At 39.5% G+C, this 144,179-nt stretch overlaps 2 protein-coding genes and 1 pseudogene across 4 annotated transcripts; 2 read left to right on the forward strand and 1 right to left on the reverse strand.

Annotated features, from left to right (window-relative positions):
- Nucleotides 1-2,154: 2,154 nt before the first annotated feature.
- LOC126251638 (craniofacial development protein 1) lies at nt 2,155-67,796 on the reverse strand. Of its 2 annotated transcripts, none has more exons than XM_049952185.1 (7): nt 67,605-67,796; nt 67,372-67,437; nt 30,736-30,880; nt 22,451-22,566; nt 5,377-5,542; nt 4,130-4,390; nt 2,155-3,455 (listed from the first exon to the last, which is right to left on the reverse strand). In XM_049952185.1, exons 2-7 carry the CDS (start codon nt 67,430-67,432, stop codon nt 3,362-3,364), a joined length of 843 nt encoding a protein of 280 aa, XP_049808142.1. In that variant the 5' UTR covers nt 67,433-67,437; nt 67,605-67,796; the 3' UTR covers nt 2,155-3,361. The 2 variants fall into 2 exon arrangements, with proteins under 2 accessions (XP_049808142.1, XP_049808143.1); XM_049952186.1 differs by lacking the exon at nt 67,605-67,796 and adding an exon at nt 67,532-67,598.
- An 8-nt stretch (nt 67,797-67,804) lies between these two features.
- LOC126251639 (transmembrane protein 170A) lies at nt 67,805-94,484 on the forward strand. 2 transcript variants are annotated; one of them, XM_049952188.1, is made up of 4 exons: nt 67,805-68,425; nt 68,505-68,610; nt 83,279-83,436; nt 92,242-92,347. In XM_049952188.1, the coding sequence occupies exons 1-4, from the start codon at nt 68,341-68,343 to the stop codon at nt 92,262-92,264; spliced, it is 372 nt and encodes a 123-aa protein (XP_049808145.1). In that variant the 5' UTR covers nt 67,805-68,340; the 3' UTR covers nt 92,265-92,347. The 2 variants fall into 2 exon arrangements, with proteins under 2 accessions (XP_049808145.1, XP_049808144.1); XM_049952187.1 differs by lacking the exon at nt 83,279-83,436 and having other exon boundaries at nt 67,858-68,425; nt 92,242-94,484.
- A 20,615-nt stretch (nt 94,485-115,099) lies between these two features.
- On the forward strand, nt 115,100-115,217 carry LOC126254303 (5S ribosomal RNA; annotated as a pseudogene).
- The last annotated feature ends 28,962 nt before the right edge of the window (nt 115,218-144,179 follow it).

The raw sequence follows: 144,179 nt of genomic DNA on the forward strand, positions 1-144,179 counted from the left end.
GTTTCGAAGCAGGAACGTACAACACAAACAATTTATCTCAACTGTTGTCATTTGGCAATCACCTGGCCAAGAGACCAACATAAAACTTTTTCTTTCATAACTTTCGACAAACTACATTGAGGTGACAAAAGTCATGGGATATCCTCTAATATCATATTGGACCTCCTTTTGCCCAGCTCAGTGCAGCAACTTGAGGTGGCATGGACTCAACAAGTCGTTGGAAGTCCCCTGCAGAAATACTGAGCCATGCTGCCTCTAAATCCATCTGTAATTATGAAAGTGTTGCTGGTGTAGGACGTTGTGTGTGCACTGACCTCTCAAATTATGCCCCATAATTGTTTGATGGGATTCATGTCGGGTCATGTGGATGGCCAAATCATTCACTCAAATTGTACAGAATGTTGTTCAAACCAATTGCAAATAACTTTTGCATGGTGACATGACATCGTTGTTTGGCAACATGAAGTCAACAAGTTGTTGCAAATGGTCTCCAAGTAGCCAAACAGAACCATTTCCAGTCAATGATTGGTTCAGTTGGACCAGAGGACTCAATCCATTACATGTAACTAAAGCCCTCATCATTATGGAGCCATCACCACATTGCACATAATGACATAGTTTTCCCATTGTCTAGGGTCCAACATGTGGTCACGAGCCCAGAAGAGGCACCGCAGACGATGTCATGCTCTAAGCAAAGGCACTCGCGACTGATGTCTGCTGCCGTAGCCCATTAATGCCGAATGTCATGGCATTGTCCCAAAGTATACGTTCCTCGCACAACCCACTTCGATTTCTGTGGTTAGTTCATGCAGCGTTGCTTGTTTTTTACGAATGACAACACTATGAAAATGGCACTGCTCTCCATCATTACGTGAAGGCCATCTGCCACTGCACTGCTGATGAAGAGATGTAATGCCTGAAATTTGTTATTCCCAGCACACCCTTGACACTGTGGACCTCAGAATACTGAATTCCCTAAAAATTTCCAAAACTGAATGTTCCATGCATCCAGCTCCTACAACCATTGTGTGTTCAAAGTCTGTTAACTCCCATCGTGTGGCTATAATCATGTCGGAAGCTTTTTCATTTGGTCCTCCTGAGTACAAATGACAGTTTTGCCAATCCACTGCCCTTTCGTACCTTTTGTATGCGATACTACACATCTGTATATGTGCCTATCACAATCCCATGACTTTTGTCAATTCAGTGTACTTCAGACATTGTCCAATATAATGTAACAACAAATACAATAACTCCTGCACCAGTAAAAAGACAAATTAAACCAAAGGGTGCAACTATCACACATGACAAGGAGTCCATAACTCACGCACAGGACACTTCATCCTGAGTAGCCAACAGCTGATTCACCTGTCACAGTAAGGGCTATGTCCCTGACCTTTACAGTGGGCATTGCCACTAGCAAATTGTCTGACAAACTCAATGGCCGCCACCAAACTTCTCAAACTGGAACATCCAATTGCTGAGCATAGATTTCAATGACTGCTTTCGCATTCTTCCCATCAATACCAGTGTTTCTAAACTGAGCAGGTGGGCACCCCCCTCCTTATAAAATATCCTGCAGTCCATTCCCCCCCCCCCCCTCCCAAACCTTCACTAGTTCTGTATCCACCTGCCTCTATCTCCTTCCCTGGTACAACACCAGCCTCACTCACACACACACACACACACACACACACACACACACACACACACACACACACACACACACACACACACCTGCTCTTCCCCCAGTGCACCTGCATAGTCCTTTTCCCTTCTCTGCTTCCCTTTCCTCCTGTACAGCCTCCCAATGCTGCACCTAACAGCCCACCATCCTGTTCTTGCCACATTCCTGAACACTTCAACATGCAGCTATAGAGCATTTTTCTTACCCCGCCTCTCATCTGGTATCCCTCCTCCTCCCTGCCTCATTCTTCTGCTGTACCCCACCACCCATTCACACCAGCCTAAATCACTATTCACCACAGTGAGGCCTTACCACTAGGTATGAGGGTGGCCATTGGCTGTGTGTGACTTGTGCACTTATGAGTGTGTGTGTGTGTGTGTTTTTGACACTAAAAATAAACATGTACAATTGCTTTGTGATCAAAAATGTATTTATTAAGACATTTTATCATTACATACAAACTGCTTAAAATCGTAACAGGTAGGATTCAGATATGTCAATGACTACATCAATTTTTTTTTGTTCTTGATACGCATATCAGATTACAAACTTTCAGAAGTCTATCAATGTGAGAAATGAGATTAATTGCTTTGAGTTACAGTATGCACTGCTAAGCACTTTTAATGGATGATAATTTTTTTTGATAAAAGGTCCACTCACTGCAACAAATGATGCAGTCAAATTAGGTTGCTACTTTAGATTTACATATAAGCCTCCAAATATTCAACTTTTTCCCTGCAACTGAATTTTTGGAGATTCATACACCAATGAAAGTATCATGTCATCACATTAAATTACCTGAAAAATTCCAAGACAATAATACACATTCACTAGACATTCAACCATTCGTTTTGCAAAGAAAAGGTTTCAGTCGAAGTTTGTTATAAAATTTTCAAACAGCTTCTTCTGCAAATACATATAATTACCCACAGAACTGTCCTTGCTTTGTTGCGATTAACAGCCAAGAAAAATACATGACAGCGTCAACAGGACAGATCTATACAGCATCAGTCATTTTGCGATACAGTGAAGCATGAAACGAAACAGACTACTTGGTTTCTTAGCACTTACAGTTCACCTTCTCTCTCATTTTCAGCTAAAGCAAGAGGAAGGCATATATTATGAAAAAATAGTACACACTAGACAAAGAAATTATTAGTCAGTCAGTTCTGCATGTCTACTTACTGTTTTATTTATACGATACATTGTGATCTGTTTGGACAGTTACTTAGACAATGCTTACAAAATGTAAATACTTAACAAGGAATGTATACCTTCTAGTAAATAAATCACAAATATGTACATGTATGTCATAACAGCTACAGCTGTGTTAATACTGGAACAATAATTAAGCGTGAAGATCAAGTGTCCTATGGTGATGGGATTATATGAAAGCTGTGGCATATGGTAACGATTTTGTACAATATAATCAAGATACATAAAAATATGCCACTAGATTCACATTTTATGACATTCACCAGAAATTGAATTCCCATTAGCCTTTGCAAGTTATGTCCATTTGAAAGGAACATCTAAGGACTCAGGATGAGAAGCCGACATATTACTGACGATTAAAGAGATAAAATTCCAGCCTTTGACAGAACTTTGTGGACAGAATTTGGTCCATTCCACTGCACACACATGCAGATTTTGCACCTAAATACAGTAGAATGCTCATCTATTACTTCTCCGTGATGTTCTCAGTTGTTTCTCCAACTCAAATTGCCTAACATCAGTCCTCTGCAGGAAATCCAGTTTGTCAAGGTACCTGGAAACGTAACATTTTAATTGTCAATCACAAATCAATATACTGAATGTGAAAATAAATATAATTCCTGTAACTTTCATCACTGTGCAATGATGTACCCATATAAGTTCAAACCTTTGACATGATACAGAAACCATCAGAAGTCAACAATGTAATGCAGAACAAAGCCAAGCAAAACAGAAAATGCATTAATATGTTAAGTGTTGAAGCCTCTGGGACTGTGTGCAAGTCAATATAGAAAGGTTGATCAGTGAAGTGGCAGTGAATAGCTTCCTGTTATGTTTTGAAACAGAGTCCATGTTAGTACACTTTAAAATCAGTTGATGACAATCAGGACTACAAGATTTCTAAATAAAGTGAAACACTGAAGCTGTGAACTTTATTAGCCTGCATATGTATTCAAATTCCTACATCGTACCATCATGAAGAACACCGATTACCATAGGAAAGTCAACCAGAGTTTTTTTATCCTTTTCAATCAAATGCTGAACTTCAGACTGAACCACACAATTACATTTTAATGGGGATTTTTGTCTTACAATTGTTGCTTTCTACATCACTAAAGACTAAGATAATGAAATACTAAACTAAAAACTGAAATCTTATAAATAATAGAAGTCAATGCAAATCAAATTAGAATTTGTTAGTTAGGTCTTAGCCTATGTTGTACTCACCCATCACGACCACGATTGTGCGTTTGAAGTTCTTCTTCAATACCTTCAGCTTTCTTAAAACGATCCCAATCAAGCTTGGACTTCTCAAGAGTTCCCAATTTCTGTTTCTTATTACCTATCATGCCTAGCACAGAGGACAATCCACCTCTTGCCTTTCCTTGGCCTCTTCCAGCTGCAGGTGCTGGAGAGAGAGATGCTGAATGAGGCTTTGTAGCTGCTGTTTTTGCTTCAAAAGAATCAGCTGGAACCTCCTTTGTAACCCTGCAAACAGTTTTTCGGGGCAATAAATTGCCAGTTCCAACAAGTCAACTTCAACAGACAACATAACAGCACCAATTATCATATATTAAGAGTATAATTTATCATTTTATGCAAATATTGTAAAATCTTCAGTTCTCTTATGGAATTTTCGAAAAACCCAATAACTTCCAAAACGGGAAAAGAAGTGAAGTGTTGACCATTGCAAGAACAGTGAACCATGAACTGATGAAGTATTTCGAAACAAGTCACAAAATAAAATACCACTAGGAGTAATCAGAACAAATAATTTTGTATAACTATAAAATACATATTTAAGTTTTGAAGCTAACAACATGTAGCATCTTTTTCTGTTTTAATTTTATTATTGATCACATTACACGCCCCCTCCTCACCCCTTCTATCCATGTCACATAATCCTACATTGTCACTCGGTAATTATGAGACGAGATAAACGCAAACAGTATCTTTTGACAGCTCAGATGCTTGGGGGGACGGCCATTAGTCATGCTTGGACAGCTCAGTCGGCAAAGCACTTGCTTGTGAAAGGCAAAGATCTGATGTCTGAGTTCCAGTCCAACACACAGGTTTAATCTGCCACAAAGTTTCACATTGAACTATATTTAAAAGGCAATACATAGCATCACTTTACTTTATCCACTGTGTGTTTTTTCCCCTCCAAGCATCAAATAATGTCAAAAATAATTGTACTTTTTCTCCTTAGAGTTTACTTTTTCACCATTAGAGGTTTTTTTAAGGAAAATGGTTTCCATCTATTTGTCTTCTTGTTTGTATGTTGGCTATGTTTTTTCTTTATCTGGCATCGTAAAACCGAAATAATTTTCAGTTTTCAGATATTTGGCGTCTTTGGTGTAAGAACACTTGTGCAGTGTGTGATGAAAATAGAGCAAAAAGTAACATTATAAGTTGTAGCATAAATATCATAACATTTTATTTTTAAAATCTGAAATCTGCTTACTTTAACTTACTTTACTTCTTCTCCAGCAAACTCGTACACTTTTGTTATGGTCACTTTATTCTCTCTCTCTTTATTTTCCTCTTGCTTCATAATAGTTGCTTCTCTATCAGACTTGCCATTTGGAAGAGAAGCATCACTCTTGTTTTTGGAAACTGACCCTGTATCTTTAAGGAAATCTGTAAAGGAAAAACAAGAACTTAACACTTACTTGTTTATAATATCAAACACAATGTAAATCTGCATGTTCTTATTTTGAAAAATAATGTATATACCAGGAGCTCCTGGTCACAAATTACAACTTAACATTATTAAATGCAAATCATAATAAATGTGATGCAAATATAAATGAATGACCTGTGCCACTTGGAAGAAACTTTGAGTACTTAAAAATATGAAGCATACAATTTTTGAGTTTTATATAATTGTAAAACATTAAGTTTGCAGCACCCAAAAATAACAGTAATAAAATATGTTTTTACTGATAGGAATGTAAGCTTCATTTTATTTCCAATACCAAACAAGAATTTTTGTACTGAGGAAATCAGCAATGGTTGAAACTCAACATGTAGCAGCACTGACTGGACGAGGATTTCAATTTGTTTCTGGGGCGTATACTAGTCGCAGGCATGGCAGTTATCACAGAGACAACCAGTTTTCAGTTACACTGTTATATATTTTCCACACCACCTTAACCCGATTGTTAAAACCACTCAAAATAACCAGTTTCTGAAATAACCGATATTCATTCTTTTATTCCTATTATTGCCTGTAATAAATGTAGAAATCCAACAAAGATTGAAAAATTAGACACACAGAGTCAAAATATTAAATAGACAAATAAAAGCAAACTGAGTCCATCCACATTCACTGCTTTTCTCAAAAAGTGAAAAATGGCTGACTACTACAAAAAAACTCACCAGTATTCTGCTACTCATTCTAATTTTTTGAAACTCTACTCAAAAATCATGTTGTAGTCAGGTATCATAGCACTATTTTGGCATTACAAATAGTCAGTGCTAGAGGGTGAAAACAGACTGAAGAACTATTTTTTGTGTTAATTTGTCTGTTTCCAAGGTCTACAAGCAGATAAAGCCATATAATGTAGACGCAGGCAGCAGATCAGCTACTTTCTATTTTTAATGTATACTATGAATGAATTATCGTTAAGTTCTTAATTTATTTGGGTTATCATAATTTCCTTCCTTTTTATTATTTCACAGAAATGGCAGATAAATCCTTGATATTTTCAAGCAAACCAAGCACTGTACTTCACTGTTGTTTCACTCTGAAAAAATATTTCCCAGAGTAGGGTTGGTACCATTCTGCAGTACAAAGGATGTATGGTGATGACAGCAAGAAAATTCCGCACAGACTAGTTGGGGTAAATCTCACACACAACACATACGTGTGTACCTTAAGCCATGACACATGGCCACAGGGACATTACTGTCTCATCAACACTGTACCAGTTTTTATGCCATGTGTTTGTTGCTCATTTCTGTCAGCACTTTTATTAAAATAGTACTGATTGCTATCCCCATTTTCTACAATAATGCAACTTTTCAAACCAAAGCAAATTTTGTGAATAAAAATTACTCCTTTTTAAAAGGTTTATCCAAAAAACAAAAAAATTAGGACTGCTGGGGCCAATTGATGTTTCAGTTTTTCTTATTCGGTTATTAATACAAATAAAAAGACACCTGTTCTAACTGAGACAAAACAAATACTAAAAAATATTGGCTATTCAGAACTCAAATACTGGCATTGGTTTTAACCTATTGGTTTTTCCCATCCATAACTGATAAGCAGAATGAAATCCACAGCCAACTGCTAGTAATCTGTTGCTGTGTCATGGAAACTGGTTTATGTGTAGTAGCGTACTGAGGAAGTAAGAATGAGGGGTAAATAGTAGGTGAGAGGGTTAAGGTGGGGCGGCTCTAAATACAGCACTTGTTCGACATATCATTCTCAGCAAGCCCACACATCTCCCTATTTCTGTTCACACAACACAAATAGTGTCTGCCACATTGGAAGCACCCCCCCCCCCCCCTACACACACACACACACACACACACACACACACACACACACACACACACACAGTCATAGTCAACAAACCTTCCCAAAGGACAACATTCTCTAATAACCAACTTCCTTCCTCACTTGCTTACAGTTGCTTTCATACTTCGCTTGTTTCAGTAGATACCCCACTAAATAACTAGGCCTGAAAAATCTCAAATTCTGCATCATCAGAAATGACAACAAGTAACGTTCAAATCTAGTGCCTCTCAATGTGAGTTCACTTTTGGAAACATTGTACTTGATTGTTTCACGAATTAATTGGCCACTCAGTTGGAAAACTGATTAACCGATACGACATAATACCTACTATTGGGTTATTCCATGTCAAATCAACACATGGTCACACATGGTCTAAGCCTCACCATCTCAGGTTTTCTTGAAATTTGTCACATGTGTACTGTTGGCATAGACTTAGAAACATGTCAACTCTTTTCTGAGTTAAGAGAGCTGAAAAGTTCTCATAAATGGGCCCAAAAAACAGGGAACAGCAGTTTTTAGAATTGCTGTAGAAATTTTCCTAATTAAGCTACGTCCTGGGATGATTACCACAGTACAGCATTTCTCATGCTCTTTTCTATGGAATATAACAATATATAGGTTAACATAAAATTATTTTCAAAACAAAATTTAAATTTTTTCTTCTTCAAAAAGCATGTTTTAAAATTTCCAAATTTACTCTACATCCACATCTACATCCATACTCCGGAAGCTACCTGACGGTGTGTGACGCAGAGTACCCTGAGTACCTCTATCAGTTCTCCCTTCTATTCCAGTCTCATATTGTTCGTGGAAAGAAGGATTGTCGGTATGCTTCTGTGTGGGCTCTAATCTCTCTGATTTTATCCTCATGGTCTCTTCGCGAGATATACGTAGGAGGGAGCAATATACTGCTTGACTCTTCGGTGAAGGTACGTTCTCGAAACTTTAACAAAAGCCCGCACCGAGCTACTGAACGTCTCTCCTGCAGAGTCTTCCACTGGAGTTTATCTATCATCTCCATAACGCTTTCGCGATTACTAAATGATACTGTAACGAAGCGCGCTGCTCTCCGTTGGATCTTCTCTATCTCTTCTATCAACCCTATCTGGTACGGATCCCACACTGCTGAGCAGTATTCAAGCAGTGGGCGAACAAGCGTACTGTAACCTACTTCCTTTGTTTTCGGATTGCATTTCCTTAGGATTCTTCCAATGAATCTTAGTTTGGCATCTGCTTTACCGACGATCAACTTTATATGATCATTCCATTTTAAATCACTCCTAATGCGTACTCCCAGATAATTTATGGAATTAACTGCTTCCAGTTGCTGACCTGCTATTTTGTAGCTAAATGATAAGAGATCTATCTATCTATCTATGTATTCGCAGCACATTACACTTGTCTACAATGAGATTCAATTGCCATTCCCTGCACCATGCGTCAATTCGCTGCAGATCCTCCTGCATTTCAGTACAATTTTCCATTGTCACAACCTCTCGATACACCACAGCATCATCTGCAAAACGCCTCAGCAAACTTCCGATGTCATCCACAAGGTCATTTATGTATATTGTGAATAGCAACGGTCCTGTGACACTCCCCTGCGGCACACCTGAAATCACTCTTACTTCCGAAGACTTCTCTCCATTGAGAACGACATGCTACATTCTGTTATCTAGGAACTCTTCAATCCAATCACACAATTGGTCTGATAGTCCATATGCCCTTACTTTGTTCATTAAACGACTGTGGTGAACTGTATCGAGCGCCTTGCGGAAGTCAAGAAACATGGCATCTACCTGTGAACCTGTGTCTATGGCCCTCCGAGTCTCGTGGGCGAATAGCGCGAGCTGGGTTTCACACGATAGTCTTTTTCAAAACCCATGCTGATTCCTAGAGTAGATTTCTAGTCTCCAGAAAAGTCATTATACTCTAACATAATACGTGTTCCAGAATTCTACAACTGATCGACGTTAGAGATATAGGTCTATAGTTCTGCACATCTGTGTGACATCCCTTCTTGAAAACAGGGATGACCTGTGCCCTTTTCCAATCCTTGGAACGCTACGCTCTTCTAGAGACCTACGGTACACCGCTGCAAGAAGGGGGGGGGGGGCAAGTTCCTTCGCGTACTCTGTGTAAAATCGAACTGGTATCCCATCAGGTCCAGCGGCCTTTCCTCTTTTGAGCGATTTTAATTGTTTCTCTATCCCTCTGTCGTCTATTTCAATATCTACCATTTTGTCATCTGTGCAACAATCTAGAGAAGGAACTACAGTGCAGTCTTCCTCTGTGAAACAGCTTTGGAAAAAGACATTTAGTATTTCGGCCTTTAGTCTGCCATCCTCTGTTTCAGTACCATTATGGTCACAGTGTGTCTGGACATTTTGTTTTGATCCACCTACCACTCTGACATAAGACCAAAATTTCTTAGGATTTTCTGCCAAGTCAGTACATAGAACTTTACTTTCGAATTCATTGAACGCCTCTCGCATAGCCCTCCTCACACAACATTTCGCATCGCATAATTTTTGTTTGTCTGCAAGGCTTTGGCTATGTTTATGTTTGCTGTGAAGTTCCCTTTACTTCCACAGCAGTTTTCTAACTCTGTTGTTGTACCAAGGTGGCTCTTTTCCATCTCTTATGATCATGCTTGGCACATACTCATGTAACGCATATTGTACGATGGTTTTGAACTTTGTCCACTGATCCTCAACACTATCTGTACTTGAGACAAAACTTTTGTGTTGAGCCTTCAGGTACTCTGTAATCTGCTTTTTGTCACTTTTGCTAAACAGAAAAATCTTCCTACCTTTTTTAATATTTCTATTTACGGCTGAAATCATCGATGCAGTAACCGCTTTATGATTGCTGCTTCCCTGTTCTGCGTTAACTGTTTCAAATAGTTCGGATCTGTTTGTCACCAGAAGGTCTAATAAGTTATCGCCACGAGTCGGTTCTCTGTGTAACAGCTCAAGGTAGTTTTCAGATAAAGCACTTAAAAAAATTTCACTGAATTCTTTGTCCCTGCCACCCGTTATGAACGTTTGAGTCTCCCAGTCTATATCCGGCAAATTAAAATCTCCACCCAGAACTATAACATGGTGGGGAAATCTACTCGAAATATTTTCCAAATTATCCTTCAGGTGCTCAGCCACAACAGCTGCTGAGCCAGGGGGCCTATAGAGACATCCAATTACCATGTCTGAGCCTGCTTTAACCGTGACCTTCACCCAAATCATTTCACATTTCGGATCTCCGACAATTTCCTTCGATGCTATTGCACTTCTTATCGCTATAAACATGCCTCCCCCTTCACTGTCCAGCCTGTCTCCACGGTATACATTCCAATCTGAGTTTAGGATTTCATTACTGTTTACGTCTGGTTTCAGCCAACTTTCTGTCCCTAGTACTATATGGGCGTCGTGACTGTTTATTAATGAGAGCAGTTCTGGGAACTTTCTATAGACGCTCCTGCAGTTTACTATTAGCACATTAATATTGTTATTCCCTGTTGCATTTTGCCTACTCCTACCTTGCTGCGTCTCAGGAGGCGTCTTGTCGGGCCTAGGGAGGGAATTCTCCAACCTAAAAAACCCCCATGTGCACTCCACACGTACTCCGCTACCCTTGTAGCTGCTTCCGGCGTGTAGTGCACTCCTAGTAGTGTACTTCTAGTATTGTTGTAAATTACAGGCCAAATTGTAAATTTGGGATGATGATTTCTTCATTAGTAATATAATCCGACTGTGTACTCAATTGTCGCAACAATATTTACTGTCAGAGTGAGGACAGCCCTTCCTGAGTGTATGTATTCCGAGTTGATTGTGTGTAATAATTACTTACTTGAGAACTGATATTAAAGAGTACTTATTGTTTAGGCCAAATATTTAACACTTCAGTAAAACACTATGTTATTGGAAGCTAGAAAGTAATTTACAATGAGTCATGAAAATGTAAAAATTACTGGCTAGTTTTTAACATATGATCTTCTATTTCAACATTAAGTGTGTGTGGGTGTTTTTCCACCCTCAAGATGGAAACTGACACATTGGGAATACAGTGTTGCAATCTGTTACAGAAAACAAATCACTTTGTTAGAGACAGCAGAAAGCTCAGAAATGTCACATCATGGATGCCTGAATTGCACCCACAAATAGTCAGTGGTCCAAAAATTTTTGATATATGTAAGAAGGAAATTACTATGTTGAATATGCACAGTTTATAAATGACAAAAATGCTGAACCTGAACATTCTCACTCCCAAGCATAATCACACAGTGACACAGAATTTATGGCTCCTTCAGAGGTTGTTCAGTCACTTAATATATCTCTTGAACGGTTGGGTGAATTTCCCATTGTTAACAGAAAAATGGAATACAAAAAGTATTGCACATCGAAAGTAAGAAAAATTTCCAAAACTATGAAATGTAATTTTTTTCTGGTTCTGCTGAAAATTTGTCACCAGAAAGCGACAGTGATGATGATAAATGTGAAGCTGTAAAAAATCTGAAAAGTAAGTTTTCGAATTGTATGAATAGAACAAAAAGGCTAATGCTTCTAACATATTTAGCAGATAATTGGAGCATTTGAAAGGTTACACGTGAATTAAATGTACCAAACTACATTGCAAGGCAGTCGAACAGAATTCTTAAAGAAAAATGCTCTTCCGAAGGTCCAAATTGTATGTTCTTTTTATGAAGATGATGTAGTTAATAGGGCAATGCCAGGTATTAAATCTACTGAATCAGATGGAAGTACAAAGATTTCAAAGAGACTCTATTGTGTAAGCTTAAAGAAGCGTACAAAAATTCTAAAGAAAAGTTTTCCAGCTTAAAAATAGGTTTCTCTAAATTTGCTGAATTGAGACCTAAAAATTGTATGTTAGCTGCTCCAATTGGCACACACACTGTTAGTGCGTGCACAAGTCATCAAAATGGTGAATCATGATCATTAGTATCAATAGGAAACTGTGACTGCTGTGCATGGATGCAAGCCAAGTTGGCGACACTTCGCTCTCCACTCCAGGCTGTGATGGCTTCAGTTACACAGATTGAAGCTGCAGGTGATGGGCATCACTACTGCGAGGATCTAAGAGACGTCCAGCATGTCCATGTCTGCTGAGCGGTCCACAGCCCAATTACTGCTCACACTGAGGTTGACTCCTCACCTGTGGCTGAGTGGGAGGTCACCTCAGGGCATGGCAGGTAGAGAAAGACTTCTCAGGTGCCTGCATGTAAGGCCTCCCCTATAAGTCTGCTAATCAGGTTCCAGTTTCTAGCTGTGGGTGCCACAGCCACATGCAGTTGCTTGTCCTGTTCCAGAGAGAACCTCTCAGCCTGCAAGACCCGGGCAATCACAGAAGGTGGGATTATTGGTAGTTGGGAGCTCCAATGTTATGCATGTTATGGGGGCCCTTAGGGACAGGGCTGCCAAGGAGGGGAAGAAAGCCAATATGCAATTCCATGTACATACTGGGAGGAGTCATTCCAGATGTGGAACGGGTTCTTCCAGATGCCACGAGGAGCATAAGGTGCAGCCAACTGCAAGTGGTGGTTCACTGTCGGGACCAGTGATGACGATGACGTTTGGTTTGTGGGGCGCTCAACTGCGCGGTCATCAGTGCCTGTACAAAGTCTGAATTTTTCCACAGTCCAATATAGCCACTGTCACAGATTATGATGATGAAATGATGAGGACAATGCAAACACCAAGTTCCCGGGCAGAGAAAATCCCCAACCCAGTCAGGAATCAAACATGGGACCCTGGGATCCAGAGATAGGAACATTAGTCACTATACCACGAGCTGCGGACTCAGTACCAGTGATGTTTGTTGCTTTGTATTGGATGAGATTCTCCATGGTTTCAAACAGCTAACAGAAGTGGTAAAGATTGCCAGTCTTTTTTGAAAGATGAAAGCAGAGCTCACCATTTGCAGCATAGTTGAGAGGACTGATTGTGGACATCTGATACAGAGCTGAGTGCAGGGTCTGAATCTGAGGCTCTAACGGTTCTGCGACTGTGTAGGCTGCAGATAGCTTGACTTGCACCATTGGGTCATTGGGTTTCAGGTTCCACTGAATAGGTCAGGAGACCACTACACACAGGAGGTGGCTACACAAGTAGCAGGGATTGAGTGGTGCGCACTGGGTGTCTTTTTTAGGTTAGAGGGTCTCTGAGACTTGCTCTCTTTGAGCCTGAGACACAAAAAGGACTTCAGTCTCAAAGAGTGTAGGTTGAACACAGGAAGAACATAGGTACGGGAACCACTGGTGAAACAGTTGTAAATTGTCATAGCTGCATTGGGAAACTACCAGAGCGCCAAGCACTAACGGAAAGCACTGATGCTCAAATCGTTACAGGCACTGAAAGCTGACTAAAGGCGGAGATAAGTTCAGCCGAAATTTTCACAAAGAACCTAATGGTGTTCCGAAAGGATAGGCTAAACACAGTTGGTGGTTTTGTGTTTATTGCTGTTACAAGTAGTTTATCTCGTACTGAAACTGAAGTACATAGTTCCTGTGAGTTAGTATTGGCAGAGGTCATTATGGCAACTGAAACAGAATAATAATTGGATCCTTTTACAGAGCTCCCATCTAAAATCATACATTTGCGGAAAGGTTCAAAGTAAACCTGAGTTTAATTTCAAACGCGTACCGGAGTCATACAAATAAAGTTGGTGGTCACTACTTTACCCTGAATACATTGGCAAAAATACATGTTCAAATCTGAAGGTACATATAAAACATCATTCAAAATCATGCTAAATGCATTCTCTGAAAATCATTTTGAGCACTTAGTTCATGAGCCCATGGTAATAGTAAACAGTTAAGACAACACACTTGATCTCTTAGCAACAAACAATTCTGAGCTAATAACGAGCATCAAAATGGATACAGGGATTAGTAAACACAGGGCTGTCTTAGTGAGACTGGATATTTTAACCCCAAATCCTCCAAAAATAAACAAAAAATATACCTATTCAAAAAAGCAGATAAAAATTCACTTTACACCTTCCTGAGAGAAAATCTCCACTTCTTCCATATTAACAATGTAAGGGAAGACCAGATGTGGCTTGAATTCAGAGAAATAGTATCGATAGCAACAGAGCTATATACCAATTAAATTAACAAATGATGGGGCTGACCTCCATGGTACACAGAACAGGTCACAACACTGTTGCACAAAGAATGAAAAAAGCATGCCGTATTCAAAGAAACGCAAAATCCCCAAGATTGGTGATCTTTTACAGAAGCCCGAAATGTAGCACAGACTTCAATGCGAGATGCTTATAACAGTTTCCATAAAAAAACATTATCTCGAAACCTGGCAGAAAATCCAAATTGATTCTGATCGTATGTAAAGTACGCTAGCGGAAAGACAATAAATGCCTTCTCCGCATGACAGTAGTGGAAATACTATCAACGACAGTGCTGCCAAAGCAGAATTACTGAACACGGTTTTCTGAAATTCCTTCACCGCAGAAGACTAAGCAAATATTCCAGAATTCAAATCAAGAACAGCTGGCAACATGGATAACTTAGAAGTAGTGAAGTAACTTAAATCACTTGATAAAAGCAAGTCTTCCAATCCAGACTGTACACCGACTAGGTTCCTTTCAGAGTATGCTGATACAATAGCTCCATACTTAACAGTCCTATATAACTGCTCGCTCGATGAAAGATCCGTACCCAAAAACTGGGAAGTTGCACGAATCAAACCAATATTCAATAAAAGTAGTAGGAGTAATCTACTAAATTACAGGTCCTTATCATTAACATCGATATGCAGCAGGATTCTGGAGCACATTTTGTGTTCAACCATTATGAATTACCAAGACAAAAACAGTCTATTGACACACAGTCACATGGATTTAGAAAACGTTGTTCTTATGAAACAACTAGCTCTTTACATACACACGAAGTGTTGGATGCTACTGACAAGGGATTTCAAACTGATTCTGTATTTTTAGATTTCCAGAAGGCTTTTGACAGTGTACCATTCAAGCAGGTTGTAGTGAAATTGCATGCTTATTCCAACTGTCTCCGTTATGTGACTGGATTCATGATTTCCTGTTAGAGAGGTCACAGTTCATAGTCACTGAGTAAAACAGAAATTATTTCTGGCATTCCACAAGGAAGCGTTATAGGCCCCCTGCTGTTTCTTAAAAGTAAAGTCATCACAAGATCAAAACAAATTGCAGAATGATTTAGAAAAGATATCTGTATGTGTCCTCTGAGTCTTTTGCAGCGGCATGACTGGATAAAATCATATTGGTTTGAAAGCCACGTCAATTCCAATGAAATTCTCGAGCTTTCGATAGCTAGCTCCATTATTGTCGTGCCGGGACTGGCACTAACCAAAGAGGGCTGTAACAACGCGTGCGCAGAAGGCGAGTTGAGCAGCTCCAGCCTGCTGCAGGACCGAGTGATGTCAGGTGGCCCAAGGTGCCAGCACCATGTCTGAAACTGCTGATTACACCTCCCTACAAGTGTTAAGTGTCTGCCATTGCTTCCTTGACATCCAAAGCCCCCCCCCCCCCACTCCCTACTTGGTGTGTAGCCCTGGTCTCTGTTGAAATTGTTGCGGTTCGTTCTAATCTCAGCCACCTCTTTTATAACCGAGTCCCAGTATGTTGGCGCATAAGCCACGACTCTTGTGTTCTCAAACCGTATTTTGTGTCCGTTTTCGAGACAATGCTCAGCTATGGCTGAATTGTTGAGCTCCCTTTGCTTAATGTGCTTCTTGTGTTTGGTACAATGCTCCGCAACTGTGCAAACTGTCTGGCCTATATAGATGCTGCTGCACTTGCAAGAGGCGCCATACACACCAGGCGAACAAAGAGCTATGTTGTCTTTAACAAGGCGCAATATTCTCATGTTTTGGGATCTTGGGGGCTGGCCAGAACACTGGTCTCAATACATGTGTCTGCATTAGATGTCCTTAACTTGCTGTTCGTTGCCCCACAGTATGGCACGAAGCTGCTGGCTTGGTATCATCTGCCGATTCACAAGGTGTCCTTCCTCGGTGACACCTGAAAGCATCTGCTATTTCTCTTTTGCTGTAGACTTTCTCACTGAACATGTGCCTCAAGCGCAGCAATACAACCAGTAGGTGGTCATCGTCTGAAATAACTTCGGCCCTGCATACTAATGTGTTCAGGATTGCTTTCTTTTGTACAGGGTGGTGAAAACTACCTGCATTCAAATACCGATCAGTGTGCCTTGGTTTCCTGTACACTGAATGACCAAGCTGGCCTCCTGCCCACTCAACTAAAACGTCTAAGAACAGTAGCTTGCCTTCCTTCTTCATCTCAATGGTAAATTTAAGGTTGGGATGTACACCATTCATGTGAGCCACCTGTGTATTTTCGCCATAAGGCCATATCAGGAAGGTGTCGTCGACGTACCTACAGAAGAAAGACAGATGCAACACCGCCGAGTTCAGATACTAATCCTCAAAGTGCTCCATGAAGAATTTTGTGACTGCGGGAGACACTGGCGAGCCCACTGCTGTGCCATCCACTATTTCGTAACATTCATTGCAGTACAAGAAGTATGTTGTATTTAGAACTTCACGGAACAACTTGACTATTCCAGATGGAAACTGTTAGGCCAAAAAATTCAGCATGTCTTGTAGTACTGGCACTCTCGTAAAAAGTGACACCATGTCCAGACAAACCATTACATCATTTCGACCATTTTCATTTTCTTGAGTGTTTCAACAAAGGTTTGAGAGTTTACGACATGGTGTTCACAATGACCCAGTTTTGGCACTAATAATACTGCAAGATGTTTTGCCACTCTTTAGATGGGCGAGCTGATTGCAGTAACAATTGGCTTAAGAACACCATGTTCCTTATGCATCTTTGGCAATCCATAACACCTGGGAGGTCTGGCAGTGCGAGGCATTAATTTCTTCACCACTTCATTTGTAAACCAGATACCTATTATAACATCCCTGTCCTCTTGACTATGGTCTTTGTTGGATCACAACTAAGCTTCTGGCATGCATCATCACATATAAATTTAGCACCTTCATATGGTAGTCTTCAGTGTTCAGAAACCATGGTGGCATTTCCTTTGTCAGCTGGCAAGACAACCAAGTCCTCTTTGTCACGTAACAAGTGCTAGTCACATCGTTCCTCCTGGCTAATATTTGATTTTGGTGGCTTAGCTGGAGGGCTGGCAGTTTAGTCTGACATCCTCAGATGTGTCATGCAATGGTTGCTGAATGCACTGCTTTACGCCACTAATAATCTCCAAAACTGGCAAACGTCACAGGACTGGTGAAAAAATTAAGGCCTTTACTCAGCATTGCCACAGAGCCGTTGTCCAATTCTTTGGAGAGATTAACAGCTGTTCTGTAGGCCTTATAATTCTCCACTTCAGTTCTTCCACGAGTTAAGTGGTCAAACTTGTTACACTGCTTATACATTGTCTTGCACAAACTAGCACACTGTTGTGCTGCTGTGGCTATGTCTGCCCACTCTCAATCGAATGGCGACAAAGTTGATGACAATAAAACAAGTTTCTGGCATTAAGATCCAGCTCATATCTCTTCTGCCATATCCGCTGTCTCTCTATGGCATGACTTTTCCTCTTCAACATTGTGTCCACTGCAGCAGTTCGGATGTTGTGCTTCACCACAGCAAATCAAGGAATTACCTCCTTGTTCCAGCAGCATTGCAAAAATGCTAAAGAACTCAGCAGATGTGATTTCTTTTTGCACAGTTTTCCAGCAGTTTCACACTGCACATTATGTCCTTATCATAGAGGAAAGTTATTTCCTCTGGATCTTTCACAGCGGCGTGACAGAATAAAATCTTCTCGGTTTTCAAGCCGCATCAATTCCAATAAAATTCCCGAATAGTTTTACTCCTGATGAAGATGGCAGAGCTAGCCATCGAAGGCTCGAGAATTGTATTGGAGAACTTCTATCGTTTTTGATGACTAAGAGTGTGTGAAGAGAGTGAGAGAGAGTGAGTGAGTGAGTGAGTGAGTGAGTGAGTGAGTGTGTGTGTGTGTGTGTGTGTGTAAACTTCCCACTTCTCTTATACGAGTCGACTTGCTTGGCGTATACAGCCAATCTTCTTCTCTGGATAGCTGGCTTCTGGAATCTCTACAAACTACTTCTTTGAAGAATGATGCTAGTTACAGGAACCTTAAAGACTCTCACCACTTGTGAAATAATTCAGTACTCAAAGAATACTTTTCAATAACTATTGGTATATTTGAGCTTAATAAGAACAAAATTCACGCTTCACACATAAACATTTAACTTCTCGTAATTAACTCTTATCGTCTCACATTAGAAACAGATTTAAGTCCATTTAGAAAAGAGTTGGCTTAACAATCATGTCTCTACCGCAAACATATCATAAAATATGTCTTGCCTCCAGCAATTCCAAGATAAGAGTTTTTTCACAATTCAGAATCTCAATTGTTCTTTTGTCACTAACAATAGTCACAATTACAAAAAGCACAGAATAATCCAGAAGTTCCTTGGTTCTTCCGTGTGCTTTCACTATGACTTCCATGGATTGCCCAACAGCACTTGTCAGTGCCGTTCAACTGCCATGTCGACCTTTTGCTTGTGACTGGTTTCACATCTGCACACACAGAAGGTGACGCGTAGTAGATAGGGTTCCTTTCTCCCACTCACATCTAAAATATTGTGTGTTCGAGACGGTGGAAGGCCGAGTGGTCCTAGAATTTACACATAAATTCTTGAAACACTACAAATTTTATTGGAATTGAAGTGGCTTGAAAACCGAGAAGATTTTATCCATATCTGTATGGTGCGAAAACTGGCAGTTTACCCTAAATAATGAAAAGTGTGAGGTCATTCACATGAGTGTTAAAAGCAATCTGTTAAACAGTCAAACCTAGAGTCCGTAAATTCAACAAAATACCTAGAAATTATAATCACAAACAACTTAAATTGGAAAGAAAACACAGAAAATTTAGTGGGGAAGGCAAACCAAAGTCTATGTTTAATTGCCAGAATACTTTGCAAATGTAACAGGTCTACTACAGAGACTGCCTACACTACGCTTGTCCATTCTCTTTTGGAGTACTGCTGTGAGGTTTGGGATCCTTACCAGATAGGATTAACAGAGTACACCAGGAAAGTTCAGAGATGAGCAGCACATTTTGTATTATTGCGAAATAGGGAAGAGAGTGTCACTGACATGATACAGGATTTGCTGTGGACACAATTAAAACAAAGGCATTTTCTGTTGTGGCGGAGTCTTCTCACAAAATTTCAATCACCAACTTTCTCCTCTGAATACTTTAATATTTTGTTGTTGCTGACCTACATAGCGAGAAATGATCAACATAATAAAATAAGGGAAATCAGAGATCGCACGGAAAGATATAGGCATTTGTTTTTTCTGCATGCTGTTCAAGATTGGAATAATAGAGAGTTATTGTGAAGGTGGTTCAATGAACACACTGCCAGGCACTGAAGTGTGATTTGCAGAGTGTCGATGTAGATGCAGAACTGAAACTAATGACAGAAAATACTAAACTGAAACTATTACAAAAGATAAAATTCAAAATTACAAGTAATGCCCCACAAAAGTGTTTTGTAACCCATCGTCTATTGATTGCAACATGTGGAAATGTGCTTACTGTCCTGGTGAAACTGAGATACATAAAATTTTGGTCAAAATTCAACTGAAAAGTAAAATTTCATCAGTGGGTTTCAGTTGACTGTTGTAATCTAAGAGACTTTGGAGAAAGATTCAGAAGAGTTTATTGGTTTATTCTGCAGAAAGTTGCCTCTTTGGTTCAGCATGGCTTCATTGCCAAGCAGCAGGGATATTTTCTTAACTGCGCAAAAGACATTCTGAAGGAGTTGGAATTTGTCATGTATGATTTTTCTGAAAAATTACAGCATAGTTCTACAAGATGAAGCTCAGAGTTATCACTGGACAAACCAACTCTTTGTTATATCTTTCAAAGAAGAAGACACAGTTGAACATCTTAGTTATGTAATCGTTTCTGATTCACCATACCATAACAGAGTTGCTGTAGACACTTTTTAAAAAAACTAACTTTTCTGATGGGCCTGCTGCCCAATACAAAATAATAATAATAAAAAAAAATCTTAACCCTTTGTTTCCATGAGGAAGATTTTGAAGTGAAACCAGAGTGGCACTTTTTTTGCCACAGCACATGCCAAAGGGGCTCATGAAGGGTTGGAGGATCTGTAAAGAGATTGGCAGCTCGCGTCAGTTTGCAAAGACCCTATGGAAACCAAATACAAACCCCACTGCAACTTTTCAAATGGGCTGTAGAAAACATTATCAATGTAGACTTTGCATATTCAGCTTAAGAAGACTATGTTGACTCAGAATGTTTTTTCGAAAATCACTTTGAACAAGCACTGACTACCAAAGGAACACATTCATTCCAAGAACTAGAACAATAATATTGGTGAAAAGCTTTGCTTTCAGTTCAGAAGTCTGCAAAAAAGAATGAGTGAAAATCTCTTGATACACTAAAATTAGCAGATTTGTCAGGCGACACCACTGTTGTCTATCAACCGAACTGGTGGCTCAGGTGTGCCTTAACAGCGAAATGAAGAACTTGGTGAAGCAAAAATAACTTTTCTTTAACAGCTGGGCCACCTACATCATTCTCATATCCATGTCATGCCAATATTCTGTGAGTCTCAGTAATGGAAGTTCCTTCTGGAAGAACTTATACTTGAAAGTGATGTGTACTAAACAAATGAAACCTTTTCAAACTTAAAATGATAAATAGACCCTGTTACTTAATAGTTAGTTTTATTCTGGAGTACCTACTTGAATCTTTATCACAACAGTGTTCATGTTTATTTTTATGAAAATGTCAATATTAGTAATGTTGTACTAATTAACACGAGCACACAAGTTGAATTATTGGAAATAGAGCTTCAGTCTTCATTTTATTTACTAATGAAGAAATTATCATCCATCCAAAATTTGTATTTTGCCCTGTGATTTCCAACAATACTAGCTACTCAGGAATAAATTTGGAAATTTTAAATTACGTACTTTTGGGGGAAAAAATAAATTTAACTCTTGTTTTGAAAAAAATTTGCTAAACTAATTTACATATTTTTGTATACCATAGGAAAGGGCATGAAAAATGCTGTAGCTCAATTAGAAAAGCTTCTACAGCAATTCTGAAAACTGTCATTCCCTGTTTTTGGGTCCTTTTAGGATAACTTGACAGCTATGTACTTGATAAACGAGGTGACATACTCAGTAAAATTTCCTATTTTTCTAATTCTACACCAACAGTACACCTGTGCCAACTTTCAATAAAATCCAAGATAGTGAGGTAGAAAATGGTCTTTTCTGTGTTGATTCGACATGGAATGACCCTATTGTGAGACTAAACTAACTACATATTTCAGCCAGGCTCTCGTATCTTAGTATTACAAAAGGGGAAAAGAAAAGAGGAAACTTATCTACAACCTTGTCAGCTATAGTCTGAAATTGTGGAATGCAGTCTCCTCTTCCGTCAATTTCAGTTTTCTATGCGATACAACAAGTGACCTTGTTTTATTTTTGTTGTAAATGAATCATCATATTTTCACTTCATGAATGAAATCAGAAAAGTTGACATAAGTGCCTCTACAAGTACTACTGCTGAACCCAATAACACTTCTGCAACAGTGATACATCACCAGCAGACATTCTGGAAGACTGAACCCTACAAAGTGACTAGTCTGGTAAACACACTTTCCTCTCATTGCAAGCTCTATTTATTTGGTCCATATAGTAGGAGACTTTGCATTATATACAACATCTTCTCCCTATGGCGTCCACACATTTTGAACAGGAAGTTAAGAATGTGATTAACAAAAACAATTCAGTTTAAAAATTATGGATGTTAACTGCATGCAATATGAAATACACTAATCGTAAGTGGTGAAACACTTTTGTACTGAGTGTGCCTCTCAAGGAAACTGTTTAAATACATTATTAACTTCACGCAAATAATTTCTGAGATTAAAGTAACTTACCGGACCACAAGGAGTCTGCCTTTTTCTTTTCTTCTTCTTCAGTCAACACATTTCGTTCTTCCAGTGTTTCTTTGACTTCTTCTTTCTCATCATTTTCAGGAGCCAATTTCTTTCTCCTATAAATGAAGATAATGTAAACTGAGGTAAATGGCAGCCAAATATAAATGAAACTAATTAACATATTGAGAAAATTATAGTTGTACAATAAAAGTGATCTGAAGAGAGAATAGAGTAGCACACTGAAGTAAATCTTTTAAGCATCCTTTCTAATCCTGCACTATATTGTGGCAATCAAGTTCTGTCTTAAGGGGAAAGAAGTTTTAAATATCACACCGAAAAAAGAAAATAAATAAAATAAAGTTATGTAATTATTACTATTATTATTATTTTGCAGGTACATATCTGCAGTCCCAATACACTTTGAACTACTCAGGCCACATATTGTATCATACGACACCCCACCTAATGTGCTGCCCCAGATCACGTAAGAAACAGATTGCCCGATCGCTTGGTCTAGCAGGCAACCATTGTCAGGGAATGGCCGCCAGGCGGCAACCGCGTCACACCCTTACTTGTGGAATCAACCACTAGATGGCACTCCGTTCTGTGAAATATGTGGCAACATCGGCCGAACGCGTGCAGCTTCCCACTATTTGGCGTCTGTGAAGTAGAGCTGTTTATGACATACCGGTGGTAGTGGATCCAGTCATCATGTCGAGGGCCTGCGAGTTTATCAACTGTGGAAGGAGTAGACGAACAAATCCTGAATTAAAAATGTCCAGATTTCCCATCAAAGATAAAGAAAGGTTATGTGAGTGGATTTTAAATTCAGGTAAATCAATAAATTAGTTGGGAGTAAGAATTATTAAAGAGCCCTAAGCATTTGGTCCTATCTAAATTTTGTACATCTTATATTCTGATATAACGTGGCAACCCTTCCTGTACAGAATCATATCATATAATTTTTAAATGAAATCTTTGCTGCGATTTGGACTTTTTAAAACTGTTTATTCACTTCACTATCGTAATTTTGGCCGTAGAGGCATTTTGTGTGCAATGTGAATACTGAAACCAATATAAGATATGGATAACAAAAAGCAAAGCATAGTGTGGTAACATTTGGTAAACAATTTAAGAAGCGATTCTTGAGTTTCTCCCGGCGTATTTGATAGTCAAAATATCCACGGGTGTACTGCCGGTCTACAGTGTCCAACGGGCACAATATTTCGGCGATCATACATGTCGCCATCATCAGGTGAACTGACGGACTGAGCTCCTGTGAACGTGCCAGCTTAAGAAGCATTACCTTACAAGACCTTTCCCTTGGTACTTGAAAATGGCTCTAGAGCTGAAATCATAACAGTGAAATAAATGAATAATAGCCGTCGTCTAACTGCTAGGTCATCGGTCCCTCTAAATCCTGGTATATACTAGAGCGAACTAAGTGAATGAGTGTAAAACCTCGTTTACACTGCTGCAAATGAGTATTCATAGATAATTCGCCAATGTTCACTGACATTCGTTTATATGTGTGAACAAGCGTTTATAGAGGAATGAAGGGAGGAGAATAGAAGAGAACGAGCATTGCATGCAAACTATAGACGCTGCCTATTTTAATTTTTTTTATCTGTGCGCTAATAATCCTCACACAGCTTTCACTCGAAAACAACACTACTTTTAGTTACAGGTCTGCACGAGTGCGGATATCCCCAGTAATAACTGTGTTGCAGATAAAAGCGTACGTCTGTTGCGAATATTTGCGGGTTATCTCTAAACTGTACAAAGTAAATTTTTAACATAATTATGGTTTGCCGTCTGTGGCTCTTCAAAGTTGACACCGCCAAAATATGCTCGAAAAACACGCTTTCACTTGTATATTACCGCATTTGCAGCCACCTTTCAACAACAATCCAAACTTCATCGTTTTGTGCCACTCTTATATCATTTACGATAAGTTACATGCAAAGTAAAAGAATTTAAATTTGAAATGACTGTCACTGTAATATGTCAAGCCTTAATTCACATCATAACCGAGTGCAAACATCAGCAGACAAAAATTCAGGCCAGGCATAAGTCTCTTTTCAGAGCAGTGGTGGGTTAAACTGATTTACAAAACGTTAATATCACAGAATGTGGATAAGCAACTTGGCAGATGTGGATAATGATCTTGTGGATGGATGCAGTGCACATACGGACGGCGGCATTTTTCCTGTCCGCGCAGACGTCCAGTTAGAGCTACGATTTAAATCTTTGGTATTGAGATAAGATTATTTTGCCCAATGGTTTTGACAAAGCAAACAAAGTGGTGTAGGAAAATAAATATGTTGGAGGCTTAATTTGTTACGTAGATGTGAAACGCTTGGAAGTAGTGCCAGTGCACTTATCACTGAATTGCAGCTCCAGCCTTCCTTAAATTTATTCCAGAATTTTGCATATATGATGGTCGACGCCTTTCACTGGCTCCTCATTACACCCGACGAGAAAATTTACCAGCAGCAACATAAAGCAGTTCGCAAGAAGACGAGTACTCTCCGTGCTGGTAACACCAAAGGGGAGACGAGGCAAACTTCTTTTGATACTTTGCTCAAAAACCGACGGCCAGCTGTACACTAACGAACACTACCGAATGCGTACTGAAAAAGACAGAATGTTACTGTCTCGCAGTGGTGAATGGAATTGAACACTACAGACTCAGCATTTCATCATGCAAACACTTGCAAACATTGATGTTATGCTTTCGCTACTTAATTGTTTCTCACTGTGAAAAGTTAAGCACTAAAGGGGGAACAACATTATAGGCAATGTTTGTTTTAATTATGAAGCAAGTAATGTCACACAGAAGAGATTAGAAATCACATGTTTCTTAACTTTTGCAGGAACTTCAGAGGCACTGTGGACACCGAGTAAAGTTTACGAACCAAACAAGACTAAATGTCGTTTGCTCAAATTCGTCTACACATATGAGAATGCAGTTTTTCCTGTTTTCGTTCGCTCATTGTTGACCAGGCTTAAAACGCCATAGAACCACATACCCAGATTTAATCATAATATTTAAAGTTCAAAAAAGGTTGCACACAAAGAACTCTCTTGTTGTTGTTGTGGTCTTCAGTCCTGAGACTGGTTTGATGCAGCTCTCCATGCTACTCTATCCTGTGCAAGCTTCTTCATCTCCCAGTACCTACTGCAACCTACATCCTTCTGAATCTGCTTAGTGTATTCATCTCTTGGTCTCCCGCTACGATTTTTACCCTCCACGCTGCCCTCCAATGCCAAATTTGTGATCCCTTGATGCCTCAAAACATGTCCTACCAACCGATCCCTTCTTCTAGTCAAGTTGTGCCACAAACTTCTCTTCTCCCCAATCCTATTCAATACCTCCTCATTAGTTACGTGATCTACCCACCTTATCTTCAGCATTCTTCTGTAGCACCACATTTCGAAAGCTTCTATTCTCTTCTTGTCCAAACTGGTTATCGTCCATGTTTCACTTCCATACATGGCTACACTCCATACAAATACTTTCAGAAACGACTTCCTGACACTTAAATCTATACTCGATGTTAACAAATTTCTCTTCTTCAGAAACGATTTCCTCGCCATTGCCAGTCTACATTTTATATCCTCTCTACTTCGACCATCATCAGTTAATTTACTCCCTAAATAACAAAACTCCTTTACTACCTTAAGTGTCTCATTTCCTAATCTAATCCCCTCAGCATCACCCGATTTAATTTGACTACATTCCATTATCCTAGTTTTGCTTTTGTTGATGTTCATCTTATATCCTCCTTTCAAGACACTGTCCATTCCGTCCAACTGCTCTTCCAAGTCCTTTGCTGTCTCTGACAGAATTACAATGTCATCGGCGAACCTCAAAGTTTTTACTTCTTCTCCATGAATTTTAATACCTACTCCGAATTTTTCTTTTGTTTCCTTTACTGCTTGCTCAATATACAGATTGAATAACATCGGGGAGAGGCTACAACCCTGTCTCACTCCTTTCCCAACCACTGCTTCCCTTTCATGCCCCTCGACTCTTATAACTGTCATCTGGTTTCTGTACAAATTGTAAATAGCCTTTCGCTCCCTGTATTTTACCCCTGCCACCTTCAGAATTTGAAAGAGAGTATTCCAGTTAACGTTGTCAAAAGCTTTCTCTAAGTCTACAAATGCTAGAAACGTAGGTTTGCCTTTTCTTAATCTTAGCAAATACTTAATGAAAGATTCCTTTCTATCATGCTAATGTAGACTGAGCTACTAAATGTGTTAATGGTAGATACATATATCGTATTTTTCTGATAGATAGTTATTGTTACAGGCAATGTCAAACATGGAGTCGCCAATCAATGTCAAACTGCTGGATATGGACCCCGAAAAACTGCACAATAGACTGCTGTGTGATGTCCATTTTGATGAAAAGTCATTCATGAACAGTACGAAACAACGGCTTATACACACAGCAGTTCCTGTAAAATTTACATCTGACACTGGTTCTTCAGCAGTATATGAGGGAACTAGTGATAAGAATAGTTTGTCATCACCTGAACTGAAAGTGAACATTCCAAGGAGAACATACAGTGCAGCTAGTCACCTTCTGGTAGAAACAAATGCAACACCACAAAAATGTGAACCATTTCCAGTCCTGAAAGAAATCATAGAAATGCCTGCGAGACAAGTTAAAAGAAAACTCTGTATGCTACATCATAATGATGAGGATACTCCTAGAAAGCAAAAACTGAAACAGAAAATACATAATATGAACAGATCACTGAAAAATGAAACTTCCTACTTGTCAAAAGTTGAGTAGATTATTGCATTGTAGGAGCTCAAATAATATTGCCCATGTGTTAAAGCAGTTTCTGCTTCCCATCTGATTTTCCAGGGCACAGGCTGCAATGCAGTGCAAGAGCAAAAAACATCCGTGGTCTTCTATCAAGAAAAATTTCTCTCTGGTGTTGTTTTACAAATCTCCTGCAGCATATAAATTTTTGCGAAAATTGGGTATCGTATTACCTGGACTGTCCACAATTAGACGATGGATTGGTGTCACAAAATTTCTACCAGGGTTTAACAAAAACCTTTTTAGTCAACTTAGCAAGAAATTTGAGACACAAACTTATTTAGAAAAGGCATGTGTAGTATCTTTTGATGAGATGTTGATAATGCGTCATCTGGAATATGCAAAAGATCTAGATTTAGTAGAAGGTCTAGAAGATTTGGGTGATAGGGGAAGGAAACCACTTCCTGCAAATTATGCACTTGTTTTTATGATTAGAGGCATCTACAGTAACTGGAAATTGCCTGTTTCATATTTTTTGTCTCATTCAGGAGTAAAACATGCGGATTTATTGGGACTCTTACAGGAACTAATTATTTTATTGCAAAATGCAAACCTAGAGCCAAAATTAGTCATTTGTGATCAGGGAGCTAGTAATCGAAGTGTCGTGAAGAATTTACACCTGAAAAACTTTATTTTATTGTAAATGGACAGAAATTGTTTTATATTTATGATGTCCCACATTTATTCAAAAGCATACGAAACAATCTGCTTAGTGGTGACTTCATTTTCAACAACGCTGTGGTTTCATTCGAAGATGTCAGAAAAACATATGACATTGATAAAAAAAAAAAAAGCGGAATGTTGGTAAAACTCACTGACAGTCATTTGCAACCTGATTCATTCCAGAAAATGAATGTAAAAATGGCAGTCCAGGTCCTCTGCCACTCCGTTGCTGCAGCTATCAGAACTTGTGTAGCGACTAAAGAACTGCAGAGTGATACAGCAGAGAGCACAGCTACTTTTATAGAATGTATGAACAATTTGTTTGACGTTCTGAACAGCAGGACAGCATTTTCCTTTAATCCATATACAAGTGCATTATCGGAACACTGCCCAGTAGTAATGGAAACGCTACAGAATGCAAAGAATGTCTTAAGTACCATGAATAAAATTGAAAAAAAAAGACAGGTAAAATAACGACACCACCATGCATTACGGGTTTAATCCAGACTGTGAATGCTATTGCTCAGTTTTTTCTTGAGGAACAAACTGTTGGCATTAAATTTTTACTGACCAGCAGATTGAATCAAGATGCTCTTGAGAATTTATTTTCTGTGTACCGTCAGAAAGGAGGCTACAACTGTAATCCAACAGTTAGAACACTAAGGTGCTTGTTCCGAACAAGCACTATTAAATGAATCTCAGCTGTTGGAGAGCTCTGGAAACGTCGGAATTCCGAACACCCCTGGTTCCTCTACAGATGAAGTAGGGAGTACCATCTAGGCCGACGAGTATTTGTCTTCCTCACAGCCAGACCTTTCCTCTGAACAGTGTTCAGTAGCATATTTTGCTGGCTACTTAGCACACATATGCATCGAAAGGTATGGTTGTTTGAGATGTAAGGAGACACATGTAGCAGTGAGTTTCAAGAGAAGAGGGAATTATTTATTCTCCATAAAAAATACGCAACTGGGAATTTGTGTCATTCTTCAGTGGGACTCAGCACTCCAACTGTTGAGTTTAGCAATGTTATTGAAATGTGTTTACAGGCATATGAGTCCTGTTTTTTACAGTTTATTTATAAGAGAAACAAAGTTTAGGATTGTTAATTACATCAAATTAAAACTTGAAAACTTTCACTGGTTGGACGATGAGGAATGTGGAGAACACAGACTTTTCATTTTGAATCATCTTGTGTAATGCAAATTTTATTACAGTTACAGAACAATGTTCAAAGACGAGTGTAGTAGAACTGTCTCAAAACTGAAAATTATAAAAAATATGTAGTTTATTCATATTGTATTTAAGTACCAGATAAATATTCTCCGTTAGGCTGCACAAATAAGTTTCATTGCCTTTCCTTGATCACTGTACCACATTTAACTAGAAAGAAGTAATGTGTTAAATCTGAGCAAAACAGTACTGCTTGTGACAATAGTAGATGTGCTGACCGCAAAGTTAAGATGTTTACCATTACAGAACTTTTTTGTTTACTTACGATATTTAAAGTTTCACAATATTAATTTTTTTCAAAGATATCGTTGTTAAGTGCGTACATGAAATTACATTTGTTTACAACTAACAGTAATCAAATGCAAAATGTGGTTATACTTAAGAACACTTACAGAAATACTTAGAAAGGAAGCAAAATCTGTTTCTTAAACTTATTTACAGTCTCAATGTGAAAAATATATTGCCGTTATAACTCACGTAATCCGTATACATACTCTATGCAAAATAAATAATTATGTCGGTAATGTCAGGACGCGAAACCCACTGCTCAGTGCAAAATGTGTCAGTAAATTAACGGATTATATTTCAAAGACGTTGAGAAGATTTTGAAAACTTTCTAGTGTTAACCTGCATGTGGAGATCTTTTTTACCACCATAATCCGTATCAGAAGAGCTGTATAACAAAGAGGAAATAGACGGCATGGAAGGCGAGTGTAAAACCTATGCGACTGCAATACAGTCTGCCTTTAAACAGTAACTCACGAGAAATATTTGTGTGTTGCTTTTCATTTCGCATATGATTGTGAGAAGTATCCCTACAGTAGAAATAAACTTGGTTTGTAGAATTACAGGAGCTAATCTACATTCTCCGATTGAAAACTCGGGAAAAACCATAGCCGATCATGGTCTACAGTCAGCTGTATGACGAATGCATTTCGCACGCACCGCTCTAGCTGAACACAAATCAGCGTCATTCACGTCACCGAAGATACGTGTTGACAATTCTGCGATACGGACAGATCAGTTAGCATTGTAGCGTCACCTGCGACATCTGTTGACCGACGGGAAAACTATTTTTACGGTTGCCTATTCTGCCGTAAGGACAGTCAATCTGTTTCTTACGTGATCTGGGGTGCCGCTCATTTTGTTTTGGCTCCTCTAGCAGCATGCTATGATATTGTGGTACAGGAATTTAAACGTGTACTAAGACTGCAGACAGGCACCTAAAGAAAAAATGAATTAATTTAATTAACTTTAATTTTTTGAGGTGATTTATACCTTAGTACTACCTCTTGTAGTTGCATATTCGTTACCACATCACTTGATCAAAGTATCAAAAGAGATAAAAGCCACAACTGAATAAGTACTTGTGTTAAAAATGTTATTGCAGCGTAACTGCCATTAAAGTTTACTTTTAATGTGGAATAAGTGTGTACGAGTAACATACCATGAGGGCAATCACACATTAAAATTATTCATAAAAATCTTAAAATAAGAGACTGAAATCTGTGACATATTACTACACTTTGAAACAAACAATAATGCAGCTTACTTCAATCTTTTAGCAGTTTTGGTTTTCAACTTTTTGGAATTTCTCTTTCGTTTTCCCTTCTCTTCTGGTTCCTCTTCACTTGCGGCCTCATTGGCTTCTTCATTTTCATCCGATTCTTCTTCTGAAGGTGGGTTGCTTTCAGCTCCTACAAATGAAAATGATTTTCGTGCAACTTGTATTCTTCTTTGGTCAAGAACTTACATTACTGACTTAAAGTCAAAATGAAAAATGATACAAGGAACGGACAGTTCTAATTACATCAACCACAAGAAGAATTCAGTTTAAATAACACAAACTCACAATACTTCATTGCATAACAAATCTGAGCTGGCAAAGTACTGAACATTCTTCCTGTAATTGTATATTGTTTTTAATATTCCACTTAAATAAAAGACAGACAAAATAAACAGCTCTTCAACACTTATTTTAATTTTCTCCAGTTCTCATAAGGGAAACTACCTCATTTTCTTCAAAACAATTAATTTAAAATTACAACTTTACATACTTAATCTATGACTGATAAAAGTTACACACATTTCAGTAGCTGTCCAAAACAAAAAATGAAATATAATAAGGTCTACTGTGTGTATCACCATGTAACAAGGTGAACATTACAATGTCCATATAGCAACTCAGAAGATCAGTGTAGGAACCCTTATTTTCACTGCACCGGGTAGGCAAAATCAAGTGAAATCTAATAAGAAGTGAAGTTTTATATGGTGTTTATAAATTTTCATTAAAGGCAATCATTAATGGCTGCAACATAACAAAGAGACACAGTTGGGACATTGCATGACAAGTGGTCTAGACATTCCAACATGATGAGCATGTATTTTGATGAAGCTTCGTGCGAACATTCGCACATCTTCCCAATGAACATTCATAAAGTTTTATGATCACTAATTCAATACTTAGATAGGGATAGTCATTTGTTTGACCTCATGACGCTGCTTTCAACAGTGTATCCCTAAGTTTTTGGAACCTTTGAGATATACAACTTTTTGCATCCTCCTAAGTGAAGTAATAAAAATATTTAATGAACATTTTTCACATGGATAATTTGAGGCACAGTCAGAAAAGCCACTTAAAAAAAAGTGAAGTTTAGATTTTTATACCTTCGGAAATGAGTGTGTGCTAAACCTGAAAATTTGCATGTGATAAATTACCAACACAGTGTCTTCAAACATAACATTTTATTCTCTTACTGCTTTCCCACAGTTTATAAATTGAGGACAAACTTTATGTTTGCTTTATAAGACAGCCCAAAATAGTAGTCTTTAGTACACATTTACAAAAAACTATTGTTTGCAAACTTTTTAAAATAATTTTCATTAAAAAGGCCATGTTCTAAACCACTTCCAAAACTAAATTCGGTTCTGCAATGCGAACATGTAAGAATAAAAACTAGGGGCAAACTGAAAGTGCAGTGAAAATACAGTCATATTCTGCTGTAACTCAAATCTGACATTTTTAATTATATTTTACAGTTGTTTCTGGGGAAAGTAACATCAAAAATCCTGATGAATAGGGAGTGAGCTTGAGTCAGAACAACTCGAAAAAAAAAATACAAAAAACAAGTGTCTTGTCGTGACTGATCATGACATATTTCAGTAAGTTTTCTGCTGTTGACTTGTCAACCCCCAACACAAAAGGCACCCCCAAATACTGTAGGAACCTCATTGGATAATGGAAGCTTCATCACGATGATGCCATAAGTTGCTAATGCTGTTATGAGTTCCTGGTACAAAAACACATCTCTACAGTACCCGAACAACCTTATAGTCTCAACCTGGCTCTGTGAGACTTTTTTTTCCCTTAAACTGATAGCTAAAAAGGAACTTCAGAGATGTCACTTCAACAATGAGGCCAAAGCAGCGAAAACTTTACCGGTGACCCTGAAGAGTATGTCAATGAATGACTTCCTGCACATTTTCCAAGAATGGCAAAGGAGGGAGGACTAGTGGATTGCAATTTGGGGGGGGGGGGGGGGGGATGACACAGACAAAGGTATGCACGAATGATTTTTTATAATAAAATGACATCTGGGCATTGGTGCCAGTCTTTATTAAACATCCCCCATGCAAAATTAATGCTGTAGGTCAGTACAGTTTTGACAGTTTATTTAGATACTTTGACACGTATAAACAACAAGTAAGTACTGCATATTTTAACACAAAATTGTCTCCCATCCAACACAGTTTCACCTAACACCACTTTATGTAAAAATGACAAGGCATTTTTAGGCTACATCTTCACATGACAAAATAATTCTTTGTAAGGTGCTTACGCCACAGGTGGCACCATCGAATAATTTCCATGTCAAGACAGCCCATACAGGTATGAAGTGCCCATTATTCAGAAAACGCACAACAAAGTTTTACTTGTGGAAAAAAAATGGAAATTAAACACACAGTTTGATGACCCCAGAGCTATTGCCCTGTTTTCACTATGCCAGTTGAAACTAAATTTTTGCCACAGACCAGATATTACACACATCTTTAATGCACATATGTATGGTAACTTTGAACCTCTGAATCTCAGCAAGGGATAATATCAAAAAAAGGCTCGAGAGGTCATCATCTTAACAACTTATAGTAAAATTTTCAGTGTTGTGCCATGTATAGAAATTACAGAATTGGCCACCCCACAATCTGTACTTTTGGTACTCAAAAATCATGGATCTTGATAACGGATTAAGATTTTTAACAGTGATAAAAAGGTGATTCTAGATAAATGGCTAAAAATAATGTATAGCAAAAATTTGAGCCATAAAGCTATGGCTAGTCATTTAGATATTTGCGACCCATGGCAAAAAAGGCTAAAAACCAATTTTTGCACTTATTTTGCATAAAGTACAGTATCTCTGAACTATTGGATTTTAGTAAAAGATAATGATATTGAGAAAAGTTTCAAATTTTGCCAAGATCATCATCTTAAGAAAGTGTGGTAAACATGTCAACAATATGCCATGAGTAAGAATTACAAAAGTGGCTATTCCCACAACTGGTACTTGTGGATCCCAAAAATTATGGTTCTTCATGGTTTTCTCAGCAACTGTCCTTGAACAAACGGTACTTTTATATGCCACCTAAGACCAACCCTAGGCCGCACCTAATGCAAAAGAACAAACATATTTGCTCAATTTGCCTGCTCTATGGGAAAAAGCGTAATGTTTAAATTTTGATCCCATCTAGGACGGCTACAGTATACCCTTTCTTCAGATAGTTATACAGATGTTCGTTAGGCCAAGAACTATCCAAAACACTTGATCCCTGATCTCCATGATCAAAAGAACCCAAAAAATGCCCCCCCCCCCCCCCACCACAGAAAAATTGCATTTTTGTGTGCTCCATTTTGGAGCACACTGATACACGACAACTGTCGTGTATGGACTGATTTTTTGCACTTTTACAAAAATTATCAACTTTGCCCTCAATCTGCAAACTATTGGAAAGTAGGAGGAGGATAAAATTTTATTTTCGAAGACTGAGTTAGAAACTCATCACATGCAAAGTTTCAGGTTTATTATGCACTTACTTCCAGAGATTCAAAAAAGCTAAACTGTACAGTTTTATTTCAAGCCCAGGGTAAGACAGCAGAGAAAGTTGTACAAGTTGGCCTAGTTTTGTTTCTTTCAAAAAAATATTGTCAAAGATATTAGTTCTCAAAGTTGCTGAAAACTGAGGGCTACACTGTTGAAAGCTATGCTATGGAGTCAAACAAATGACTACATATCTTCAAGTATTGAACTGTTGAAACAATTTACCACTTGGCACAAAAGAGCGGAGTGACATTTCACACAATATTTATTCAAGAAGTTTCCATAGCACATTATTGAGTTATTCATTAACCTGAGAATCTCTGACAAGTTTTGCGATATCAAATTGGATTCAACCAATGTGATGGAGGCTACAGCTTCCTAAATTCTACAATGTCAAAATGAAAATTTCTTGGCACGACAATAAACCTCTGCTGTCTGCATCAAAATTAAACTGATATTTAGATGTAGACTCCTATGTTAATGTATTTTGTCAAATATTTTTCAGTGAATAGATATCATTCCCGAAGTCTTACTACAGAAGATTTGCAAACTAGCCATGCGTGGCAATAACTATATTACCACAATGCTTTACAGTTACATATTTCTTTTGACATGCAGTTCCAATTATGGTGAAAGGGCGGTGGTCTAACAACTTGGACTTTACACCCCCTCAGTATCCACACTGCCCAAACAATGTTTTTGTCAGAAGAAAGATGATTTCTTTTTCCTATCCATGATCTTTTCAGCATATGGAACTGACTGTTTTATTCAGTGCAGGGCCACCGGCTTCCAATCACTGCTGTTTCATTTCTGGTGCTGAATCTTGGCTCAGTATCTCATCCAATGTAACAGATTGGAATGCACCGTCAGTAATCTGAACAGGAAGCAGGACAGTGAACAATGGATTACAGGTAAATATTTCCTGTATTGCTTCCACTGCTGCTGATGAGGACATGGATCGCCTATCTGCTTTTTTATGTAACACATCAAGTTTAACACTGTTTCAGCCAACACCTGAGCACCCATTTTGTATGCACATCTGGTACAAATACTGAACCACAACATGTCTTATTTACCACAAACAGGGTAATAACTTTGCCTTCTTTTGCACAATTGCCACTTCTGCCTTTTCGGAGTACAGGAAAATACTCAACGGCGCCAACTGCAGACAAAAGAAAACTATTTTCATTTGCGAGTTTCCTTCCAGTAAAATTACATCTAATCTTATTAATTATTTTTAGGCACCCTGAATTTTTATTGTTGCTTCAATGGTTATCAAGTTGCAAAGACAGAGCGCAAGTGCGCACACACAGAAAATTACAACATAAAATATCAGTTTCTGAAGATCTCTAATTAATGTCCATCAATGGTTTCTTTTGTTTTTGGGAGGAGAACGAAACCACATGTAATAAAATATGACAATGCAGGTGTGTGACTGCTCAAGAACAGCATCAGTCTGGATTGCCCTGTGACAGACCACATTGTGCAGATGAAATAAGATACCTCGAGATCTCACATAAAATCATCTTTGAGCACTTTTCTGGGATTATTTTTGACTGTTTAGTAAGTCACACACTTGTCAGACGTTTATCATCTGGCACCCAAATGCTGTCTTCGTTCTCGGGTTATACGCTGTTTCCCGAAACAGTAAATGTAAGACCTTAGAGATGGCAGCTAGTATAATCTCAACAACATAAGAGTTGGGTGAAATGTTGATAGCCTATCACAAGGATGGTTTTACTATAAATGAAAATTTGTTTTTATTGTGTAGGTACCTGTTGCATAATTACTTCAGTTGTGTGTCAACTTGGAGTGCAGAATAATTTATTCAGAAGAAGAAAGAATGCATGTGGATTCTCGTGTCTACACACTGCCTCACTGTACAAGCAGTCTACTATGCAGCCATTGCTTGGGAGATTGTGCTGGTTTTATTGTGATGAAACGGTGACAGAAAAATAAAATACAAAGGTGACTACAGGTGTAAATTATCTAAACAACAGAGGTGGCAACAATGATTTATTTGCAAATTTCAGAAGATCACAGCACAATTTTAGATTTTCTGCTTGGGAAACTGCTGCGGTACAATTTCATTAACTAGTAACTGCTTTGAACTATTTCATATGCATTTCAAAACAATGCATTTCAGTACTTATTATTCCTGAAACTGAGAAATCCTTACGGGACATTCCTAGTTTTTGTGTTAAATTTAATTAACTTTCAATACACTACTGATATTTTATTTTATAAATTTGTTAACCACAAAAGATTTTATATACATTCACACCCTTGGACTCTACAAATTCAGGACTGTTACAGCCCCTAAGATCCACTAGAATGGAAAAGCATTTTCCAATTTTGTATTTTTTGCCTCATCAATGTCCATCATTTCAATTTTTAGTGGTTTGTTGTGGAACTGCTCATACTCCATCTTTTCTTTTCTAAGACATTGGGGACCTCAATTATTGTGCTACTACTTGCTGTAGCATGATTGTTTTTCCACAGTTTTCACACACACTTTTCATGAATCTGTAGACTTGTTGTTCTCCATGTTCCTACTTTGAGATTTATCTTATTATTTACAATAATATGATCACAGACTTTTTATGTAATACTTGACACTCATGGCATCACAACTCACATTTTTGTTCACGCAATCTTCGTAAATTGCGCTCCTTATGACACCTCTGTCTGTTGTCTATAAATTTCAGTGTGCTTTCTCTGGAGTCAACAGACATTATTGCACATCAATTGACTCAAAGCATAACCTGAACACACTACATAACAAAACACGCATAGGCCCCCACTTGCCTATAGTGTGCTAAACAGTGCAGCATATTCACACCTAATCCAGGAAGTAATGCGCAACTATGCATGACCTCCAATTTGAAGAAATTATGCATATGTGCTTGCACTATTGGAAACTAAGTGCTTGTGCAGAGCTGAACAATAAAAAGACATCAAGTGGACCCACCATTAGATCAACTAATTTATCCACAAATGATTCTCTCTCCATATTTTTCTTCTGGTACTGGATGGCACATGTTCTGTCTGAAGGGGTGAGTAGGACACAGCTGTACCGACTCTCTTCTCTTATTAATGAAAAGTTGTCTTAATGGTATTATGTCTCCAGTGGTGTAAAAATTTTGGTACACTATATTTTGACAATTGTGGAATTCTAATATTGAGTATTCTGTTTCACCAGTGCAATAATTTTTCCGCAAGTGTCACATCAGAGCAGATTCTACAAATTTTCTGGGTTATTTGTTGGAAACACTGAAATTCTCAATGGAGATAATAAGATTATGCTGCTTATCGTTGGAAAGCATTTCAAGCTACAGCTGTGTTATAAGGGTGCTAACATTGTTGGCTAACCACATTATGGTGCTAAATGTGCTTCTAATGTAGACTGTGCATATGGTGCCAACATGTGACACGCACACTACCAGAAACCAATAAGGCCAAATTTTTTGTTTGATAGCTGTTGGCAATGCAAGCATCAAATCTATGAAAAACACTGCATAAACTTGAAAATCGGACTTTTTGAAATTGATAACACATTTTCGCTGAAACATTTGTGTACAACTTCAACAGAAAGAATATGCAATTTACACTCAAAATTTTTAACTCATTTACAGCCATTACTCTTAATGAATTTCATCTCAAAAAACAAAATAAACATTGAAAATTTATAGCTTAATTTACTGAGATATCCACATGCGATGAGATGATGTCAATGCTAAACCTTTGCTGAAAGGACAGACTGAACAGTTATCAGTAGCCAGTTACACCAGATTCTTCACATATTTTTTAGTTTTGTGCTCTTTTCACAGTGGCTGAGCTGGCAGTGTTATGAAATACCATATGTGGATTAAGCAAAGAGAGAGAATATATCCTTGGCCCCAAAACTGATGTCATAATTGATTTAGCTAACTATTGTATTCATAAGAAGAGGAAATGCTAATTTATTTCTGGTGAAGGGGAAATTAGAATCTTGATAATATTAAGATTCTAGATGAATACACGTGGTCTCGACTCCCCTACATTAATAGTTACTACTTCTTCCTTTCAAGATAATGCCAATCTAACTGTTCTGGCATTAGGTTCATCTTTTCACTGGTCGTCCTACATTCCTCTTTCCTTCCCATTTGTACTGTAAGGCCGCCTTTGGAATCCTTGTTTATTCCATTCATTCCAGATGTTCCTTCTAACGGTTACTGCGCATATAATTATATAATGAAAACTAAATTTGAGCACTGCAAAGTTTTCTTGATCACAGAAACTAATTTGACAGAGAGAAATAATCTTATATATCTGACAGAGGTGGTCTCCACCTATCGATTTTAGATGTGTAGCTCATAGTTATGTTGTCCAATGAAATATCTGTACAAAAATGAACTTTATTTCTGCAACAAAATAACCACAGAAATATCTTGCTACAGAGACTATAGAGCACGCCAAGGTCATCACTGTGCAAATGATCATGGTGTTCATCCACTAAAACAGAGGGCAACTCCCCCACCTATATTTGGTGTATACTGCTCTGTCAACATATTACTGAACAATTGTACTAATAAAGTGTATGATGTTTTAATAGTATTTCCAGCAGTTCTCAAAAAAATTCCCCTGGGTTTTCCAGGGTCACACTGTGCTTAGATACAAACAAATTTTGATCGATTTTATGACAATATCTACAAATTTTGTCAATATATAGGAACATAAGGGGCCTATGTTCAGAGTTAAAAGAAAGAACACTTGAAATGAATGCGGTCTATTTTAACCATAAAATAAACATATCTGGATCTGACAATACAATTAAGAGCAAAATGTAATTTTAACACAGAAATTACAGGAAAATTAAATAATCCAGTCACATTAATGTGACCATCACCTATGTTCAATGTCAATGTGAAATAACCACACACAGGCAGCAGGTAGTATCATCAGCAGTACAGGAAGCATGCTGGGGGAGACTGAAAACAGTGGAGTCGTCGTCATAATGCGGAAACGGAGTAATTTAAACGGAGGAATTTATCTGATGTCCAGAAGGGCATGATCATTGGCTTTCAGGCCAAGGCTTGAAGCATTTATGATATGGCTAAGTTTGTACACTGTTCACGTGCCGCCGTGGTTAAAGTATACCATGCATAGCAAACTGGCTTTATCCAAAATTGACATTGAGGCAACATTGTTGCACCAGTGGCCACAGAGATGTGCAACTGCTAAGTAACTGACTACCCAGATGAACCAATGGGCTACCAACAGTGTCTCCTCAATGACTGTTCATCAGCTAATATTGCTGCATATGGGCCTCTGCAGGTGGCTACTGGTGCATCTACTTATGCTGACTGCTGTTCATTGGCAACTAATGCTGGCATTTTGCATTTTAATAGAGCAACTGGACATTCTCTGAAAGGGGACAGGTGGCCTTTAAAGATTAATCTAGTTATATGCTCGATCGAATAGATGGCTGTTGGCATGTACGGTGTGAAACATCTGAAAGCAAGCACCCTGCAACAATCGTCGGAGGAGTCCAGGCTTGGGGAGTGAGTGTTACAATCTGGCAATGTTTTCATGGCATTTCCTGGGTGACCTCGTCACTCTGGAAGGCACAATGGATCAACACAAGTATGCATCTATTCTTGGGGACCATAACCAGGCTTTTGACAGGTGGTCACATTAATGTGACTGGGCAGTGTAGAATGAGGCTAGGTTGCAAAGGAAGTAAAAGATTAATAAACATTTACATTAGGAACAATCAGCTGTTGGGAGAAAACAGAAGAGCATTATCCATTTCAGTAAAAAGTTTCACAAAGAGCTCTAAGAATAAAAGCCAAATACAATTTAAACAAAATGATTATGGAAGACACAATAATGGACTAACATGATAAGGACACATATGTGGACATTAAGTAAAGTGACAAGCAGGTAGTCTTTAGTGATAGAACTATTACTACAATCTCAGACACCTCATTCTGAGCACTTTCCATGAATTTTGTTTTCATAGTCTGTAGCACTCTTCTTTTTCTCATGTGCATTTGAGGACTTCTTAACTGTCCTTTTCTCTGCTACTGTTTCACTGTACCTACCAAGTGCATTTCAGAAGCTGTGCACCAATGCTATGCCTAACTCCTCTTCTCATGGTCAGTATTAATTGTCACTACTAGGACTAAAGGTGGACTGCTCTTTAGGAAAAAAGAAGCCAGGGGCGATTTATCCAGAATTTTGGATACCATACTCTTCATAAACATAAGCACTCATCATTTCATGCCAAGATATCTTTCTCCGATATGTCACATTGACTCAGAGCTTATCTGTTCTTACCTGATGTCTGTTTTTTGAGGTGGCAACTGATTTACGTTGTCACTTAGATCTGTTTTGAAACTGGTCCATTTCTACACACTTTTGGTTTGACAAATTTTCTCACTAATTCTCTGGGATGAACTGGAGGAAAGTACACAGGAGAGGAGTTTTAAGAGAACATCCAACTGAAATTTAGACAGAAACAATTTTTAAACAGCCATTAATATTTGCTGAGCCTGGACTGACACCATTTTATTTTCCACCCACAAACAGCACAAAACTTCTGTGAGAAAACGGACGTGCTTGTAATATTTTTCAATTCAATAAACTTTACCAACAGCTGTACACTTTAAGATATTGTATTTTATTTTTAAAACAACCAGTTTCGGCAGTTTTGCCATCTTTAGGCCCCTGCATAATAAGAGTATACATGAAGTAATATAAGGGTGTACAAATCAAGTTAACAAGAAGTGACAGGCAATCATAATACCGCTTAAGCTTAAAAATGATTAAAGTATTTGCATTAAATTAAATGTATATGTACATCCAGCACAATAGAATAAAACATGTTTATGTATTTGTTAGTAGCATTAAACCAAACCTCTGTGTATATTCAGCACAGTAGACTAAAATATGTGTGCATATTTGTTAGTCATAAAACTATTTAACATGACAGATTTACTAGGGAACACGTAAATTCAGTAAAAAGATCAGCACTCCGTATAAACAAAGTCCTTTTTTTTTCAATTTATTTTTATTATGTTTTATTTACTTATTTATTTTTTATAATAATAAAACCCTATAAAATTCTTTTAGGTGGAGAACCGCATAGTATATATGAGTACCAATCTTCATTTAAAGTAAAATGTCACACAGTAATCTATGAAATACAATAATATGCATATTTACAGCCCAGGCAATATCATGGATGGTAAGAAAATAGTACTCACAGCATCAAAAATAACTTGACACAAAACCCACTGGCATTCGAAATATTAAGAGAAAATAGCATGCATAGCGAACACTAAGAATATTAACAATTATCTTGTGGCCTAGGTTGCACAGTAAATCAGAATAAAAGATACGATTGGTTTCCTTTATATCACTTAACAGGTCGGCATTACCACAGTGAAACAAATCAACAAGAAAGTCAAATCTTACTTAAAGCAAGGCGAGTCGTCTAAGTTCACATCCGACAGCTTCATACAGTTTCACTGGGAGTATAAGGCATTACCTAACATGACCTATCTATAGATGCCAAACCATCTATATGTCTTACCATCTGTGATATTATCTAAGCTGTAAAATGCATACTTTTGTATTTCATAGCTTACTGTGTGACACTTTACTTTAAATGAAGATTGGTATACTTACATACTATGCAGTTCCCCATCTAAAATAATTCTGTAGGATTTTATTATTATAAAAAGTAAATAAAAAAATAAAACATAGTAAAAAAAGACAAGCTTTGTTTATACGGAGCTTCTGGTTGTACACTGTCTAGTCTTGATCTTTTTACTGAATTTACATGCCCCCTAGCAAATCTGTGATGTTAAATAGTTTTATGACTAACAAATATGTACACATATTTTAGTCTACTGTGCTGAATATACAAAGAGGTTTGGCTTGATGCTACTAACAAATACATAAACATGTTTTAGTCTATTGTGCTGGATGTACATATACATTTGATTTAATGCCAATACTTTCATCATTTTTAAGCTTAAGCGGTATTATGATTACCTGTCACTTCTTGTAAACTTTATTTGTACACCTTTATATTACTTCATGTATACTCTTATTATGCAGGGGCCTGAAGATGGCAAAATTGGCGAAACTAATTGTTTTAAAAATAAACCATGAACCTTGCTGTTGGTGGGGAGGCTTGCATGCCTCAGCGATACAGATAGCCGTACCGTAGGTGCAACCACAACGGAGGGGTATCTGTTGAGAAGCCAGACAAATGTGTGGTTCCTGAAGAGGGGCAGCAGCCTTTTTAGAAGTTGCAAGGGCAACGGTCTGGATCATTGACTGGTCTGGTCTTTTAACACTAACCGAAATGGCCTTGTTGTGCTGGTACTGCGAACGGCTGAAAGCAAGGGGAAACTACGGCCGTAATTTTTCCCGAGGGCATGCAGCTTTACTGTATGGTTAAATGATGATAGCGTCCTCTTGGGTGAAATATTCCGGTGGTGAAATAGTCCCCCATTCGGATCTCTGGGCGGGGATTACTCAGGAGGACGCCGTCATCAGGAGAAAGAAAACTGGCGTTCTACTGATCGGAGCGTGGAATGTCAGATCCCTTAATCGGGCAGGTAGGTTAGAAAATTTAAAAAGGGAAATGGATAGGTTAAAGTTAGATATAGTGGGAATTAGTGAAGTTCGGTGGCAGGGCGAACAAGACTTCTGGTCAGGTGAATACAGGGCTATAAATACAAAATAAAATAGGGGTAATGCCAGAGTAGGTTTAATAATGAATAAAGAAATAGTAGCGCAGGTCAGCTACTACAAACAGCATAGTGAATCCATTATTGTAGCCAAGATAGAGACGAAGCTCACACCTACCACAGTAGTACAAGTTTATATGCCAACTAGCTCCGCAGATGGCGAAGAAATTGAAGAAATGTATGATGGGATAAAAGAAATTATTCAGACAGTGAAGGGAGATGAATATTTAATAGTCATGGGGGACTGGAATTCAATAGCAGGAAAAGGGAGAGAAGGAAACATAGTAGGTGAATACGGATTGGGGGGAAGAAATGAAAGAGGAAGCTGCCTGGTAGAATTTTGCACAGAGCACAACTTAATCATAGCTAACACTTGGTTTAAGAATCATAAAAGAAGGTTGTATACATGGAAGAACCCTGGAGATACTAGAAGATATCAGATAGATTATATAATGGTAAGACAGAGACTTAGGAACCAGGTTTTAAATTGTAAGACATTTCCAGGGGCAGATGTGGACTCTGACCACAATCTATTGGTTATGAACTGTAGAGTAAAACTGAAGAAACTGCAAAAAGGTGGGAATTTAAGGAGATGGGACCTGGATAAACTGACTAAACCAGAGGTTGTACAGAGTATCAGGGAGAGCATAAGGGAACAATTAACAGGAATGGGGGAAAGAAATACAGTAGAAGAAGAATGGGTAGCTTTGAGAGATGAAGTAGTGAAAGCAGCAGAGGATGAAGTAGGTAAAAAGACGAGGGCTGCTAGAAATCCTTGGGTAACAGAAGAAATATTGAAGTTAATTGATGAAAGGAGAAAATATAAAAATGCATTAAATGAAGCAGGCAAAAAGGAATACAAACGTCTCAAAAATGTGATCGACAGGATGTGCAAAATGGCTAAGCGGGGATGGCTAGAGGAGAAATGTAAGGATGTAGAGGCTTGTCTCACCAGGGGTAAGATAGATACTGCCTATAGGAAAATTAAAGAGACCTTTGGAGAAAAGAGAACCACTTGTATGAATATCAAGAGCTCAGATGGAAACCCAGTTCTAAGCAAAGAAGGGAAAGCAGAAAGGTGGAAGGAGTATATAGAGGGTCTATACAAGGGCGATGTACTTGAGGACAATATTATGGAAATGGAAGAGGATGTAGATGAAGATGAAATGGGAGATACGATACTGCGTGAAGAGTTTGACAGAGCACTGAAAGACCTGAGTCGAAACAAGGCCCCGGGAGTAGACAACATTCCATTAGAACTACTGACGGCCTTGGGAGAGCCAGTCCTGACAAAACTCTACCATCTGGTGAGCAAGATATATGAGACAGGCGAAATACCCTCAGACTTCAAGAAGAATATAATAATTCCAATCCCAAAGAGAGCAGGTGTTGACAGATGTGAAAATTACCAAACTATCAGTTTAATAAGTCACAGCTGCAAAATACTAACACAAATTCTTTACAGACGAATGGAAAAACTAGTAGAAGCCAACCTCGGGGAAGATCAGTTTGGATTCCGTAGAAACACTGGAACACGTGAGGCAATACTGACCTTACGACTTATCTTAGAAGAAAGATTAAGAAAAGGCAAACCTACGTTTTAGCATTTGTGGACTTAGAGAAAGCTTTTGACAACGTTAACTGGAATACTCTCTTTCAAATTCTGAAGGTGGCAGGGGTAAAATACAGGGAGCGAAAGGCTATTTACAATTTGTACAGAAACCAGATGGCAGTTATAAGAGTCGAGGGACACGAACGGGAAGCAGTGGTTGGGAAGGGAGTGAGACAAGGATGTAGTCTCTCCCCGATGTTATTCAATCTGTATAGTGAGCAAGCAGTGAAGGAAACAAAAGAAAAATTCGGAGCAGGTATTAAAATCCATGGAGAAGAAATAAAAACTTTGAGGTTCGCCGATGACATTGTAATTCTGTCAGAGACAGCAAAGGACTTGGAAGAGCAGTTGGACGGAATGGACAGTGTCTTGAAAGGAGGGTATAAGATGAACATCAACAAAAGCAAAACGAGGATATTGGAATGTAGTCGAATTAAGTCGGGTGATGCTGAGGGAATTAGATTAGGAAATGAGGCACTTAAAGTAGTAAATGAGTTTTGCTATTTGGGGAGAAAATAACTGATGATGGTTGAAGTAGAGAGGATATAAAATGTAGACTGGCAATGGCAAGGAAAGTGTTTCTGAAGAAGAGAAATTTGTTAACATCGAGTATAGATTTAAGTGTCAGGAAGTCGTTCCTAAAAGTATTTGTATGGAGTGTAGCCATGTATGGAAGTGAAACATGGACGGTAAATAGTTTGGACAAGAAGAGAATAGAAGCTTTTGAAATGTGCTGCTACAGAAGAATGTTGAAGATTAGATGGGTAGATCACATAACTAATGAGGAGGTATTGAATAGGATTGGGGAGAAGAGAAGTTTGTGGCACAACTTGACTAGAAGAAGGGATCGGTTGGTAGGACATGTTCTGAGGCATCAAGGAATCACCAATTTCCTATTGGAGGGCAGCGTGGAGGGTAAAAATCGTAGAGGGAGACAGAGATGAATACACTAAGCAGATTCAGAAGGATGTAGGTTGCAGTAGTTACTGGAAGATGATGAAGCTTGCACAGGATAGAGTAGCATGGAGAGCTGCATCAAACCAGTCTCAGGACTGAAGACCACAATAACAACAACAACAACAACAACAACAACAACTTAAAGTATACAGCTGTTGGTAAAGTTTACTGAATTGAAAAGTACACACCAGCCGATGTCCCCTGGCCATAATGGACCAACAGAGATTGCTTGTAATATTGTTGAAATCAGCTTGATGGGAAGGAACATATTTAAACAAATTACATAAAGCTCTCAGAAACTGAACAAGATTCTAATCAACACAAATACAATCTGTTTTATTCCAAACGCAAGGGGCCATCTGGATTACCCTCGACTTTGAGCTTGCTATTCAGCTTTCTTAGGAATGCCTTATTAACATTAGGGTCATCCACGGCCATCTGAACCACTTGCCTTTTCAGATCTATCTCAGATTGGGATTCACTTGCCTCAAATCCTTCACCTAAATCTTTAGCAGCACCTTTTGTCAAAAACACTGAGGTAGGGTACGTGCTTGAAACCTGGCCCAATGCTCTATTCCAAAAATGGACAAACATATCCAACTCATCATTAACACGTCACAGGCAGCAACAATCTCTTGCTGTTTGGTTAAAAAGGCTCCAGTCCAAAAACAATACTACAATTACTTTTGAAGCTGCATTTTGGAGGCAATATTACTGTCTGGGAGCACATCTGGAAAGATATTAACAGGCTACCAATGTCCCAATAAGACTGCTGTCTCACAGCAGGCAACAGATGCAAATGGATCTCTGCCTTCATCACGGCATCTCTCTGCACGTAACCATTGGCCATTGTTCAGAAGTTCCTGCAATATAAGTCTGATGCGATTCACTGGGAATAATGCGTGGTTGATGTAACATACCACAACTGCATGATGCACTCCCTGCCTGCACTGCAGCAGGCTAAAAAATGGAGACAATTAGAAATAATACCTTTCTTAACTGAAACTGGTAATTATATTTTGCAGTGCACCTGCCAAATCGAGGACACCATCAGGACAGTCGTTTCCATTTTTTGAGTTGACTATCAGCTGAGTGGGTCCAGAGGTGGCTACACCTGATGCCGTAGAATTGGAGCCATGACAATTTGTGGAGACACCATAACCTTCCTAGCATTCTCAAGCCCAGCTTGCTTCTTTCCCTTGTATGATTGGACAAGGCCTGCTTGCCTATATTGCTGAACAAGAAGTTGGTTTTGCAGAGTATGAACCAGACACAATTTTTCAGACTTGTTCTCTGCAATCCACCAAAATTCTGGAACCTCAGTCCAGGGAGGGATGAACACACACTTCCAGTTCATCAAGTACATCCTGAGGTAACATATGCAGAAGATAGGATTGCATCTAAACAATGAGATGTAGCCAATAATTCACAAAGAAGGAAAGCCACTAAAAAATTTTGCAACCTGTGTTTTTTCTTTCTTATGAGCAACTTCCACCCCACTTCCTCACCTCTCTCTCTCTCTCCCTGGTAAAAGTAAGGCAATAAAATCTTCTTTGGACCTGTGTAATGAAAAATTATGTATGTTGACTATTACCCACTGCAGCATCAGAAATGTTAGACAGTGAGGATGCAAATGATGGGAAGAGTAGCCTCGCTCCTCATGCACCAGGCACCTACTCCCACAGTGCCCACTTAGCCTACAGCCTCCCGTAGGTTTTAGCACAATGTTAACTAAACGAACTGCACACCGAAGTCCAATGACTGCTTGTTGGTGTTCTAATTACAGTAGAGCGTCGATTATCCGAAGTAATTGGGGGACATGGGTGTTCGGAAAACTGGTTTGTTCGGATAATCTAACTTTACATATTTATTTGCCAAAAAGAAGTACTGTACAGTAAATTTATTCATAAAAACAGGCATCTCTTTTAGTATTACAAAGTAACATACAAAGGCAACCTCAGTAGGAATATATAGTATGTGGCTCAGTTTATTTAATATATATATATATATATATATATATATATATATATATATATATATAATAGAGGGAAACATTCCACGTAGGAAAAATATATCTAAAAACAAAGATGATGTGACTTACCAAATGAAAGTGCTGGCAGGTCGACAGACACACACAAACATACACACAAAGAGGGAAACATTCCACGTAGGGAATATGTCTGCTTGTGTCTGTATATGTGTGGATGGATATGTGTGTGTGTGCGAGCGTATACCTGTCCTTTTTTCGCCCTAAGGTAAGTCTTTCCGCTCCCGGGATTGGAATGACTCCTTACCCTCTCCCTTAAAACCCACATCCTTTCGTCTTTCCCTCTCCTTCCCTCTTTCCTGATGAGGCAACAGTTTGTTGCGAAAGCTGAATTTTGTGTGTATGTTTGTGTTCGTTTGTGTGTCTGTCGACCTGCCAGCACTTTCATTTGGTAAGTCACATCATCTTTGTATATATATATATATATATATATATATATATATATATAAAAATTTGTATGTTACTTTGTAATACTAAAAGACTTACCTTATATATATATATATATATATATATATATATATATATATATATATAAATTATTATTGGTGTTTTGCCCTTAAAGAGCGCATTTGGACTAAACTACATGGCCAGTTCCTTTTGCTGCCTTCCTTGCTGCTCAAACTTCCCTCATTCGCTCGCTGTGTTTCTGTTTCCGATCCTCTGTCCATGCTTTTTGTCGGCTTTGTGTCTTCGGCTTCATCTTGATTGCCTTTTTGGTTGCCCATATTTCTTTCATCTTCTGGCTATGATCTTGCTTGCGTTCTTCGGTCCATTTTATGCCTGTTCGTTTGTCACATTGTATCTCATGTAGTTTACTTTTCTTAATGATGTTTCTGAATTTTATTCTGTCGTTTATTGTGTCTGCTGTTATGTTGAGTTGGTTCAGGTCGTTTTCTACCTCTGCCACCCATTTGTTGTTTCTAGTGGTTACCCAGTTAAAGATCTGTTTGGTCAGCCTGTGTGATGGCATTCTGTATAGGTGTCCATAGAATTGTAGTCTGCGTTTTCTAATCTTTTCTGTGATTGTCTCCGTATGTTTGTACAGTTCCTCTGTAGGTTTCTTGATCCATATTCCATTGTTGTTAGTTGCGCCAAATATTTTCCTAAGTATTTTCTGTTCTACTTTTTCTAACTGTCTGATACGTGTATGCCCTAGGATTAGTGTGGTCTCTGCTGCATATAGTGCCTCGGGGAGCACCACTGTGTCGTAATGGCGTAATTTGGCTTTTTGTGAGATAGACTTCTTGTTGTAATGATTCCACACTACTTTGTATGGCTTGTCCAGTTTAGTCTTTCTTTCTTCGTTTGAGTCTCTGTTATGTCCACTCATTTGTAGTGTTTCACCGAGGTATTTGAAGTTTGCCGTTTTGTAAATCGTGCCATATTTTGTGTTCAGAGATGAGAGTTTCTTTGTGCTCATAAACTGTGTCTTTTCGTAAGAGATCTGTAGTCCAGTTTTGGAAGCGATTTCGTGCAGTTTTTCAATAGCGTCTTTTGTTTCCTTTATACCTTTCGTGACAATCGCCAAATCGTCTGCAAAAGCCAGGCATTTAATCTGTGGGTTTCCTAAGGTTATCCCCTGTTGTGATGTTTCCCATTCTTTTATGACCTTATCTAACACCAGATTGAAAAGGAGAGGTGAGAGGCCATCGCCTTGTCGGACACCTGTGCGAATTTCAAAGGGTTCTGATAGTTCCCCACAGAACTTTACTTTGGAGGTAGTGTTGGTTAAAGTTTGCTCTATGATAGCCCGTGTTCTGTTGTCTACTTTGTATTCTGCTAGAATTTTGAAGAGAGTTTTCCGGTCGATAGAGTTGTACGCCTTTTTGAAGTCAACAAAGGTAATGATCAGGTTCTGTTTGAGTTGTAAAATCATTTTCAGGTTCCAAATTTGTTCCGCACAAGACCGCCCTTTACGGAAGCCTGCTTGGTATTCCCCAATCAAGTGGTCGGTCTGGCATTCTAGTCTGTTCAGTAAAGCTTTAGAGAGGATCTTGTATGTGACCGGTAGTAGGGATATTCCTCTGTAGTTGTTCGGGTCAGTCTTGTCACCTTTTTTGTGTAGTGGGTGTATCAGGGCAGTTTTCCAGTCGTCAGGAATTTTCATGGTCTTCCAGATGTCTTCCAAGATCCTGTGGATGTCTTTGGTGAGTTCTGGGTCTTGTAACTTCCAGATTTCCGCGATGATGCCATCTTCTCCTGGTGCTCTACGATTCTTGAGTGACTTAATTATTTCTTTAACTTCTTCTAGAGTTGGAGGTTCACTATCTGGATTGTATGTGCTCGTTTCTGTCATTATTTCTTCCATATGGGGGTCCGTGTTGAGCAGTTTTTCAAAGCACTTTGCCAGAATGTCACAATTGTTTTTGGTATTGGTTTCTAGGGTTGCATCCGGCCTTCTGAAGCACAAGTTGGGTGGTTGATATCCAGTCATATTTTCTCTGAACGTTCTGTAGAAGTTTCTTGTATTGTTCTTCATGAAGTCCGATTCGATCTCTGTCAGTCGCCGTTTGTCATACTGTCATTTTTCACTGCGAATGATTTTGCTTGATTGCTTCTGTGTTTTCAAGAAGTTCATCCAATTCTCTTGGGATTTATGGCGACTAAATTTTTTCCATGCACTGATTCGTTGGTCAATAGCTTGGTCATATGTGTGGTTCCACCAACGGTGTTTCCGTGTGCGTGGTGCTTTTGCTAGTTTCATGGCCTCTCGGATTCTTCGTGAAAGTTGTGTCCAGTTTGTCGTTTTCTCCATTTTAATTTTGTGTAATATTTGTGTCTGGTTTAAAGTAACGTATTCTGGATCTGGTCTAACAATTTTATTCTTCTGGAGCTTTTTCTTGGGCAAAAGGCGAATCCTGATCTGTAGTAGGTGGTGGTCTGAGTCAAAGTAGCCTTTACGGGTGTCTATGTTCAAAATTTCTTTTTGTGAGTCTTTCTGGACTATTACGTGGCCGATTTGTAGTTCTTGCTTTCCGCTGGGGAATTTCCATGTGGTAAGTTTTCATGTTGGTTTCTTGAATTTTGTTGACATAATGGTGAGGTCGTGGCTTTTGCAAAAGTCTATCAGATGTTTTCCGTTTTTGTTGGTGTCCTTGTGTGGAGTATGTTTTCCTGTGATATGTCTGTATATCTTTTCTTTTCCGAGTTTAGCGTTGAAGTCTCCCAGTATTATTTTGACTCTATGTGCAGGAATTTTTCTGATAGTTTCTTCCATTGTCGTCCAGAAGTCATCAATTTCGTCCGGGTTTTCCCTGTTGTAGTCATTAGTCGGTGCATGTGCGTTGATTATTGTGTAGGATTTATTGGTTGATTTCACTGTGATTGTGCTGATTCTTTCGTTTGGTGACGAAAAGTCGATTATGCTGTCCGTGATCGACCTGTGTACTGCAAATCCTGTGCCAAAAAGCCTTAGGTTTCTCAGTTGTCTCGATGGTTTTCCTTTGTATATTCTGAAATTCTCCGTGTTGAAATGGTCTTCGTCTGTGAATCGTGTTTCTTGCAGTGCACATACTTTGATTTGAAATTTTTCGAGAATGTCTGTCAGTTGTTTCATCTTTCCTGTCTTCATCAGTGTGTTCACGTTGAGTGTGCCAATGTAGTGTTTGCGTTTGGTCTTGAAGGAGTTTGAGAAGCTCCGATTCTTCTCATGATGTCCGTTGAGCCCCCGGAATCCGATGCTCACGACGATCCCAGTCTATTGACTGGGGCCCGGGGTAATGAGATTTTTCTCGTTGTACCATCATGATGTTTAGTAGTTGGATGTATGGCATGCTGCCGACTACAACCTGACTTTCCAGATCAGGAGGTTGGTTGAGGCCGGCACTGACATGTGGAGCAGACGCCTTTTGTAGCCGCCCACTGTGGGAAGAGACGCTACTAGTAGTTTTGGTCCGCCCCGAGTATTTCATTTCCTCGCAGGTCGACAGACACACAAACAAACACAAACATACACACAAAATTCAAGCTTTCGCAACAAACTGTTGCCTCATCAGGAAAGAGGGAAGGAGAGGGAAAGACGAAAGGATGTGGGTTTTAAGGGAGATGGTAAGGAGTCATTCCAATCCCGGGAGCGGAAAGACTTACCTTAGGGGGAAAAAAGGACGGGTATACACTCGTGCACACACACACACACACACACACACACACACACACACACACACACATATCCATCCACACATATACAGACACAAGCAGACATATTTAAAGACAAAGAGTTGTCTGCTTGTGTCTGTATATGTGTGGATGGATATGTGTGTGTGTGCGAGTGTATACCCGTCCTTTTTTCCCCCTAAGGTAAGTCTTTCTGCTCCCGGGATTGGAATGACTCCTTACCCTCTCCCTTAAAACCCACATCCTTTCGTCTTTCCCTCTCCTTCCCTCTTTCCTGATGAGGCAACAGTTTGTTGCGAAAGCTTGAATTTTGTGTGTATGTTTGTGTGTCTGTCGACCTGCCAGCACTTTCATTTGGTAAGTCACATCATCTTTGTTTTTAGATATATTTTTCCTACGTGGAATGTTTCCCTCTATTATAACCATATATATATATACGCATTTTGCATGAACAATACACACAGTATACAAAATTAACGTTTAAAAAAATCCTTTATTTTGGTCTGTCTAAGCAAGCCTACACGCTTACGAGCAGCTAAGTCACGTACTTTTTTCATTACAGATATCCAAAACTGGTCACTTTCATCTTGGGCTTCAAACCATCGCAAGGCAGTATCTAAACAAGTGAACGCACTTTCATCTTCACTTTCTGGAGCAGTGACTGATGAGATGCTGGCGGCGCCATCTTTATCAGTGACGACATTTACAATCTTGCTGTCCTGCATGATTTGGTGTCCTGGATCTGCATCATCGATATTCATCCATTCATGAACGTCTTCTTCATCACATCCGTGGCAATCTACTTCTTTTAGCATACCGAGAATGTCAGACATATCATTCTGTTCATCATTTTCAATCATACCTTGTCAATTTTCTTCTGTGTCCAAAATTTTATTCCAGGCTTTCTTCAAATTCTCTTCCTTTACACTATTCAATGCTGCGCTGATCATGTAGGACGCTTCTTCCAAGTCAATATTCTTATGATTTCTTAAGAGCCTTTCTTCTCCATCGTCTTCTCTTTCTAACAATAACTTACGCAACAATTTTTTCCTGTAATATCGTTCGAAAGCCTCAATAACGCCTTGATCCATGGGCTGTAATAAGGAGGTTACGTTAGGTGGAAGAAATATTACCTTTATGAACTCGTCTTTTTCGTTTAAAATATCACATGACGGATGAGTTGGTGCATTGTCAAGGAGAAGTAGTGTTTTCTCCCTCTTCCCATTCTTTAACTGATGAGCTTTTACAGAGGGTATGAAAACGTCCAGAAACCACCTTGCGAAGGCCCCATTAGAAGCAATGTTCCGCCAGAGGTGGCCCAGTGCGGCGACTACTGTGGGAAACTTTGTTTGGGAGTGAAGGGGATGATGGACGGTAGGGTGGGAGAGTAACAGGTGCGAGCGAGTACACAGTTCGGTTAAGCGGTCGTTAGGTTGACCGACGTTCGGATAATCGACGCTCTACTGTACTCTACCACTAAAGATCTATAATCAATTTTATTCATACACATCACAATGAGATTAATAGCTGTTGGCATTTACAACAGTAATTTTTAGATATATATCCAAAGACTGTATTGCATGCAGACCTATCACGTCCTTGTATCCCTAGTTCAAAATAAATGGATTCAAATAGGCCACAAACTCCCCTAAAAGCACATGTCTTTGGGATAACACCACGTTAACAAATAAGTAACTATTCCCAGTATTTGCGAGAACCACACCCCTCCAAATGCGGAGCCATGGTGCTACCTTGGCTGAAACTGAAAGGGCAGTGGAGGGTGGGGAGAAAGACATTACCAAAGATTTAAACCTATATGATACCTGAATTTTTAAGTGTTTCAATTGCATTAATCTTCACATAATCTAGCATGGCATTAATACAAGCCCTGTTAAATATTCTTGTTGCACAATAACTGCCATCTTTGCACAGGATGATCAAATATTTGTTTACTTGAAGTTAGTATTCATATTAAATTTAATTACAGTTTTAATTCTTTTCTTTCATTAACGGCAGCAAAGACTGTCAGTAAGATCAACCAGAGCTGTCAAGCAATGGTCATGTGAGCTTCATTAGGGCTATTTGTACATACAGGCAGACATATCTTCAGAGGCAACGAGTTTTCATTGTGTAGCAATAATCCTTAGTCTCACACATGCACAAACTGTACATCAGTTTTATCACAAATATTCTGATGTAGGAAAATCTATTAAATCAAGATTAACCACCCAATGTTTTCAGGAAGAATGCAGTTCAGTCTCAAACAGGATAAGACAACACACTGAGCACTTCTGGTTAGCTCACAGAAAATTTGGAATATACTGCAGAAGTCATCTTCACTAAAAAAAATTCTTTGGAAAGTGATAAAGGCAATTAAAGGTTTCATACACAATGCAAATAATGTATGCCAAAGTTAACAACAATACACGAATGACACACACCACACACACAAACTGAAGACACTATAGACAGGAAAATGCTTATGTGTAGCAAGTGGCACCAATGCATGTGCCGACATCATGGAACAGCTGAACATAGATGTCTGGCGAGTGACAATTTTCCTACAGCCAACATCCTATTCATATAGCAAAAAGAGTTTTAAAATGTGTATTTTCTCTGCACAGTGCAATACTGCCAATTATTTAATAGAAAATGTAATCATAATCTGTAGTTCCTCTACAAGAACTATGCAAATGGCTGTGTATGTTGTTAACAACATATTTTGGTCACCTTGGTATCTGAGGAAGAAGGTCATAAAATACTTTAAGTTTTTGCAGGAATGTGCCAAGCACTAAAAACACATTTAAACACAGATTGAAAGACTTTTTGATAGGCAACTCCTACTCTTATAGACGAATATCTTAACAGAGACTGTTACACCAACTTAAGTAAAAATGTCCAAGATTTCAGTTTTGACAGTACTTAGTCACAACAGTGAAGATTACACATTTTGTTTATGGTAAATTTATTAATATTATGAGAAGGAAAGTTGCTACTCACCATATAGCGGTAATGCTGAGTTGCAGATAGGCACAAAGAAAGACTCTCTCAATTAAAGATTTCGGCCATTGGCCTTCGTCAACAATAGACACACATAAGCGCCCCCCCCCACACACACAAAAGCGACTCACAAAAGCGACTGCAGTCTCAGGCAACTGAAACCACACTGCGAGCAGCAGCACCGGTGCTTGATGGGAGTGGCGACTGAGTGGGGTTAAGGAGGAGACTGGGGTGGGGAGGGGGTGGTATATTATGGCTGGCGGTGGTGGACAGTGAAATGCTGCAGTTTAGACAGAGGACAAGGGAGAGTTGGGGAGGGGGAGGGGGAAGTAGTGGAAAAGGAGAGAATATTGTACATTCCATCCTGGATTTTCCATTGTCTGATAAATTTATCAATAGTGCATAAAGTTTCATTCTGACAGCGTGTTAATTCTGTAAATATTAGCTGTTCCAGTTTACCGCATTGTATTCACCTATTTAGACAATCTCCTGACAAATGATCAGGGTAGTAAACACTGTATTAAAATGTTTTATGTTTTTAAGTTATACTTTCTGGCATGTTCCATACCCAAGAGAATCATCTCACTTTTTGGGTCTATGGAACGAAAACTGACTAATCTAATCTATTCTACTTTTCAGCATCAATGACCCACTTTTAACATTAAAATTTCAATTACGAAAAACTATAAACACATAAGGCACAAAAAGTATGCAGGTCATTCCAAAAGGAAAGAACAACTCCCCCCTCCAAAAAAATCCAATTTCTGTTCAACATATTTGCTATTCACAGAGGTCATAAATTTTTTTTTTCCAATTGTATTCAAATTTAATTGAACCTGTTACTCCAAGTCGCACTGTCACAGCACTCCATCATTTGATGTTCATTTGAAGCAAAGTTCTGCTGTAGAGTTCCTGTTTCGTGAGAACGAGACAGTGACAAACATTCAAATGAGACTGAAGAAGGTGTATGGGGCTGACAGTATTGATTGATACAGTTAGTCATTGGGCAAGCAGATTATCTGGTGAAACAGGCATGCCAATATGCACGAACTTCCACGGTGTGACAGGTCTACATTTGCAGCTACATGCACAGTACAAAAGTCACCGTAAAGTGCTTGGTGATTGACACCTTGTACCATTAGTAGCCAATCCCTTTCCCGCCCCTCTCACAAATGGTGTGAGGGGGGAAAAAAACAACTGCCTATGTGCCTTTTTAAAAGCCCTAATTTCTCTTATCTTTGTGGTCCTTCTGTAAAATATACACTGGCAGCAGCAGAATCTATCTGCGGTCAACCACAAGTTCCAGTTCTCTAAATTCTCTCTCAACAGTGCATCATGAAAAGTTGTCTTCCCAGAAGGAATTCCCATTTGAGTTAATGAAGCATTCTGTAATATTTGCATTCGGATCGAACCTACTAGTAACAAATCCAGCATTGCACCTTTGAACTGCTTCACTGTCTTCCTTCAATCCAATATGGTGGACATCTCTCACACACTCTACCAGTACTCAAGAATGGGTCACACGAGTGTTCTGTGCGCCGCCTCCTTTGTAGATGACCTATAAAGTTCTCCCAATATACATAAGTTGACAATTCGCCTTCCCTACTATAATCATTACTGCACAGCACAATGTGCAAATATTCACAGTCTGATGTTGGCTGACAAACACATAACAATGAACAAACTTACAGTCTCTGTGGGAGTAAGAGAAGAGATTGTATGCAGAATATTGAGAGAGTTGAAGCTGTAAAAGGGTTGTGCCAGGAAGAATTCTAGAATGTCCACTAAGCAACACAAAAGTCAGTGTGCAACAAACTTTTGGAACATTACAACAATTCTCTTCCTTGCAAAAATGAAAACTGTTTGGATAACTTTGAACCACAGACTAAAGGTTAATTGATCGAATGGTCTCATGAAATTTGTCATATATGAAGAAATTCAAAACTGTGCCTCCAGCAGGAAAAATGATAGCTACCATATTTCCTCGATCAGAAAGACTGTTGCTTCTGGACATCATGCCATACGAATCACTATCAGTTCTGAAGTGTATGTGGCAACCCATACAGAACTTCACGCTTGAATAAAACATGTTTAATAACAATGGCAAAAACATTAATTTTTACGGTAGCATCATAATGCACATTCACATACATGTAAGAAAACCTCACTGAAATTTCATAGCACCATTCATTAGACAACACTGAAGCCCCCCCCCCCCCCCTCCTCCCCCAGCTTTGATCTGCCTATGTGATTACCACTTCCTTGGTAAACTGAAGTAATCCCTTTGTGGTACAACATTTGAAGACAATGACCTACTTGTGAAGACTGTGGCTCAAACATGCTACTCCCGACTTTTACCATTCAGACATTCAGGCCTTAGTTCCATGGTGACATAAGGCAGTTGAAAGGAACAGAGAGTAGGTGCAAAATTACACTTTTTTGGCACATTACTTTTGTATTGAGCATCCTGCATCTACTGTTATGATGAATGTTATTTAGCACACACTATAATGTTATTCATGTATCTAAAACTGCATGTTAATTAGGACATGATTAATAAAATGCAGGTGGTGGGGAGGAAAGATAGTCATAATACCGCATTCAGCCATGAGAAGCGGGCTACTAACCAAAACGAAAATAGCGACAAATCAGATACTGTGCGTCAGCTCAGACAGTCTGTGAAATCAAAATGGCAGATGTGGAGTTCTCCAAGGCTCAATCTTAGGTCCACCATTGTTCCTTGTGTTTCTGTCAAATATACAAGAAGCAGCATTAGTTATTTTTGTGGATGACCACAGTTTTGTAATCAATCCAAGCATGCATAAAGCAAGAGAAGAAATGGTAAACAACATTCTTAAGAGTGTCATTAACAGGTTTTCTGTGAAAAGTCTCACTCTCTATTGGGAAAAAGCACACCATATTCATACTCACTTCTGAACATCAGGGAGGGGTACTAAACCAATGATAAAGGTAACACATGATGAGGAAATAATAAATACATTGGAAATTTCAAAACTTTTACATGTATGGCGAGATAAAGAAATCATCCAGATAGTGAAGGGAGACGAAAATTTAATAGTCATGGGCAGGTGGAATTAGATAGTAGGAAAAGGAACAGAAGGGAAAAGTAGTAGGTGAATATGGAATGAGAGTAAGGAATGAAAGAGGAAGCCAGCTGATAGAATTTTGCACAGACCATAATTTAATCACAGCTAACACTTGGTTTAAGAATCATGAAAAAAGGCTGTATACATGGAAAAGGCCTGGAGACACTGGAAGTTTTCAGATACATTATATAATGGTGAGACAGAGATTTAGGAACCAGGTTTTAAATTGTAAGACAATTCCAGGGGCAGATATGGACTATGACCACAATCAATTTGTTATGAACTGTAGATTAAAACTGAAGAAACTGCAAAAAGGTGGGAATTTAAGACGACAGGACCTGGATAAACTGAAAGAATCACAGGTTGTAGAGAGTTTCAGAGAAAGCATTAGGGAATGATTGACAAGAACGAGGGAAAGAAATACAGTAGAAGAAGAATGGGTAACTTTGAGAGATCAAGTAGTGAAGGCAGCAGAGGATGAAGTAGGTAAGAAGACGAGGGCTGCTAGAAATCCTTGGGTAACAGAAGAAATATTGAAGTTAATTGATGAAAGGAGAAAATATAAAAATGCAGTAAATGAAGCAGGCAAAAAGGAATACAAACGTCTCAAAAATGTGATCGACAGGAAGTGCAAAATGGCTAAGCAGGGATGGCTAGAGGACAAATGTAAGGATGTAGAGGCTTGTCTCACCAGGGGTAAGATAGATACTGCCTATAGGAAAATTAAAGGGACCTTTGGAGAAAAGAGAACCACTTGTATGAATATCAAGAGCTCAGATGGAAACCCAGTTCCAAGCAAAGAAGGGAAAGCAGAAAGGTGGAAGTAGTATATAGAGGGTCTATACAAGGGCGATGTACTTGAGGACAATATTATGGAAATGGAAGAGGATGTAGATGAAAATGAATTGGGAGATACGATACTGTGTGAAGAATCTGGCAGAGCACTGAAAGACCTAAGTCAAAACAAGGCCCCGGAAGTAGACAACATTCCATTAGAACACTGATAGCCTTGGGAGAACCAACGCTGACTAAACTCTACCATCTGGTGAGCAAGATGTATGAGACAGTCAAAATACCCTCACATTACAAGAAGAATATAATAATTCCAATCCCAAAGAGAGCAGGTGTTGACAGATGTGAAAATTACCAAACTATCAGTTTAATAAGTCACGGCTCCAAAATACTAACATGAATTCTCTACAGACAAATGGAAGAACTAGTAGAAGCCGACGTCGGGATAGATGAGTTATGAGTCCGTAGAAATGTTGGAACATGTGAGGCAATACTGATCCTACAATTTATCTTAGAAAATAAATTATAAATTACGGAAAGGCAAACCTATGTTCCTGGCATTTGTCGACTCGGAGAAAGCTTTTGACAATGTTGACTGGAATCTCCTCTTTCAATTGCTGAAGGTGGTAGGGGTCAAATACAGGGAGAAAAAAGCTATTTGCAATTTGTACAGAAACCAGATGGCAGTTATAAGAGTCGAGGAGCATGAAAGGGAAGCAGCGATTGGGAAGGGAGTGAGACAGGGTTGTAGCCTAATCCCAATGTTATTCAATCTATATACTGAGCAAGCAGTAAAGGAAACAAAAGAAAAATTTGGACTAGGAATTAAAATCCATGGAGAAGAAATAAAAACTTGAGGTTTGCCAATGACATTGTAATTTTGTCAGAGGCAGCAAAGGACCTGGAAGAGCAGTTGGACGGAATTGACAGTGTCTTGAAAGGAGGATATAAGATGAACATCAACAAAAGCAAAACAATGATAATGGAATGTATCCGAATTAAATCAGGTGATGCTGAGGGAATTAGGTTAGGAAATGAGGCACTTAAAGTAGTAAATGAGTTTTGCCATTAGGGGAGAAAAATAACTGATGATGGTTGAAGTAGAGAGGATATAAAATGTAGACTGGCAATGGCAAGGAAAGTGTTTCTGAAGAAGAAAAATTTGTCAACATCACGTATAGATATAAGTGTCAGGAAATCTTTTCTGAAAGTATTTGTATGGAGTGTAGCCATGTATGGAAGTAAAACATGGATGATAAATAGTTTAGATGAGAAGAGAATACAAGCTTTCGAAATGTGGTGCTACAGAAGAACACTGAAGATTAGATGAGTAGATCACGTAATCAATGTGGAGGTACTGAACAGAATAGAGAAGAGGAATTTGTGGCACAACTGGACTAGAAGAAGGATCGCTTGGTAGGACATGTTCTGAGAGATCAAGGGATCACCAATTTAGTATTGGAGGGCAGTGTAGAGGGTAAAAATCACAGGAGGAGACCAAGAGATGAATACACTAAGCAGATTCAGAAGGATGTTGGTTGCAGTAAGTACTTGGAGATGATGAAGCTTGCACAGGATAGAGTAGCATGGAGAGCTGCATCAAACCAGTCTCTGGACTGAAGACCACAAGAACAACAACAACATGTCCATATTGATGAGAATTTAAACTGGAAAAAGTATGTTTTTTTTAAGACAGACCGAGTTGCAAAATTTGAAAATAAACTGAAAACGTTTCTGACTGACAACTCTTTGTAAACAATAGAGTAATTTCTATTTCTCTAATATGTACAAGGAGGTGGGTAGGAATTACTAACTCACATCTGTACTACGGAAATATGGAAGGGTCCGATTCCACCCGTCTGCTTTGACCCATGACATCACAAATATGGCAGAAACGACCATAAACTACGACTTCAATATGGCACCTGTTGTTGTTGTTGTGGTCTTCAGTCCTGAGACTGGTTTGATGCAGCTCTCCATGCTACTCTATCCTGTGCAAGGTTTTTCATCTCCCAGTACCTACTGCAACCTACATCCTTCTGAACCTGCTTAGTGCATTCATCTCTTGGTCTCCCGCTACGATTTTTATCCTCCACGCTGCCCTCCAATACTAAATTGGTGATCCCTTGATGCCTCAGAACATGTCCTACCAACCGATCCCTTCTTCTGGTCAAGTTGTGCCACAAACTTCTCTTCTCCCCAATCCTATTCAATACTTCCTCATTAGTTATGTGATCTACCCATCTAATCTTCAGCATTCTTCTGTAGCACCACATTTCGAAAGCTTCTATTCTCTTCTTGTCCAAACTATTTACCGTCCATGTTTCACATCCATACATGGCTACACTCCATACAAATACCTTCAGAAACGACTTCCTGACACTTAAATCTATACTCGATGTTAACAAATTTCTCTTCTTCAGAAATGATTTCCTTGCCATTGCCGGTCTACATTTTATATCCTCTCTACTTCGACCATCATCAGTTATTTTGCTCCCCAAATAGCAAAACTCCTTTACTACTTTAAGTGTCTCATTTCCTAATCTAATTCCCTCAGCATCACCCGACTTAATTCGACTACATTCCATTATCATTGTTTTGCTTTTGTTGATGTTCATCTTATATCCTCCTTTCAAGACACTGTCCATTCCATTCAACTGCTCTTCCAAGTCCTTTGCTGTCTCTGACAGAATTACAATGTCATCGGCGAACCTCAAAGTTTTTATTTCTTCTCCATGAATTTTAATACCTACTCCGAATTTTTCTTTTGTTTCCTTTACTGCTTGCTCAATATACAGATTGAATAACATCGGAGAGAGGCTACAACCCTGTCTTACTCCCTTCCCAACCACTGCTTCCCTTTCATGTCCCTCGACTCTTATAACTGCCATCTGGTTTCTGTACAAATTGTAAATAGCCTTTCGCTCCCTTTATTTTACCCCTGCCACCTTTAGAATTTGAAAGAGAGTATTCCAGTCAACATTTTCAAAAGCTTTCTCTAAGTCTACAAATGCTAGAAACGTAGGTTTGCCTTTCCTTAATCATTCTTCTAAGATAAGTCGTAAGGTCAGTATTGCCTCACGTGTTCAAGTGTTTCTACGGAATCCAAACTGATCTTCCCCGAGGTTGGCTTCTACTAGTTTTTCCATTCGTCTCTAAAGAATTCGTGATAGTATTTTGCAGCTGTGACTTATTAAACTGATAGTTTGGTAATTTTCACATCTGTCAACACCCGCTCTCTTTGGGATTGGAATTATTATATTCTTCTTGAAGTCTGAGGGTGTTTCGCCTGTCTCATATATCTTGCTCACCAGATGGTAGAGTTTTGTCAGGACTGGCTCTCCCAAGGCCGTCAGTAGTTCTAATGGAATGTTGTCTACTCCCGGGGCCTTGTTTCGACTCAGGTCTTTCAGTGCTCTGTCAAACTCTTCACGCAGTATCATATTTCCCATTTCATCTTCATCTACATCCTCTTCCGTTTCGATAATATTGTCCTCAAGTACATCGCCCTTGTATAGACCCTCTATATACTCCTTCCACCTTTCTGCTTTCCCTTCTTTGCTTAGAACTGGGTTTCCATCTGAGCTCTTGATATTCATACAAGTGGCCCTCTTTTCTCCAAAGGTCTCTTTAATTTTCCTGTAGGCAGTATCTATCTTACCCCTAGTGAGATAGGCCTCTACATCCTGGCACCTATGACGTCATTATGTAAACATGACAACAAACACGAAAATACATTGAAAAACCAACACACATGTTCCACAAAAATCCTAATGAAACTAACAGAACAAGCGTGGGAAATTGGGGGTTTTTGGGTGGGGACAAAGTAAATATAAACAAAAAAACACACAAACACACACACGAATTTCAAGCTTTCGCAACCCACAGTTGCTTCATCAGGAAGGAGGGAAGGAGAGGGAAAGACGAAAGCAGACATATTTAAAGACAAAGAGTTGTCTGCTTGTGTCTGTATATGTGTGGATGGATATGTGTGTGTGTGCGAGTGTATACCCGTCCTTTTTTCCCCCTAAGGTAAGTCTTTCCGCTCCCGGGATTGGAATGACTCCTTACCCTCTCCCTTAAAACCCACAGCCTTTCGTCTTTCCCTCTCCTTCCCTCTTTCCTGATGAAGCAACCGTGGGTTGCGAAAGCTTGAAATTTGTGTTTGTGTGTTTTTTGTCTCTATCAACGTACCAACACTTTCATTTGGGAAGTTACAGAATTTTTGTTTTTAGATATATTTTTCCCCACATGGAATGTTCCCCTCTATTATATAAATATAAACATACACAGACACACACCACCATACCAAACCTCACAAAACGACGAAAAAAAAACCGACAACACAAAACTCCCAAATTCCACTAAACACAATATCCTCTGGAATCGGACACTTTCCTTGACCTATATAGCTCAACAGCAACTCCCGATACCGAAACACCCACAGCCACAACCACCCATTGGAATCAAACAGTTTCCTTCACCCACATAGGTCAACAGTGACTCCCAATAAAAAAAAAAAAACCACAGATACGACCACAAATTAGTATTTAAAACTTCCTTTCAACTACATACCTACGAACCAGCACACAATACCAAATCACCAATACAACAAACCACACAACTCAGAACCACCCCACCACACAACAAATACACTAAAAACAAGAAGAATAAAAACTTACAACAAAATTTCAGTGCCATAACCTAGGTCAGCCACCACAATCTCACACAGGCACACACCCAGACCCCCCCCCCCCCCACACACACACAAACGAAAAAATACACAACCAAAAGAAAGACCCAACCCACCCACACCCCACCCCTACCTCCCCCCAAAATAAACAAAAAACACAAAATAAACAAATCTCAATCACACACTACAACTGAACAAAATAGATCCTCCACAAGTAAATCACAAACACCCCCCCCCCCCCTCACAAACACTAACAACAACTAAACGCCACCCCTCCCCCAAGCCACAGCCACCCACCCACACAAAGCACCCTAACTAACCACCTTCGGCCTGTACATGTTACTAATAGCCCTTTAAAAAAAAAAAAAAAAAAAAAAAAAAAATTGAGACTGAAGGTTAGAAGAGCGCCTCTTCCCCCTCCCAAGAACTGACTTAACGGCCCCCCACTTCACCTCTATGGTATTCGTACAAGCCCCTGTCTCATAATTTTTGAACTTCGAAGTATGGTTCACTACCAAATGACTGTACCCCCTCTCACCCAACCCCCTATAAGAAGAAAAAGCATCAGAAACTGCAGTAGAACCCTGTTCTATAAACTCCTCAATTGACCCCACCAATTCCCTCGTAGACAACCCCTCAACAACCCTAAAGACACATTCCGAACACCCACCTCCCGGTACAACGCCCCCCACACCCAGAGACCAACCACAGACTTACCCCTCCCATACTTACTTTTACCAAACTGTGACTCGACCACCTCCACCACAACCCCAGGCCCACCCATCATAAACTCAGAACATACTTCACAACAAAACGAAAACCAGTCAAGCACATTCCTCTCACTCACACCAGTCTCGTGCGCGCAAAAACTGTGAGAGGATTTATAACAAAAGTAGTACGTCAACAACACAATCTCGCGCATTACCAACTTTGACTTCTTGAACCAGAAACCACGTCGTATGGAGCGCCATTTGGTTATCCTTATGGCACCTTACAGTCCCTGGTCCGAGACGCCAGAACTTTTGTAAATGTCATGTTATGCCCACAAACAGCGCACTTCACCGCCTCCGCCAACAACCCAAACAGCTGCAGAAATTTTATCAACCCCAGCGGACTCACCCCCATCATAGTATGCAAGCACACACTATTAATTTAATCTGCCATATCCATACCTAACAAGAGCAGCAACAAATTAATTTACTCAAATTAACACATGACCTACAGCGAACAGCACTACAATAGCTTTCACACACAAACACTAAATCATTAACTCACTGAAAACAATTCCTCTCCACACACAGCCAAAACGAGAACCAGCCAGAACAAGTAGTAACACCAAACTGAACCCAATACACCACACAACACGAAACCCCTAAACACACCACCAGAGGCCACCACCAACAGCAACACGACACCTACAAACAAGACACACTCACAAACCAAACTCTGTGCTGTCAAGACGTCACACACCACAACAGCCTTATGTCACGGGTCAAAGCCGACTGGTGGGATCTGACGCTTCGGTTGACCCCTGTACTAGCCTACTTACAATATAAAAAAATAAAGATTTATAATGTTCAGCATTTAGCCATATATACAAATTAATATGCAATGTGAATGTGAAACGACTCATTCCACATAATTTCGATTTATCATGCAAATGGTCCACAGAACATTAAACTAACCAACTCAACAACCCACCTAAACCTAAAATCCAGTGATGTGATTCGTGCAAGCGTATTGCAAAAGTATCTGTACTTTTGCCATAAAAATATACTTGTGAAAAAAAAGGAGAGAGAACAAGGGAAAATCCATGGGCATAGACAATCTCCCCCCCCCCCAAAGTACAACAAAAATGCAAAAAATTCATCAATTTCACACTAAAAAAATTCAAAAAATAAAAAAACAACCTAACATATCAGTAGCTCCAATTAGCCACTACCACTAAACTGATACCAGTTAACCACGAAACAGTGATATCCACAGGAAGTGCAGAACACAAATGCTGGTACTGATAAACTTGCTTAACCTATACTGCTAAAAGTAAACCCAACAATACCCACCAACCACAAAAGTATCCAACTTAACAAGCCATTTACAATGTATGACTGATATCATCATTTGCACTAAATCTATACAGGTAAAATGAACAACCCCTGCTCCCCCCCCCCCCAAAAAAAAAAAAAAACACAAGATGCACACACTTTTCTTCACCACAACAAACGTGTTAGGACACAGAGCAGAACTCTAATCACCTGTCCTATTCTTGTAAAAGCTAACTTCAATACGTTCAACGTGTATGTATATTCTGAGCTATTTATTTTCACTGCATTATGATCACAAATCCTGTATCATTGTGAGATGATCACTGGATGAATAAATAAAATGCTTAGATCATGCTCTTTCTTTAATGGCTACAAAGTACAAATGTAAATGTTATATATATAAATGGGCAGGATACATTAAAGTGACGATAAGGCTGAAGAGACTCCATGCAAGTTCGCTCGTCTCAAAAAGACGGAACTATTATAAATTTCTTCTTCAGAGGAAAATGAAGTTTCACAAATGGTATTAAATCATATTTAAACCACTTTGTAGAAGTGGGAGATTTTGTAGAAGTTATTCTGTACAGATAGACTATTATTATGCAGGATTTTGGAACAGGTAGAAATATTATTACCTAAGTATGCAAAGCGCACCAAGGGGATGCAGTAAGAGTGACTTGGTGGTCCCTCTTATGCTGTTTGTAGTTCATGTGCACTATATATAAGGCTAAATAGAATGAGACAAAGTATTCAATGGAGGTTCATACATCATCTAATACACACACCTTTACTGAATTTGCCCCAGCAGACTTTTTTGTATGGTGAGTGTGCTAGTTGTTGTGCGAAAGTAAAAATCAGGATATCCTGCAGATGAATCCATCACCACAACCTTTATTTCACATTCACATCTCTTGGCTGTGCACACACACACACACACACACACACACACACACACACACTTGGCAACCAGTCTTGCGTACAATTGAAAATTTCAACAATGCAACTACTTGAGCAGTTAAAGAGCTTCAGATGTTACAAGCTCCATACAGAATTCACCCACTATTGCTCACATACCTAAACAGTCTAATCATACCCAGACAAGAGATTATCCCATCCTTTTCTTTCTTTCTTTTACTTCTGGGATGTTTAAGCTCTTGACTTATGAGGGTTTAATAGTTGCTGCTGCTACATATTCTCACAAAAATTCTTTAAGATGAGAAACATTGTAGCTATATTCCGATAATGATTGAAACTAACCTGGCAAGTAATTAGCGAAACAGATAGAAACCATCCTTTCAGAGCATATTTATCCTATCCTTGTAGAGCATATTGAAGTATTGCCTATTCTATGTATGTATTTTGTGCTAATTATTGTATTGCCGTGACAACTCCCTACATGATTTTGAGATCATCCTTGGATTGAATAAGTAAGTAAATCAAATTGCGTACTCTGATCACAAAATATCGGTTACGTGTGAGAACACTGGAGAAAGCCTTTTGGATAGATAACTAAATCCACAGACTGTGACACAACATTATGCTCCGGATTCGTCTTATATCACACGTACAAACAATGCTTTTAATGCAATTTACAGGCCTATAAAATAAATTGTATGGCAATTCACTGTATTATCACGCACGTGGCCCGAAATGACAGCAGCATTTCGTTGCGATCTGATTAACGATTTTTCTTTCAAACGCTTCATTAAATACCTACAATTTTTTAGGTTGATCGTCATACAAGTTACTCTAAGAATAAGCGACACACGCTCTCTCTCTTTATTCGTACAGTCTCGTAGCGACAAAAATTTTCTTACATGAAATGCACCACTTTCACCTCTTCATTACTGAATGCGCATATGTTCACATACCGATACAAGAAGACATACAGCCCCGTCTACAGGTACATGTTTTATTTCGATTGCGACGGGAGGAAAAACGATATAAATACATATAGATAAAAATTGAAAACAAATTCCTACCTGAAGGCACATAATCTTCATCACTCTCGTCACTGTCCGACGGCAGTTCCCTTTGATCCATACCGCCTAAATACAGAAAGTGTTCTCAGTCAAACAGAAATTTCAGTTGATTAGGTATACATCTAATTATTAAACACCAACATAACAAAGCAACACCCACAAATGTAACAATTTTCCTACACCAAACTGCAAACTCTTGTGATACAAACCCTTAGGACTACAAGCAAATTTACCTTGCACTAGGTAGGGACCGGTACAATACAGATTATTAGATGATGAAATAGCTCGATTTGACGATAGATTTTTACGATTCCAGTTAACCTTTAACGAATACCGTAGTGTCCTAATACAATATATACTAGGTAGTCTATAATACTTTTTAGGAACTTTTATGTATATTATCCGGCAAACTCACTCTTTCTCTCCACTCAATATGAAAATAATGCATCTTTGAACTCAGAAGTTTCGCATACATCCTGAGTGATTCGGTTATGCGTCTTTGGTGTCGGGCCAGAGAGTTCAAACACGTTATGGTGGCGAGGAGTAAGGTATGTGAGTGACATGAAATTGTGTTCGGTAGTGTTTTCTCCGTATGTAAATAGGGGACAAGAGTCATCATGATCTCCCGTTTCAAAAGGTACTGGCATTATCATTTACCGAGGGTTCTACCGCAGAGACCCGATGTCATGTTTTCCTTTGATAGTTAAACTTGCCGGACTTTTAACAACAAAACAATTTGAATAGCAGAAAGTAAATAATTCTGGAAGAATACTGTGCTCATTTTCATGCGCTGGTAGCGAGGGGGCGAGGTGGTCAAGGTCGAAAATTAATGTTCAGGAGCAACAGATTTCAGGCTTTTCCAAACGCTATTCGACCTTTATTATAATGGAACAACTAGAAATAACTTTATACGACACTTGAAGTTTAAGAGAGAGAGAATTGTTTGGATAAGCAATTCATCACTTCATAATGTCAACGGAGTCACAAATTCCAGAGGTTGATAGTGGTGCTACTATAAGTCTCGCCCAAAATGATCCACTGAACACTTTTGCTGGTAAGAGCCAAATATATATCTACTCATTTGCTAAAGCCACTGGTAAGAAGACATAGGTAATCGTTATGCTTGTTTCCAGAAATGTGGTACCATGTGTTCCTCTGGGCACTTCTCTCTTCAGTCTTCGTCCATGCAGTTGCTGCAGCTATAGCATTTGCAACACTCAGGAAACACATTTATGGCAAGTAAGTTTGCTATCGTTTTACAAAACCCTAGAAGTCTATGCTGTTGTGTTGATGACATATATAACTGTTGTGTATTGTTACTTGTAGAATACATGCCGTAATGTATTTTATTCACATACCCTCACAAAATAACATAACACTATGATGAAATAATGTCATTCCCTGGAAGTGGAACATTTTTAAGTAATTAGCGGGAACTAATGACGAATGTATTTTTATTTGGAGGAATAATGTTGGGCGAAGTGATGTGAATATAAGAGATACAAGGAAGATATTAACGGAGGAGGCAGGAGATTCAATTTTGCAATAAGAAATTGTCGAAGTATTCAGCCACTTTTAATGTAAAGCAAAGAAATCATTGGCCATGTGTTAGGTTTGGAAGTGTGTTACTTAATGTATTGATGAACTTATCCTGTGTTCTAGACTCCCTGATTCTTATTTGATAAAACTTGTTGGTAGTTGGCAAGGGCCAATATTACACCGCTGCGGTACTATATAGTTCCATTACAACTAGTAGTGAATATTTTCATGTATTGTTGGACCTTTTCTTTCAATATGTTTGAAGGAATTCTGCACTCTTCGCATGAGTTTTTACCAACTCTTCAGAGAAAGTTTGTTATTATGTGAAACAATGAAAATAATTAATATCTTCAAATGCTACTTTTGAGAATTGGACATATTTTGTAAGTCACTTTACTGAAGTTGAGCATGATGGTAAGGCTCTTAGATGAAACTTGTAAAGATCATTTACTTCGTAGTGTTTTCTATGCTTTTGTTCTGATGCTTGGTCCGAAACAAAACATAATTACTACTGTTCATGCAAACTAAGTTGCACTTGGTACAGTGACTGACAGGAGTGACAGTAAATGAGAAATGCATTTACCATTGTTCCCATTATCCACTGTGCAGTGTGTCAACTTAGTTTGTGTGAACAGTACTAACACTGCAAGAGGTAGCTAGGGCTCATTCTGCCCCCCCCCCCTCCTCCATTTTTTTTTTTTTTTTAATCACTACTGTCCTTTCACTGTCCCTGCGTCAAGCATGCTTCTTCCACTCGCCTGTCCCTACACGGATAGTATTTTCAGAATACAGGAGCATTTTATAAGAATTATATATCATTTTAATTCAAGAGCATCCTGCAGAGACCTCTTCAAAAAACTGCGTATTTTTACTAATACTTCAGGATACATGCATTCATTAGTGTCCTTTGTCATTTTATTTCTGTTTTCACTAAAAAAGTGAAAAAACATTAATATAACACTAGGACCATAACCGCTACAAAGACCACAAGGGGGTTGGAATTGGTACAGAAAAGGGGTTAACGGAAACGTCCAATTCCACCCGTCTGCTTTGACCAAGGATGTTACCAATGTGGTGGGAACGATCATTCATAACTACTCCCATATCACGACTATGACATCATTACGTAAACATGACAACAAACACAAAAATAGATCGAAAAACCATCACACACACATTTCTCCAAAAATATGAGGGCGAGTCAAACGAAAACCTTAAATATTTTTTAAAATATTATTCATTGTGCAGAAGTGGTACAAAGCTGTATTACTTTTCAACATAATCTCCCCCACACTCAATGCAAATCCTCCAGCGCTTACAAAGTGCATAAATTCCTTTAGAAAAAAATTCTTTTGGTAGTCTGCGCAAGCATTCATGCACCGTGTGGCGTACCTCTTCATCAGAACTGAACTTATTTCCTCCCATTGCTGTTTTGAGTGGTCCAAACATGTGGAAATCACTTGGGGCAAGGTCTGGTGTGTATGGTGGATGAGGAAGACACCCAAAATGCAGGTCTGTGATTGTTGCAACTGTTGTACGGGCAGTGTGGGGCCTTGCATTGTCATGTTGCAAAAGACACCTGCTGACAGCAATCCATGTCGCTTTGATTTGATTGCAGGCCGCAGATGATTTATTTAGGAGATCATTGTATGATGCACTGGTGACAGAGGTCCCTTTAGCCATGTAATGTTCCAAAATGACGCCTTTTTCGTTCCAAAAGTGTGTCAGCATAGCCTACTCTGCCGATGGTTCTGTTCGAAACTTCTTTGGCTTTGCTGATGAGGAATGATGCCATTCATTGCTCGCTCTCTTCATTTCCGGTTGGTGGAAGTGAACCCAGGTTTCATCCCCAGTAACAATTCTTGCAAGGAACCCATCACCTTCCCATTCAAAGTGCCGAAGTAGTTCTTCACAAGCATCAACACGTCGTTCTCTCGTTTCAGGACTCAGCTGCCATGGCACCCATCTTGCAGACACATTGTGAAACTGGAGCACATCATGCACGATGTGGTGTGCTGACCCATGCTGTAATGTCATTCAGTGTCACTTGGCAGTTTTCGTTCACTATGGTTTCAACTGCTGCAATGTTCTGTGGAGTCACAACTTGTTGTGCCTGACCTGAACGAGGAACATCTTCCACTGAAGTCACACCATTTGCGAACTTCCTGCTCCATTCGTAGACTTGCTGCTGTGACAAACATGCATCACCGTACTGAACCTTCATTCGTCGATGAATTTCAGTAGGTTTCACACCTTCACTATGCAAAAACCGAATGACAGAACGCTATGTGACGGTTTGTGTACATCTGCACTATGCTGCCACCCACAGGCCATTCTGCACTCTGTTTGTAGCACACTTACCGACTTATAGGATAACGGCGCGAAATTTCAATTTGTTATTACAAATTTAAGATATTCATTTGACCCACCCTCATATAATGAAACTAACGGGACAAGCGAGGGAAATTTGCGGTTTTTGGGTGGGGACAAACTAAAAATTAACACATGCCACTAAACCAACAAAAAAATAAAACGATCACTACCTTCCCAAAATTAACCAAAAATATCATCCTCTGGAATCGAACACTTCCCTTGACTTACATGTCACCGCATTCGGGAGGACGACGGTTCAATCCCGCGTCCGGCCATCCTGATTTAGGTTTTCCGTGATTTCCCTAAATCACTCCAGGCAAATGCCGGGATGGTTCCTCTGAAAGGGCACGGCCGACTTCCTTCCCATTCCTTCCCTAATCTGATGAGACTGATGACCACGCTGTCTGGTCTCCTTCCCCAAAACCAACCAACCAACCAACTTACATGTCAACAGAAACTACCGATACCAAATCATGAAACACAAAACTACAACCACGTCCACAATCATCACTACCTCAAAAAACACAAACCAACAAAATTGGAATCGAACACTTCCCTTGACCTATGTAGGTCAACAGCAACTACCGATACCACACTATAAATCTCAAAACTTTCACCACCACCACAGTTAATAGTACCATAAAAAAAGCCCTAGAAAATCAAAATTGGAATTGAACACTTCCATTGACCTGTTATTCTTACGTCTCCACATATAGCTGTCTCTGGTCCGAGACACCGGAACTTTAGTAAGCCTCATTTCTTCACGACACACTGAACACTTCACGACTTCACCCAAAAATTCGAATAGTTGAAGAAATTTTATTAGAGACAATGCACTGTCCCCCATCATCGCCGACAACTGAAAACTGTTGACCTTGTCAGTCATATCCATACCTACCAAAGACATAAACAAAGCAATTTACCAAAATTCACACATGACAAAACAGAAAAAAACTACAATAACGTCGACATAACAAAACCAAAATTGTTAACTCACTGAAAAATATTCCGCTGAAAGCACAGTCACTATTGATACCACACACGTGTAATACTACCACGCAAATGAACCCCATATTCCACATAACACGCTACCCATAAACACACCACCAGAGAGAACCACTGACCTCAACAATACGCCACCTATAAACACGCCACACAAGCAAAATAAACCAAAAACATCACCTAACACACAACACATAAACACACCACCAGAGAGCACCACCGATCACATCAAAACGACACCTACAAACACGCCACTCTCACAAACTAAATTCCATGCCGTCATGACATCACATACAACAACAGCCTTACGTCACGGGTCAAAGCAGATGGGTGGAATCAGATGCTTCCGTTGACCCCAGAAAATAGTCAAATATATAGGTACACGTTTTCAACAACTTATCAGAACACACTTTCTTGTGGATAATGTAGTGGAGCTTAAGACTGAATTAAAGAACTTTCAACTTGGAAACTCCTTTCTCGTAGAAGTCTCTTTCAGAACTCTTTAAATTTACTTTTGTAAGTTAATGTGTAATTAAAATTGGCACTGTAATACAGCAATGTCATTTCATAGTATTGCACTTAAATTAAATGTACATCTTTGACTCTTTTCCTCATCGCAGACGTGTCTCCTTGTAGCCTGTGTGACAGGTGTAATGTATAAATATACTATAAAGTACTGGCAGAATGTAAATAATTTAGAAATAAAGGAGACCATACAGTAGATATCAGAAGCATAGAGCCACTGTGACACACACACGCACACGAATTTTCAATTGTGTGCCTGTTCATGACTCAACACTTCTGCAGTTTAGTGAGTGGTCTCCTCTACTCTTAAATTATTTCTGTAGTGTAATGTGTGTTTGACACATAGCTACTCTTGGTTGTATTGGGGGTGGTATGGCCTTGCTTTATTCTGACCTGAAAACTAATATACCCAACCAGTTATAAGGGGATCCACAGTTAGCTGTATAATCAGAATCAAGGCGTAACTTCTCATGTTTCATATAGACATAGCATTGGTAGAGATGAACACTAAAATGTTAAGAAAAAACTCTTGGACCTGTCTGAAGTCAAGTACCAACTATTTTTGTTTGCATCTGAGTACATCAATCATATTCCATGAATCCCATGTAGGACAGTTCCTACAGTAGCACCCAGCAATAGTCAACAGGTGCAAATAGCAGTCCCATAACATTTCATCAGGTCTGTGAGATGACAAAGTCAGGGAACTGTTTCTTCACAGTACGTGGTATTGCAGGAGATTCAGAAGTGATGCTTTTAATATCAACATAGAATGTGCTACAACATCGAAAGTAACTGGTGTTGAGTGTGCACACTGACCCACATTTACTGTATTCTTGTTGAAGTGACTCTCCAGTAACCCAATAAACCTTGGTTCAGCATGTGCGAAGAGAGGTATGATGGCAGAGCAAATAGAAATCACAGTTGTCCAGGCTCATTTGTCCATACAGTATGCTGGTGAATTTCTGTTTTCAGTGTTTGAGACAATAGTGTTCCTTGTTTTTGATTTTCATGGGCCGTGTGTTCGCTTGAGCTATTGCCAGTGGAGGTGATGATCCATATTACAGTGGCAAAGAGTACTCTTTGCTTCCTTGTATGTCTCAATTTTCTGTGAGTAGATATCTGCAGGTAGCAGTAGCTGTTGTCTTTGTTTATTACTTTGGCAACTGTATTTACCATAAAAAGAATTTATTGTCATGAATTCTACCACAGATAAATGTTTGATGCTCTATGTCCACATGTACAGGGCTATTACAAATGATTGAAGCGATTTCATAAATTCACTGTAGCTCCATTCATTGACATATGGTCACGACACACTACAGATACGTAGAAAAACTCATAAAGTTTTGTTCGGCTGAAGCCACACTTCAGGTTTCTGCCGCCAGAGCGCTCGAGAGCGCAGTGAGACAAAATGGCGACAGGAGCCGAGAAAGCATATGTCGTGCTTGAAATGTACTCACATCAGTCAGTCATAACAGTGCAACGACACTTCAGGACGAAGTTCAACAAAGATCCAACAACTGCTAACTCCATTCGGCAATGGTATGCGCAGTTTAAAGCTTCTGGATGCCTCTGTAAGGGGAAATCAATGGGTCGGCCTGCAGTGAGCGAAGAAACGGTTGAACGCGTGTGGGCAAGTTTCACGCGTAGCCCGCGGAAGTCGACGAATAAAGCAAGCAGGGAGCTAAACGTACCACAGCCGACGGTTTGGAAAATCTTACGGAAAAGGCTAAAGCAGAAGCCTTACCGTTTACAATTGCTACAAGCCCTGACACCCGATGACAAAGTCAAACGCTTTGAATTTTTGGCGCGGTTGCAACAGCTCATGGAAGAGGATGCGTTCAGAGCGAAACTTGTCTTCAGTGATGAAGCAACATTTTTTCTTAATGGTGAAGTGACCAGACACAATGTGCGAATCTGGGCGGTAGAGAATCCTCACGCATTCGTGCAGCAAATTCGCAATTCACCAAAAGTTAATGTGTTTTGTGCAATCTCAGGGTTTAAAGTTTACGGCCCCTTTTTATTATGCAAAAAAAAAAACGTTACAGGACACGTGTATCTGGACATGCTGGAAAATTGGCTCATGCCACAACTGGAGACCGACAGCGCTGACTTCATCTTTCAACAAGTGCTCCACCACACTTCCATCATGATGTTCGGCATTTCTTAAACAGGTGATTGGAAAACCGATGGATCGGTCGTGGTGGAGATCATGGTCAGCAATTCCTCTTATGGCCTCCACGCTCTCCCGACTTAACCCCATGCGATTTCTTTCTGTGGGGTTATGTGAAAGATTCAGTGTTTAAACCTCCTCTAGCAAGAAACGTGCCAGAACTGCGAGCTCGCATCAACAATGCTTTCGAACTCATTGATGGGGACATGCTGCGCCAAGTGTGGGAGGAACTTGATTATCGGCTTGATGTCTGCCGAATCACTAAAGGGGCACATATCGAACATTTGTGAATGCCTAAAAAAACTTTTTGAGTTTTTGTATGTGTGTGCAAAGCATTGTGAAAATATCTCAAATAATAAAGTTATTGTAGAGCTGTGAAATCGCTTCAATCATTTGTAATAACCCTGTATACTCTGAAAGCCCCTGTACAATGTGTGGTGGAGGGTTCATTCTTCAGCTGAGGATGGATTGGTCAATGCCATTGATGTTTTTGTATTTATGTAACATTCTTGGAATCCTTGGGAAACAAATTGGAAGGTGGGTGAGAGGTGGTCAATAGAAGTTTGCGATACCTCCTGTCTGCTTTGCACAGTAATGCAACTGTATTGTTTTGTGTGACATCATGAAGGCGAGTTGTGTTTAAAATGGATTGTGTGTGCAGAGAGCAGGTTTGAATATGCTGTGGTACTATGTAGCGTGGGATGGTTACATTTCTAAAGTGTTTGTGACTGATGTTAGTGATTCCTTGGACTCCTTGAGTGTTGCTTGTGGGAATAATATTGGGAGAATTTCTGGTGGTTTGTTTGTGAGTTATTTTGATGGGTAATAGATTCATTTTCCGGCTTGGAATTATTAGTGCACAATATTGTTTATGGTTGGAGATTTCATTTTATGTGCTATTTTTTGTTAGTTATGGATATAGCTGCTGGTAAACCTTTCAGGATGTGAGGTCATGGTCCAAGAAACTCTTCCGTTCCTGATGTTTCGTCCAGGACTGTGCTTAACATCTTCAGAGATGTTCCTCCACTGAGTGTTGCCGACTGACTGGTTGGACATCCGAGAGCGACATATATACTTTAGGAAAGGGGGCATGGTCGAAGTAACATGTAATAAGCAGAGATAATCCTTGTCAAAGATAAAACTTAACTATCAACTGTCGTCTTGTCAAAGATAAAATTGTCTGGAGATTCTGCGGAGCTACTGTCCATATGTCGCTAAGTTTCATTGCCTCCTCTTTTCTGTTAAAATTATCCTGATGCTTATAAAAGTCAATGGCTTTTCTGCATAGTCATGGATAACAATTTGACTTTTTAAGATAAAATTTCTGTTTCAGAAAACTTCACTTTGTGGTTTCATGACTGAAGAACATGCCCTGCTACAGCTGATCTCTCTATTTTTCCTAGTTGGCAAAGACTTTTGTGCTCTTTTAGCTGTGTATTTATGCTCCTCTTGGTAGTTCCAAAATAAACTTTACCACACGTACACGGAATTTTGTATACACCACATGTCGACAGAGGAGGGCATTTATCTTACACAGATCAAACTACTTGACTTATTTTCTTTGTTGGTCTAAAGACCGGTCTGATGTCATGTTTCTCTCAAAATCTTACCGATCTGACCCATTACTTTATTAATAAAAGGGAGAGTAACTGTATTTTTCCATCGTCGTGGTTCATCCTTGTTTTCAGTCTTCTGTTCCTTTGTCATAAAATACTCTTTACCTCTTTCCCTGAGTAGCCATTTTTTTTCAAAGGCTTGCTTCAAATGTTTTATTTCAGCATCCAGGTGTTATGATGTGCATATCCATTCAGCTCTATTGACAAGACTTTTAATGACACCTCTCTTTTGTTGTGGTTGGTGATTGGAGTTTTTATGCAAATATCTGTCGGTATGTGTTACTTTCCAAAGTTATGAGACGATCCAAAGTTTTGAACATAAATTTTTTCAGAAAGTGACACGTACTGACAGATGTTTGCATAAGAACTCTAATCACCATCCACAACAAAATAGAGGTGTCATTAAAAGTCTTGTCAATAGAGCTGAACAGATATGCACATCAAAACACCTGGATGCTGAAACAAAACATTTGAAGGAAGCCTTTGAGAATAATGGCTACTCAGGGAAAGAGGTAAAGAGAATTTTACGGCCAAGGAACAGAAGACCGAAGGACAAGGATGAACTACGACAACGGAAAAATACAGTTTCTCTCCCTTTTATTAAAAAAGTAATGGATCAGATCGGTAAGATTTTACAGAAACTTGACATCAGACTGGTCTTTAGACCAACAAAGAAAATAAGTCAAGTACTCTGATCTGTGAAAGATAAACACCCTCCTCTGTCGACATGTGGTGTATACAAAATTCCATGTACGTGTGGTAAAGTTTATATGGAACTACCAAGAGGAGCGTGAATACACAGCTAAAAGAGTACAAAAGTCTTTGCCGACTAGGAAAAATAGAGAGATTTGCTGTAGCAGAGCATGCTCTTCAGTCAGGAAACCACAAAGTGAAGTTTTCTGAAACAGAAATTTTATCTACAAAGTCAAATTGTTATCCATGATTATGCAGAGAAGCCATTGACTTTTATAAGCATCAGGATAATTTTAACAGAAAAGATGAGGCAATGAAACTTAGCAATATATGGACAGTAACTCTGCAGAATTGCTAGACAATTTTATCTTTGACAAGACGACAGTTGATAGTTGAGTTTTATCTTTGACAAGGATTATCTCTGCTTATCATGTGTTACTTCGACCATGCCCCCTTTCCTACAGTATATATGTCGCTCTCAGATGTCTGACCAATCAGTCGGCAAGACTCAGTGGAGGAGTGCCTCTGAAGATGTCCAGTGCAATCCTGGATGAAACGTCAGAAACGGAAAGTTTCTTGGACCACGACCTCACATCCCGGTAGGATTACCAGCAGCTATGTCATTCGGTCATGAATGCCTTCATTCTGTGATCAGTTATGGATATGACAGTGATGTTCTCAAGTAGGTTCCTGCAAGCTGCAATGAGGGGATGTGTTGACCATGATTAAATTCCTACGGTTACTTGGTTTAATTGCCAATTACATGTAGTATCACATTTTAGGAGAAGGTAGGAGATTGCTGCATCTTAGGCCAGCATAAGTGGTGTTGCCTGCAGAACAGTGTATGGCTTTCAATCCACAGGAACTCCTGGTTTGAGAATTCTGGGCTGTCCATTCGGGAGATTCTGTTGATGACACGTTATTTCCGTTATTGCTAGATAGACGAATTTGCATGCTGGCTTACTTTGGTTGGTAAGTATGTATGTTTATATGTTCAATCAGGTGTTTCTTGTATATCAAAAAGGTGTTAATGCAATTTTTTATGTATTTTTGTGTTGTGTCCATAGTAGTTGGTAATTATATTGGATAGAGATTCATAGGTATCGTGGAGTTTATTTTACCTACATTGGTGCAGCTAGTTTTTCCATATTAGTTAGGTGTGTGGGTTTTGGTTTTGTGATACAATGGACTTCAGTTCAGTTACGTAGGTCAAGTTATGTGTTTGGTACTGTTTCGTTTTGAGGTATTGTTGGTTTTGATTGAGCTATAGAGATAAAGTGAAATTCTTGGTACCGGTTTCGGAGCTACAGTATGTGCACGTTTTGTGTGTTACGTACAACTTTGGACTCAACGGCAATGAGAAGTGGGCTACAGAGTGGCGCACCAACTGTTGTTGTAGGAAGGCTGGGCAAAGCAGAAATGGCTAGCGAACAAAATAACACAACCAACAGGTGATTTATTTAATAACTTGTATTTCTCCAAGCTTATGAAGACTCATTAAAAATATGGCAGCAGTAAAGACAGTTCAGCTATCACAGTGTTATCTAGGATAAGGCTCGCTGTAGTAAAGCATGAACGATTATGAGTCTTGAGATGCATTTAGGCAGTGTTTGCATAGCGAAGTGGCTCCTAGCACGAGTGGGCTGAGGAGCTGCCGCTGGTCGTCCTATATTGTGGCAGCAGAGGGCGCTCGAAGTACAGAGCTCTGAGGTGTGGCTCAGCAGACATGCACCATTGGGTCCACCAGATCCTCTGTGACTGCTATCGGTGTCAGACGGAAACTTGCCATTCCATTACCAACTGTAGAATACCAGAGGGATGGTGTCTATGTGTGATCCCACATTGTGAAATTGTGGTCTTTATTTTAGCTGTGTAGATCACATGAAATTTCCAGTATTTCTTCCTATTCTCTCCCCCCCTCCCCCCCCCTCCTCCTCCTCCTCCTGATACTAGTTTTCTTAAATATCACTTTGTTTAAGCTTTTTTGCTTAATTTTTGCATTAATATTTGTTTTTGTATGTCTTCATTATTAGGATTGTCATATTTAGTTTTTCCCCGTCCAAAACTCCCATCCCCATGGTTGCCCCATTAGTTTCATGTTAGTTCTGCAGTTAAATGTTGTTCATATTATTTGTCTCTTTTCATGTATGAATGAATGATGTCATGGCTGCCATATTGTAGAAGCTTGAAATAGGGATGTCTGCCATTTTGATGACGTCACGGGTCCAGACCAAGACCTGGTACCATGAACTTCGGTTATACCAAAGAAAGGTGCTGCCTGATGTGAAGCTGTGAGGAGAGGTTGAGAGTTGCACCTGGATAACTGAACCATTGTGAACATTGCCTACGAAAGGCGAGGTTCCGTGTTAATGTCCTAGCACAGCGCGCAGTTTCAATCTGCCCGTAAGTTTCGACATAATGTTGTTGCTCATTCCCTTCCTTCAGTGTTACGTTGACTATGACACTAGAGTTGTATCTGTGTTCCGCATTCTCAGGCACATCTTGGACTGTTTTGTAGTCTATTTCTCTTGCAGGGATTACTGATTGTGACAGTTTTTCTGGTTACCCACTTTGAAGTGTAAGCCAACAGAATAGAGGAAAGGTCTTTACAAAAGGTGAACATATTTTGTGCAGTTTTGTAGTCTACAGGGATCAGTTTGAGCCTTTGATACTACCTGTCGGCTTTTGAGCCTTGACATAAGTTTGTGGATTGTTGGTTTGGTTTGTTGGAGGTTGCTAATCACATTAGTTTATGCTGTGTTTGTAGTCTGTATAGGGTTTGTGGAGAATGGTGTGATTTGTGCTGGTGAAGGCATGTGAGGTAAGTACATGTTACCTCTAGTTTGTGCTCTAGCCTGGTTTGCTTTGTCTGTGTTTGTGTGTTGCGTAGTTTGAAATAGCTGTCAGTTAAGTTCAGTAGCTGTATGTTGTGACACGAAATGGAAGATTTGCAGTCCATAGTTACTTTTCTCCAGAAGTTAAATGTGATCAGTGATTACTGCAAATGTCATATGTGTTCAGAACAAGAGGCTGACTAAATTATCTGCCAGTCGTTCTTCTGACTGATATACACTCCTGGAAATGGAAAAAAGAACACATTGACACTGGTGTGTCAGACCCACCATACTTGCTCCGGACACTGCGAGAGGGCTGTACAAGCAATGATCACACGCACGGCACAGCGGACACACCAGGAACCGCGGTGTTGGCCGTCGAATGGCGCTAGCTGCGCAGCATTTGTGCACCGCCGCCGTCAGTGTCAGCCAGTTTGCCGTGGCATACGGAGCTCCATCGCAGTCTTTAACACTGGTAGCATGCCGCGACAGCGTGGACATGAACCGTATGTGCAGTTGACGAACTTTGAGCGAGGGCGTATAGTGGGCATGCGGGAGGCCGGGTGGACGTACCGCCGAATTGCTCAACACGTGGGGCGTGAGGTCTCCACAGTACATCGATGTTGTTGCCAGTGGTCGGCGGAAGGTGCACGTGCCCGTCGACCTGGGACCAGACCGCAGCGACGCACGGATGCACGCCAAGACCGTAGGATCCTACGCAGTGCCGTAGGGGACCGCACCGCCACTTCCCAGCAAATTAGGGACACTGTTGCTCCTGGGGTATCGGCGAGGACCATTCGCAACCGTCTCCATGAAGCTGGGCTACGGTCCCGCACACCGTTAGGCCATCTTCCGCTCACGCCCCAACATCGTGCAGCCCGCCTCCACTGGTGTCGCGACAGGCGTGAATGGAGGGACGAATGGAGACGTGTCGTCTTCAGCGATGAGTCGCTTCTGCCTTGGTGCCAATGATGGTCGTATGCGTGTTTGGCGCCGTGCAGGTGAGCGCCACAATCAGGACTGCATACGACCGAGGCACACAGGGCCAACACCCGGCATCATGGTGTGGGGAGCGATCTCCTACACTGGCCGTACACCACTGGTGATCGTCGAGGGGACACTGAATAGTGCACGGTACATCCAAACCGTCATCGAACCCATCGTTCTACCATTCCTAGACCGGCAAGGGAACTTGCTGTTCCAACAGGACAATGCACGTCCGCATGTATCCCGTGCCACCCAACGTGCTCTAGAAGGTGTAAGTCAACTACCCTGGCCAGCAAGATCTCCGGATCTGTCCCCCATTGAGCATGTTTGGGACTGGATGAAGCGTCGTCTCACGCGGTCTGCACGTCCAGCACGAACGCTGGTCCAACTGAGGTGCCAGGTGGAAATGGCATGGCAAGCCGTTCCACAGGACTACATCCAGCATCTCTACGATCGTCTCCATGGGAGAATAGCAGCCTGCATTGCTGCGAAAGGTGGATATACACTGTACTAGTGCCGACATTGTGCATGCTCTGTTGCCTGTGTGTATGTGCCTGTGGTTCTGTCAGTGTGATCATGTGATGTATCTGACCCCAGGAATGTGTCAATAAAGTTCCCCCTTCCTGGGACAATGAATTCACGGTGTTCTTATTTCAATTTCCAGGAGTGTATGTGGAGATGTCGACGTGGTTATTTGTGGTAGTCAGTCAGTGAAGTGGTTTCGTTTGAATGATTCGGCTTTAGTTTGTTAGTTGCATTTATATTAACATATTATTTTTTTATGTATGTTCTGTCAGATATGCTGTGCATGAAACAGATGTCAGTGAACATACCATGATTGATTGGTTTTCATTTTGTCATGTAGTCTGTGGGGAAGGGAAGGTTTACACTGGGTTTGTTTTGTGCATGACATTGGTTTTTGCTTCTCTTTTGTGATTCTACAAGGTTTTTGTTGTTTTAAATTGATTTTGAAGAGGGATGGCTTTTTTAATCTCACCTAATAAGTTGACTTTTCATTTTTGTTTAATTGCTATGATAGTTTACTATCTGTATTGATATCTGTTTTTGGGCTTTCCTGTCGAGCTATATAGGTGAAGTAATGTTTTCGGTACTGCATTTTGTTAATTGCTATGTCTTTTTGCTGTTTATGTGTGTATTGGTTTTCTTTATTTTTATCAGTCTTTTGGGTTGAGCTGTACAGATCAGGTGATGTTTTCGATACCAATTGCAGTTAGTTAGCAGTTTTTATTGTCTGATACCAATTGTTGTATCATGTTTTTTTTGTTGCTTTTGTGTTAAGATTTTCATTTATTGTGGTTCTAATTTTAGATTTTATTTTGTACCTACCCAAAACCTCCAATTTTCCACTGTTGCTCTGTTAGGTCCAACATTTATTGCATGACTCCATAATTGATGATTTTTTGTTTTATTGACGGCTTCAGTTTATCTGATACTTCGTACAAGATAGCTGCTCACTACCATATCCTCCATCACTGACCAGAGCTCTCACTTGTGAAGATATGGGAATGTCAGCGAGATTCTCCCTTGGGACAGGAGGGTCGAGGACCTGTCAATAAAAGTAGCTTTCTAAGTGGCTCCTGCACTTTGCCATAGAATGACAATTAGGATACTCGTTGAATTTCTGCAGCAAGACGAAACCGTTACTTGGATAAGTAGCCAGAAATAACTGTCAGTGAAATTTGCGTAGAAAGCCAACATTCTTTTATTGTATTCCAAATTACATTTTTATGCCAATCTGTTGTTCTGAATTTTGTTTTTGTAATTTTAAATATTGATGTCCCAATTTTACAACTCACAAGGTGAATCCAGTGAAAATCTTAGTAAGAATTATTTGTTGTGTGTACATCACAAAACTACCATCACTTTTATACATACCCTACAAAGTTTTTGAATTCCCTTGGAGTAGAATTCATTTAGGAGACAGTGCAACTATTTGTGCACTGTATGGTGCACAACTACATTGAACAGAACTACTGATAGCCCAATGTTTCTTTTAGTTGTGGAAACATATGTAAATAATTCTCGTAAAGATCTAGTGCATATAACAAATGGGAAAGACAAACTTAAGATATCATCAGGTAGACTGTGAAATTGGAGAACTTTCTGGATAATGTGGTGTGCTCATCCATGACTTACGTTTACAGTTCATTCAGTGTCATTACTTGCATCTACATATATGCTCTGCAAACCAATATGAGATGCCTGGTAGAGGGTACATCCAGTGGCAATAGGCAGTTTTTCCACTGTGATGTCGTCAACAGCTGTGGTGTTTCCTGGAGTTACGATGTGATGCCTGATCCAGGTGAGGACCGTCAGCCATGGATATTTTAGTGTTTCAGACTTGTGACTTTATTCATAGCATTGCTGAATCAAACATGCATCACCATACTGGAATAACATTCTACATTGAATTTCAATAGATTTTATGTCTTCACAATGCAGGAACTAGATAACAAAACATTGTTCATCGCCGGTGCAAGTGTCTAGTTGGGGGCAGCAGCTTGTACAATGTTCTTGTTTGGTGTTCAAGCACCTGCACGATTCTGCCACCTAGTGAACAAGTGACAGACTGATAGGAATTTGCTTACCAAGTGGCAGACTACTGGTGCCGTTTTGTTTAATAAATTCCACAATAGCTGTCTTGTCCTAATTTTTGTAGTGTGAGAAATTGTACAGAGTGGAAAATTGACAAATGGAGTATCAAATTGATGGGTGTGAGGTCTAGTTTTGGAGTGGAGAGGGTGGCGAGGAGGGGGGTGGGTGGATTAATAGCTTGAAAAAATCAGGGTAATTAAGAAAAACTTAATTAGTGATTTGAGGGGAAAATTGAAATATTTCATGAAACAGCTGAAATGATGTATCAAAGTTAATCTCTTAAAGGCCTAGCTAATTCGCACATAAAAAGTTATATTGGTGTGATATTTAATTGTGGAGTACTATGTCCAGCACATTTTGAAGACAGAAGACACTAGGAAAACAAATGAAATTTCAATAAGAACAATCTTTTTGAACAAAACTTGAAAATAAAAAAGTTGGTCATAGGTTGTGTGAAAAGATTTGTCTAAAAAGAAATAAAATAGATTAGGGAAGCATGTCAGATGCTTTTGAATGATGCCCAAAATCATGTACAGCAAATGAGGTGCATCAAATGTTTCTTTAATCTATTTTATTTCTTACTTTTAGACAAATCATTTCACAAAACATTTGACCATTTTTATCCTCTTTTTCTTTCACACACACATTTGTGGTTTTCATTTGGATCAATCATATATTTACACTGACAATGAGATGTCCCCAGCAGTAGACAATAGGATTGATAGTTTGAAAATGTCCATACAGTGACGTTAATGCTCCTGGTATCACACCCTGCAGCCATTCAGCCTGGTGGGCCGTCATTTGCAAATAGCCATTGGAGAAAAAAAATTGGAGTTTTGTATGATGCTCCAGAGCTTAAAAAAAATACAGGTTGCAGTTGCAGTTAAGTCTCCGAAGGAAGCACTCGAGAATCCACAACATCCAGAAGCAGATGCACCCAGTATGAAAATATCAGTAATTTTTGAGAGGTGCATATGGGGCATGAAGATGGCATATTGAGTTGTTGAAAATGGTAACGAAAACAAAATAAATTAACTTCTCAATTTGCATGGCTGTTTAGTGAATTTGTGTGTTAAAGAAAAATATGGATTGGTTGCGTAGTGTAATGGTCACAGCAAGGGCCTCCTAATCAGGAGGTTAAGGGTTTGAATCTCATCAGAGGCTTTGAATTTTTTTGTAATATTTATGAAAATGACTTAAACCTTTATTTTTATTCAGTTAATTGGAATTTCAGAAGGGTGTGTGTAGTAACTCTGCTTAAGCTGCACTGTTATTTAGAGTATTTCCATTGCTATCCTGCAGAGAAGGCATTGATTGTGTGTTGTAACTACCATACTTTATTTACAAACCAATTTCTACCAAGTTTTGAGACAGAGTTTTGTTATGGAAATTATTATAAGCACTTCACATTGGAGACCGCACAAAATTTTGACCTTCTGTAAAAATCTACCAATCTTTGGGGATTTTTGCGATCGTTTAAATTTGGCATGCTTTTTTTTTTTTTTCATTTCTGTAAGTGTTCAGACGTGTTGTGTATCGTGGAGGATCAGCTCCATCGTTTGTTAATTTATTTGACATAAATTTCTCAAGTGCTGTCAATAGTATTTCTTTGAATTCAAACCACATGTATTCTACACTTACATTGTAATGTGGGAGGAGTGGAAATTGTGTATAAGGAAGGCACCAAGCAGAATTATTATCTGCTTTTTGGAATAAATATATTTTTCGTTTATTTTTTTGTGGGATTTGGGAGTTACAGTATTTCAGTCTTGCTATTACAACCGTGTGTTCACTAATCCCTGTATCCATTTTTATGCTCGTTATTTCCTCAGGATTATTTGTTGCTAAGAGGTTTGGTGTGTTTTCAAAACCATTTACTATTCGAATTGGCTCATGAACTAATTGTTCAAAATAATTTTCAGAGAATGTGTTTAGCACAATTTCGGATGACATTTTATGCATACCTCCAGATTTAAACATGGTTTTTTGCCAACATATCAAGGGTAAATTGAAGTCGCCACCAATTATATGAATTGGGTACATGTTTGAAATTAGACTCAAGTTTTCTTTGAATCGTACAGCAGTCATATTATCTGAGTTTGGAGTTCAGTAAAACAATCAAGTTATTACTTTATTCCAACTGTCAAGAATGAACTCTACCTATACTAACCCACAGGTACAAAATAAACCACTCACTGTTTTAATGTTTCCTTTGTGGACAGTGAGAGATCATTCTAATATACAACACATATTTTAAATCGCATTGTATTGTAAGATTTCCAGATAACAACAGTTATAATAATTGTGTTATTGGTACGCCTATTACCTAATTACTTCCTGGCCATGCGCATCATTGCCTTCCCATAAAGATTACCAACTTCACACAAGCCTTGCTGGTGTTGCAGTCACAAATCTGAAGACTGGTTTGGTTCAGCTTTCCACATTACCATATCCTGTGTAAGCTGTTTCATTTCTTTATATTTCAGCTTACATTCATTTCAGCTTGCTAACTGTATTCAAGGCTTGTTCTCCCTTTACAGTTTTTAACCCCCCCCCCCCCCCCCCCCCGCCACACACACACACACACACACACACAAAACTTCCATCTGTTATAAAAATAACTTTTCCTTGGTGTCTCAGAATGTGTCCTATCAACCAATCCCTTCATTTAACCAATTTGTGCCTTGAGGCTCTTCTCTCTCTGATTTGATTCAATATCACATCATTAGTTACTCAACTGACCCATCTAATCTTCTGCATTCTTCTGTTGCAGCACTTCTGAAAAGTTCTTTTGTTCTCATCTACTGTTCACCCTCCACATTTCTCTGTCACATAATGCCACAGTCTTTACAGACTTTCTCATTGGCTTCCATTACTGCTTATTTATTGTACAGATTGAATAACGTGGGAAATAGATTACCGTACAACCCTGTTTTCCTCCCTTCTCAGTTACTGCTTACCTTTCATGCTTTCATGTTTGACATCTGTAACTACAGGCTGTTTTTTTACAAGTTTTTGATAACTTTTGCCATCCAATAGCTTCAGAATTTTAAGAGTTTACTCCAATCAGTATTGCTGGTTCGGAACCTATAAAAACTGTAAGTGTACATTTGCCTTTCTTCAGTCTGTCTTCTAAGATAAGTTTGTTACTGTAGGGAACTGTAGGTTATTCCTAGATTACGTGTCTCATATGTCCTGCCGACCAGATGGAACAATTTGGTCATGGTTAGTTTACCAACGATCTTTAATAATTCTGAGGGAATGTTACCAATTCCTGATGCTTTGTTTCCGCTTATGTCATTCAGTGCTCTGTCACGTTTCTTGTGCACCGTTTTAACCTCTACCTCATTTTTATTCATTTCCTCTTCACTTTTTATACACACATCAAAATGAGTTTTGCATCACCTCAGTTCCCAGAACTCCAGAAGATAGATGTTGACTGTGGATATTGTATCACAGACACAGTCCCTTTGACAGTTCAGAGATGTCACTAAACTCGCCCATAGATGTAAACAACCATGCATGAGCAGTGCCTATTAGATGGAGGGGGTCCGACAGCCGATCAGTTCCAATCGTTCCACCAGGAAGGAGGTGCATGGCTCATGTTGTCTGTAGTTCAACGATGCCTAGACAGTCAATACCGCAGTTCGATCACGTCCGCATTATTACTTTGTGCCAGGAAGGGTGCTCAACAAGGGAAGTGTCCAGGCGACTTGAAGTGAACCAAAGCGATGCTATTTGGACATGGAGGAGATAGAGAGACAGGAGCTGTCAATGACACACATCGCTCAGGACGCCCAAGGGCTACTACTGCAGTGGATGACCTCTGCCTATGGACTATGGCTTGGAGGAACCCTGACAGCAGTGCCACCATGTTGAATAATGCTTTTTGTGCAGCCACAGAACATCGTGTTATGACTCAAACTGTGCGCAATAGGTTGCATGATGCGCAGCTTCACTCCCGACGTCCATGGTGAGGTCCATCTTTGCAACCACGACATCATGCAGCACGGTACAGATGAGCCCAACAACATGCCGAATGGACCACTCAGGTTTGGCATCACATTCTCTTCACTGATGAGTGTCGCATATGCCTTCAACCAGACAGTCGTCGGAGACGTGTTTGGAGGCAACACGGTCAGGCTGAATGCCTTAGACACACTGTCCAGCAAGTGCAGGAAGGTAGAGGTTCCCTGCTGTTTTCGGGTGGCATTATGTGGGGCCGACGTCATGGAAGGTGCCGTAACGGCTGTACGATACGTGAATGCCATCCTCCAACCGACAGTGTAACCATATTGGCAGCATATTTGCGAGGCATTCGTCTTCATGGATGACAGTTCGCACCCTAATAGTGCACGTCTTGTGAATGACTTCCTTCAGACTAGAGTGGCCAGCATGTTCTCCAGATATGAACCCTATCGAACATGTCTGGGATAGATTGAAAAGGGGTGTTTATGGATGACGCGGTCTACCAACCACTCTGAGGGATCTACACCGAATCACTGTTGAGGAGTGGGATAATCTGGTCCAACTGTGCCTTGATGAACTTGTGGATAGTATGCCACAACGAATACAGGCATGCATCAATGCAAAAGGACATGCTACTGGGTATTAGAGGTACTGGTGTATACAGCAATCTGGACCACCACCTCTGAAGGTCTCACTGTATGTTAATACAACATGCAATGTGTGGTTTTCATGAGCAATAAAAAGGGTAGAGATGATGCTTACGTTGATCTCTCTCCCAATTTTCTGTACAGGTTCTGTAACTCTCGGAAACCGAGGCAACGTAAAACTTTTTTTTATGTGTGTATAATCTTAAAGTTTCTTTGCTTAATATAGCCTCTCTATATATTCCTTCCACTTTTCATTCCTCTTAACTTTGCTTCATACATGCATGCCATCTGAGCTTTTGATGTTATAGAGATTCTTTTCTTTTCTGTGAAAGTCTGTGTAACTTCCCTGTAAGTGACATACACCTTGCCTCTAGTCCTGATGCTGTCTCTTCTAGCTGTGCCTGTCTCTTCTAGCTTTTCTTACTTTGCAGTTCCTGTCAATCTCAGTTTTTAATGCATCTATAATGCAGTTTTTCTGTTTCATTTGCTGTGTTATTATGTTATTTTCCTTTTTTAGTCAATTTGAATGTATCTTGGGCCATCAAAGTACAGGTTGCATCAAAAAAATGTACACACTTTGAAGCGTCATAGAAAATTTATTTCCCATTCTACAATGTTAAATTTCAGGAAATGGAAAGCTTAAAGTCCAATTGGAAAAATAAATGTACTTTGCAAATGTGATTAATTTTCAAACTGGTGGCCTTCAGCATCAATACATTTCTGAGTACGAGTCACCACTGATTCTGTACATCGTATCAAAGTGTCCAATGAGATTTCTGGGCACACTGCCTGAATCTCATTCCAAAGTGTGCCCTCATACATCCCTATGATAGTGTGGTGGGGCGCCATCTTGTTGGAAATAAAACTCATCATTACCGCATAATTCACGAATGGCAGGGAATATGGGGTCAGCGAGCATTGTTAGGTACGTTTCTCCAGTAACAGTACCTTCAAAGCGGAAAGGCCCAATGAGCCCCTTGCAGACAAACCACACCACACATTTACAGCAGGCAAATTCACAGCCTTTTCAACTGTAATGTGAGGATTATCTTCAGCCCAGTACCCACAATTGTGCGTATTGACAGTTCCATTGAGTTTGAATTGGGCTTCATCTGACCAAATTATGCTACCCATAAATCCCAGTTCATGTCTCACCATCTCCTGAACCCATTCACAAAATTCTAACCTTCGATCTGGATCGTCATCACTTAGCTGTTGCACCAGCCTTGGAATGTACACACGAAACATAACATTACTTTCTCACAGATATTTAACCTTGTAGAACTGGAAATAAATTGTCTATGACAGTTCAAAGTGTGTATACATTTTTTTGGTGCACCCTGTATTTGAAGTTGGCTTTATCTTTTTGCGTAACTTTTATATCCACATCCACTTCCATACTCTGCCAACCACTGTAAAGTGCATGTTAGAGGCTACTTCCTATTGTACCACATATAATGGTTTCTTCCCATTCCATGTCCGAAGTGTACTTATGGGAGCAACATGTAGAGGATTGTAATACATTCTTTGTTCTCTCTTAATACTGGAACTTGAAAATATGTAAGTAGACTATTACGGGATAATTGACATTTATCTCCCAGCATCTGATAATTCAGGCATGTCAGCTTTTTCATAATACTCTCTCATGATTCAAAAAAATATCTTACATCCAAGCTGTCCTCCTTTGTATATATTCATCATCTTGTCATCTCTGTTTGTTAAGGGTCCCCCTACACTTGAGCAATATTGTAGAAGCAGTCTCCTTTGCAGGTTTATTCTAAGTGCAATCCCCTTTCTAAATTGATTCCATGAACCAATATCTGCCAGATACCTTACGCACAGTTGAGTCTATGTGATCATTCCGGTCTATACCCCCACAGATTATTACACCTAGGTGTTTTTATAAGTTGGATTTATTCAGTTGGTGTCTCTTTGATGGTGTGGTCAAAGAATATTACTTTCTGCATTTTGTAAAGAACACATTTTACATTTCTGGGCATTTAAAGATAACTGTCAGTCTTCACACCACTTTGATTGAATCTTATCAACATCTGAATGGATATTAGTGCAGACTCTTCAATTAATATATCATTGTAATTACTGCATCACCTGCAAAAAGTCTGACATACTGTTAATGTTGTCTTCCTCTCACTAAAATGTAACATTAACAGCTGATGTCCCAACACATTTCCATGGACCACACATGAAGTTACTTTTACGTCTGTAAATTATTCACTATACAACATAAAATGTTATCTCCTTACTTCCAAGAAATCTGTAGTGTAGTCACAAATTTTGGCCACTGCCATGTACGGTCATATTGTATTTTTGTTAGTAAAGGTTGGTATAGTAAGGATTCTGATGTTTTTTCGGATTCAAGAAACACTGCGTCCACGTTACTGCCTTGACCCATAGCTTTCAGGATGTCATGTGAGGAGAACAAGAATAAGGTTCTGCATGACAGTTGCCTTCAGAATCTGTGCTGGTTGGCATGGAGGCAATCATCTGTTTAAGATATCTCATTGCGTTTGAGTTGACAACTTGTTCTTAGATTCTACAACAGCTGGATCACTTCTACTGCTCTGGTAGATGGGTTTGACCATGTTTTTGGGTTTGAGTGATTTATGTTACCTAATGGTTAAGAGTGGGGAAAACTCAGTTGCAAATTTTGTATAGAATTTGATAGGGGGTTCCACTGGGCACTTTGACCTTGTTCAATTTTAGTTATTCCAGATTTATTCAATGCCATTGACACTAGTACCCATATCACCCATTTTGTCAAGATACAAGAATCAAACTTCGGCAGTACTTCTGGGTCCTTCTTTCCAAAGAAAACTTTGAAAATGCTTTTGCATAGTGATCCTTAGTTTTAGTTTGTGTGTCATCCATGAGGATCTAGACACTAACTTTGGTGTCACTGATAGCCCTTTTGTATGACAGGAATTGAGACAGGTCTTTAATAATATTCTGCTATGGTATTTATTCAGTGGTTCATGCATTCCATATTTGACAACCAAACATACATCATTCTCTCTCTCTCCTCTCTCTCTCTCTCCTCTCTCTCTCTCTCTCTCTCTCTCTCTCTCTCTCTCTCTCTCTCCTGTTTGTTTCACAACTATTGTGCTCCTGAATTCTTGTGTTTTGTTTTACACCTATTGTACAGCAGTCACTGTTTCTTTACAAGTTTTGTTACCTAGACTGTATACCACAGAGGTTCCCCCCTGCAGAGTTTAGTGCTTTGACTTCCTTGTTGAGATAACACTTCTGACTCTTTATTTAGTTTACATAATATGTTAGCCTTTGTACTTCTTTTAGTTCATCCTCTGTTGCTTTCCGTACTTCCTTCAAAGCTTCCCATTGTAATTCATCCCCTTTTTCAGTCAGTTGTTGCGTCATGCTGTCTTTGAAACTCTGTGATCTACATTTTTTGTAGTACAATTTTGCTTTAGTTGAATTCCATTATTTATTTGACTTAAGATGGGGTAAAAATACTGTGTTTGAAATTATATGTCCGTAGTGCTATCCAGTAGTTCCATTCCTGCCTTGTAATTGTAACTGCCTCTTCAATTTGAGTTATCTTCATTTTTAAAGTGTAGTCTAGTTTCTACTAACATTTATCCAATATGACTAGGAAAAACTTCCAGCAGTATGACTAGGAAAAGGTTACATAAATTCAGCCTATTTTTAGAAGTATAGTGTTATAAACTTACTTAATGGGGTACTCGGTTATTGATTCAGTACTGATCTCTCTCCATAATGGGAAGCCTTGAGCTTGCTTTGATTTTGTTTTTTATAAGTTTTATGTTGATTGTAATTCAACATATGACTCCTAACTGTAATTGTGAAATTTAATTTATTGCATTGTGTGCAGCATACTAATAAACAGTATTTTTCAGGTTTTTCCCAGTCTTCATCCTAATCATGGGTGTCTTAGCACCTTTGGCTTCAGGTGTGGTAAGTAGTGCTGCTGTGGCATTTGTGTACGACTCCTCTAATATGCCAATGCGGGCATTATATGCATTGTTCTGGGGAGTTGGACAAACTGTTGTGGCAGCCTGCATTGGTCTCACTCGGATACTTGCAACATTATAACAGCCAACCATTAATCTCTATGTTCTTAAGCATGAAAAGCGAGCCATCTTCAACTGAAATATCAAAGCTTTAAGCTGCAACAGAGATTTATACTCCGTGTCCTTAAAATATGGTTAATTCAGAAGTTTCTGTCTCTCAGACTCTTGCTGCACTAGTAATCGGTGACAGTAGACAATGACGAAATTGCTGTTTTTATTCAATAGTTAATGTTATGTTTCTAAAATTAATTCTGTGTTGTAATCATTTGTGTGCTTGATGATTGCTCTAGTGATTATTCTCGGTAAAAGTGAGTGGTTCTCCAATGTTAAGTAAATTAATTCTAAGAATTCTTCATAGTTACACAATTTTAGTTCTCTTTGTGCTTTTTGATAATTCAGCCCAGTGAAATTTGACACTTCAGAGAAATACTGTATTCCTCCTCCTACTTCAAAAGTTGCTACCACAATATTTGCCTACCATTATAAGCTTTTAATCCACGTGTTTGAAGACCTAACATCATTATTGTGACATACTGTTCTACACCCATACCATTTGGCATTGATTATTGTGCTGGTTGTGTAGCATTAATAATTTATCTACGTCTTACAGATGCTGTGTCTGTGATATGTGTGAAAAATTTTCTTTACTACTGTTTTCTGGCAGGAGGTTTGAATAACAGAGATTGTACTTATTTTTCTGTTGTTGCCCCAGTAATGCCCATATTATTGCAATCTGGCCAGCATAGACATTAATCTTATTTTATATGAAAAAAGCATTTGTATAAATTTTATTGTACATATAGCGTATTTTGATTTAATTAGTACAAAAGCAACATCATTCCTACGTTAAAAAAAAAAAAAGGTTTTGCTATGCTGACAGTTCTGTTGTTGGTGGGAACCAAATGGTAAGCTGTAGGCTCATTGTGAGTGGTTGCCATTATAGTTGATCCCGCCATTGCAGCAACCATATTTCAAAAGTTCCTCAGGAACTAGTTCATTGAATTTGAGATTATCTTCTCATCCCTAATAGTCCTATTACTTAATTACCTAATGGATATTAAAGCACAAAACATATTCAACTTCCTGTAATTTAATAAAATTTTCTGGAAATGCAAATGAGTCATGTACTTACTGCAGCATTCGTAATGGTTGCACAGAATTTCTTGTATATAATAATGAAAATAATGTAAATATATATTGTAAGCTGTACAGATACATATTGTACAATATATTTTTATGACTAAGAATAGTGGATCATATAAATGGATCACATTATCATGAATTTTTTACTTTGCAGTCAATGAGAATATGTAAATACATTTGTGTATATATTGCAGATTATGTAAGCACATCATTGCGAGATAAAGTTGTTTAATTTTATATATGGATCAGATGAAACATTTGTTGTGTTTGTCATATATTAGGTTAAGTTTTTACCTTTTTTCAGAGACTGCATTTTAGTCTGTACGTGATAGGCAGTAAATTTTCTGTATATAAAGCTATTCTTTTTAAACCCATTTTTATGGCTGATTCATTATAAGAATTCAGTTGTGTATATACATTATCTCACTCAAAAATGTTTGTAATATTGTTGTGTGTTTAATAAGTCAAAATGTGGTGATGAAGGATTGATCTCAGTTTTAAAGACTCATGTTGTTCACATGGTTTTCAAAGTATTTTAATTTTTTGAAGAAGTGTGTGTGTGTGTGTGTGTGTGTGTGTGTGAGAGAGAGAGAGAGAGAGAGAGAGAGAGAGAGAGAGAGAGAGAGAGGATTTACTGCAGGCTTCACTTTGTGCAGACTGAATAATGTATTGCTGTTTGTAAATTTTATAATAGATCCAGTATTATTAATAGCTTCCTGCTGTACAAGTCCTAAATGTTAAGCATAATTTTTGAATGGCATCCTTTGGTACCATATTAAAAAAAAGTAAAAAAGTAAAAATTGTTTACCAATTTTTATAACTAAGAATGAGTCCAGCAGTTTAATATGTAGAAAATTGTTTGCACACTAGTTTTCAATATGATAAATATTGAGAATAAAATTTTGTTACAAGAATTTATAAAAATATTTTTTGGAGCATAATTTTATTTCTGATTTCCTTTTCCCTTCTGATTCACAGGGTATGATGAAATGGTTTTAATTGCAAATGATTCTGAATGTGCTTGTTGCTATTCAATACCCATTACATGTTCTACTTTTTGAGGTGTGTCAATGTGGCAGGTCAGGACTTTATTTCAGTTTGGAAAAAAACTTTTTGGAAGGTAAGAGGGGAGGTGGGGGACGGGGGGAGAGCACCTGCTGGGTGCACCCTTATTCACAGGGTGTGTGTTTATGAACGTCATAATATTTTTCACTCACACTGCTCAGTGCAGGGCTCCCTTCAGGCATGTAACCTGTTGTATTGTACTATTATCTAAATCTATGCTCTGCAAACCACCATGAGGTACATAGCAGAGGGTACGCCCCATTGTACCATTTATTAGAGTTTCTTCCTGTTCTGTTCATATAGGGAACAGGGAAAGAATGTTTGAATGCCTCTGTGCGTGCAGTAATTATTCGAATCTTATCCTCATGATACCTATGTGAGCGATACGCGGGGGCTGATAGTATATTCCAAGAGTAATCGTTTAAAGCTGATTCTTACAACTTTGTTAGCGGACTGTCTCAGGATAATTTATATCCATCTTCAAGAGTATTCCAGTTCAGATCCTTCGGTATCTCTGACACACTCTCCCATGTATTAAGCAAACCTGTTACCATTCGTGCAGTGCTCTGTATACGTTCAAAATCCCCTCTTAGTCCTTTCTGGTACGGGTCCCACTCACTTAAGTAATATTCTAGATCTGGTTGCATGAGTGATTTGTAAGCTATCTCAATTGTAGATTGATTGCACTTCCCCAGTATTGTCCCAATAAACTGAGTCTACCATCTGCTTTATTCATGACTGAACCTATGTGATCATTCCATTTCATATCCCTACAAAGTGTTACCTCAGTATTTGACTAGTTGGCCAATTCCAACAGTGACTCATTGACATTAAGTTGTAGGATACTACATTTTTTCATTTTGTGAAATGCAAAATTGTACATTTCTGAACATTTAAAGCAAGTTGTCAATTTCTGGACCACTTTGAAATCTTATAAAGATCTGACTGAATGTTTATGCAGCTTCTTTCAGGTAGTACTTCCTGATTTTACTATTAATATTGTCTGCAAGGTAATTAATATACAACATGAACAACAGGGTCCCAACACACTTCCCTGGGGCACACCCAAAATTACTTCTACATCTGACGATGACTGTCCAAGATAACATGCTGCATCCTCCCCACCACAAAGTTCTCAATCCAGGCACAAGTTTCATTTGATACACCATATGATCGAACATTTGACAATAAGCTTACATGTGCTACTGAGTCAAATGTTTTTCAGAAATCAAGAAATACAGCATCTGACTGACTGCCTTGATCCAAAGCTTTCAGTATGTCGTGAGAAAAGTGCAAGTTGTGTTTCACGTCATCGATGTTTTTGAAATCCATGCTGATTGGCATAGAGGAGATATTTCTGTTCAAGATACTTCATAATGTTTGAACTCGGAATATGTTCTAAGATTCTGCAACAAATCGATGTCAAGGATATTTGTTGGTAGTTTTGTGGATCACTTCTACCTCCACCATTCTTGCTGACGGGTGTGACCTATGCCTTTTTCCAAGAACTGGGCACGGTTTTTGTTGGAGGGATCTATAATAGATTATAGTTAGAAGAGGGGATGGCTCAGCTGCAAATTCAGTATAGAATCTAACAGGGATTCCATTGAGACCTGGAGCTTTGTACAATTTTAACAATTTCAGCTGTTTCTCAACAGTGCTGACAACAATACTTATTTCATTCATATTTTCTATGGTAGAAGAATTAAACTGGGGCAATTCACCTGGTTTTCCTTTGTAAAGGAACATTTGAAAATGGAGTTAAGCATTTCAGATTTTTCAGTTCCTGTCTCATTTGCTAGGGCCTGGACGTTAATTTTGGTGCCACTAACAGCCTTTACATTTGACCAGAATTGCTATGGTAGTCATTGAAGGCGTGACACATTGCTCTCTTGACAGCCAAATGTGTTTCATTCAGCATCCCTGTCTATAGCACTATGCTTCATTTTACACCTATTATGCAGTAATCTCTGTTTCTTTAGAAGTTTCTCTACGGTGGGTGTATACCATGAAGATTCCCTCCCATTATGAACTGTTCTGCTGGGTACATATCTATTCATATTCAGTGCATGGTCAATTATTCTTTTAAACTTGAGCCAAAGTTCCTCTACATGATCCTACCCCCCCCCCCCCCCGCCCCCCGGCTTACAGTTCTTTTGTGAGTTCGTGCACGTGCACGGCACATACATGGCCCCGAGCTATTGCAGCTAATTCTTCCTTCCGTGGCTGCATTTCCTTCACTCTGCCCTCCCTCCCTATCCTCACTCCTTCCCCATTGCCCCTCCTTCCCCTCTCTTGGTGTTCTGGTTTATATCCACCTAGTTTCCTGTGTAGCTTGCAATTTTTTCCTTCTGCCTTTTCTTTCATCCTTTTCAGTATTTAGGTCCCTGCTTGAGGTTTGACCTCCACTTCAAAATTACCTGTCTTTAGTGTGAGCCACTTGAGGAAGAACTCCCCCCCTAGCATCTACAGTGTGGATTCCTCTCCCCCCCCCCCTCCCTTCGCCGCTGTAACTCCTGCCACCCTGCTAGGTCACCAGCACGTGTAGCCAGTCCGTGAATGGGTCAATTATGTACCCCTATGGCTGAGCCCCCTGACAGCACAGGGATCACACTACTGATACCAGTTCCCTCCCCATGTAGCCAAGGACTGGTTGCTTGTCTTGGAGCATTGGAAATCTTGGCAGTGGCTGGCATGCCAGACAGCCCTTGCTGTGTGGCTGGGTGGCACCCATGGGGAGAGTGGATGGTATGCTTGGTGCATGAAGCGTATCAAGCTGCAAAAATCTGACCGTTCTCTAATGGCTGTCTTTTTGAATGGTGGAGGATCATTGAATGCTGCAACTTTCTGTTTGCTGGCTACACCATGGGAGGAGGGCCAGGCTTGGGATGAAACTATTTCCCTGCTACCACGTCTGTACTAGGACGGATGGGGATAGATTCATCGTCACAAAGCCCTTTTTTTTAAATATCAAGGAGTAGTCTGGTGAAGTGGAGTCTCTTACTAAGATGCAGTCGGGCTCCCTGTTGATCAAAGCTGCTTCTGCAACCCAATCCACAGCTCTTTGCGCCTGTGAACATCTTGGCAACGTTGCAGTGTCTACTACTCATCACCAGTCTCTGAATATGGCCCAAGGAGTGATTTTTCATAGGGACCTCATCCTGCAAACTGATGAGGAACTCCAGGCTAATCTGGAACAGCGTGGCGTTCATTTTGTTTGACGTGTGCAGGAGGTTTCAGAAAGACAACTACACTGATACTGGTGCCTTCATTCTGGCCTTTGTGGGGGGGGGGGGGATACCATCCCAGAGAATGTCAAGGTTATGTGCTACAGATGTGACATGAAGCCTTACGTCGCTCCCCCTACGCGGTGCTTGCAATACGGGCTTATGTCTTCCCACTATATGGCGGACACTGTGTGGTGACTGTGGACACCCACTCCATGAGGGAAGCCCCTGTGTTCTACCACCTGTGTGTGTCAATTTTGCTGGCCGCCACTTCCCTTGCTCGCCGGATTGCCCAGCTTCCGAGAGAGAAAAGAAAATCCAAGAATACAATTCCCTGGATTACCTGTCTTATGCTGAGGCTTGCCAAAGTATGAGGGACTCCATCCAGTGCCACTGTCTTCAACTTATGCCTCTGTTACTTCATTTCCTCTTCCTACCTCTTCCTTACCCCAGCCCCATCCCCCTCCCCTTCCCCTGCAGTTTCCACAAGCTCCCATCCAGGAGCCGCTCCCCCTTCCTGGCTGAAGAAGTGCCCCCCCCCCCCCCCCTCTTCAGCACCTGCTGGTGATCGAGGTCCCTCCCAGGACCCCTCTCCCCAGCGTCTCTTGGGCCGAAAGACTTCTACCACCACTCGCCAACGAGACACACCATTTGTGCACCCGTAGGTTGCCCACACTCTTTCAGTTCCAGATCTTGCAGATGTGTGTGCTCCCCCTGTGCCCTGCCCTTCTCCACCTCTGAAAGAGAAGAAGAAGAAGTTCTAAGACAAGCGCTCCCCCGCCAATACTCCCGGAGCTGCCATCTTGCCTCTTGCAACCTGAGTCTGACGTTTTATTTAAGGATGTCACCCCATCTTTGTCGGTGAGGACTGCTGACCGAGTGACATGACCTCCTCTTGGTTTCTTTACATTTAACCTGGACTCTCGCCACATGCTCGTCCAGCGGAATTGCAATGGATACTATCATCACCCACCACAAATACAACACCTTGTCTTCTCCTATTCTCCCCTTGTTCTTCAAGGAAGACATTTCTGTAACACATTTCGTGGTTATTGGGCATTCTGTCGGAACAGTGTCGGCTCTGGGGTAGCATCTGGTAGGGTCTGCAGTTTGGTTCACTCTGATGTCATTAGTGACTGGATCCCCTACGTACCAATGTGGAAGCAATAGTGGTTTGAATGCAAACAACTCCAGCAATCACTGTTTGCAATGTCTACCCCCCTCCAGGTAGGCCACTTCCTTATATTGAACTGTCTACCTTAATCCAGCAACTCCCACCCTGTTTTACCTCCTTGGGGACTTCAATGTCCACAAGCCACTGTGGGGAAGTGCCACTTCAATGGGTCTCCTAATTGATCAACTTATTTACGGACCTCGATTTGTGTCTCCTCAATGATGGTTTCTCTACTCACTTCAGTGCTTGTCATGGTACCTTTACTGCTATCAATCTCACGATCTCCTCCCATGCCCTTGTGACTTCCCTACATTGGTCATCCCATGATGACTTCTGTGACAGCGACCACTTTCCAGTGATTCTATCTTTCTCCTGCTGCCGCCAGGCAGACAGGCCCCCACATTGGGCATTCTGCAGTGCCAATTGGCCTTTCTATATGTCTGCTGTGCGATTTGACACCTCCCTCTCAAATTCCGTTGATGGTGTCATGCAAGGCATCTCTGCCAGTATTCTTCATGCAGCTGGCACTGCTGTCCCCCATATCCACAGGTCCCCTTCATTGTCGACCGTTACTGTGGTGGACCAAGGTTGTTGCAGTCGCTGCCCAGGACTGCCGACAGGCATTGCAGTGGTTTAAGGAACACTCTTCACAGACCAACCTCCTCACTTGTAAGCGTCTCCATGCCAAGGATCATTACCTTATTAATCAGTGTAAAAAGAAATGCTAGGAGTGCTATGTTTCCTGCCTGGGAATGTATACCTCTTCATCGCAGGTTTGGTCCAAGCTCCATAGCCTTCTGGGCCACCGATGACAGTCGGCTGTCAAGGGTGTTAACCTCCAAGCTGATCTGTGTACTAATCCATTGGTCCTCTCAGAACACATTGTGACACACTTTGTGACGCCACTGGCATCCTCTCCCTATCCTGGTACCATTCTCCAACAGAATGCAGAGTTGAACAGACCCCCGTCTATTTCGTCTCACACCCTTCACTGAATAGGAATTCTTGCAGGCTCTTATCTCTTCATGAGACGTGGCCCCAGACCCAGATTCCATCCACAGCCAGATCATCCAACACTTGGATGTACCCCAGAGGCATCATCTCTTCAGGGTCTTCAACCGCATTTGCCTCATGGGTGCTTTTCCATCACAACGGCGAGACAGTATAGTTATTCCCGTCCTTAAGCCTGGGAAGAAACCATCATCTCTCGGCAGCTACTGTCCAATTAGCCTGGCGGATGTACTTTGAAAACTGTTCGAGAGTATGGTTAGCTTCAGATTATGTTGGGTACTCGAATCTTGGGGCCTTTTGTTCCCCTATCAGTGTGGCTTCTGGACAGGATGATCTCCAACTGACTATTTACTCAGATTGGAAACAGCCATTCAAAAGACTTTGACTCATTGCTGGCACCTTGTCGTGGTCTTCTTTGACCTACATAAGGCATAAGACATGGCTTGCCACCATCACATATTAGTTACCCTCCATGACTGGAGCTTCCGTGGTCCCTTTCAGATTTTTATCCAAGAGTTTTTTCCTCGCCAGCTCTTCTGGGTTCAAGTTGGCACTTCAAACTCAGCGCCCCTTGGATTCAGGAGAATGATATCCCACAGGGTTCTGTGTGAAGTGTCACACACTTCCTCATTGCTATCAATGGGCTTGTGACTTCTGTTTGGCCTCTGGTTACCCCGGCATTATACATCGACGATTTTGCATCTGGTGCAGCTCCCACTCAGTAGCATCTGCTGAGTACTGACTCGAAGGTGCCATCCCACAGGCCTCTGTGTGGGCCACCTTCCCATGGCTTCCAGTTTTCTCTCTCCAAAATGCGGGTTATGCATTTTTGTCATTGACCCACAACTCCTCGATGCTGTAGTACAGCCCCATTTCTTGAGTCTATTTTGATAAAAAAGCCGACATAGCTGCCCCATACTCGCCACCTAAAGACTACATGCATGCGGAAGATTAATGCTCTCTGCCTCCCGGCCCACACATCTTGGGGTGCAGACCGCACAACACTTCTCCATTTTTACCATGCTCTGGTCTTGTCCAGACTAGATTGTGGTAGTGAGGTTTATGGTTCAGCAGCTGATATCACTTTGAAACTGTTTGATCCTGTTCGCCATTGTGGGGTGCATCTGGCTATTGGTACTTTTCACACTAGTCCCATGGTAGTCTCCTCACAGAAGCAGGGATTCTCCCTCTACAAATACGACAGAGCCAGCTCCTGGTTTCTTACAGAATTGCCATTCGCCAGTTCTCTGACCATTCTGTGTACCCTGTGCTCATTGCCAACGAGGGATGTTTCCCTCCTGATACCTGCCCATGGATGGGATTGCCAGTTGACATGCATCTCACTTCCCTCTGTTGGGATCTCCATCTCCATTCACTGGAATGCACCCTGTGACTTTCCTCCTATCCACCCCCCCACCCCGGACGGATGGTGCGTGGACCACAGATTAGGACCGATCTATTCAGGGTCCTAAGATCTGTCACCCCTATGATTTTCTGGTGTCTTGCATGTACCATCCTTGCGGAGTTCAAGGGTGCTGCCATCTTTTACAGTGGTTGTTCTAAGACAATTGATAAGGTGGGATACGCTTTCACATCTCCTACTGGCTTAGAACACCATTTATTGCCGGGATCATGTAGTGTGCTCACAGCAGAGCTTCTAGCCATTCACAGAGCCCTTATTTCTCAGGCCTCCCTCCACAGTGTTATAATTTGTTCCGACTCAATGAGCAGCCTGCAGGCAATCGACCAATGCTGCTCTTGTCATCCTCTGGAGTCTGCTATCGATGACCTTCTCTCTGCCATTGGCCATGCCATTTTCTCGGTTGTCTTTCTCTGGGTCCCAGGTCATATGGGCATCCCAGGGAATGAACTGGCTGACCGTTTGGCTTGAGAAGCAGATACTTACCCGCCACTTCCTTTCATGACTACAGATGCGGATCTACATCAAATCTCTCTTTGTTCTATACTGGAATGACATCTAGTGAGTCACTGCTTACAGTAATAAATTTCACACACGGAAGGAGTCTACTGCAGCTTGGGAATCTTCCTTCTGCTCCTCTCAGAAGGAGTCCACTGTTTTATGCCATGTACACATTCGTCATACCAGGCTCACCCATTGTTTCCTTCCACAAAATGACCCACTCCCACAATGTGGTTGTGGAGCCAGACTGACGGTATCCCACATATTGGTGGAATGTCCCCTTCTTTCAGTGCTTTGTGCTAAGTATAGTCTTCTTGATTCCTTAAATTTAATACTAGCAGCCTCGCCCCATGAACCATAGACATTGCCGTTGGTGGGGAGGCTTGCATGCCTCAGCAATACAGATAGACGTACCATAGGTACAACGAGAACGGAGGGGTATCTGTTGAGAGACCAGACAAACGTATGGTTCCTGAAGAGGGGCAGCAGCCTTTTCAGTAGTTGCAGGGGCAACAGTCTGGATGATTGACTGATCTGGCCTTGTAACAAAACCGAAACGGCCTTGCTGTGCTGGTACTGCGAACGGCTGAAAGCAAGGGGAAACTACGGCCGTAATTTTTCCTGAGGGCATGCAGCTTTACTGTATGGTTAAATGATGATGGCGTCCTCTTGGGTAAAACATTCCGGAGGTAAAATAGTCCACCATTCGGATCTCCGGGCGGGGACTACTCAGGAGGACGTCGTTATCAGGAGAAAGAAAACGCGTTCTACGGATCGGAGTGTGGAATGTCAGATCCCTTAATAGGACAGGTAGGTTAGAAAATTTAAAAAGGAAAAGGCGTAGGTTAAAGTTAGATATAGTGGGAATTAGTGAAGTTCGGTGGCAGGAGGAACAAGACTTTTGGTCAGGCGAATACAGGGTTATAAATACAAAATCAAATAGGGGTAATGCAGGAGTAGGTTTAATAATGAATAAAAAAAATAGGAGTGCGGGTAAGCTACTACAAATTGCTTAGTGAACGCATTATTGTGGCCAAGATAGATATTGAAGCCCACACCTACCACAATAGTACAAGTTTATATTCCAACTAGCTCTGCAGATGACAAAGAAATTGAAGAAATGTATGATGAAATAAAAGAAAATATTCAGATAGTGAAGGGAGACGAAAATTTAATAGTCATGGGTGACTGGAATTCGGTAGTAGGAAAAGGGAGAGAAGGAAACGTAGTAGGTGAATATGGATTGGGGGGAAGAAATGAAAGAGGAAGCCGCCTGGCAGAATTTTGCACAGAGCACAACTTAATCATACACTTGGTTCAAGAATCATAAAAGAAGATTGTATACATGGAAGAAGCCTGGAGATACTGACAGGTTTCAGATAGACTATATAATGGTAAGACAGAGATTTAGAAACCAGGTTTTAAATTGTAAGACATTTCCAGGGGCAGATGTGGACTCTGGCCACAATCTATTGGTTATGAACTGTAGATTAAAACTGAAGAAACTGCAAAAAGGTGGGAATTTAAGGAGATGGGACCTGGATAAACTGAAAGAACCAGAGGTTGTACAGAGTTTCAAGTAGAGCATAAGGGAACAGTTGACAGGAATGGGGGAAAGAAATACAGTAGAAGAAGAATGGGTAGCTTTGAGAGATGAAGTAGTGAAGGCAGCAGAGGATAAAGTAGGTAAAAAGACGAGGGCTGCTAGAAATCCTTGGGTAACAGAAGAAATATTGAAGTTAATTGATGAAAGGAGAAAATATAAAAATGCATTAAATGAAGCAGTCAAAAAGGAATACAAACGTCTCAAAAATGTGATCGACAGGATGTGCAAAATGGCTAAGCGGGGATGGCTAGAGGACAAATGTAAGGACGTAAAGGCTTATCTCACTAGGGGTAAGATAGATACTGCCTACAGGAAAATTAAAGAGACCTTTGGAGAAACGAGAACCACTTGCATGAATATCAAGAGCTCAGATGGAAACCCAGTTCTAAGCACAGAAGGGAAAGCAGAAAGGTGGAAGGAGTGTATAGAGGGTCTATACAAGGGCGATGTACTTGAGGGCAATGTTATGGAAATGGAAGAGGATGTAGATGAAGATGAAATGGGAGATATACTGCGTGAAGAGTTTGATAGAGCACTGAAAGACCTAAGTCGAAACAAGGACCCGGGAGTAGACAACATTCCATTAGAACTACTGACAGCCTTAGGAGAGCCAGTCCTGACAAAACTCTACCATCTGGTGAGCAAGATGTATGAGACAGGCGAAATACCCTCAGACTTCAAAAAGAATATAATAATTCCAATCCCAAAGAAAGCAGGCGTTGACAGATGTGAAAATTACCGAACTATCAGTTTAATAAGTCACGGCTGCAAAATACTAACGCGAATTCTTTACAGACGAATGGAAAAACTAGTAGAAGCCGACCTCGGGGAAGATCAGTTTGGATTCCGTAGAAATACTGGAACACGTGAGGCAATACTGACCTTACGACTTATCTTAGAAGAAAGATTAAGGAAAGGCAAACCTACGTTTCTAGCATTTGTAGACTTAGAGAAAGCTTTTGACAATGTTGACTGGAATACTCTCTTTCAAATTCTGAAGGTGACAGGGGTAAAATACAGGGAACAAAAGGCTATTTACAATTTGTACAGAAACCAGATGGCAGTTGTAACAGTCGAGGGACATGAAAGGGAAGCAGTGGTTGGGAAGGGAGTGAGACAGTGCTGTATATTGAGTAAGCAGTAAAAGAAACAAAAGAAAATTTCGGAGTAGGTATTAAAATCCATGGAGAAGAAATAAAAACTTTGAGGTATGCCGATGACATTGTAATTCTGTCAGAGACAGCAAAGGACTTGGAAGAGCAGTTGAACGGAATGGACAGTGTCTTGAAAGGACGGAAGTGAAAGATGGACGATAAATAGTTTGGACAAGAAGAGAATAGAAGCTTTCGAAATGTGGTGCTACAGAAGAATGCTGAAGATATGATGGATAGATCACATAACTAATGAGGAGGTACAGAATAGAATTGGGGAGAAGAGGAGTTTGTGGCACAACTTGACTAGAAGAAGGGATCGGTTGGTAGGACATGTTCTGAGGCATCAAGGGATCACCAATTTAGTATTGGAGGGCAGAGTGGAGGGTAAAAATTGTAGAGGGAGACCAAGAGATGAATACACTAAGCAGATTCAGAAGGATGTAGGCTGCAGTACGTACTGGGAGATAAAGAAGCTTGCACAGGATAGAGTAACATGGAGATCTGCATCAAACCAGTCTCAGGACTGAAGACCACAACAACAACAATATTAGCAGATAATTCATGGATGGTTGGCCTGGTCCTCAGTTTCCTCTGTGAAAGAGGTTTTTATTTCCAGATGTAAGGTTTTACTTTATTCTTGGAGCAGGGTCAGGGTGGTTGTGGTTGGGACCTCTTTTCCAGTCTTCTTGGTCTGGGACCTCCATGACCATTCCCCCTTGGAAAGACCACCCCATTTTTCCAGTTTTTAGATTTGGTCTCATCTTTTATGGTTTTTACTGTGTGTGTTCCAATCTTCATTATTTTATAATTTGACTCCCCTGACGATCCATCCACTTTTGGTGGTCCCTCTTTCTTCTGTGGCTAACTTTGTAATCATGGAACTGATGACCTCACCATTTGGTCCCTCCCGTAACCCCTCCCAATTCATTAATTAATCAATCAACATGCTCCTGCCCTGTGCTGAAAGTTTCAAGTTCGTCATCAAGGTATGGCACTACTGATTTTTTATCTAGTTTGCATATATTAGTTTTGATGTGGATATCCTCAAAGAGGTCAGGTCTATTTGTTGCCATTAAAGCCAACATATTTCCATCATGAGTGGGGTTCTTGGCTATCTGCTCTAGGTAGTTTTCAGAGAAGGCATTTAGTAAAGTTTCACAGGATGTTTTATCATGCCCACCATCAACAAAACTGTAATTTTCCCAGTTGATTGTTTTATAATTAAGGTCCCCACCAATCATTGGCAACATATGTACAAGTAAACAGAGGTTCTCTCTAAAGTTTTTGGTTACATCAGGAGATGAGTCTGGTAGGTCATACAAGGATCCAATTACCATTTTATGCCCACCCCTGAAGCTGACTCTTACCCAAATAATCACACATGTACATTCAATGCCGGCCATAGTGGCCGAGCGGTTGTAGGTGCTTCAGTCTGGAACCGCGCGACCGCTACAGTCGCAGGTTCGAATCCTGCCTTGGGCATGGCTGTGTGTGATGTCCTTAGGTCAGTTAGGTTTAAGTAGTTCTAAGTTCTAGGGGACTGATGACCTCAGATGTTATGTCCCATAGTGCTCAGAGCCATTTGAACCTTTTTTTTTTTTTTTTTTGTACCTTCAATTTCTCCTCGGTGGATTTGAGTTTCTTGTCTACTTTGACAAATACAACACCTTGATATCACATTTGCCTTATCATTTTGATATACACTTAAATTTTCCCCAAAAATCTCACTGCTATCAATTTCAGATTTCAACCAGCTGCACCTAGTATTATGTGTGCTTCACTGCTTATCATGAGGGCTTCAAAGTCTGGCACTTTCTTGTGAATGCTTTGGCAGATGGCCATTAGGATTTTAATACTCTCACCTGTGGGAGAGATTTCTTTCGATCTTACACAGATACTTCTGGATTTCCTGCAGCTATCGTTATCCGGAATGCATGGAGAGTCACCTAATCTAAAAAACTCTTCTGTGCGCCCCATACAGTCAGCTACCTGAGTAACAGCCTCTGATGTGTAGTGCACACATACACTCCTGGAAATTGAAATAAGAACACCGTGAATTCATTGTCCCAGGAAGGGGAAACTTTATTCACACATTCCTGGGGTCAGATACATCACATGATCACACTGACAGAACCACAGGCACATACACACAGGCAACAGAGCATGCACAATGTCGGCACTAGTACAGTGTATATCCACCTTTCACAGCAATGCAGGCTGCTATTCTCCCACGGAGACGATCATAGAGATGCTGGATGTAGTCCTGTGGAACAGCTTGCCATGCCATTTCCACTTGGCGCCTCAGTTGGACCAGCGTTCGTGCTGGACGTGCAGACCGCGTGAGACGATGCTTCATCCAGTCCCAAACATGCTCAATGGGGGACAGATCCGGAGATCTTGCTGGCCAGGGTAGTTGACTTACACCTTCTAGAGCACGTTGGGTGGCACGGGATACATGCGGACGTGCATTGTCCTGTTGGAACAGCAAGTTCCTTTGCCGGTCTAGGAATGGTAGAACGATGGGTTCGATGACGGTTTGGATGTACCGTGCACTATTCAGTGTCCCCTCGACGATCACCAGTGGTGTACGGCCAGTGTAGGAGATCGCTCCCCACACCATGATGCCAGGCGTTGGCCCTGTGTGCCTCGGTCGTATGCAGTCCTGATTGTGGCGCTCACCTGCACGGCGCCAAACACGCATACGACCATCATTGGCACCAAGGCAGAAGCGACTCTCATCGCTGAAGACGACACGTCTCCGTTCGTCCCTCCATTCACGCCTGTCGCGACACCACTGGAGGCGGGCTGCACGATGTTGGGGCGTGAGCGGAAGACGGCCTAATGGTGTGCGGGACCGTAGCCCAGCTTCATGGAGACGGTTGTGAATGGTCCTCTCCGATACCCCAGGAGCAACAGTGTCCCTAATTTGCTGGGAAGTGGCGGTGCGGTCCCCTACGGCACTGCGTAGGACCCTACGGTCTTGGCGTGCATCCGTGTGTCGCTGCGGTCCGGTCCCAGGTCGACGGGCACGTGCACCTTCCGCCGACCACTGGCGACAACATCGATGTACTGTGGAGACCTCACGCCCCACGTGTTGAGCAATTCGGCGGTACGTCCACCCGGCCTCCCGCATGCCCACTATACGCCCTCGCTCAAAGTCCGTCAACTGCACATACGGTTCACGTCCACGCTGTCGCGGCATGCTACCAGTGTTAAAGACTGCGATGGAGCTCCGTATGCCACGGCAAACTGGCTGACACTGACGGCGGCGGTGCACAAATGCTGCGCAGCTAGCGCCATTCGACGGCCAACACCGCGGTTCCTGGTGTGTCCGCTGTGCCGTGCGTGTGATCATTGCTTGTACAGCCCTCTCGCAGTGTCCGGAGCAAGTATGGTGGGTCTGACACACCGGTGTCAATGTGTTCTTTTTTCCATTTCCAGGAGTGTATGACCGCAAGTCTGGGAAGTTGCAGCTTAGCTTATCACAGAAACTTCGAAGTCTCTGGTTCAGTCCTTCAGCTTGACTCAGAACCTAAGGGCCACAGTTCTGTGGACAGTGCTGCAAATTTTGAGCTTCGTTGAAAATCCATGCGTATCACTGGTTTTCTCAACCTTCTCTGCCAGTCACTGAATGACCGAAGAATGATCTCAGAGCCCATGGCAGGATCATTTGTTCCAATGTGTGCCACAATGTGCAGTTGGTTGCATCCTGTTCCCCCAATGGCTGCTGGAATGACCTCTTCAACATGTACAATTTGACCCCAGGCATACACCCTGAAAGCTCCTGGTGTACTTTCCTGTCCCTTGTTGCCATTTCCCTAATGGATATAATCATTCGCTGTATGTTTGAACTGCCAACGGTTAATTGACGCCCTACCCTTTTGCGTTTGCCTCCTCTTGACACCTGACGAAACAGGTTTCCCCAAAACAGGTGAAGCGAGTCCCATTGGCTCAGTTTCAGTGAAAGACCACCACAAACTTGTTGGGTAGGGGGAGCAGTACAACAAACTGAGTCCTCCCTGGTCCCCATCTACCCTGTGCAGGACGACTAGATCTACCATTGACACGCCACTCACAGTCAAGTTGGTAAGTAATTACAGATTCTGTACATTCTGCAGAGGAGACAGGACCCATAGGAGAGAATAGTACTTGAGGTCCATTTAATACAGGTATCACAGGTACACGAATCTTGAGAGCTTTTCAAATAAATCGATTCATAGCACCTGCCAATCATTTGACAGTAGTCAGGGAGATTTCCAGCTGCTTATGAACATCAACAAACTCATAGCATTCACATTGGGATTGCAGTTCAGCTCGTGCAATGTATTACATTGCAGAGAAGAAATAACTTTAATTTAAGACCGCTGATGAACTTTTAATGTCTTGAGCCAAAAAGTTGCTGCTTCCCTATAGGAACCGAAGCAAATCCACAACACGAGATTTCTATTAAAGCAACACTAAATCCTGTGGTAACTATTACTAGATTCGTAAAACATTTTGATGTTAATCATTGTTGTTAACAAACTCGAAAACATAGTTAATTTACGATAAATGCAGAGAATATATAGGGCTACACCTCTTATGGGAAAATTACATGTAACACAATACGATAGTAAGAAAATCTGCTACAGTAACTAAATCACAAACGGCTGTTTGTAGATCCTCCAAAAGACAATGCTAGCTTCCGAAAATTCTCAAAAACGCACGTTTATTTGTGTTGATCTCGAATGAAGTTCAGGGGTGATGTGTTCTTTGGCAAAACTGTGAACCACAAACACTGATTAGCTAGGAAATAAATTACACTTCCAGAACACTCGTACCGGTAACTTACGGAAATAGTTTTTTTAAGCGGCCGAAAATTCTCAAAATAATCTACTCTCAAGTAATTGTACAATGAAATTGGAGAATGACTGTTTTGAACTACGATAGGCCTACCGTTCTCAAAGATTTGAAGAGTGTAATTAAGTTTAAGCCTACAATTGACAATAATGGTAGGAGTTTATCACGGCACTCGCGAATGTTCAAAATTTCACTTTATATCAAAATACAAATGGGTATCGATACAATCAATGAAAGATTACACAGCAACGACACAAATAGTAAAATATGCAAATCTAAAAGTTTAAATTTTCACACGAACTGGTACAAGTGGTCTCACACAAAGGAAAATTCGTAAGTCGGCTTTTATATATATAAATAAACTTGAGTACTGCATAGATTTTTCAAAACTGCTAAAATATGCAGCACCAACAACGTCTGTCTTCTGCCTGTTGCAGCTAACAATGAACTATGCACGTGGTGATGTATTTGCAAAGTGGTCACTTAAAAGGAGAAGCCGACGGTAAAAAATCAACTAAGCCACTAATCTGTATATGATTCAATAAACATATTATTGTAATAAGCATCCTGTGAAGCAATATGACGAAACAGTTACTTTATCTCATGCAGCTATGTCTTCAGTAAAATATGAATGATGCCCCCAACCAGTACTCATCCGTTATACATCCTAATATTTGATGCTAGTTCAAGGCACAAAATCAGATTCACTACTTCTTCTTTCTGAAACATTTCTGCTTATGTAGGTCATTCACAAAGCCTCTGCCACCCTTCTCTATTATCCCATCAATTAATTGTGGTTCTATCAAATGGTTCAAATGGCTCTGAGCACTATGGGACTCAACATCTTAGGTCATAAGTCCCCTAGAACTTAGAACTACTTAAACCTACCTAACCTAAGGACATCACACACACCCATGCCCGAGGCAGGATTCGAACCTGCGACCGTAGCAGTCCCGCGGTTCCGGACTGCAGCGCCAGAACCGCTAGACCACCGCGGCCGGCTGTGGTTCTATCTTGTTTATGATTTTCTGTAAATTATCTTTTCATAATCTTCATGCGAAACTACAGTAATACTATTTCTCTGTAGTTTTGATGGAGCACCTTGTTACCCCTCTTAAAAATAGTGTAATAACTGCATTTGTCCTATCTCCAGAGGCCTACACTATCTTCATTATTCTATTCAGCCAATGGATTCCAGTAGGTCCTGCAGGCTTGGCCGTTTCCACTGTGATGCTATCTTCTTTAGGCGATTTGTCATTTATAATACAGCTTTCTCTACCACCAACCTCTGCAGAGGTTCTCTTTCTATTTTTCATGGCTGTTTATACATTTTTTCTACGTACATCAACGGTCCATACTGAATTAAGGAGGGGGGGGGGGCAGGATGGGCAACATTTCATCCATTTCCGTGGGAGCACGGCCTTTGTAGTAAAATCACGTAGGCTACAATCCGATCACCTGACTATCTACACATTAGCCATTTGTCAGTGGGTGCACAAGCTGGAACAGCCCAGTTTAGAACTTCTTATATATTATCACTATCTAAATTCTATATCAAACTCCAGCTGTCTAATAGAGTCAGTCAAAGATCTTCATTCTTAATATCTTGCCCAACTGCAAAATGGCACCAATGAAAAGTCTCCAGAATGCAAAAGAAAATAATTTCCAATACAGCAGGCATATGAGCCTATTAACGCGATCTAGATTACTGGAGAAGAACAAGATCAAGTGTTTCAAGGCTAGTGCAAAAAAAGAGAATTCTGTTGTAGCGTTTCCAAAATATTGCTCGATCTGAATATTTACAGGCCAATCAGAAAACTGGTATTGCATTATTTCACTTAGGCAGTTGACACCTGACAGAATGCAGTATCAAAAGACTCTATAATACATTTACAATAGCAGCATCAATGCAGACTGTTCATGGCACAGTGTGTCAAAGTCAAGGTTTCTTCCTGGGAAAATACTGATGCTGACACTGGTGGGGCAGAACTGTTGTCATCTGTCAACTTAAAAAATTAACTTATTTTCACTGCACATACAGATGTTATAGTAATGCATTTCATTCTTTTGAATCTTATTAGTCATTATTTACTTTGGTGTTTGGACATTGCAGATGTTCCATGACAACTTTGATATTTTTTTACATTGCCTGTTCTTCCACTAGATGTCAGACATTTGAAAGTGAAACATTATTTAGATTTTACCATTACTGAGCAGGACTGACACCTACACTTTGTGTAAATAAGAAGAAATAGATGTAATTTTCATTGAACAATCTTTTCGTAAGTGAAATAGTCAGCTGTACTGGAGGAGAAAAGTATAATTTTTTCTGACATTATTTGCTATGCTGGAGGGCAATCATACCTGATAAGGTTAACAGGCTATGTAGTCCCTTATAAATAATTTTATGTATATTTTTCTGCTAGCAAATAAATGTCGATGTTTGGAAATGTAGTTACACTTTTCTGTTGTTTACCTTGCAGAATTGAACAAAAACATTCCGTATGAATTTTGGTTTCGCTATTAACAAACTTTATCACCTTTAGTTCCTTAATTCTGATACTACATTCTGGCTTTTTGCACCATGGACAGTATGTCATAACCTCACTTTCACCATTTGTCACTAGGTTAAGTAAACTGATATGTTGATGTTCCAACTAGTGTGAAAACTCCCTTTGACAGTGATGTCACCTGACATTGTTCCATTGATATCTGTACTCATACATTCCGTTGTCATGCAAAAGAATAACTTGAGTTGCAACAGGAATGAATAAAGAAGGTACTGTATAAGCCTAACCTTTAAATATGTGCAGTTTATGAAATCATTATTTGTAGATAATGCAGATGCTTCTTGAATAAAGATGACATCTTTTGCTCAGATATACTACTACTGATAAATATTACATAAGAACAAAACAAGTGCTTCTTACTTGTAAACTGGTATTAAAATGTGCAAAAACACCTGTATCTCAATATAAAACGTAATATATTTTTAAATACTTCTTATGCTTACTAAGATTTGTGTTCTCCCTTACTGTCATAGAAGCACATACTGAAAATATGACAGTATATTATTTTCAACAGGTTATTAAATATTGTATTTTCGGCAAATACAGTAATGTACAACATGCACAAAATCTTTCTATGAGGTTTTAACTTCTGATATCATTTGCAAGAACAAAATAGTGAGACACTGTATAAAACTCGGTTATCTGATGGAAATGATTATTCTGGTCATGTAAGCATCTTCCAATGAAGTATTTTGGTCTCATGCTGATCTGACAATTCTTTGCTTCAGCCATAATTCATAACAGGTTTGTAATCTCAGTAGGGTAAATAATGCTTGGCAGCAGTTAGTTTGGTGCCTTACGACTTTGACCTATTTATGGTTTTATCTGGGCCACCAATTCCAAAAATGCTTTCAGTTTTGCCTCATCAGCTCTAGTTTTTTTTAGATATAACTTATTCATATTGTACACCAGTCTAACCATACTGGTCTGCATCTCTCACATAACATTAAATACAGATAGCATTTGGATCATTCAAAGAACTTCCTTTTTGCTAAGAAATCGTATCAGTATAACCATCATTATTTATTTATACGTAAGCTGCATTTGGTTCATTGGTTTTCTTACACTAGGTCACTGAATCCTCATTTCAGTTTTCTCCTCTGATGCACTGACATTGGGCATTCACACTGGATGCTCCAACAAAAGTCCACCATCATATGTACGTCCCATCGTTGGAGGCAAGATTTCTTTGCATTACTTTCTGTACGATCCTGTGAGAAGGATACTAATTTTCGCATGATTTCACAATGCAGATGTTTCCATATTGCTTTAATTTCACATTAATTAAATTCTAAAATTAATAATTAGATGTCCAATTATTGTGGTTCTGAATTATTTAAATGAATGATAGATGTACACATTACATTCAGTATTATTTTATTATAGTCCTGATTATGTTTACACAACACTTACATTACATTATCATTGGGCCATCCTACGTAATCTTATCTTCTGCACATGCTACAAGGGAGCTCCTTTTCATTAGTCATTTTTGGCCACTGAAATGAATTATACTTTTAAAAAATTCTGTGTCAGTGGATGAACAGGGAACCCAAACAGACATTAAGAGAGCATTTGTAAAGTACAGGTGCATTAATTTCAGAGCTTGCAGTGACTGAATCACAACTTTTTTCAGTTTGATTTAGCAGAGTGTCTTTAAAAGCAAAATACCCAGAAATAATACCAGACTATTTTAACTCTTTAAAGATAGGTAATTTTTGTCGTTTTTCTTTTACTGACGAAATGGTGGTATAGCCTGGCTAAATTACATTAGGTGGACGAAATAAATCATTCAAAAGTCTAAATAACATGCTAGCATCACTTTGGGACATGTGCTTTTCAATTTTGTTAACAACTAAAATACAAACATTTAGCAAGAGGAGAGCCACTTCACCTTTTGATGAACCTCTAAATCTCTCAATAATCGTACCAACTAGTTTAGCAACATGGCCAGAAGCTATTACAATCATCCTCTCCTTCAGTTCTATTATTTTTGAAACCAGCAGATGGGAATAAAGAAGACTCTTCTAATTCCAAACAACGTGTGCAATAATCCTACACCTTTCAAAATCAAATTTTGATTGGAATTTGCCACATGGCAAAATTGGGCAACCATTTCACCATGGGAACAGATTTTAGTGTCAATTGTTTGAAAAACGAGTGGAGGATAGAGAATTTGTATGCATGTAACAGGTGGCTTTAAACCAACTTCCCCATTTACTCTAGACAGTCTCGAGATACTATGAAATTGAAATATCTGGGAAGTTTTCCATAGGTATGAATGGAACAAGTGTTTGATTTTGTCTGACATACAAAAACAATACTTTGTTTTTAACACAATGGCATTAAGCTCTTTGGTGCTTTCAAATTCTTTCGCAAGATATCATCAAATAAGGTGAATTTATTATCCCTGAAAATGATGTGAATTAAATGTTCTCCCATAATTCCCTCTCGTAGTTCACAACATTTTAACACATACAGGACAGAATCAAGTTATTACGTACTTTACATTATAATGGTTAACTTCAAAAGCCTGCAAAACATGCAAGATCGCTTGAGAACAGACATTCTAACAAAAGCATTTCCTGTTAAGCGCTGGATCTTGAGTTCTGATGAAGACTATGAACACACAGCAGCCTGTAGAGTTCTTAGTTTAGTGACAAATTAGAGCCAAGGGTGATTTCCCTTCTAAAGAATGTGTTACACTTGTTAGTACACTTAGGTGACAAAAGTCATGGGACACCTCTAAACATAATGTTGGACCTCTTTTTGCCCGGTGTAGTGCAGAAACTCAACATGGCATGGACTCAACAAGTCGTTGGTAGCCCCTTGCAGAAATATTGAACCATGCTGCCTCTGTAGCCATCCGTAATTGCAAATGTGTTGCCAGTGCAGGATTTTGTGCCTGAACTGACCTCTCCATTATGTCCCATGTATGTTTGGTGGGATTTATGTCAACCTATCTGGCTGGCCAGGCAACGGCCTTGCCACAGTGGATACACTGGTTCCCGTCAGATCACCGAAGTTAAGCACTGTCGGGCGTGGCCGGCACTTGGATGGGTCACCATCTGGGCCGCCATGTGCTGTTGCCATTTTCCGTGGTGCACTCAGCCTCATGGTACCAATTGAGGAGCTACTCGATCGAATAGTAGCGGCTCTGGTCAGAGAAAATCATCATAACGACCGGGAGAGCAGTGTGCTGACCACACGCCCCTCCTATCTGCATCCTCAGCCGAGGGTGACACGGCGGTCGGATGGTCCCGATGGGCCACTTGTGTCCTGACGACGGAGCGCATCTTCTGGCTGGCAAAGTCATTAGCTCGAATTGTCCTTAAAATGCTATTACTGCTTGGGAACATGAAGTCTATGAATTGATGCAAATGGTCTCCAAATAGCCAAACATAACAATTTCCAGTCAACAATCGGTCTATTTGGACCGAAGGATCCAGCCTATTCCATATAAACACAGCCCACACCATTATCGAGCCACCAACGGCTTCCATAGTGCCTTGTTTACAGCTTGTGTCCATGGCATTGTGGGATCTGCATCACACCCAAACCCTACCATCAGCTCTTACCAACTGAAATTGGTCTCACTTGACCTGGATACAGTTTTCCAGTCATCTAGGTTCCAACTGATATGGTCACCAGGCACTGCAAGCGATGTTATGCTGTTAGCTAAGGCACTCGCGTCGGTCGTCTCCTGCCATAGCCCTTTAACGCCAGTTATTTCAAGCAGTATTGCTTGTCTGTTACCACTGACAACTCTGCGAAAATGCTGATGCTCTAGGTCTTTAAGTGAAGACTGTTGGCCACTGCATTGTATGTGGTGAGAAATAATGCCTGAAATTTGACCTTCTCAGCACATTATTGACACAGTGGATTTCAGAACATTAAATTCCTTAACGCTTTCCGAAATGGAATGCTCCAATTACCAAGTCTGTTAAATCCTGTCATGGAGTCATAATCACGTTGGAAACCCTTTCACATGAATCAAATACTTCCGCCATCTGCATATGTGTGTATCACTATCCTGTAACTTTCGTCACTTCAGTGTATTTCATTTGCACAGTGTGGGGTGTATTGTTTCCTTGGTCGGTTGGCTGAGGGAAAGTCTGTAGATCCTAACCAACAGAACAAAGGAAAATCGTTATCAGAAGTTGTAGAAATCTTAGTTTACTATCAGTGAGGTTTTATTGATAGTACATACCTGGTACATACCTTTGAAGCCATTTCTGGACTGCAGGGTTCTCTACCTTCTCCAACAAGATGTTTGCTTTGAGCAGCATCATAGTTGTTTCTCACATTAAGCTTTCTTTACTTATCTAACGAGGGTTCTGTTGTTGCCTATTGTTTTACTGTTGAAGTGCTTAATTTACATTCTAAATGTTCTGTATTTTTAAAAACAATGTTTCGATTTAGTATATTTCTCTTCCATTCGATACAAACATTACAAAATTTATGCGTCAAAATATTACTGTCCAAAACGTGTAAACTTTCACTCGAAAACTGTTTATCCCTGCTGTGCATCATAAGAATTTTCGGACGACCCACCTTCGCTCCTACCGCACAAACTATAACTGCGTATTTGGCGAGCAGCTGTTGCAGCGAGTGAGGAGAGTAGAGACTATGCTGCAGGGGAAGTGGGATGTGGAGGGAAACAAACTCCGCCTCCATGTACCGTAAGAATCAGTGCAGGCAACAGAAATTTATGTTTGAACTTCCAGCAGCTCCTGACAGTCGGATTCATTTTCTCAAATGTAGTAGAAGGCAACTGTGCTATGCGCCTGCGACCGCAAATCACAATGAAAATAGCGCAAAAAACCACAAATAGTGACATTACAGCTGCAGTACGCTGCCCAGTTGGCACAGAATATCTATAAATCACTATGGCACGATGTTTCCCGACTGTTGCCGACTGCTACCGATTAGAACAATGGAGTCCACATGCCTAGTTGTAGATCCAACATAGTAGTGACTATGGTCACTTTACTTATTTTACCTGAACCACAACGCCGAAAGACATCAGTCCTTTGTTTAGTTAGTCATGCAGCCAGTAGACGTCATTAGCGATTTCCAAAAAAAATTAGCACTATAGCTTCAGGAGACAAGCTGAGGTGGGATTCCCAGCCACCCTGAAAACAACATTCCAGACATTTCGTTTCGCAAGAACCCTGGTGTCAATGTCTGCAATATTTGTGTCGAATCATTAGAAAATGCTTGGCCATCCGTGAACACTTTAATTCATTGGCGCTGTGCCATGAAGAGATTTCACAGAATATTAGAGGTAACAGGTATTTCTGTTTGGTTGAGGAATATTTGTTCTGTCTCTCCTTTCCCTTCATGCATATCTTGGAACAAAATTACAAGCTCGTTATTCTCTGCAAATTTCGCTGTAATATCGCGTTTATCACGAAATAAGTAAATTTCGCTTTAAAATAACCTTAACACTTTAATTCGTGGAAATAATATCATAATTTTCATATTCGTAAAGACATTGCAAAATATCTTCTGTCACGTTTATCTTTAATGCGAAAAAATCATGCCTCTAGCCATCATCCATGATATCGTTCTGTCACTGAACTTATTTTCCGATGAAAATTCTCACGCTTTTCCTCCTTCATATCACCAAGACAACCTGGACTCTGTCCAGATGACTGTGCACATTGTATAATTTTATGCTCATGCTAAAACCAAGTGAATAAAAAGTAGAGAGCATAATCTCCAATAGTTCTTCTAGTTATTCATAGTTATACTTTCCAAGGAAATTCTGCCATGTAGAATGACGATCACATGGCGATCTCAGTGTCTTTCATTGAGTCCTGGAAATTTCTGGTCGTTTATGAGCTGGCAGATTTGTGAGCCATCAAATATACCTGCTTTTATTTTCTTCATACTGGAGTATATAGCCAGAACATATTTCATTTCTGTTCAAAGCCTTGATTAACTGCTTCATTAATCAAAATCTTATATAGAATGGTTGCAATACAATCTTGTTGCTGTCAACCAAACATTCCGTGATGATCTGTGTTTTCTCCAAGAATCACACTTCCTCTAAGAGGACACTATCCTCTCACTCAATGTTGGTCTTTAGCTCTAGAGCCCCATAGACATATAAAAGAATGAGGATTTGGTGTAGCCCCCCCCCCTTGTCCTAGAAGAAAAATTCATCATCTTCAGATCAACACAGGTAAACTATTGTTGATTGTGGTATAAGATCTTCTCCAGGACTGTGGCTGCTATAACTTGATTTTCAAGCATAGTAGCTGTTTGATTGACTGGGAGTGACATATATTTATTCCCATAACGCAAAAGAACACATCTTAGGTCATGTTCGGAGCTATCTACAGATAATAACCACCATTCACTTGGTGTGTATCTTCTTATGCACAGTTTCATTCCTTAGTCTTTCCCCATTGGTGCAAAAATCAAATTCGTTATCTGTTGTGAAGAATAGCTGGACGTTTGTTTCTCTTTTGTGACAAAATGTGACTTTTGATATTAGTAACAGACCGTGTTTCTCCGCCAGACTGGAAACTAACAATTCTGATTACTTTTTTGTAAAGCTTGGATTTCTAATGAGGTCATTCAGTTCCACTCAGCTGAAGTCAGTTACAGCTATGAAGAACCTGCAAAGTCACTATTATTTTGCTCAGCATAGTTTTCAAGTATTTGTCTTCCCCTGATGACCAGATATCTCCTCTGAGTCTGAAACCTTTTTCCAGTTATTGAAATTGATACCATTTAAATTCATTGAACAAAAGTAGCAGTCGGTTTATTTCTTCTCGCCATATCATTGGTGCCCCAAATTTCAAGCACTTCCTTTTCCTATTTTTCCACTGTCACATGCGCTCTGTGTATGTTTTACATACATTGTGAGGTGCCCAGGTCTTATATTGGTCTCCCAGTTTTACTCTGAAATAGGCCAAATAAGCTCTTTTTTATAATGTAAAGTACGGCATTTTGTTGCTAACTGAATGATAGTTCCCACAGATGAAAAAAAACACATCTGTATTATTCATAGATTTTCTTCATGATGATACCATGTCAATGCCTATAAAAACAGAAATAAATCTCAGAATAGGTAAAGTATGTATGCAACAATAATGTGATCAGAGCTATTATGTATATAATCAGTACTATACAAACAATCAATTTACAAATTGTGGAGTAAAACCAAAGTAGTTATAAGAGCAACATAAAATGATACCATAAATATCTCATAAACAGGAGGTGCTATAACAACATGGATGGCATTTTTGGAGTCAGCAGAACTAAAATACTCAGAACCAGTTCAAAAATTTCGAGCACTATGAAAAAAATTTGGTCCCTTGTATAATGTGTCAACAGATCTAAAAACATTAATGCCAGAAATCTTAAGGAATATCCAGGCAGTTCTATCTCATAAATCTAATTCATGTACTAAATTTGAAGGATGAGGTTGAGCAGTTATATTTGATGATCTTTAGAGGAATCATCATAGTGCAATACCTGATATAAGATTAATTACACTGCTGCCAATTAATCATATTTTAAACCTAAACACTCATAATATTTGAGAAACAATATAAATGAAAATAATATAAATCATGACCATTTATTACAGAAAGTAAACCTATACAATCCCAAAAAATCACAGTTATTACATCGGCAATAAGTATTCTTAGATGGGCAACAGACAAATAGGCAGTTAAAGAGTTTAAATGAACTTGATCACAACAAATAAATTTAGCACTATAAAAAACTGGTAAATCTAAAGAGAATCAGAAATAAATAAGCTTCAAACCCAAACAATAAATAACCTTAATTACACAAAAACCGTCATGTCCATTTGGCTTCAATAAATTATTCTACCAGAAACTGGCGCCTCTACATGATCCCTAGCAAACTAGATATGGAAAAAAAATTGGGAATATTAACTTAAATTGCTAAAATATAAAATAAGAACTAATGTAAAATAATAAATAAAACACAGTTTAATAGCAAAATTGTAAACCTTGAATAAAAATATTAATGAAGGCAAAGTAGTGATCAAAGAACTAAATATTAAATCAGCAGCAGCTTACAACCATTCAGTTGGTATTCTCAACCTAAAATTAAATTTAAAGTAGAAACTAACTCTTCTCAAAAAACCAGAAACACACCAAATTTAAACTAAGAAATGAACAATACAATATAATCATGAAAATTAAAACCAGAAAAATAAAAAAACGGACTGCTAAAATGATTTATAAAGCGACCTCTATCAGTAATAGTTAAAGAAAAAAACTAAAGAAAATTAGACTAAAGGAAAAATAATAAGTACTAAAATAATATATAACTATATTCAGATCAACATAAGATAAACATGAATTGTAGAAACATGAAAGAGTGAATCATGAATCAGTCATAAAAATGATTCAATAAAAAAACAGAGATCAAGAAAATCGTTACAAATAAATAATTTAAAAAACAAGACAATCCAAAAAATTAATGAAATCATTAAAATAAGAATGAAATTGAGAAACAAAAATAAAAAGACATCAAGAACCTACACAAAAAGACGAAATGTCATGTGGCTAGGACCTCCTGATTTAATGAAATCATTAAAATAAGAATGAAATTTAGAAACAAAAATAAAAAGACATAAAGCACCTACACAAAAAGACGAAATGTCATGTGGCTAGGGCCTCCTGTCAGGTAGACCAGACGCCTGGTGCAAGTCTTTTGAGTGTACGGAACTTCGGCGCCTTGCCTGTCGATGGGGCTGATATGATAAAGCACCCATCCAAGCAATAAGAGGTAACTGAATAACAGGCAAAAATAGTCATACCGAAACAATATGAAAAACAATAATTAATACAAACAAAGAGAGAACAACACATTCTTATCTTAAAAGAACGTTCAATAAACCTTTATGTTTTAAAGAAAAAACGTAAACATCAGCAAAATAAAGCAATCAAAATTTAAAACAGTTAAAAAAATTTAAAAATTGTTACAAAAGCATCAATCTTGTAACATAGAAATAAGGGTAGTCCCCACTTTTAAAATGTTTGGCGTAAATAAAGTTCCTTCCCTTAGACACCAAAACCACAGTTGTAGTAAACTAACACCACATTCATTAAATTAAGCTGACCTATATCGATATTACATTTTAGTTTTTTTACATACCTTCCTCATTGATTTAAGATTCTGATTATCATATATTCTATTTTTAAAATTTCTTAGTGGCATATTACTTTTTTTATATTACCTAAATTGAATCAAATGAAATAATGCAACTTACTTTTATTACTACAATTTTTAATTTAACAATATCAGTTATTATTATATTGACATTAAGGGTATAAATAAAACAACACAATTATAGAATTTTTAAAAATATGGAAACTATAAATAATAACAATACAATTAATTATGATAATGATAATAGTATTAATGATAATAATTATTATTATTATAATTATTACTATTTATGTGTTTTCTAACACTATTAGCAGTAGTTAATATTACTGATATTAATGAAGGACCTATCTGTAATGTAAGATAATCTACATCTACATCTACATGGATACTCTGCAAATCACATTTAATAATTGCCTGGCAGATGGGTCATCGAACTACCTTCAGAATTCTCTATTATTCCATCTTGGATAGCGTGCGGAAAGAATGAACACCTATATCTTTCCATACGAGCTCTGATTTCCTTTATTTTATCGTGGTGATCGTTCCTCCCTATATAGGTGGGTGTCAACAAAATATTTTCGCATTCGGAGGAGAAAGTTGGTGTTTGGAATTTCGTGAGAAGATTTCATTGCAACGAAAAACGCCTTTTTGTTAACGATTTCCAGCCCAAATCCTGTATCATTTCTGTGACAATCTCTCCCATATTTCGCGATAATACAAAATGTGCTGCCTTTCTCTCAACTTTTCCGATGTACTCTGTCAGTCGTATCTGGCAAGGATCCCACACCGTACAGCAGTATTCTATAAGAGGATGGACAAGCTAGTGTCAGCAGTCTCCTTAGTAGGTCTGTTACATTTTCTAAGTGTCCTGAAAATAAAATGCGGTCTCTGGTTAGCCTTCCCCACAACGTTTTCTATGTGTTCCTTCCAATTTAAGTTGTTCGTAATTGTAATACCTAGGTATTTAATTGAATTTACGGCATTTAGATTAGACTGATTTATCGTGTAACCAAAGTTTAACGAGTTCCTCATGTGGATGACCTCACACTTTTCGTTATTCAGGGTCAACTGCCACTTTTCGCACCATTCTGATATTTTTTCGAAATCGTTTTGCAGTTTGTTTTGATCTTCTGACGAATTTACTAGTCGGAAAGCGTCGTCTGCGAACAACCGAAGACAGCTGCTCAGATTGTCTTCCAAATCATTTACATAGATAATGAACAGGAAAGGGCCTATAACACTACTTTGGGGAACCACACAAAACACTTCTGTTTTAGTCAATGACTTTCCATCAGTTACTACGAACTGTGGCCTCCCTGACAGGAAATCACAAATCCAGTCACATAACTGAGATGATATTCCATAAGCACGCAATTTCAATACGAGTCGCTTGTGTGGTACATTGTCAAAAGCCAGAAATCCAGAAATATGGAATCGATCTGAAATCCCTTGTCAATAGCACTCAACACTTCATGTGAATAAAGAGCTAGTTATGTTTCACAGGAATGATGTTTCCTAAATCCATGTTGACTGTGTGTCAATAGACAGTTTTCTTCGAGGCAATTCATAATGTTTGAACACAATATATGTATGTTCTAAACCCCTGCTACATATCGACGTTAACGATATTGACCTGTAATTTAGTGGATTACTCATAGTAGCTTTCTTGAATATTGGTGTGGCCTGTGCAACTTTCCAGTCTCTGGGTACGGATCTTTCGTCGAGCGAATGGTAGTATATGATTGTTAAGTTTGGCGCTAATGCATAAGCATACTCTGAAAGGAACCTAATTGGTATACAGTATGGACCAGAAGACTTACCGTCACTAAGTGATTTAAGTTGCTTCACTACTCCGAGGATATTTACTTCTACGTTACTCATGTTGGCAGCTGATCTTGATTCGAATTATGAAATATTTACTTCGTCTTCTTTTGTGAAGGCGTTTCGGAAGACTGTGTTTAGTAACTCTGCTTTGGCAGCACTGTCTTCGATAGTATCTCTGTTTCTATCGCGCAGAGAAGACATTGATTGTTTCTTGGCGCTAACATACTTCATATTCGACCAGAATCTCTTTGAATTTTCTGCCAGGTTTTGAGACAATGTTTCGTTGTGGAAACTGTTATAGGCATCTCGCATTGAAGTCCATGATAAATTTCGAGCTACTGTAAAATACAGCCAATGTTGGGGATTTAGCGTCTGTTTAAATTTGGCATGTTTGTTTCGTTGTTTCTGCAACAGTGTTCTAACCTGTTTTGTGTACCAAGGAGAATCAGTTCCGTCGTTTGTTACTTTATTTGGTATAAATCTCTCAATTGCTGCTGATACTACTTCTTTGAATTGCAGCCGCATCTAGTGTACACTTATTTTAGTAATTTGGAACAATTGGAGGTTGTCTCTCAGGACAGCATCAAGTGAATTTTTATCTGCTTTTTTGAAAAGGTGTATTTTTCACTTATTTTTCGGGGATTTGGGGATTACAATATTCAGTCTGGCTAAATCGGTTTTGATGCTCGTTATTAACTCAGGATTATTTGTTGCTAAGAGGTCAAGCGTGTTTTCACAACCGTTTACTATTCACATGGGCTCATGAACTAACTGCTCGAAATAATTTTCAGAGAATGCGTTTAGCCCAATTTTGGGATGATATTTTATCCGTACCTCTGGAATTAAACATTTATTTCGGCAACATATCGAGGGTAAATTAAAGTCACCACCAACTATTATCGTATGAGTCGGGTACGTGTTTGAAATCAAATTCAAGTTTTCTTTGAACCTTTCAACAAATGTATCATATGAATTGCCGAAACTCAAGAAACTAAACTATTAAAGCACACAGATATATATATATATATATATATATATATATATATATATATATCTCTAATTTGCTCCTGGTTAGGAACTCGTAAATGTCTCAAAAGCGGTTTACTTATCTGTTGCTGCGTCTGTCGCGGTCAGCTACTGCTGTCTGACTGGATTATGCTAATGATTAAACCCTTACAATTAAGACACCCTTTATCTAAAAATGTTAATATATCACTAGTTGTTTTACCAGTACCAATTAACAATTCATTCTTATCAAATTTTAGATTGTAAGTAGCATTAACTTTAGTAATTCAAATTAAAACTTCGTTCTTTTTCCCTATACATACCAACTAAAATATTGAAAGAGCAGTTGGTAGTTTGGTTCACATGGTTTGAGATGTAAACAATAGTTTAATTGTCTGAACATTATTTGCATAGGGAGCTTCTATACTTTTTATCTGTATTTGTTTACAAGCAGGATGAAGAATTATTTATAAATGAATAAATGGAACAGTACTCTGTCCTATATTATAGCAACTACACTTATAGGATATGTTTTACCTTGACATCTAATATTGTTAGAGTGGCAACAGTAATAACAAATCTGTTATCAGCAGTCACATATTTAGGAACAGATTTCGTTCAGTGCGACTGGGAAAGATTTTTTTGTAGAGAATCTGACATGAAATCAATTTCTTACACTCCATTTTATATTATCATTTATCACTGCAGCTATAAGTGATGTTCATTTATTCTTTTTGCAACCAGTATAATCAAATAAACCCTTAGCACTAAGTGGAGATACGGAGAAAATCATTCCACCTTCACCTCCCATTTAGAAAGTTAATTAAATAATCATGTGTTTGTAACATTATTATTAATTATATAAAATGATTAATTACTACTTACCTTCTAGGAGATCCAGAGAATAATGTAGCAGCAAATAATTTTGATACACCACTTTTATTTAGCGAGAATGGTACAGGTCCAAATAGGTTAGGAGTTGTTATCGATTTATTTCTGTCAATTAGAATTCTAATACTTTTACCACATTGTAATAAATACCAAATGAAATATTCAGTTTTAATCAAAACATATTATGAATCATTGTAGCTGTTGTATATTTCTTAACAAGGAAAACAACTGGTTGAAGAGCCTTATATTAATACAGAGAAAATTCTAAGAATCATTTATCTAAGCTATTTTCTAACTAGTATTCATGTAACAAATACGCATTTAACTTTTCTGTTAACTTTTAAATTCTGAAAAAGTTACAGTGAATTAATGTAAGCAATAGAACTTTTAAACCCATAAAGGAAAAAAATTAAAGACAAAGGTGACAACTTCTTGAAACTAAATACATTAAGCTTTTATAACTGACTCAAGACAAAGTGCCTTGAAATCCAGTAAAACCATGAGACATACAGAAGCAACAAGGGATAAAAAATATAAAAGATCTAAAACCACCTACTAAAAAATCGAAGCCAAGACTATACTTAATAAAACAATTTAAGTATATTCTGACAAAAAACATGTGCACCATATCACACATTAAGCCATGAAACCAATCTATTTCACCCTCACAAAATCAAGAGTAGTATGATTAGTTTCAGTGTACCAGCAAGCACAGCAACCTACAGACAAAGGAAAGTAATCACAATAAATCACAATTAACTTTGAAATTCATTAAATAATATGGGTGTTGGAACTATCAATTCAAATACTTGAAGACAATAAAATCAAATCTAATGTAACATCAAATGAAATAGTTTCAATAACAACCTAATGAAGAATAATTCGAATTTAATGTCCTAACATAAATTATAGCAGTGGAAATACCTAATGTAGGACAACATAAAACAATAAAGAACTGTGGGATAAACGTGTGTAAGTTAATTAGTGAAACTTTCCCAACTAGCTAAATAAATTATCAAATTAAACACAGATGCTTAATGACGTAAATAATGTGATGTCATATTTAATCACTAGAAGTTTGTGGAATGCTTACAAACCCTACTTTATTAAGTCCCATTTCAATATTAATATAAAATAAAATATTTCATTCGAACAAAGTTAAAAAAAGTTTCACCATTTAAAAGACAAACAACTAAAAGATGAAAATTTGAATACAACATAGGTAAAGCAGACATGTAAAACTTAGGAAAGGAATCGATTTGGTTCATGTCTGCTTGAACTCTGATCATATAAAAATTTAAAGACCAAACAGACCTAATTATTGGGCTAAATCTGCTTTGTCTATATGAGCTCTAAATATTATTTCATTTTTATGTCTAAGGTAAGTGTACCTTATGATCATAATTTGTGGATAATGATTAATATAAATTAATGTTTTAATAATGAGCAATTTTGTTTTTATTTCTCACACTAACAAAACCTTCATATTAAATATAAAACGACTATAAAAAACTACATAAAAACAAAATTTATAGGTACAGACTATCTTCTCATTCTATAGGAATATGTAAGAGCTTTGAATCAAAAGATTGGTCTTAATATTCATCAAGAGATGATTGATTTCTGGAGTTATTATTAAGAAACTATTGAAGATCTAACCTTTGTACAGACAAAATACTGCAGCTCCTAAAAACTTGGTCAGTGAGCAGCCCAGACTTCAAAATATTACCAAGAACACATGCTTTTGATAAACAGGCAGAAATCAATTTTGCTTTGTTCATCATCATGAGTCAAGTATAGCAGCAACTATAAAACTTATAAACATACTAATTTTACCATTATTACCAAAATTAGTTTTAACGTCTTAAGAGAAAACCTAAAATTATTTTAAATTCAAATTTAGAAATAATGAACTAAAATAATGATCAAGACTCCTGTTGTACCTTTTAAGATGAGAACAGACTGGTTGAGGGTTTTTCCAAGTGAGTTAGGATAAGAAATTGGTTGAATTTTGTCCTTGTGATCTCTTAGTAAATAACAGTGAATTTATGAATAGTTTCATTTTTTTCGAGTGCTGTTAGGTGATATCTCGTGTGATGGTTTTCATACATTATTTGTTTAGGAATTAATACAATGTGAATATACTTCAAGTTTGTCACTGCACTATTTTGAACTGTACTGTGTGCACTTGATGATTACATTTTTTTGCAGCATGATCTGTTAAAGTGAAGAGATCCTACCACATATTTTCCTGTGTTTATGAGGTACCATAACCTTGCAGTACTACATCACTGGTGCATCAGAGTGTGCGAGCTGCTGACTCATGGGAAGCAACCAATGTCATAACATGTGACATCCACCAGTTTACGAATTCTCCGCCTAACGATGCAAAGTGACATCCAGCCATGCTACATCACCTCCACCACTGTACCATGGCAAGCGGCGCAATCATCATAAACCCCCTTTCCCCATTCCACCAGAGCATCTCAGTGTGCAGTCGCCCTACCCGGCAGGCAATGGACGACTGCGTGTTTATCAACAAACCTATGTCATGTGGAGTGGCGATGCTGTTCTGAATCCCTTGTGACTTTTTTTGTGTTGTTTAGGTATTTATCTAAAAAGCCGAGTACCAATGAGTGTGGTGATTAAATGTGATACAAACGTCTAACGAAAATATAATTTTGGATATTGCAAACGTGTAAGGTACTTACGTATTCGTGTATTTGTTTCATGTACTGCATGGCACTGAAATAACATTTGCCCGTCTTCCTTTTTTCTTTTTGAATCTGCTAATTACTAATGATAGTGGCTGTCAGTTTGATTACTTATTTATCTGTGTGTGGCTTTGTACATCTTGTGATTGCTTCTCTTTTTGCTGTGTTATGACAATATTTCACCTTTTGTTATGATGATAGCAAGTTCATTAGGTTTTATTAATGATTGTTACTGTCCAGTTTATCAGTGGTTTATTGATTGATTTCATGAAATTTATTACTTCATTGACTAACTGAAAAGTTGATTATTTCATTAGCTACTGCAATGGCGTACTTTAAAGGTGATGAATTCAGTTAGAAATAAACGACAGAAGAACGTTAATTTGCACAAATGTGGAAGTTAAATTAATGTATGTTGGGCTTTACAGAGAGATTATGACTTAGTGTTTTAAATTTTTATATCGATCTTTCGTGGATACAAATTGGACTGTTTTGATGATGTAAAAAATAATTTCTCTTGGTAATGTTGTGGTGTAGTGACACTCTTTGAATGTCAATAATTTCAATATTTTTTCATTAAAGTTTTCTGCTCTTTCTTATTTACTGGGTACTTTCTTACATAATCAATTTCATACTGAAACTTAATGCCACCATAAATTTCCAGGGGAAATTAACTTTGAGATCGAGGTATATGTGAGGGCACATTAAGTGTTATCTTAACATCACACAGTACATGATGGATACAAAAACCCTTCAGTACCTATTTCAAACATTATTTCCGGTCAGATTAGAGCTTTATACAAGAAAAATGACACACTAAATGAAGAGGCCCATATTATGTATCTTGAACGCACTAAAATTTTTCACTTACATTTTAATTTTCAAATTGATGTATTTTGAGATTTTATTAATGACAGCATGGATAACTAAAAGAACTGTACTGCATAAAGTCATGAGAAGGGACTGGCTAATCTTAAGAGCATTCTGCCTGTAAAAAGGGTGTTGTTAGTAGTTTTCAAAGGCCTGAACATAAATTTTTCAACAGAATTCTGAAGAAGACCGAAATAGAAGAAACTGTCTTGTTGGAGAGAGGGCTTAAATACAGTGTAATACCTAACACATCAAACGAAAATGTTGTAGAAAGTACGATTGTACATCTTAAAATTTGCCATGATAGCATCAAAATGGTCGCTCTTGGCATACGAGGGCAGCTCATGATGTATGTAACTTTTGTGAGAAACAAGCAGTTGAAAACTCTATCAATACGCTTTTGATAAAGAATTGATTAAAAATATTGATGTCAAGCTAAACGGAAACAATGGCCTTATAACAAAGTCTGACAAAAGGAATGCTGTGATCATTGCTACTCAGAAGGAATATGTATCTAAAACATTACAATTTTTGGAAGAGAATAATGTTTAAGATGTAAATGAGGATGCAACCCCCATGATACACAAAGAAATTAGGGTTGCCATTAACAGCACTACACATTTGCTTAAACCATTTCATAAAAAGCGGCTTATTAATACAAATCCACAGGCCCCAAAATTGTGTTCCCAGTTTAAAATACGTAAAAGTCACCATCCAATATGTCTGATTGTGAACAGTATGAACAGTGCATACCATGAGTTAGCAAGGTTTCTTCACAATAAAATAAAAAAGTTATTTATTTTGCGAAATAATTAATCTGTCGTCAGCAGTCAAAATCTAGTCAGTAAAACCAAAGATCTGCAGTGTGATCAAGATACTAAATTGTTGCCATTAGATGTTATGAATCTTTATACTAACGTACCTGTTCAAACAACCATCGACATAGTGATTAAAATTCTTCTTGGTATTATACCGTGTCATTGCTAAAAACTAACAACAATAATGAACTAAAACCGACGTTTCGGCCTAATTGCAACGGCCTTCCTCAGGGCACGACTGTTTTTGCGTGGGGATAGGAGGAAAACTTGCCAACCAGAAGCAGAACGCTGATTGGCGGATAGCTACCAATTGTTGACGACATGGATATCCACGAATAGCCTCTTTCCTTCCATCTTCCCTTACGTCATGACTAGTCAATCATATTAGTGGGCCAATTAAAAGTTTTACAAAAGTGACATCAGACATCGATAGTCTGTAATAAATAGAAGCACCTATCCCCATGCAAAACCAGACGTGCCCTGAGGAAGGCCGTTACAATTCGACTGAAACGTCGGTTTTAGTTTACTATTGTTGTTAGTTTTTAGCAATGACGTGGCATAATACCCAGAAGAATTTTAATCACTATGACACCAGCTGTGGAAGCCTACGTTCTTAAACCATTGACATCCCTGAAAAATTCAACTTATTTTTAATAAAGATATTTCTAAGGAGCAAATCATGAACCGAATTTGTTAGCTAAGAATAGTAGTAAAATACAATTATTTTGTTTTCAGTGGCAACCTATACCATAACTCAGATGGCCTGGCAATGGATAACCCTCTGGCAGGCATCCAAGCAGATATTTTCATTAATTTGCTAGAAGATAAATTCTTCAGCAATTTTTCTGCAGCTGATTTGAGTATTTTATCATAAGCTGCGTACATGGACGAGATTTTTATCATATACAGGGTGTATCAAAAAATCATCTGATTTTAAAATATCATAACTATTATGTCATTTGAGATATGTGCGTGAAAAATATACTGTTGGAAAGAGCGAACTCTCGAGTTTCGCATGGTTCCTGCTAGGTAGCAGCAGTGTGCGTCCACTTTAATTCTAGTAAAAATAGCCTCAGGACAACAGAAAGCGTTTTTTGTTCTACGTTTTGCGCAGTGTGGGTCAATAGTAACTGTTCAGCGTGACTTTTGTACTAGGTATGGTGTGGATACTCCTACAACATGGAGTATTAGACGATAGCATTAACAATTCCGAGAAACAGGTTGTTTGTGTAAAGGCAAATCGGGGGGCCGTCCCCAAGTGTCTGACACAGAAGTCAAATGCACCCACCGTAGTTTCACAAGGAATCCTCAGGAATCTATTCGCCTTGCAGCTCTACAGCTCAACATGTTCCCTATGTGCATGTGGTGTGTGTTGCGTCGACGTTTACACATGAAACCAAACAAAATTCAGCCACTGCAAGGTCTTCATGAAAGTGACAACAACAATTTCGGGAGTTCTATAATTTCATTCTTGGCAAGATGGAGGATGACAGTTCCCTTCCACTTACTGTTTAGTAACAAGGCAAAATTCCATTCAAATGAAAAGGTGAACCATCATAATGTGAGAATATGGGGTAGAGAACAAACACATGAAGTTGTGCAATGTGAGCGGGGCTCCCCAAAATTTAATATATTTTTTGCAGTTCCACGGGAAAAGGTGTATGGGTCATTTTTCTATGCCAAGAACACTGTTAAAGGAAGCACATATATCCATATGCTTGAGAACTTAGTTTTACATAGTTGGAGACTGATTTAAATGACTTCGTTTACCAAAAGGATGAGGCACCACCACACTGGCATCTCGAAGCGTGAGAGTTTTTAACTCAAAGGATCACTGTACGACGGATCAGTCACAGTGGACCAAATGACTCAACCTTACATTTCTGGTCTCCACGGTTCTAGATATGACTGTAAGTGGTTATTTCTTATGGGGGCTTATAAAAGACTCTGTTTATGTGCCTCAGATACCAACAACAATGAATGATCTGAGACACTGCAAAACAGTAGCTGCAGAAGCTTTCACTCAAGACATGCTCGCTGCAGTGTGGTAAAAATCTGAATACCACACTGACATATGCCATGCATCTCAAGGGGGGGGGCATACTGATCACCTATGAAGAGGTGTGAAAAAACCCTTTTGAGTTTCCTGTTCACCAAAAAACAAAATTCATTGTATATGTTTCTTAGTTTCAGAAATATAGTAATGCTAGATTTGATAATTCTTTTTGATACACCCTGTACAGTGGTTCCTGATAAGGAAGTCAGTATTTGCTTGAAATTTTCAATAGCCTTCACGAAAAAACCAGCTTCAGTTGTGACACAGAAAATAACGATCATCAGCTTAATTACTCGGACCTTAGTATTGCTATTGACAACGACAGGCTTACTTTCGGTATTTTTCAAAAAGCTACTGATAGAGATTAAATTGTGCCTACTAGTGCAGTGCAGCATCATTCCCATAAAAAAGCTTGTTTCCATTCAGCCACTCATCGTGCAGCTTCTGTACCTTTGACACCTGATAAGCTCAATAAAGAGATGAATATAATAAAAACAGTTGCACTATGATCTCTCGATAATTGACAAATCTTCAAAGCTACACTGAAGCGCCAAAGAGACTGGTATAGATCGGCAAGCCAGTGATCTCCGAGGCAAGCGTATTCAAATACAGAGATATGTAAACAGGCAGAATACGGCCTGCGGTCGGCAATGCCCATATAGGACAACAATCGTCTCGGGCAGTTGAATCGGTTACTGCTGTTACAATTGCAGGTTATCAAGATTTAAGAGAGTTTGAACGTGGTGTTATGGTCGGCGCTCGAGCGGTGGAAGACAGCATCTCCGAGGTGCCGGTGAAGTGGGGATTTTTTCGCAAATTTCACGAGTGCACCGTGAATATCAGAAATCAGGCGAAACATCAAATCTCCGACATCGCTGCGGCCGGAAAAAGATCCTGCAAGAACGGGACCAACGACGACTGAAGAGAACCATCAAAAGTGACAGAAGAGAAACCATTCCGCAAATTGCTGCAGATTTCAATGCTGGGCCATAACGTTTGTAAGTGTGCCAACCATTCAATGAAACATCATTGATATAGGCTTTCGGAGCTGGAGCCGAAAGCCCACTCATGTACCCTTGATGACTGCACAACACAAAGCTTTCCGCCTCGCCTGGGCCCTTCTGCACCGGCATTGGACTGTTGATGACTGGAAACATGTTACCTGGTCGGACGAGTCTCGTTTCAAATTGTATCGAGAGGATGGGCGTGTACGAGTATGGAGACAAACTCATGAATACATGGATTCTGCATGTCAGCAGGGGACTGGTCCAGATGTTGGAGACTGAAAAGTTGCGTGGCATGTGCATATAGGATCCCAAATAAGTCTAGATACGACTCTGACAGGTGACATGTACGTAAGCTTGCTGTCTGATCACCTACATCCATTCACGTCCACTGTACATTCCGACGGACTTGGGCAATTTCTGGAGGACCACACATATCCAGAATTGCTGTAGAGTGGCTTCAGGAACACTCTTCTGAGTTTAAACACTCCTGCTGGCCACCAAAATCTCCAGGCATGAATATTATTGGGCATATATGGGATGCCTTGCAACATGATGTTCGGAAGAGATCTCCACTTCCTTGTACTCTTACCGTTTCATGGACAGCCCTGCAGAATTTATAGTGTCAATTCCCTCTCAGACATTAGTCGAGTCCATGCCATGTCATGTTGCGGCACTTCTGCATGCTCACGGGGGCCCTACACGATATTAGGCAGGTGTACCAGTTCCCTTCGCTCTCCAGTGTAGAACTGACGCTAAAGTGACCACATTAGGCGTAATCGTTTTCTCAATTCCATTTCTAGGCCCCATTTTCTTATGAAATTCGTCGTCTTCTTATTTAAAAAATTGGATGCAAAGTTACCTTCTCCAGTGACAATTGAAACCTTCCCGTCTCTTCTATATCTCTTTTGTTATGCAATCTTCCCTTCTACAATAACCTATGAAATCTTCCGTTAGGATTTCTATCTCTTGTTTAATAATAACAAATGAAATCTTTCCTTTTGAAATTAATTCTCTTTGTCAAAAATAATAAGTGCAATCTTCGCATACAAATTTAAATGCTGCTTATTAAAAGTGATTTGTTGATTATTTCGACGAAACATAGAACGTGTCGTCGTCGTGGCCCCTCAGTCGTTACCTGCAATAACCCAAAACTGTTCCTTACCTTTTTTACTGTTACTGGATCGCCATCTGACTGCTACATCGAACTGCGACATGAATATACTTACTCTGTTTTATTATACTCTATTAGCTGCTGATGGGCCGTCATAATAAGTGGTTGTATTTATTACCAAAGCTGATGTTATTCTTTAATAGCAAAGCTGACGTTATTCTTTAATTAATTTGACTGAAGTTACGAAATTCATAGTAAACTTTTTCTTGGCAACAATAAAATTTTCCAAAGGTTTACGTTGATGGTTTTTTGGATGGATTATAATCAGTAATGCAATATTGCTGGCAAAAATTACTTATTTCTGAAAGAAATGATTTTACAAACATTCAAATGGGACTTACTTTTTACAATAATCTTTCAACTAGCATTGCGCAAACATACCTTCAGTAGTCTTGAGTTTCTCAAAAAAATAATTCAATGATATTAGTTCCTCTTATGATAATACTTAGCTGATGTCTCTGTACATCCGTTTATAATCGCTTGTAAATCATAGCTGGTGGCTGGCAGGCACACCACTCCTCTCAACCCTTCTCTTCAGACCTGCTACCAACACACTTCACATCTTGCTTACTACTGACTTCCTACGAACGCTAAAGTGCGGTCTCTCCCGCCAACAATACTTTCCGGTGCAGACAATACCTACTACCATTACAAAATCTATCACTGCGTGGTCTTTCCCGCTCTTTTCTTAAAATTTATCCATATGCGGTATCTCCTGCCCTTTTTAAAATTATATCAATGTGCGGTCTCTCCTGCCAACAGTACTTTGGTGCAGACATTCCCTGCTACCACAATTATTTCCAACATGACAAATATTAATTATTCCTACTTAATCCTAGTGAACACATTATTGTGCCCAAGTTAGACACGAACCCATGCCTACTACAGTAGTACAAGTTTATATGCCAACTAGCTGTGCAGATGACGAAGAAATTGAAGAAATGTATGATGAGATAAAAGAAATTATTCAGATAGTGAAGGTAGATGAAAATTTCATAGTCATGGGTGACTGGAATTCGGCAGTAGGAAAAGGGAGAGAGGGAAAGGTAGTAGGTGAATATGGATTGGGGCTAAGAAATGAAAGAGGAAGATGCCTGATTGAATTTTGCACAGAACACAACTTAATCGTAGCTAACACTTGGTTCAAGAATCATAAAAGAAGGTTGTATACATGCAAGAAGCCTGGAGATTCTGACAGGTTTCAGACAGATTATATAATGGTAAGACAGAGATTTAGGAACCATGTTTTAAACTGCAAGACATATCCAGGGGCAGATGTGGACTCTATTGGTTATGAACTGTAGATTAAAACTGAAGAAACTGCAAAAAGGTGGGAATTTAAGGAGATGGGACCTGGATAAACTGAAAGAACCAGAGGTTGTACAGAGTTTCAAGTAGAGCATAAGGGAACAGTTGACAGGAATGGGGGAAAGAAATACAGTAGAAGAAGAATGGGTAGCTTTGAGAGATGAAGTAGTGAAGGCAGCAGAGGATCTAATAGGTAAAAAGACGAGGGCTAGTAGAAATCCTTGGGTAACAAAAGAAATATTGAATTTAATTGATGAAAGGAGAAAATATAAATGAAGCAGGCAAAGAGGAATACAAACGTCTCAAAAATGAGATCGACAGGAAGTTCAAAATGGCTAATCAGGGATTGCTAGAGGACAAATGTAGGGATTTAGAGACTTATCTCACTAGTGTAAGATAGATACTGCCTACAGGAAAATTAAAGACCCTTTGGAGAAAAGAGAACCACTTGTATGAATCTTAAGAGCTCAGATGGAAACCCAGTTGTAAGCAAAGAAGGGAAAGCAGAAAGGTGGAAGGAGTATATAGAGGGTCTATACAAGGGCAATGTACTTGAGGACAATATTATGGAAATGGAAGAGGATGTTGATGAAGATGAAATGGGAGATACGATACTGAGTGAAGAGTTTGACAGAGCACTGAAAGACCTGAGTCAAAACAAGGCCCCAGAAGTAGACAACATTCCATTGGAACTACCGACGGCCTTGGGAGAGCCAGTCCTGACAAAACTCTACCATCTGGTGAGCAAGATGTACGAGACAGGCGAAATACCCTCAGACTTCAAAAAGAATATAGTAATTCCAATCCCAAAGAAAGCAGGTGTTGACAAATGTGAAAATTACCAAACTATCAGTTTAATAAGCCACAGCTGCAAAATCCTCAATGGGTTGGTCAGTCAGATATTATTCCTAGCTAGGCATACATGACAAGGCTGGAACATCTTTTATTTTCATTTTGACTTGAGTCTAGTTGCTCTAAATTCCGACCATTGCTCTTTCGTAATGTAATTTTATGTAAGTAACCTTTGTACCTCATAAAACTGTTGTCTTAGTTAGTGCATTTTTTGTCATAATTAATTTAGTTTTTTATTATTTCATAGGATTCTTCAAGATTTCATTACGATGAAGAGACCCATATATGTGTCAAAAACGTAGAATAGTTGTACCAAACAGTTATTTGCAACGTGTTGGCTGTAAAATTTCTATATTTAAAACTTGTATATGGTTGCTGTGTAACAGTTATGTTCGAAACTATATTCTTATATGAGCAACAGAAGAATAAGCAATTGAAGAGTTTCAACCAACTTACTGAAAACAAATCAAATGGTAACACTAACCAATCGAAATAAAGATAATGAAAATTTTTTAAATTATAAATAAAAACAGACCTTTACTACATGGAAAATACCATACCCACCAAACGTCAATGAAATAATTTCAATAATTGTTCTACCATAAACCAGGGCCCCTATATGAGCCTTAGGGATAAATAAAATGCTTAAATTTTTAAAATATCTAAATAATAAGAACAAAAAGTAAAATAACGATATTATGAACAATTGCAACCATAAATAAAAGTAATGGTGAAAGCAAACTAGCTATTAAACTATAAAAATTAAATAAAAACCACGTCAGTTTGAGAACATCAACCAAAAATTAAAACTAAAGGAAGAACTAATCTAACCTCAAAAAGTTTTTAAAAAATATGAAACCTAAAACCATAAAAACAAGGAATTAGAATGGTAAGTAGATAAATAAACTCAACCTATACAACCTATAGTAGTAATCATTAAAGAATCAGTACAAAAACTCAACCAAATCACAATAAAAGAAAAATAATCAATAACAGAATAATATCTCATTATTTTCGTATCCCCCCCCCCCGCCATGAACTATGGACCTTGCCGTTGGTGGGGGGACTTGAGTGCCTCATCGCTACAGATAGCCATACCGGAGGTGCAACCACAATGGAGGGGTATCTGTTGAGAGGCCAGACAAACGTTTGGTTCCTGAAGAGGGGCAGCAGCCTTTTCAGTAGTTGCAGGGGCAACAGTCTGGATGATTGACTGATCTGGCCTTGTAACACTAACCAAAATGGACCTTGCTGACCTGGTTATGTGAACGGCTGAAAGCAAGGGTAAACTACAGCCGTAATTTTTCCCGAGGGCATGCAGCTTTACTTTTTTTTAAATAGAGGTGGAGCCCCTCCACGCCCACACCGGCATGATGGCCAACACAAAAGGTCTACTGCCATCTCTGCATAAAGGTTAGTATTCACTAAAGTGAGGTGTCGCAGGATGTGGGTACTGCAATGTTTGCGTACGTCTGGTTAGGATTAACCATTAATACGCGCTCATCTGGAGATAGATTAGTCGAAATCTGACGAAGGGTAGCGGTTTGTAGGGCAGAGGAAAAAAAGTGCCAAGGCAAGAGCCAAGGGAAAAAAACCTCTGCGAAAGTTAGGTCGGGCGGCAAGAGCAGTAGCGGTTGTCTTGCTGCCTGCGATAGGTCGTGTAAGGATAGGCTTTGTTAGTAGTGGGTATCATGCATGTCGATACCTTGACGTTGTGCGTTTGTGCTGCTCGGCGGCTGGCGCTGGGTGCTGGTACAGGGTCCTCGTTCAGCGTCAGAAACCTGCAACGGTTAGGTTTGTTATCGATCTTGTGTCCGATAGGTCATATACCGGAGGCACAGTGTGAGGGAATGTTGGCAGATTGTTTGTGCGTCTGTGGGCGAGCTCGTCGGTGTCCCTGCTGTGGCCTGTTGGTCGGCACTAATAGCAGCTGGTAGTTGCCAGTCAGTGTTGCTGATATGCAGGGGCTTGCCGACGTTTGTCGCTGTTTGCGTATGTTAGTTAACCATAGGTGGCTATGCCCTAGCTAGCAGTGTCTTTGGCCGCTTGTGTTTCCACCTGTGGTTGTGATCGTAGTTTCTCAGAGTGAGGATGAAAGGATTGTTCGAGTGTCTCGAGTTCCTGTATAGTCGTGTGGCGTGTTTTTTGAATACTTCCTTGAGGGTATCAAGGCGGTATTCATGGTGAAGATCCACGGTGTGTGTGTAGCGTGGAGCATTGCTAATGATTCGTAGCACCTTGTTCTGTATGATCTGCAGGCGGCGCAGTCGTGTGGGAGCTGCATATCCCCAGACGGCAGCTGCGTATGTCATCAGAGGTCTAATCAGTGTCATGTATAAGGACCTCGACACCCTCCTATTCAGTGTGCTTTCCCTGTTGAGCATTGGGTAGAGCTGTTTGAGCCTCGCGTGCGCTCGGTTGGCAACGTATTCGATGTGGTACCCCCATGTAAGTTTCCGGTCCAGCCAGACACCAAGGTACCTGACTTTCTCTCGGAAACGTATTGGGCGTGTATGTAGTGTTATTGGTCTACAGTGTTGGTGTTTGCGCAGTAGTTTCGGTCTGCATGTGAACAGAACTGCTTCGCACTTGTCGACGTTTACTTTAATACGCCATCGCTCCAACCAAGGCTCAGCTGTTCTGAGTGCTGTCTGTATTCGTGAATTGATGTTCGACGGTTTCCAGTCTTGCGCGAGGATGGCTGTGTCATCCGCGTAGACGGCTAACGTCGTGTTTTGTGTCGCTGTGAAGTCATTAATGTACAGGTTGTACAAGATGGGCCCTAGGATGCTCCCTTGGGGTACTCCAGCTTGGATACCGTGTTGTGTTGATTGTTTATCCTGCACGTTAGTGTTGAAACATCTGTTCGTGAGATATGAGTGTATGAGACGTACGAGTCCGTCTGGGAAGCCAGCTTCGCTTAGTTTGCGTATGAGTCCGTTGTGCCAGAGACGATCGAAAGCCTTTTCGATGTCTAGGAACACGGCCCCTGTGGCTTTGTTCATGTTGTAGCCGTGTGTTATATGTTCGACTACACGGAGGAGTTGTTGTGTTGTCAAGTGGTGATTCCTAAAGCCGAATTGCTCCGGTCTTAGGGTGTCATTGGCGATGCAATGCCTAGTGATACGTTTCAGTATTACCTTCTCAACAATCTTGCTGAGCGAACACAGCAGACTGATGGGTCGGTAATTTTGTGGGAGGGAGTGGTCTTTCCCTGGCTTCCTGAACATCAGGACCTTGGCCGCCTTCCAAATGTCAGGGAAGTGTTGGTGTGACAGGATGGCATTCGTTAAGTGTGTGAGGTATTCTATGGCTTTATCCGTGAACTCCTAGAGGACACGGTTTTGAATGCCATCAGGCCCAGGGGCTTTTCTAGCGTTGGTGTGCTTGATAGCCCATGTGATTTCATTTGTGCTAGTACGTCTTATTTCGTTGCGCGAGGGCTGGGCTACAAGTCGTGTAACCTCCTGGTCCGTTTCAAGTGTGAATGCTGGGTCTGAAGGAACCAGATTCGGCATGAAGGACGCTGCAAGTGTTGTGGCCATAAGCTCTGCCTTTTCCGTCGCGGAGTAGGCCGGGCCGTCTGGTCCTTGTAACGTGGGAATGTAATGTTTCTCCCTGGTGAAGTGTCTGGCCAGCTGCCACACGCCAGGACGTGTGGTATCCAGCCCAGCGAGTTTCTGTCCTCATTGCTCGTTTCTGAATGTTTGTATTTTATTCCGTATTATGCCCTGGAGTTTGTTGACGTGCAGTTTATAGAACGGGCGCCTGGTACGCTGCCAGTATCTCCTGAGGCGGTTCCTCGTTGAGATAAGGCCCAGGATTTCCTGGGGCAGGGCCGTCGAGTGTTGTCTTGGTGTTGTAAATGGAATGGCGTCAGTCATTGCGTCTTGGACGGCAGTTGTGAGAGCCTCCACAGCCTCATCGATTTGCTGTGTGTTGTTAATGTCGTGAGTGTCAGGAATGCGACTATCAATCGTTTCCTTGAACAGTGTCCAATTCGCACGCTTGTAGTTAAGCATCCTGCGTGGTTTGATGTCCTGCAGTGTCTCTTCCATGTGCAGTATTACAGGCATGTGGTCCGAGTCCAGATCGTTTTCAACCGTTAGGTTGAGTGTGCATGTGATGCCCTTTATGAGGGCTATGTCTAACACGTCTGGCCTATGTCGAGCCTGTGTAGGCACGAACGTGGGAACGTCCGGCCCAAGTATAATGTAGTTTCGGCCTAGTGCGTGTTCGTACAGTTTCTTGCCGTTGGAGGTTCGTATTCGTGAGTTCCAATCAGGGTGTTTTGCGTTGAGGTCTCCAGCGGCTATCACCCGCGGTGCTATGTTGAGTACTGTGCTGATATCACGTGTTACTATGTTTTTAGGAGGGTTGTATAGTGATACCAGTGTGGTGTTGGTCCCGTTGAACTTGACCCTGACGGCCGTAGCCTCTAGTCTTTCAAGTGCTGGGAGCTCGATGTTCGTGTGTTCTATGTCTCTGTGTATGATGATTGCCGTGCCGCCCCCCCCTCCTGCCATCCGCTCGGTCGGTACGATAGACGCAATACCCCGGGGAAGTTTAGTTGTTTGCGAGGCGTAAGCAGTGTTTCGTTCACAAGAGCGATTCGGATACCCTTTCGCTCCATGAACGCGGCCATCTCGGCTTTTTTGCTTGTGATCCCGTTGGCATTCCAAAACAGGATCTGTGAGATTGTGTTTAAGTCTGCGTTTTGGGGCTGGTGTGGTGTATTATCCATGTAGTAGTGTAAAAAGCGGTGTGATAGTGGCTTGGAAGCTAGTCCAGTTGAGCGTACCCGGCATGTATGGTTAAATGATGATGGCGTCCTCTTGGGTAAAATAGTCCCCCATTCGGATCTCAGGAGGACATTGTTATCAGGGGAAAGAAAACTGACGTTCTACGGATCGGAGCATGGAATGTCAGATCCCTTAATCGGGCAGGTAGGTTAGAAAATTTAAAAAGGGAAATGGATAGGTTAAAGTTAGATATAGTGGTAATTAGTGAAGTTCGGTGGCAGGAGGAACAAGACTTCTGGTCAGGTGAATACAGGGTTATAAATATAAATATAAATATAAAATCAATATAAAATCAAAATAAATATAAAATCAAATAGGGGTAATGCAGAAGTAGGTTTACTAATGAATAAAAAATGGGAATGCGGGTAAGCTACTACAAACAGCATAGTGATTGCATTATTGTGACCAAGATAGATACGGAGCCCACACCTACAACAGTAGTACAAGTTTACATGCCGACTAGCTCCGCAGATGACAAAGTGATTGGTGAAATGTATGATGAGATAAAAGAAATTATTCAGATAGTGAAGGGAGAAGAAATATTAATAGTAATGGGTGACTGGAATTCGATAGTCGGAAAAGGAAGAGAAGGGAACATAGTAGGTGAATATGGAATGGGTATAAGGAATGAAATAGGAAGTAGCCTGGTAGAAGTCTTCACAGAGTGTGACTTAATCATAGCTAACACTTGGTTCAAGAATCATAAAAGAAGGTTGCATACATGGAAGAAGCCTGGAGATACTGACAGGTTTCAGATACAGTAGATTATATAATGGTAAGACAGAGATTTTGGGACCAGGTTTTAAATTGTAAGATATTTGCAAGTGCAGTTGTGGACTCTGACCACAATCAATTGATTATGATCTGTAGATTAAAACTGAAGATATTGCAAAAAGGTGGGAATTTAATGAGATGGGACTTTGATAAACTGACAGAACCAGTGGTTGTAGAGAGTTTCAGGGAGAGCATTAGGGAACGATTGACAAGAATGGGGGAAAGAAATATAGTAGAAGAAGAATAGACGAGGGCTAATAGAAATCCTTCGGTAACAGAAGAGATACTGAACTTAATTGATGAAAGGAGAAAATACAATAATGCAGTAAATGAAGCAGGCAAAAAGGAATACAAACGTATCAAAAATAAGGCGACAGAAAGTGCAAAATGGTTGAAATGGTGCATATGGCTGTGAGGACTATGTGACTTAACATATGAGGTCATCAGTCCCCTAGAACTTAGAACAATTTAAACCTAACTAACCTATGGACATCACACACATCCATGCCCGAGGCAGGATTCGAACCGGCGGCCATAGCTGTCGTGCGGTGCCAGACTGAAGCGCCTAAAACCACTCGACCACACCGTCCCTGCTGCAAAATGGCTAAGCAGGAATGGCTAGAGGACAAATTTAAGGATGCAGAGGCGTGTATCACTAGGGGTAAGATAGATACTGTCTACAGGAAAATTAAAGAGACCTTTGGAGAAACGAGAACCACTTACATGAATATCAAGAGCTCAGATGGAAACCCACTTCTAAGCAAAGAAGGGAAAGCAGAAAGGTGGAAGGAGTATATAGAGGGTCTATACAAGGGCGATGTTCTTGAGGACAGTATTATGGAAATGGAAAAGGAAGTAGATGAGGATGAAATGGGAGATATGATACTGCATGAAGAGTTGGACAGAGCACTGAAAGACCTAAGTCGAATTAAGGCCACGGGAGTAGACAACATTCCATTAGAACTACTGATAGCCTTGGGCGAGCCAGCCCTGACTAAACTCTACCATCTGGTGAGCAAGATGTATGAGACGGGCGAAATACCCTCAGACTTCAAAAAGAATATAATAATTCCAATCCCAAAGAAAGATGCGAAAATTACCGAACTTTCAGTTTAATAAGCCACAGCTGCAAAACACTAACACTAATTCTCTACAGATGAGTGGAAGAACTGGTAGAAGCCGACCTTGTGGAAGATCAGTTTGGATTCTGTAGAAATGTTGGAACACATGAGGCAATACTGACACTGACTCATCTTAGAAAATAGGTTAAGGAAAGGCAAACCTACGTTTCTAGCATTTGTAGACTTAGAGAAAGCTTTTGACAATGATGACTGGAATACTCTCTTCCAAATTCTGAAGGTGGCAGGGGTAAAATACAGGGAGTGAAAGGGTATTTACAATTTGTACAGAAACCAGATGGCAATTATAAGAGCCAAGGGGCATGAAAGGGAATCAGTGGTTGGGAAGGGAGTGAGACAAAGTTGTAGCCTATCCCCAATGTTATTTAATCTGTATATTGAGCAAGCAGTAGAGGAAACAAAAGAAAAATTTGGAGTAGGTATTAAAATCCAGGGAGAAGAAATAAAAACTTTCAGGTTCGCCGATGACATTGTAATTCTGTCAGAGACAGCAAAGGACCTGAAAGAGCAGCTGAATGGATTGGTCAGTGTCTTGAAAGGAAGATATAGATGAACATCAACAAAAGCAAAATGAGGATAATGGAATGTAGTCGAATTAAATCTGGTTATACTGAGGGTATTAGTTTAGGAAATGAGACACTTAAAGTAGTAAATGAGTTTTGCTATTTGGGGAGCAAAATTACTGATGATGGTCGAAGTAGAGAGGATATAGAATGTAGACTGGCAATGGCAAGGAAAGCGTTTCTGAGGAAGAGAAATTTGTTAACATCGAGTATATAGTTAAGTGTCAAATGATTCAAATGGCTCTGAGCACTATGCGACTTAAATTCGGAGGTCATCAGTCGCCTAGAACTTAGAACTAATTAAACCTAACTATTCTAAGAACATCACAAACATCCATGCCCGAGGCAGGACTCTAACATGCGACCATAGGGGTCGCTCTGCTCCAGACTGTAGAGCCTAGAACTGCATGACCACTCCGGTCAGCAGTTAAGTGTCAGGAAGTCTTTCCTGAAAGTGTTTGTATGAAGTGTAGCCATGTATGGAAGTGAAACGTGGATGATAAATAGTTTTGACAAGAAGAGAATAGAAGCTTTCGAAATGTGGTGCTACAGAAGAATGCTGAAGATGGGTAGATCACAAAACTACTGAGGAGGTATTGAATAGAATTGGTGAGAAGAGTAATTTGTGGCACAACTTGACTAGAAGAAGGGATCGGTTGGTATGACATATTATGAGGCATCGAGGGATCACCAATTTAGTATTGGAGGGCAGCACGGAGGGTAAAAATTGTAGAGGGAGACTAAGAGCTGAATACACTAAACAGATTCAGAAGGATGTAGGTTGCAGTAGGTACGGGGAGATGAAGAAGCTTGCTCTGGATAAAGTATCATGGAGAGCTGCATCAAACCAGTATATGGACTGAAGACCATGACAACAACAACGTTTTCATATCAGCATTAGAATAAAGACAAATTATAGAAGCCAGACTTGAATGAAACATGAAAGAATTAATAAGTCATAAGGAATGAATCATTAAACAGATAGCATTAAGAAAATTGTTATAAATAAATAATTTAAAAAAGACGATCCAAAAAAATAGAGAAATCATTACATATGTACGAATTTTAGAAACTTAAATAGAAAGACATAAAACA

Source organism: Schistocerca nitens, chromosome 4 (assembly GCF_023898315.1).
Source record: "Schistocerca nitens isolate TAMUIC-IGC-003100 chromosome 4, iqSchNite1.1, whole genome shotgun sequence".
Taxonomy (NCBI): domain Eukaryota; kingdom Metazoa; phylum Arthropoda; class Insecta; order Orthoptera; family Acrididae; genus Schistocerca; species Schistocerca nitens.

What these genes read in the sequence shown, in the direction of transcription:
- LOC126251639 (XM_049952187.1), top strand. Translation starts at nt 68,341, where the DNA reads ATGTCAACGGAGTCACAAATTCCAGAGGTTGATAGTGGTGCTACTATA. An exon ending in TCCACTGAACACTTTTGCTG is followed by an intron (nt 68,426 to 68,504) that starts GTAAGAGCCAAA and finishes GCTTGTTTCCAG; the next exon opens with AAATGTGGTACCATGTGTTC. An exon ending in AGGAAACACATTTATGGCAA is followed by an intron (nt 68,611 to 92,241) that starts GTAAGTTTGCTA and finishes AGTATTTTTCAG; the next exon opens with GTTTTTCCCAGTCTTCATCC.
- LOC126251638 (XM_049952185.1), bottom strand. Translation starts at nt 67,432, where the DNA reads ATGGATCAAAGGGAACTGCCGTCGGACAGTGACGAGAGTGATGAAGAT. An exon ending in GGCAGACTCCTTGTGGTCCG is followed by an intron (nt 5,543 to 22,450) that starts GTAAGTTACTTT and finishes TTTCCTTTACAG; the next exon opens with ATTTCCTTAAAGATACAGGG. An exon ending in CACAATCGTGGTCGTGATGG is followed by an intron (nt 3,456 to 4,129) that starts GTGAGTACAACA and finishes TTACGTTTCCAG; the next exon opens with GTACCTTGACAAACTGGATT.